The 144,179-nt window shown below is 39.9% G+C and overlaps 1 long non-coding RNA gene across 1 annotated transcript; it reads right to left on the bottom strand.

Moving 5' to 3' along the window:
* Positions 1-73,623: 73,623 nt before the first annotated feature.
* On the bottom strand, positions 73,624-135,303 carry LOC139168452 (uncharacterized). Its single transcript, XR_011559293.1, has 5 exons — positions 135,198-135,303; positions 126,812-126,928; positions 118,338-118,414; positions 103,775-103,854; positions 73,624-74,018 (listed from the first exon to the last, which is right to left on the bottom strand). It is a non-coding gene; the product is annotated as an uncharacterized lncRNA (long non-coding RNA).
* Positions 135,304-144,179: the final 8,876 nt, after the last annotated feature.

The raw sequence follows: 144,179 nt of genomic DNA, 5'->3' as shown, positions 1-144,179 counted from the left end.
TTGGCAAGGTATTTTTTTCTCCAACACCTTTCTTTAGAGGCAGTGGGGGCAAAGTATCATTGGTTAAGTAAAGCACTTTACTATTATTTTCACATCACTTCGATGTGAAGCAGGGAATGGAGAGATTGTGGTTATACCAGTCGAGTGGAAACTGTGGCCAATAGAAATGTCTCTTCAATGAATACCACTTCTTTTAGCTTACAATTTATGCATTTTGTTTAGCAGATATCATCCCCTTTTTTCTACTACAGGCACAGTTAGAGGCATTACAAAAAGCAACTGGTTGCAAAATAGATGACATGATACCATGCTGTCTTCAAATGCGATTTTTAATAAAGGAGGAATGACAGCTTGGTAACCGAACAGTTTGATTTTGTTGCAAACACTCAGATTTTTGGCAAGCAATCTAAGGTGTACAACTTGTACTGTAAACATGAAAAGGAGACAATGCTTTGTTGCTCCAAGTTGAATGGGATATTGACTGAATATATGTCGTAAAAACCCGTCTTGGTCAGCTGGAGAGAGAACATTGATTCAATCATTATGTTCTCAGTGTGGTCTAATTGTTCCAAGGTCAATCTGGTTTCAAACCACTTTCAAGGGATTGGGGGACATAAAAATATGGAAGTGATGAAAGATATTGCTTGAGGAACACTTAAGGATTTCTGTCTATATTTTCAGGCAAAATTACCTGATTCCTTACAAGTAGTACAATTGAAACATGGTTATCCTTAATTTATTTAATGAAATGTTTTTAATCTTGGCTATTTCTTTAAAGAGGTACATTGAAGCATCTAGAAGGGCATCTAAAGTTATGGCATAAATCATAATTTTGCCCAACAACCAAAACACCATCCTTACGAATAATACAGCGTTACCAAAGTTGGGTATAAAGGGGAAACTTGATCTTAATATATAGACAAGACAAAATAACTACCTCAAATACCAGCACCCAACTCATAAATATCTGGTCAAACATCATGATCTTGGATCAAAAATATATCAGATAATAATAATTCTATCAAGAATTTCAAGATATGTATATATTGTGTTATAAGATTGTATCTTCTAAACTATGAGTTATCTTCAAAGACCGCCTAATGCAACATACACTATGTAAACTTTTCTGGCAAAGGCATACCTTTCCAGAAATGGTAATAACAAGAGGATCCACCAAATATACACCAGGGCACCTTACATGAGTTTTCAAGAACAAAGATAATTTAGAAAATCTCAACTCTATACATGGTCTTTTCAGGTGAGGGCAGCCCCCTCCAAGGGAAATCCAATCCTTAAAGATGCAAAACATTGATCCTTAATGGTTTCAAGATTACAATTCAATTTATAGTACTGGCCTCAGCCATTGGTAAAACTGGTAGGGATTTTAGGATATTGCTTTATTTAATCACTTAATCCTGTCTAGTTTTAATTAGTGTCACTATAATACCTTAGGCCAGTGTTTCCCAACCTTGGCCACTTGAAGATATCTGGACTTCAACTCCCAGAATTCCCCAGCCAGCATTTGCTGGCTGGGGAATTCTGGGAGTTGAAGTCCAAATAGCTTCAAGTGGCCAAGGTTGGGAAACACTGCCTTAGGCAACACTGAAGTCCCAAGATGGCTTTGGCCAATCTTATCTTTAAAAGAAAGCCAATATTCAGATTCCTCTAAGTCTTTCATTGGGCTAGGAGAAATTATAATTCAAGCTTTGCCAATTAGATGCCCATAAACAGAGTAACAAACATTATAATTTATATATGTATATATGTGTATGTGTCACATGTTTTTGCTGAATTTGAAAATTAAGGGAGACTAGGATAGATCTATTTCGGACTTATTTGGCCTCGTCAGCTAGCCATACCCTCACTGGGACTTGAACTTGCAGCCTTTGCCTTGTAAGGCAGAGAATTAACCTCTAGGCTACATTATCCAATCCTTTCAGCTCTGTACACGTGTATGTGTATATATCTGTATGGGTACATGTGTGTTTGTTTGTATAGTATAACTATAATTCACAATTCAGTAGATAATACAAATATCACCGAATGAAATATTATAATGATTAATGAGACTGTGCCATCTGAAAAGTTCCTCATTAGGAATGTATCTGTTGTTGTAACTGAATGACATTGCATTTGTGTATCACAATGTTCCTAGTACTTTATTAGTGTACAGAATGTTATCATTGTAATGAAGTAAATTTCATTTGTTGCATTCTGCTTCCTTATTAATTTGGAAATAAACAATGCATTTTAATACCAATTGAGGCATATTTCATTGAAATGAGAAAATGTGCACCATTTTTCTTTCTTTTCTATTACAGTATTTATCTTTTTATTGCATGAAATAAAAAAGAAAAAATTACAGAAAGAGAAAAGTATTTTTAAAAAGAAAAATAAAACCACAAGAAGTAAAAGGAGAGACAGAATACAAAAGAATAGTGCAATTTTAAAATAAAGGGTTAAACCTTGATACATAATATTAATCAGTCTTTTTATTAAGTTACCAAAGACCTGATTCAAAACAAAACGCAAATTTATGTCATAAATCCAAGATTATAAATATATGCTATTACTCTCTTCCTATTCTAAAATAGTTTCCCTCTTGCTCTCTGATCTATGATAGGTTTATCTATAATTCTTCATATATTAGTCAGTCCAACATTTTAATATTTCATATTCACATGTTTAAATTAAAAAAAACATTTTATGGATATTGAATCAAAATGAAAAATTGTGGAGCAAGTCTACATCCCATCTATCTTTTTACAAGTTGAAGCTGACAACCAATCTATTAAAACAGAATATGAAGTGTCCAATAAAAACGAACAAATATTTTTTTGAATTAGTATTAGTTTATGATATGAAACATTCTTAACATCCTTGAGAAGCAGCCTCACAACTGCCACCTTTAACATTTGTGGGACAAACCCCTCCCAAAAGGAGGCATTGATCAAAACCTGGAGCCTGCCTTGTGACCCCTCCCTGCTGGACGAAACTAGCCAGGAGGTCCAACAAACAAGTGGAGGAACTCATCACTTGCATAGCCTTGTCCACTTCCTCAGGTGTCAAAGGCTCAAATTCATCCCACACAATAGGACTAAGATCTGCCCCTGTCATCTCTGTCCAGGTCCATCTGAATCTGAGCGAAATTATTATTAATATCTTCCATCAGTGGGACAAGTCGTTTCTTCCTTATGTTTTTTAAGGTTGGCAGTCTCTTTTGCTCTGCATTGGACACTGCATGAGCAAGTATTTGGTCCTTCAGTTCTTGCTGCCTTTGAGTCATAGTGCCAAGTGTCTCATCTACAACTTCTTGCTGTCTTTCCACGTTTTCATCAGGTTCTAGTTGTGCAGTGACTCCAGATCTTATTGGAACTTCTATTGGTACCAGATCAGATTTTGGTGTTTCTATTTTGCAAATGTTCTGTATTTCTTCTAATTCGACTTCACTAAACATTTGATTCCTGGTTATGAGTCATTGCTGATCAGCCAGTCGAAGTTCTGTTATTTTTCAGTCTGCATATTCTTGTTTCCATAATTGGTACATCCATCTTTGATAGCCACATTTTTCAGGGTCCGAGTTATAATAACACTTCATTATTGTGCGATTCTCAGACATTGAGAATTTCTGCCGCTTTTTGATTTGTAAGCTTTGTTTGTTTTGTTCCTGTAGCTCATTTGTCGATAGCTGCCCAGGTTCCACAGCAGCCACCGCGGTCCTTTTTATCCTGGGCGACGACCGAGCCAGTATGGACTTCTTTTTGTTTTGTCTCTCCATTAGTTTAAATGGGTTAGGTACGTTTAGTCTGGCTCCCCTGCTTTGACCACTCCGGCAAGGTTAGACCTACCAGTAGTTTTCACTACCATCGGCATAGCTCTCAGCTTCATTGTAGCACACAAGCCCCACTACCACGACAAGGCGTACCCATCAGTGCGGATTATTATTATTATTATTATTATTATTATTATTATTATTATTATTATTAATTAGATTTGTATGCCGCCCCTCTCCGGAGACTTGGAGTAGCTCACAACACAAAACAGAGTACAAATCCAATGATAAAAACAATTAAAAACCCTTAATATAAAAACAATCATACATCTGAGACAAACCTTGCGTAAAACAGAAACGGCCCGGGTGGAATCAATTTCCCCATGCCTTAACAGCAGAGGTGGATTTTAAGGAGTTTGCAAAAGGCAAGGAGGGTGGGGGCAGTCCTAATCTCCAGGGGGAGTTGATTCTAGAGGGTTGGTGCCACCACAGAGAAGGCTCTTCCCCTGGGTCCTGCCAGACGACATCCCACAGAAACTACAAATTCCTCAGCTCTGCCCTACAAGGGCTCCTCTGTCACCTCTACCTGAAGGAGGGAACAAGTCACCCTAAAAAGGGCAGCTGGTCACAAATCAGCAGATGCAATAAGTGCAGAAAAATGCAAACATTTTGCTGCCTGTATCTCTACCAAATAAGACCTGGAAATGGCAGTACCGTTTAATTGATTGACTGTGTGCCTGTTTTTTAAATATATATATATATATTGGGATTGTTTTATGAAATTACTAATTTTAAATTGTTATTAGATTGGTGGGCATTGGATTTGTTATTATGTACTGTTTTTTATTTTGTTGTGAGCCGCCCCGAGTTTGCAGAGAGGGGCGGCATATAAATCCAATAAATCTAATCTAATCTAGTTAAAAGCAATGTGATGGGAGAATTTAGAGAAATGAAACAAGCAGCAATAGAAAGCGGTAATAGTTTTGGGTTGGAAGGATGCGACAAAATGGACAATACAAAATTGGTATAGGTACATGGTGGACCATATTCAACCAAGCTATAAGAAATAAATTGGAATCACTATAATATGTAAATAGATATATTGCTCTTGGGTCAAAGTGGATTATATAAGAAACACTCCCGATTGGTGGTGGGGTATGTGTGTGTGTCGGGGTAGTGGGCACATTTCACTATGCACTGTTTTATGTTGTGTGTATATTAAACTTGTTAAAAATTAATAAAAATATTATTTTAAAAAAATACCAAATAAGATCTAATAAAGGCTCTTAGTAGTGTTTGGTCAGATTCAGAGTTACTGGACCTCCAGCATTGCTCTAGATGTCTCTTTTGGTGTTTCATCTCCAGGAGCTCCTCGGTAAACCAGGGAACTTTCCTTGATCCACTGCTGCGGAAAGGTCGCAAAGGCACAATCCGATCCAGTGTCCCAGATGCCGCCCTATTCCAGACAACTACTAGGGACTCAGATGGAATATTATTATTATTATTATTATTATTATTATTATTATTATTATTATTATTTAGATTTGTATGCCACCCCTCTCCGCAGACTCGAAGCGGCATTATGGACAAGGGATTCGGGTATCTCACCAATGGAACCCTTCTGGGTCCATTAGGCATCTGGGGGAGAACCACTTAAACTTAGAAGTATGAAAAAGTAATTCCATTTGTAATAAACCTGCTCAACATACTATTATCATGCAATACTGTAATCTATTTATTCAAAAGAATATTTTGTCAAAACTGACTCCAAAACATTGAACTTGCCATAACAAAAGCTTTTCCTCTATCTACTGAATGGATCAATTTCAAGTTTTACCAATGTATATCTAAAATAATAATGAAGTATTATCTAAAGCTTATTGCCTTTTGATAAAATGAGATTGCACAGGGCCAAGATGGATAATTTAAGGTAATGTCAAGTGTCATCTATATACCAGGGCTTTTGTCAGCGTTTTTGCAACATCATTTGAAATACATTGGCTGATAGTTTGCACAATCAGCAGAATCATTGCCAGACCTCAAAATTATAGTGATATAAGCTTCAGTCAAGGGAGATAAAAAAACTTTATTCATAAAACATAAAACTTAAACAATGTGGGATATATATCTTATACCACTCAATTAGATAGCTGTTTATATTGATTTAATATTATCTATTATTTCCTGAAGAAATAAAGATGCAGCTAGATAAAAGCTTTGATCATGTGCAGTTTTTGGAAGGACTATATTATTTTAAAAATGATTAATTTCTTCCTTAGTAATTTTTTTACTCTGTCTTACAAAGTCAGGTATAAAAACAAAACAAAATGCTAATCTATTAAATTAGCTGTTTCAACTGAGATTCAAAATAATTTACAGGACTTCCCCCATCCTCCCAGTATTTTTATTTATTAAATTTTGTATTAATTTTATTTTTTTAAACTGCAAAACAGTACAAAAACACAAAAACACACATCCACATATAAACATAAATTTGATTTGTGCAATTCAATGAATATTCTACATCGGGTGCATAGGGAGAATTAATTTAATATTTAGCACTGTATTCAAGGTGCCCTTTATTTTCCCAATTTTCTTGTTTAATTGAATGTTTAAGCAGTATCTTGAAAAACAAGATGACTATTCCATAGACAAAGGTCTGAAGGTTATAACTGCCTCAGTCATGTGACTGAGTTCTTTATTATTGTTTTTTATATCACCTCTAATTTCAGGGGAATGTTTTCTAATTGCCAATTTTTTTAAAAAAAATAGTTGCATGTATGATTTTAATTCCAATTATGTTGCTCATAATCAGCAAACTGTAGAAATCTATGAGTTGTGCAAAGAAATAAATCTGCAAAGAGCATGTAGTTGGACTTTCTCCATGGCCCAGTTTTGCTTTATATAGACTGACATTTTCCTGATGAATATCTACAGGGTTGTGAAAACATGCATCTTCAATTTGGAGGAGGAAATCTGCTTTTGATAGATTGTGCCACTATTGTAACACTTGTTAGTTTTTTATGCTTTTGCTTATTTCTTGAATCATTCATTGAAGGTGCTCGAATGATATAATTCAAGGGACTGCATGCGTCAAAGGCTGCAAAACCTATATTAATACATAATTACTATACTCTGAGAGATAGGCAATGTGTTATGGTGGTTAAAGGTCTAGATTATATCCTCTAGAAAGAGCCAGGTCACAGTCCTTCCTTTGGCATGGAAGCTAGCAGTGATTCTCTTTCAAACTTAGTATTTTAAAAAACAATTAGCAACTTAATCCACACCAGAAGAGCATGGTAGATTATGGTGCATAACGTTCAATAAAGAGAAATGGTTTGATTTGAGGAGCCCTGGTGGCACAGTGGTTAGAAAGCAATATTGCTTTCCCAAAAATGCCCATGTAACACCAACAGTCCAAAGTCTGCATTGGTTGACAATCAATTTCCGGTCACAATTCAAAGTGTTGGTCATCACCTATAAAGCCCTCCAAGGTACCGGACCAGGGTATCTACGAGACCGCCTTCTGCCGCATGAATCCCAGCGACCGAGTGGGCCTTCTCCGGGTCCCGTCAACAAAACAATGTCATTTGGCGGGGCCCAGGGGAAGAGCCTTTTCTGTGGTGGCCCTGACCCTCTGGAACCAACTCCCCCCAGAGATTAGAATTGCCCCCACCCTCCTCGCCTTTCGTAAGCTCCTAAAAACCCATCTCTGCCATCAGGCATGGGGAAAATGAGATATTATTTCCCCCTAAGCCTTTACAATTTATGCATGGTATTCTTGTTTGTATGTATGTTTGGTTTTACAAATAAGGGGTTTTTTTAAAGATATTTTAAGGATTGGATTTACATGCTGTTTTTGTTGCTGTTGTTAGCCGCCCCGAGTCTGCGGAGAGAAGCGGCATAGAAATCCAATGAATGAATGAATGAATGAATGAATGAATGAATGAATGAATGAATAAATAAATAAATAAATAAATAAATTGCAGGCCAATTGCAGGCTAAAAGTTCGATCCTGACTGGCTCAAGGTTGACTCAGTCTTCCATCCTTCTGAGGTTGTTAAAATGAGGACCCAAATTGTTGGGGGTAATATGCTGACTTGGTAAATTGCTCAGATAGTGCTGTAAAGCATGGTGACATGGTGTGTATCTATTGTTATTGATATTGATTCAGTCATCATCATCATCCATACACATAAAATCCAAGATGAAAATTGGAAAACAGTAATGGCAGACCAAATAAGATTTTCATTTTATTAGGTTGTTGTTCGCTAGGATTGCAGTGTTTTGGTTTTGTTATTTGCCATCTGGAACCCATTGGGAGTGGGGTTACTCAGAAAACAAAACAAATGGGGGTGGATAGATAAACCTCTTTGGGAATGGACTTGCTTGTTCAGCATAAAGTCATAGACTGGTTGCAGCAAGCAGAGTTGATTCCGATAAGTATTTCCACCGAGAATTGCTAATCGGGCCAAATTAGCTATTATGGCTAACTGCTGTATGACTAATATGCTCAATCCACAGAGACTGGTGACTGCTTAATACAGCTGTACTATGGTATGCATGGAGATTGGGAGAGAGAAACTAGCTTTAGCAGGATTAGTCTGAAATTAGAAAGGATGAAACAATGTTTTGTGGCATATAAGATACATCCAAACAAAACTACAGAAGTGTGAGATACAGTACTGCACTATCATAGCTGGACTGGAAAAAATAAAAATAAAGAGAAATCAAATAAAATCCAGAAGACCACTAAATAATTACAAATATGTATAGGAATCCTAATATCCAATGATGCACTTTTTGTGGAAACTTTTCTTTGACTTTGAGCAGAGATGTTTTTTTATTTATTTATTTATTTATTTATTTATTTATTTATTCATTCATTCATTCATTCATTCATTCATTCATTCATTCATTCATTCATTCATTCTATTTATTTATTTATTTATTTATTTATTTATTTATTTATTTATTTATTTATTTATTTATTATTTAGATTTGTATGCCGCCCCTCTCCGCAGACTCGGGCAGCTTGTGATGCATCCTCCTTATTCCAGTATCTCTGTCTCACCAATCCTGCTATCACTATTGTGATAAGCATATGAAATTATAATGTTCACATCTGAGCATATTCGTTATACCATTCTTTCTCCTCTTATTCTTTCACAACTGTTACCATTAAATGCTTCACACTACCCAACCCCCCGACACTTTACCCTTAGATTATCCACGGTTGACCTATCCAGATTCCTAGGAGGTCAGTAAGGGGCGAGTACAAGTGCACTAGAGTACCTTCCGTCCCCTGTCCTATTGCTCTCCTATATCTCCTATACCTTTCTTCTATTCCTATATCTCTTCTATTCTTTCATCGATATATTTTATTCTTATATCTTCTCTTCTATTCTTTCTTAGATATATTTTACTATGAGTATATCCTCTATAACCTTCATTATGTATTTTACTATGTGTATACCCACTAAAACCCTCACTGTGTATTGGACAAAATCAATCAATCAATAAATAAATAAATACAGGGACATAATGGCTCAGGGGTTAAAGACATTGAGCACGTCAGCTGGAAAGGTTCAAGACCTAAGAAAATTGCAATGGGTGCAATGAGTGAGCTCTGTTTACTTGTCCACCTCCTGTCCACCTAGAAGTTCAAAAATATGCCAATACAAATAGATAAATAGATTCCAATTCGGTAAGAAGGTAATAGTGTTCTGTGCACCTGGGCATATAGTCACGCTTGTCACAGGACCATGGCAGTGTGTTTGGACAATGCTGACTCCCTCAGCTAAGAAATGGAGTGAGCTTAGCACCATCCTAGAGTTGGATATGACTGGACAGGAGAAGCCTTTACTTTACCTTCACTATATAACCAGCTTCCATGCATTATATTTTGGACAAGGAAAGTAATTTATTCCAGTTCCAAACACAATATCTTTAGCTAACCAAGTACTTATTTTAATAGGGAGCAGACAGTCATAAATATAACATCTTGGTCATTATATGGTTTCATTGGTAACAAAATCACTAGTTCTATGCAGATGTTTGCACAGCCAGCACTTGGAGAATTTTCTTTGAACAGAGATTTTGTGCAAAATATGCAATCAATGCACAGAGGTCCAAAATCCACTGAGGCAACAGTGAATTTTTAATATTGTAAATTGATGTACTTCAGTAACATTTTTATGAGCCTATTGAGCCTTTCATTCAAGTAGAGAGAAATCCTGCTAAGTTTGCTTCTGTTTCTCATTAAGATAATATTTCTATTTGAATAGGCAAAAAAAAATTGTTAGACATATCCATAAAACACTGAGTTTTTTAATGCATGTTCTTTTCCTCTCAGAAGTACTATTTAAGATTGTTGCAGGGATGGAGATGGCATCTCCATAGTATTGGACCAGAATATCTCCGGGACCGCCTTCTGCCGCACGAATCCCAGTGACTGATTAGGTCCCACAGAGTTGGCCTTCTCCGGTTCCCGTCGACTAAACAATGTCATCTGGCGGGTCCCAGGGGAAGAGCCTTCTCTGTAGCAGCCCCGACTCTCTGGAATCAGCTCCCCCCGGAGATTAGAACTGCCCTCACCCTCCTTGCCTTCCGTAAACTCCTTAAAACTCACCTCTGCCGTCAGGCATGGGGGAATTGAGGCATCCCCCCCCTTCCCCTGGGCCTATACAATTTATGTATAGTATGTCTGTGTGTATGTCTGGTTTAATAATGGGGTTTTTTAATGGTTTTTTAAAAAATGTATTAGATTTGTTGTGAATTGTTCTATTGTATGTTGTGATAAATAAATAAATAAATAAATTTGTAAATAAATAAATAAATAATTTTAAAACATGTGGTATACCCATGGTATTTTTTTTATTTTTAAAATTTATTTAAAGAAACCATCTTTAAATATAAAGCTCCGCTTCCGCCCCAGCCTCCCGATTTCACCACTTATTTTATTAGATTTCAATGCCGCCCTTCTTGAGGCGACTGAGGGCAGCATACAACATTAAATATAACAATATGTAAGACATCTAAATAACTATAAAAACTATGAAAATTTACTAAAAACCCACATTTTAAAAGATCCCATGTACACTCATATACATTCATCCACTCCAATCCAATCCTATCTAGTAAGGACCGGAGACAGTCCCCCATGCCCACCAGCAGAGATCGGTTTTTTAAAGCTTTACGAAAGACCAGGGGGGGAGGGGCTGTACGTATCTCCAGAGGGAGTTCGTTCCTGAGGGCTGGGGCCACCACAGAGAAGGCTCTTCCCCTAGGTCCCGCTGGTCGACATTGTCTGGCCAACAGGACATGGAGAAGGCCAACTCTGTGGGACCTAACTGGCCGCTGGGATACATGAGAGACACAGTTGAGAGATTCTTCTATATTATCGTACTCACTGATAAATTAAGCAGATTCCAAACAGAGTCAGCCAATACATTGGCCATCTTCTGAAGCATAATTATAAAGGGATTTAAACTGCTACTATAATTACTTCTGGTTGTATGGTATAAATAATACCATATTCTCATTAAGCAATTTTGTAGTGTTGGTTTTGTTCCTTCATTTGCTTCCTTCTAATAAATAGATTAATGGGATCTTTGAGGTATGTGTTTATATTATATTAGAACCTAAGAGAATAAGGAAAAGAACCGAGTTGAATTTCTGTCTCTGCTATAAATTTGCTATCTATCCGGCTCATTCATGAAAAAAACCAAGTAATTGGATTTAAAGTTATAGACTGAAGGCAATGGGCCTCATCAGTTTAAACTAAGTATTTTCCTTCAGATGTTTCCTGGATTGCAGCCTATGGACAGAATAATGTCTCACTCCATCAACCCTCTATTCTGCCCTGAGAATACATCTAGTGGGAAAACACTGGAGTATAAAGCTTTTAGATCAATATAAAAGGAGCCTGCCTTCCCTTGGTTTATCCATTGTGGCCTCTATTCCTGAAGAAGACTTTCTGGAGGGTATAGTGAACTCAGCTGTCTCCAGGGAATACTCAGGACATTGGAAGGGCTGTTACTTACTTCTTTCCAAGTGCTCTCTGGGTTTATTTGTGTACTTTTCACTAACAGCAAGAACTCTTTTCTAAATCCCAGATCAACCATATATATAATGAGGCCACACCAACTCTTAAAAATGTTAAGTGCAGTATTCGTCTAATTTATGATCTAATGAAGTACCGAATACTGGTCCCTAATTACATATAGGAAGACTACTAAAACTATGATCATGATAATTAAGCAAAATAAATAATGATAATAATTATTTATTAATTATTAGTTTAGCCATAAAAATTAAATACCCAACTCCTGAAACTTGGCTACCAGTAGGAAGACCGCTAAAAAGAACATGTCTATAACTAATCAAAAGAAATCATTAAAATAAAAGCACCACTCTGGGAGAAAAAACTTTCTTAGAAAGGAACGAGGCACTTGGGAAAATAGTAAGAAATAAAAATGGAAGGTGATTAGCTATCTGGATGGCACAGGGACAATGATTCAATAAAGCAATGATATCATTTGAGAAGGAAGTTAATAAAACTTTCTTATTCCAAGCCTCAGTCAGTATATTGCTTTATGAAAGATGCTGACAGTTGAATTCTGATAACCATGAAACATGTCGGTGCAGAGAAGAGAAAGTGAAATGTTAAAAGTCTTTTTTTTAATCTCATTATTGTCACCTAGCAGACAGCTAACTATAGCAAATTAAAGTCTGAAGGCAAGAGCCTTGAATGAATTTCATCTAAGTAATACTAAAAGTTAAAAACAAAAGTAAGAAAATTCCAAAAAATTCTAGAAGGTTGAGAATCAGAAGCAATTTTGGGACAGTTCAATGTCAACCATTATTTTGTTTGCCTCAACAAGAGCAGGGGCACAGTCCAGGGGTGAGTTGCTCCTTGTTCAGACCGGTTCTTAGAACTGATAGCGCCAGTGGCGGGAGGCTTTGCCCACCTGACCAGGAGGCTTCTGCGTGCGTGAGAACTGACAGCAAAATTATTTAGAACCCACCACTGGCACAGTCCATGTTCTTCAATTATAATAATAATTTAATAATAATAATTTATTGGATTTGTATGCCACCCCTTTCCGCAGACTCGGGGCGGCTAACAACAATAATAAACACAACATGTACAATCCAATAATAAAAAACAACTAAAAACCCCTATTATAAAACCAAACATACACACAAACATACCTTGCATAACTTGTAATGGCCTAGGGGGAAGAGCTATCTCAACTTCCCCATGCCTGGCAGTATAAATGAGTCTTGAGTAGTTTACGAAAGACAGGGAGGGTGGGGGCAGTTCTAATCTCCGGGGGTAGTTTGTTCCAGAGGGCCGAGGCCACCACAGAGAAGGCTCTTCCCCTGGGGCCCGCCAAACGACATTGTTTAGCCGACGGGACCCGGAGAAGGCCAACTCTGTGGGACCTTATCGGTTGCTGAGATTCGTGCGATAGCAGGCAGTTCCGGAGGTAATCTGGTCCATTGCCATGTAGGGCTTTAAAGGTCATGACCAACAATTTGAATTGTGACCGGAAACTGATCGGCAACCAATGCAAGCCATGGAGTGATGAAGAAACGTGGGCGAATCTTGGAAGCCCCACGATGGCTCTCGCGGCTGCATTCTGCATGATCTGAAGTTTCCGAACACTTTACAGAGGTAGCCCCTTGTAGAGAGTGTTACAGTAATCAAACCTCCATGTGTGTTGTATTCTTTGGAGTCAATCTTGACTCCTGATGACTACCTGGGTATCTATGCACAAGTCTGCATGTTTTTTGTGAACATTTTGAGAACTTTTGGAAAAGAATGATTGGTCCAAAGTCATCCTGTTGTCTTATTTAATTTAATTTAATTTAATTTTAATTCATTAGATTTGTATGCCGCCCCTCTCCGGAGACTCGGAGCGGCTCACAACAATGAGAACAATGTAAACAAATATAATACATTTAAAAAACATCTAAAAACCCATTATTAAAACCATACAACACATATCATACATAATTAATATAAACCTAGGGACTCAATTTCCCTATGCCTGATGACATTGGTGGATCTTCAGTAACTTACAAAAGGCAAGGAGGGTGGGGGCCGTTCTCATCTCTGGGGGGAGTTGATTCCAGAGGGCCAGGGCCACCACAGAGAAGGCTCATCCCCTGGGGCCTGCCAGACAACATTGTTTAGTTGACAGGACCCGGAGAAGGCTAACTCTGTGGGACCCAATTGGTCGCTGGGATTCGTGTGTTTAAAGTAAGGTTAGCACCCAGTTTCCCCATTCTTAGTCTTACCTGTAGTTTCTAGAACAGTGATGGCGAACCTATGGCCCGGGTGCCACAGGTGGCACGCAGAGCCATATCTACTGGCATGCAAGCAATTGCCCTAGCTCAGTTCCAACATGCCTGTGTATGCCAGCCAGCTGATTTTTTACTTGCACAGAGGCTCTTGCAGGGTATTTTTGGCTTCCAGAGAGCCTCCTGGGGGATGGGGGAGGACATTTTTACCCTCTCCCAGCTCCAGGGAAGCCTTTGGAGCCTGGGGAGAGCAAAATACAAGCCTACTGGGCCCACCAGAAGTTGTAAAACAGGCCGTTTCAAGCCTCCACAGGGCCTCTGGGGGGGGGGAGCTGCTTTCGCCCTCCCCAGGCATTGAATTATGGGTAGTGATGGGTGAACTGAACCCGTACAATTCAGGTCCATACAGAATTTTGCGATGTTCAGTATGCCGAACATGAACCCAAACTTTTTTCAAACTTCAGGCAAAGTTCAGGGTCATGTTTGGCGTTTGGAGCATTGACGTCACCGGCAGGTTGCTAAGGACACCAAGGTGATCACTTCCTGGATTCCATGGAATCCAGGAAGTGATCACCTTGACATCCTTAGCAACCTGCTGGTGACGTCAAAGCTCCGCCCCCGGAATCTATTCGTGGGAGGGATTCCCCATTCGGGTTCGAGTTCGGGTTTGGTTTGGGTTTGGTTGAATTTTGTGGAAAGTTCATCCGAGCTTGCCGAACCCGAACACTGTTGGGTTCACCCATCACTAAAAATGGGCATGGGCATTCACGCATGGGCGATAGCATGCGCACATGCTCTTTCAGCACAGAAGGAAAAAAAGGTTCGCCATCACTATCCTAGAAAGTGGCTCTCCCTGTTATCTTTACCAATACATTTTATTCTGTATTATAAGCTTCTTACAAAACGAGCCAGCAAAAAAAATCTTACATTCTGTGCATTCTTCTATGCTTTATTCCCCTACCGTATCATATTTTCTGCATTGGAAATCATGTTTTCTTTGACCAATCATTATAACAACCATAAAAAAACCACAACTATCCAAACTTTCACAGTACATAATCATTCACTGAAGATTTTACTTATGATTTATTGTCCTGAAAATCTATTTTGAAATTCCAGGTATTGGATTTATTCAGATATAATTGTATGCCTTTTTCAGTATTCATCCATGGAATTTTTGTGCATTTGCTTAGTTGATAGTGGAAATAATTTACTCTGAACGTGTTGTTCTGGGTTCATTTTTATTTATTTATTTATTGCTATCATTAATGCAAATACTTTTCATGATTTTGTATGGTTATTCCTCCCTTCTGACAGAAGGCATAGAAACTTTATAGCGGCTAAGTTTAAAACAGAACAGTGAAATGTATAATGCAAAAGATGTTTCCCCTAGTCCCTGCCACATGCGCAACAGCTAAATTATATGGTATCCTAAAAGTCTCTCAAAAACTGCACTTTGCATCTGGTATGTTCCTAGATTCATTAATGCTATGAGAAGGAAATGTGAACTACGCTTGAGGTACTGATCATATTCAATTTCATACTTAATCAAAGGCATAAATCTATTCCTTGTAATTGCATTTAATTCTAGCTGGGCAAATGTATAAATAAGATTCTAGTCATAAAATTGCTCAACTATAGGTAGATTCAGAGAAGAAAAGTACTTCAGAGAAACCCCATATTGATGGCCTGAGAATACCAGTACTTAGAATCAATGGGGATAATGCCTTCATTCTTTTTAGTCAACAAAGCTTTGGAAATATTTTATTAATTTGTTAGTTTGTTAGTTTGTTAGTTTGTTAGTTTGTTAGTTTGTTAGTTTGTTAGTTTGTTAGTTTGTTAGTTTGTTAGTTTGTTAGTTTGTTAGTTTGTTAGTTTGTTTGTTAGTTTGTTAGTTTGTTAGTTTGTTAGTTTGTTAGTTTGTTAGTTTGTTAGTTTGTTAGTTTGTTAGTTTGTTAGTTTGTTTGTTTGTTTGTTAGTTTATTTATTCATTCATTCATTCATTCATTCATTCATTCATTCATTCATTTATTAGATTTTTATGCCGCCCTTCTCCTTAGACTCAGGGCGGCTTACAACACGTTAGCAATAGCACTTTTTAACAGAGCCAGCATATTGCCCCCACAATCCGAGTCCTCATTTTACTCACCCCGGAAGGATGGAAGGCTGAGTCAACCTTGAGCCGGTGATGAGATTTGAACTGCTGACCTGCAGATCTACAAGTCAGCTTCAGTGGCCTGCAGTACAGCACTCTACCTGCTGCACTACGCGGCTCCCGGCTTTTGCCCTCCCCAAGCTGCGCCACCTCAGCTCATATATCAATTCATACCCAAAAAAGGCAGATAAATAAATTCTGTGATAATAGCTCTTGAGTGGGTAGGCCATATTTCAGGCTCTGCTCTTAAAAGGATAGAAAAAGCCTAATTTGGGCTTCAAAATTTTGTTTTAGCATTAAGAAACATTAATTCCAAGGAAGATGTTCAAACCTATCTAAAAGATAGATAGACAGACAGACAGACTCAGAGAGAGAGAGAGAGAGAGGTGGGTGGGTGGGTGGTTGGGTGGGTGGGCGGGCGGGCGGGTGGAGAGCAACATACTTTCCATTTCCCCACAATAACAATCCTATGAGGTGGGTTGAACTGAGTGTCTTCCCAAAAGTCATCCAGCTACTATTTTCTAGCTTTCTACTTTCTTTTCCAGACTGAATAAAATTTTCTCTCCCTTGATTTAAAAAGGACGAACTTTTTTTTATCTGCAGCAGAGGTTGTTGCAATTTGATTTTTTACCTAACCAAAAGCCCTGCCTTAAGCCCTGCCAGAATCCCTGTGGATTCTAATTCAGGGGTGGGTTTCAAAACCTTTAGCAAGGGGTTCTCTGTCTGGTTGCTGGGTGGGAGTGGCCATGGTGAGCGTGACCTAGTTTATTTTTATTTTATTTATTTATTTTGTCCAATACACAATACATATTGAAGAGGATAGACATGAATATTATATATAAAGAAAAGACATAAAAGTAGAGGAGAATATATATGAAAGGAAGAAAAGATAAAGGAGATAAAGGAGAGACAATTGGACGGGACGAAAGGCAGACTAGTGCACTTATGTACGCCCCTTACTGACCTCTTAGGAACCTGGCGAGGTCAATCGTGGATAGTCTAAGGGAGAAATGTTGGGGATTAGGGGTTGACACTACTGAGTCCGGTAATGAGTTCCACGCTTTGACAACTTGATTGCTAAAGTCATATTTTTTACAGTCAAGCTTGGAGCGATTAATATTAAGTTTGTATTTGTTGCGTGCTCTTGTGTTGTTGCGGTCGAAGCTGAAGTAGTCATTGACAGGCAGGACGTTGCGGCATATGATTTTGTGGGCAATACTTAGATCATGTTTTAGGTGTCGTAGTTCTAAGCTTTAGTTGACCTCCTTCACCATGGCAGGGAGGCATTTTTGTCCTCCCTGGATTCCGGAGTCTTTCTTCGAGCTTCCTTAGGGCAAAATTGACCTTGCCAGGCTACAGAGGCCCTCTGGAGGCCAGAAACAGGCTCATTTCCAGCCTTCCTGAACTTCCAGTAGGCCCATTTTTCACTCTCTCCGAGCCACCGTGCACACGCTACACTTACCTGCATTCAAAACGAGCAGCATGGGGACTCCTGGGAGGGGTGGGATGTGTGGGACCAGACAGGAATGGGATTTGGGGGTTCTCCGAACTGCACAAAATCCTAACTAGAGGTTCTCCCAAGCCTGTGCAAAACTACAGCAGCCCTCCCTCATTCTATCTGAAATTAGGAAATGTGTCCTGGAATATCTGTTTGTTGAAAAAAATATATATTCACAACACCAGTCAATTTCACTTTTTTTAATATAAATTATTTTTATTAATTTTTAACAAGTTTAATATACACACAACATAAAACAGTGTATAGTGAAATGTGCCCACCACCCAGACACACACACATACCCCACCACCAAATCGGGGGTGTTTCTTATATAGTCCACTTGACCCAAGAGCAAATATCTATTTACATATTATAGAGTGATTCCAATTTATTTCTTGTAGCTTGGTCTCGGATTCTGCTCATCATATATCGTCTTACCTTGTCCCACCGTCTCATCAGTTGTCCCAATTCAGTTTCATTATCCGAATTTATCCTTTTATCCATAATTTCAAATTGAATATGGTCCACCATGTACCTATACCAATTTTGCATTGTCCATTTTGTCGCATCCTTCCAACCCAAAACTATTACTGCCTGAGCGCTTTCTATTGCTGCTTGTTTTATTGCTCTAAATCCCTCCGGTCGCATTACTTTTAACTAGTACTGCCATTTCCTTAGTGATTGTCCATTGTATATTTAGCATTCTATTGATATCCTCTTTCACTTTTTGCCAAAATTCCTGCACTATCGGGCATTCCCAAAACATATGCATAAACACTCCTTTATCTTGACACCCATGCCAACAATTACCCCTGACATCCTGCTGAAAGTGTGTGAGTTGAACGGGAGTAAAATACCGCTTATGTAATATTTTCCTTCTCATTTCAACACCAGTCAATTTCACCGTAAACTTCCCTGGCAAATTTATTTATTTATTGAAATGACTGGCCACCCATCTTACCACAGGGGAATGCTGGGTGGCCAGAGTTCCGTAGATTCAAGGCCACTAGTACTTAAATACATCAAACAAATGAAATTAGTATTAAATACTTCATATCTGTTTCTATCTTTTTTTCCCCTTCTGATCTTGATATTTGTGAGATTTCAGGGGGGGGGGGGTCCCAAGCACAACCCATTATTCATTCTCTCTAAACCAGACAATCTTTCCTTTTTCCTTCAATTGGGTCCCCCATGGCTCTTTTTAAAATCACGAAATTATTTTAATACTCTGAGGAATGGTATATTGAGTGTGCTTTCCTAAACCAATTTGATGAGTGCTGAAGGTATGAGTTTGTAAAATGATTGCTAATCCTTAAAGGCTTCAGACTTTCAGTAATATTTTGTATAGTTTTAAAAGATCTGGCATGTTTACTTTTCTTGTAATCTCATAAGGAATCTCAAAAGCGTATCATATTTTCCAAAATGAAGCAATATTCATTCTGCTTGCCACTCAACTCATTCTGTTCTGTTCCCCCTAATGGGGTTTCTAACTTTACATTTGCAATCACCCTCACTTTCATTTCCGTTACAGAACTGGAAAGTCCAGGGTAATAGCTACCAAAACTATAGGAATTATCTTATAATTCCTTTAAAAACAAACTTGATCATGAAGATGCATGAATGCTGTTAAAAAGGGTTTAGCCCTTCCCCTTACTCTAGAGACGTCCTTTGTCTATAATATCTCAAGTGCAATTTTCTCTATTCTCTGAGCGTGACTTATTTTCTAGCCTACAGTACTAAAAAGCCTGGAGAATACAGAACACGATCATCTTTATATGGAAGCATTTTAAAACTAGCAACTAATCCCTCTCTTCTGAGATCAGTTGGTTAATATAGGCATCAACCATTTCTACTGCCATCAGTAACATGAATAAAGCTGCAAGTTTTGGTCTCGGAGAGGATAATTGTAATATATCTTTAACATATTATCTAACTCTTTTGTGTAACCTCTTCAGTATTGTTCATTTCTATCACTATGAAAATAGAAGCAGAATTCTACTTCCATAATGTTATCCAAAAATAATGGCACATCAATGAGAGATGTAATTATATCAATACACCTTGTAGATTTTATCTTTAATACTTTACTCTCCCTATTTTCCCATTATGTTTTTCCTTATTCTATTTAAAACCTGAGAAAGATATTGAAATAAAATTTCTATTGTATCTTAAAACTACCACGTTCATTTATTTATATCTCTTTTTCTTTGTTGGTTTTTTCTTTCCTTTTTCCCCCTTACATTTTATTAGAGCAGATATTTTTCTATAAGACCTTTAAGCACCACACTTTATGTACTGCTTGAATTAAAACTCTGCAGGAGTCCTTTAAATCTCTTACCGAAAAAGGTTCTTGAGTTATTTTGCAAATGAATACCTTTACAGATTTTATTACAAATCTTTTTACTACCAGCTTGGCTAGTGTTCCCAAAGTTTTTTATTTTTTTATTTTTTAAAAAAAATCTTCATACCCTGAGTCGGTATAAAAAAATCTTCATACCCTGAGTCGAAGTAAGAAAACTTTTTAAATAAATCATACATTTCAACATTTCAACATTTAATTTGTAAAGTGTAAAGTATAACAATTAGAAAATATTAAGGACAATCAAAGCTATAACTATAAACTATAAATTGCTAGTATTTTAAATATATATAAAAATATTAAATAATTGATAGTTGAAGGAATTAAAATTATATCCATAAGTAATAACATACAGCAAGCTCAATCCTTTAACTCAGGGGTCCCCAGCCCTCAGACTTCACAACCGGGCTGTATGAGTGGCAGTTACTTGAGCTCACAGCTTCCCATACACACCTGCCACTCACACAAATGAAACTGTGCATGTGCACACATCTTTCATGCAAAACCACCCCCTCCCCCCACCCTACACCAGGTCACCAACCTGGAAAAGTTGGGGAATGCTGCTTTAGCATATTGTTAAATCTAGCCACATAGACCATCTATCATCCATCTTCTCGGTTTTAATACAGCATGTTATTTCAGTACAGTAATATTTATAGTAATAGGTTATTAATATTCTGTTATTCAAATGATTTAGTAATGAATATAAATAAGTGAATATTCTATCAGTATTAATTATGGTTTCAGATATTACTGTCAGAAGTATTCTAATTATTTCACCCCTTCTTTAAAATTAAATACAGTAGCAGTGAAGTAGATCCAGAAGGACTCGCAAACCATAGCCCTGTTCCTTCACAGAGAGTGCCTGACCACCCAAGGATAACAAGAGATAATCCTGTTGTGGAAACAGCAACTGTCATTCTTGGGTTTAGTTCAACCTGTCTTCTCCCATCCAGACCCTTACATCCTCCAGGCTCCAAGATAGGATATTGATGGCTTCTCCCCTGCAGACTGAGATGGTAGTAGAAATGTCAGTATAATCAACACACTGACAATATTGCACCACCAACTCTTATATCACCTCTTCTAACTGTTTCATATAGATCAGTGTTTCTCAACCATAACAATTTCCCAGATTTCCTATCCACCTTGCCGAATTCTACAGGGTGAAGTCCATACGTCTTAAAGTTTCTAAGCTTGAAAACACTGATGCAGCTATTAAGAAACACAGGAGGGAGGACTGATACTTGCAGCATCCTAAATGTCGTGGGTCAGTCATAGTAAACTGAAACTTTCTTACTATGGAAGTAAAACTACCTATAGTCCTCGTGCCCGAATAAATCATTGCCAGCTAGTAAAGCCAAATGAACTCAACAATATTTGTAGCTTTGTAAATTCTAGAAAACTGCAGTAGAAGGATGCTTTTATAAAACAAAAGGGCAGTTTTCTAGAATCCTCAGTCTGAGTATTGCATTGGCAGTTCTGTGTTAGGAAAAACTTCAGAAGAGAAGGATTTAGGGGTAGTGATTTCTGATAGTCTCAAAATGGGTGAGCAGTGTGGTCGGGCAGTAGGAAAGGCTAGTAGGATGCTTGGCTGCATAGCTAGAGGTATAACAAGCAGGAAGAGGGAGATTGTGATCCCGCTAAATAGAGCGCTGGTGAGACCACATTTGGAATACTGTGTTCAGTTCTGGAGACCTCACCTACAAAAAGATATTGACAAAATTGAACGGGTCCAAAGACGGGCTACAAGAATGGTGGAAGGTCTTAAGCATAAAACGTATCAAGAAAGACTTAATGAACTCAATCTGTATAGTCTGGAGGACAGAAGGGAAAGGGGGGACATGATCGAAACATTTAAATATGTTAAAGGGTTAAATAAGGTTCAGGAGGGAAGTGTTTTTAATAAGAAAGTGAACACAAGAACAAGGGACACAATCTGAAGTTAGTTGGGGGAAAGATCAAAAGCAACGTGAGAAAATATTATTTCACTGAAAGAGTAGTAGATCCTTGGAACAAACTTCCAGCAGACGTGGTTGGCAAATCCATAGTAACTGAATTTAAACATGCCTGGGATAAACATAGATCCATTGTAAGATAAAATACAGGAAATAGTATAAGGGCAGACTAGATGGACCATGAGGTCTTTTTCTGCCGTCAGTCTTCTATGTTTCTATGTTTCTATTTGTAGCAAGTGCATCAAAGAATATATTGTACATGCATGCAACCAACTATCTATGAAAACCAAGATGCTTTGCTATGGATAATCTACCACTGAACATTTTACAGTTGTTAAAGTTTATTATTGAACAGTGATAACATCAGACAGATTTTTCCCCCTAACTGCTTTTAAATCAGTGGATGAGAGCTGTTGCTGTCTAAATGAGCACAGCATGAAGCAGACTAAAGCCTTAAGCAATGCATAATAGTTTGGGAAGCAGGCTTTGGAAGTAAGAATAGGTTTGTTGCAAATGCAGGTCCCTGTTCTGAAATAATGGAAGTAAACTGTTAGATAAAAGTAAACTGAGCATCACCATATCGTTCTGTTCACAGATCTCTTTCCCAGGTTACTAAATGAAAAGAGAGCTTAATACTCAGGATAAGAACTGCAGTAATTGCTTCTAAGCTTTAATAATTACATATTTATCATCATTTATTTCCATGGAAAACCTCGTCCATTATTTCTTTGTACAAGGAGTATGCTATTAGAAAGAGGACTTCTCCAAATAAATGTGGATTGCAACCTTAAATTAGATACTAGTTCTGTCATTAGTATCATTAGGAATAAATGGCAAGTGCATCTTCCCTTTTAAAATACTGTACTGTATTCCCATTTCTAAACTCTTGAAAATGAAATGTTTCCCACCACCACTAAATTAAACTTAAGGGGGGGGGACTTTATATTTCCATAATGATTGAAGAACAACAGTGACTTAACAATGTGGTTCAAACCCAAATAACAGTGACAGGTTGTCCCACAGAAGAAACTGTGGTCAGCATGACAATATGAGGTCAACATAGAATAAATATTGTAAAGTCCAGAAGTGTCCACAGTAACTTTCAAGACATTTGGAAATAAAACTAAGTATTTACAGTTGTATAACTTTTGTGGGAAATATGATAAATGATAATAGTGCCCAAGAAAACATGTTTATAGCACCAAAGTTTTAAAACACTGAGGTCAGATAGGGTTGGTTACTGTTTCAATAAAAGAGATCACCTGATTTATTCACTAGTATCTTACAAAATATGTTGACATAGTAATTTCAGTAAAGAGCATCTGGGATTCTGTAAGAAATTCTTGCCGCTGTAAATGTTAACCTAAGTTAATTCACCTGACTGACAAAAAGCAAGGAATAGCCATACTGGAAATAAAAATAATGATTTCCAGTGGGCTGCTTTTATTTTATTTATTTTTTATTTATTCATTTGTCCAATACACAAATACATAGGAAGAAAAATAGACATGTAGTAATATATATAAGGGTAAAGTGAACTTAGAGGAGAGGATATATGAAAGAAAGAAAATATATATGATAAGTGAGAGAAAGGAAAAACAATTGGACAGAGGACGAAAGGCACACCAGTGCACTTATGTACGCCCCTTACTGGCCTCTTAGGAACCTGGAGAGATCAATCGTGGAGAGTCTAAGGGAGAAATGTTGGGGGTTAGGGGTTGACACAATTGAGTCCGGCAAGGAGTTCCATGCTTCAATAACTCAATTGTTGAAATCATATTTTTTACAGTCAAGTTTGGAGCGGTTCATATTAAGTGTTAATCTGTTGCGTGCTCTTGTGTTGTTGCGGTTGAAGCTGAAGTAGTCATTGACCGATAGGATGTTGCAGCATATCTATAGATATGCCAGTTTAGTGCTATACCTAGTAGTAGGAGTTTCTTACAGTTCAGTCACTTGCAAAATATCCTTCTTTGTCCCATTTTTATTCTCTTCCTATCCTTGCCCCTTCTTTCTATCTGTCTCAGTTATGTCATACCACCAATATTTCTGCTCATGATGTACTTTATAATCATTCATAGTTATTTTTCTTAATGACTTTATTTTCAACAAATTTCCTATAAGTTTAGAATATAGCTTTTTTGTTCAAATCCAAACTTTGCAGAAAATACTTTCAATTAAATGTTCTCCTCCACTCAAGCTTTATAATCATTCATAGTGATTTTTCTTAATGACTTTATTTTTAACAAATTTCCTATAAGTTTAGAATATAGCTTTTTTTTGTTCAAATCCAAAGTTTGCAGAAAATATTTTCAATTAAACGTTCTCCTCTACTCAAGCTAGTTGAACATTTCCCATTATTTCTCCCTAACTAACCAGTCATTGAATTTCTTGTCCTCGTAGTTTTCAGAGACCTGTGAATAACTGAACACTTCAAAGAAATAAAAGCAAATTGTTGGAATTCACTTTGCATGCATGGGTTTTCCGCATCTATAAACCTATTGACCACAAGGATCAATAGGTGTAGACATAATTAGCAGAAGGCCTCTGCACTTTCATCTCCTTTGCTGTTTTTTTCAACAAAAACATCTTACTTTGCATGTCTTTAGGAAAACACTGCTTAGAGCTCCAGTCTCTTTCAACCATATGGAGTGAGCTCCCGTTACTTGTTCCCGTTTCTGCCAACCTAGCAGTTCAAAAGCTCATAAAAAATGTAAGTAGAAAAATAGGGACTACCTTTGGTAGGAAGGCAACAGTGTTCTGTGCACCTTTGGTGTTTAGTCATGCTGACCAAATGACCACAGAGATGTCTTTGCACTGTGCTGGCTCTTCAGATGGGTGCTGCCCCCTAGAGTTGGGAACAACTAGCTTAACTAGCACATATGTGCAAGGGGAACCTTTACCATGTGTGTGTTTGTACATGTACATGTACATGTATTTATACTGCTCAAAAAAAATAAAGGGAACACTCAAATAACACATCCTAGATCTGAATGAATGAAATATTCTCATTGAATACTTAGTTCTGTACAAAGTTGAATGTACACAACAGCACGTGAAATTGAATGTCTATCTGTGTTGCTTCCTAAGTGGACAGTTCACAGAAGTTTGAATTACTTGGAGTTATATTGTGTTGTTTAAGTTCCCTTTATTTTTTTGAGCAGTGTATATGTGAAACCCCAACCCAGTGGAGAAAGAAAGGCTGCCTCCTGCCATTGTTTCTTCCTTCTCAGATGGGTTCTTCTGACTTTCTCTGTGCATTTCAGATACTTCTCTGATTAACTCTTTCTCCAAAATGTAGGGATATAGGAAAGGATACTACATACTGCAGACAGCTGCATAGCTGCAGATGGACTTTAGTAACAGTATTTCCTATCAACGTGTAATTTGATAACTAAAACTTATCTTGTTTTTCTTTCATGCAGACAACAGTACTTTCTTATGGAAGCTGTTTTCCTTAATGTCTTCCAACCGCATAAAGCTATCTGCAATGCAACATACAGGTGAAACTCAAAAAATTAGAATACTGTGCAAAGGTTTATTTATTTCAATAATGCAACTTAAAAGGTAAAATGTAATATGTGAGAGATACTCATTGCATGCAAGGCAAGATAGTTCAAACTGTGATTTTTTATAATTATGATGATTATGGAGTACAACTCATGAAAACCCCAAATCCCCAATCTCAGAAAATTAGAATATCACATGCAATCAATAAAACAAGGATTGTACATAGAGCAATATGGGACTCCTGAAAAGTATAAGCATGCATATGTACTCAGGGTTTGGTTTGGGTCCTTTTTCAGCAATTACTGGCTCAATGTGGCGTGGCATGGACTCTATCAACCTCTGGCACTGCAGAGGTGTTATGGAAGACCAGGATGCTTCCATAACATCTCAGCAGTGTCACAAGGGCCCAAACCACAGAGGCCCAAACCAAAAAGGGTTCAAACCAAATACTGAATAGGTATGCATGCTTGTACTTTTCAGAGGTCGGATATTGTTGTATGTACAATCCTGTTTTATTGATTGCATTTAATATTCTAATTTTCTGAGATGGTGGATTTGGGATTTTCATGAGCAGTACCCCATTATAATCATATTTATTTATTTATTTATTCATTCATTCATTCATTCATTCATTCATTCATTCATTCATTTAAACTTCTATGCCACCCAATCCCGGAGGACTCAGGGGAGTTTACAGCAGTATAAAATGCAAAAACAGTAAATATAGAATATTGTATCTGAGTTATAAAACTTTAATTAAAAGCCATAATGAGCCAAGGTGATGCAGTGGGTGGAGTCCATTAAAGTTGAGTGCTAGATCTGCAGGTCAACGGTTCAAATCTCATCACTGGCTCAAGGTTGACTCAACTTTCCATCCTTCCAAGGTGGGTAAAATGAGGACCCAGATTGTGGGGGCAATATGCTGGCTCTGTTAAAACGTGCTATTGCGAACATGTTGAAAGCTGCCCTGAGTCTAAGGAGAAGGGCGGCATAAAAATCTAACTAACTAACCCAACATGCATACTTGACATTCATACAATTTGGCCATGATTGTTGTTGGTTCATGGCCCCCAGGCCTGCTGGCAAAGCCAGGTCTTCATGACCTTATGGAAAGCCAATAGGGTGTGAGCAGTATGGACATTGGGGGAATTGATTCCATAGAGCCGGGATGGCAACAGAGAAGGCCCTACCCCGTGGTCCCGCCAACCTGCATTGCTTAGTTGACAAGACCTGGAGGAGGCCAACTAGCCTAGAGAAAAGGAGGGCCAGAGTGGACATGATAGCAGTCTACAGATATACGAGGGGTTGCCACAGAGAGGAGGGGATCACTTTATTCTCCAGGGCACCGAAGGGCCGGACGAGGAACAACGGCTGGAAGCTGACCAAGGAGAGATTCAACCTGGAAATAAGGAAGAACTTCCTGATGATCAACCAGTGGAACAACCTACCAGTGGATGTTGTGAACTCCAATACTCTGGACATTTTAAAGAGGAAATTGGACTGCCATTTGGCTGGGATGCTATAGGGTTCCTGCTTAAGCAGGGGGTTGGACTTGATGACCCACATGGTCCCTTCCAACTCTAACAATAAATAAATGAATAAATAAATGAATAAATAAATAAATATAGATAGATAGATAGATAGATAGATAGATAGATAAATAATATATATACAGTGTTCCCTCGATTTTCACGGGTTCGAACTTCGCGAAAAGTCTATACCACAGTTTTTCAAAAATATTAATAAAAAAACACTTTGTGTTTTTCCCCCTATACCACGGTTTTTCCTGCCCAATGACGTCATATGTCATCGCCAAACATTCGTCCACCTTTAATAAAAAATTTTTTAACAAACTTTAATAAATAAAAATGGTGAGTAATAATCTAAATGGTTGCTAAGGCAATGGGAAATCACAATTTAGGGGTTTAAAGTGTTAAGGGAAGGCTTGTGATACTGTTCATAGCCAAAAATAGTGTATTTACTTCCGCATCCCTACTTCGCGGAAATTCGACTTTCGCGGGCGGTCTCGGAACGCATCCCCCGCGAAAAGTGAGGGAACACTGTATATTAGATTTTCTGCACTTGCCATCCTTATTTTGCTAAAATAAGTTTCAGAATAGAGAAAGCAAAACAGATGCTTATTCTCATATTTTCATCCTATTAAGCAGGGAAAATACATTAACAAATGCCTTAATTGAGAATCATTTTAAGAATTGGAATGGCTGATAATTACAATTTGCTTAAAAAAAATATTATTATAAGAATTAATCAAAAGTATATGAGAAAGCACAATTATTCTGCTTGGTTCTGTGATATTTACATCCCTAAAAATACTGTAGGAGATGGACAGAAAGCTAGAATGTCTTCCCAACCCTTTCACTTATATAAACTTTTCAATGACCTCTGAATATTTTTCATGTTTGCTTATGGACAGGCAAGGTTTGAAAGGAATGTCTAGATCCTCCACCCACCCTCCTTCCCAATCAGACCATGATAATATCTCTGGTTTTGCCTATTCATTCAGCACTGTGTATTTCCCTCTGTCTGGATAATACATTTAGTCAGCTTTGCCACTGGTTCCTAAATCCTACATGCTGGAGAGCTGCATAGCAAATTTTCCCTGATATAATCTCTCACCTCTCTGCTTCAGTAAATCCCGAGCTGATTACACTCTGTACCCTGGAGGTGACAACACAAAGCCCTTCCTGGTGCATGAGATTACATAGCAAAACTGGAAATGGCAATGTGATTTTTACTGAGCAGAGCTAGAAGCTAAGAAAGCGGAAATATTAAACAGGTCTGACATGCCCCTCTCATATATCACAACCCTTTAGCAAGTTCAGGGTCACTGCTTTTTCTTGGAGGCCATAGGACCGCCACTCATTTATGTTAGCTGCTTTTTCAGCCTGAAGTAAGTTCTGATTGGCTCTAGGTTTGTCATTACCCAAGAACCATGGACATTCAGTGATCATTCACTGCCTTCTTGTCAAATAGAAACTGCAATACTCTTATGAAGAAATGTACACGCTTGCATGCTATATAATGAAGAGGTCAAGGGGGCTACACACCATAGTTCCCTCTAAGCTGAGCAGTGAGCAATCGCTCACTTAAAAATCATCATCAACTCAGAGTTTTCCAAACCTGCCCAGAAGCCAAGAGGGAAAGAGTGAGAGGGAAGGAGAGAGAGAGAGGAAGAGAGGAAGAGAGAGAAACAGATAGAAAAAAGAGAGGAAGGAAAAGAGAAAGAAAAAGAATGGGAGTAAGGAAGAGAGAAAGAAAATCAAAATCTAGTTTGAAACTAGCTCAACTATTTAAGTGGCATTTTGATATTGATAGAGTTGCCCTATTATGAGCTCACTGTTATAGACACACAGTACAGTATTTTATTTTGAAATTCTCTGAGGCAAAACAGGGTGGGTTTTTTATTTATTTGTTTGTTTGTTTGTTTGTTTGTTTATTATTTCCGTACCGCCCAGTCCCAAAGGGACTGCCGCTCAGACACTATACTTTTCCGCCCACCCCCCAAAAAAATTAGAGGGAACACTGCTACACACTAGCATTTCTTCTATTGCTCAGCTAAAATATTCGAGGCAAAATGGACTGGTTGTGGTGCTATACAATGCACCTCTCTGGAAAAACAAAATAATTGTGACTTTAATTCTTGTTATTTTATTCATTTATTCAATTTTGAAGCCACCTGATGGCTACTATCTGGATCGGGAGTCACTGCTCACAGTGACTCATGCCCTCATCACCCCGAGGCTCGATGACTGTAATGCTCTCTGCATGGGGCTACCTTTGAAGAGTGTTCAGAAACTTCAGATCATGCAGAATGCAGCTGCGAGAGCAATCATGGGCTTCCCTAAATATGCCCATGTTACACCAACACTCCGCAGTCTGCATTGGTTGCCAATCAGTTTCCGGTCACAATTCAAAGTGTTGGTTATGACCTATAAAGCCCTTCATGGCACCGGACCAGATTATCTCCGGGACTGCCTTCTGCCGCACGAATCCTAGCGACCAGTTAGGTCCCACAGAGTGGGCCTGCTCCGGGTCCCGTCAACTAAACAATGTCATTTGGCAGGACCCAGGGGAAGAGCCTTCTCTGTGGCGGCCCTGTCCCTCTGGAACCAACTCCCCCCAGAGATTAGAATAGCCCCCACCCTTCTTGCCTTTCGTAAGCTTCTTAAAACCCACCTCTGTCGTCAGGCATGGGGGAACTGAGATATTCTTTCCCCCTAGGCTTCTACAATTTATGGTATGTTTGTATGTATGATTGGTTTTAAAATAAGAGGTTTTAGCTGTTTTGGTATTGGATTGTCTCATGTTGTTTTTACCACTGTTGTTAGCCGCCCCGAGTCTACAGAGAGGGATGGCATACAAATCCAAAAAATAAATAAATACTATAGTATCTCTACATTTCTATAGCCAACTCTAGCTGACAGAAAATATTTTGTTATTTATATTAAGATGTTGGCTGTCCAAAACACTTTGAAAATCTGTTACAAATCAGCCAGATATCTACAACTAGTGCCTTGATCTAGTTCTCCTCTTCTTTTCCCTACAACATCTATTTTAATAGTTTTCTAGTAGAAAGGAAATGATATGTGTCTCAAACTTTTTTATTTATTGTTTCCTGTTATCAAGAGAAGAAATGAGGTAGTTTCTCACTCTCCATCTTTTAATGTATTATTCTGAAAAGCTACTAGGTTTCTGACAAACTATTTAAACTATCAGCATTGATCAAATGTATTTAGGTCTCCATCTATTGTTGAAATGGAATACTCCCTGGACTTCAGGCTGGCAACTGTCTTTCATCGCTGTTAAGTGTCTGGCATCATGAAATGTTAAAACAACCTTCCTTGTGACGGCTGCATCAATACAATATTATTGATTATCCAGTCAAACACAATAAGATGCATTTGTTTCACCAGGAACCCCAAACAAATTCTCTAGGAATTGATAAACTCCCATGTTACTTGCATTTAGATCTTTACAAAAATTGAAATTAATTCTAGAAATCTATATTAATAAAAATGTAAATGTATCTCTGTTAGGCAGGGCTAATCTTGAAAAGTACTTCACTGATTGCTTTGAAATTTTGACACAGCATTCCGTTCGAGCACAGCCCTTATGATATACCTATATTATACAGGTAAAAAACTGGCCCAAAACCTAGAATTCCCTGGTGAAAAACATAGGAGGTGCATTTTGATTGGCTGGTAAAAAGACATGTAGTTGCTTTGTATGGAGACTGGTGACAAACATAGCAGGTGCGTTTTGATTGGCTGCTGATCAACTGCCACAGGAAAGTATCCTCAGAAAATAAAGGAACCAGGTTTAGCTGCAAATCATGGGGTTTGCCACCTACGCTTGGGTGGAACCAAGAACCCTGCAAGGTATTTATCGTATTTTGGCAGATGGGTCGGGACAGTCTCTTAAAGAAGGGGAAAACAGGGTGGGAGAGAGAAGTACAAATGTCATCCTGCTCTCTAATGTTAATCCCCTCAAACTGTAGGATATAATTGAGTAGGGGATTGGACTGGAACACCTCCAAGGTTCCTTAAAACTCTGTTATTCTAAATAAATTGAGCAGGGGGTTCAAGAATTTAAATGAGAATGTAAATTATCATTTAACAATCTCCAAACTTCAAAATGTTAAGCAATTCTTACTATAATGTAATGAATTTTTTGGGATTTTTTTAAATTCATGTAAAAAACAGTGATGACAAATTCTGAGGGTGGATTGTGTCAACAAAGGTCAAATCAATTATGCTGAAAGCATATATTCCTTAGGAAAAGCTCTTTTGTACTCAGCACCAGCACCAATATATGTTGAAGCTTTTCACTTTACTAGACTGGTTTGGCCATAAACCATGAACATGGTTTTGTCCAATAGTTTTTATCAATTTGTCCCCAAGGTCACTTTACTTTTTAAGTTTTAAAAGAGTTAGAATTTGTGGTGATTAATTTTGATGAAAAGGAGTTGGTTTATGTTTTTTTTCCCCTGACAGTCTGGCTGTTCTGTGATCTGTAAATACACTATATCACTCTGAGTAATGAAAATATGCTTCAACCAAGCGCTTGGAGAGGCAAACATCCATCTGTCTTGCAGTCAGTCTCAATTGTTTCATGTCTCCTTCCATTTAGGAGAAGTTGCTCTAGATAACTCTCTCTCTCTCTCTCTCTCTCTCTCTCTCTCTCTCCTCGCTCACTCACTCACCTGCTCCCTCCTCCTCCATCCATCCCTCCCTCTCTCCCTCTCTCCCTCTCCCTCTCTCTCTCTCTTTCCTGGAATAATAAGCAGAACTCAGTTGGACAACACTCTCAGAAAAATGGAAGAAAATGTTTCTTTATCCTGACAACTGACCAATTTAAGCAGCAAAGTGACATCTTTTAATATAAAATATATAAAAATATATGAAATAATCAATCAATTTTATTTTGAACAATTATATTAAAACATTATAAGGTAAAACCAGCAGTGTTCATCCTTAAAACAGATATTACAAAATTGTATTTTGTAAAATCTGTTTTACAAAATTGCATTTTGTAATATCTGTATTGCAATAATACAAAATTTTATTACCGTACAGATGATAGTTAATTTCATAGCCAAAATAAAGTGGCCTACATAACAATTATTCTTTTTTTTAAGTGATGCAGCAGAAAACTATTTCAAATAACCCTATATGAATTACAGTATGTCAACACATGCTAAATGGCTTCTATATGTACAGAGGCACAGAGAGTTGGTTTTTAGAAAGCCTCCCCTGCAAAAGTCCAAAAGGCAGAATGATGTGCCTGGTCCTGAAAGATCTTTCTTCAGGCTAATGAACTTTCTTCACGCTAAAAGTGTCTACATATTTTACTTGTACTCAGTGACAAAATATTGAATTTAGTATCATATACCATATTACTTAATCTTTGAGAGAATGTTTCTTTGGCATGTTCATATTCCAATGATATTGCTGGTAACCAAGAAACCCTTTGGTTTACCTTTCGAGTCTGAATAATGATTTCAACAAAAACTTTTTTGGTCAGGACCAAAAAAACCCCCACATGCCCTTGATCAGTGACCTTTTTTTCCCTCAGGTGCCAAAAGAGCTTGGATCCGCACATGCGTGAGTGCCCATATTTATAATTCAATGCCCAGGGAGGACAAAAACAGCTTCCTCCGCCCCCTGGAGGTCAGAAACAACCTGTTCCCCAACTTCTGGTGGGCCCAGTAACCCCCTGTTTTACCCTCTCTGTTGTGTCCAGAGGACAGTTAGATCTTGTACCCGCCCCACATTCCTTGGGCGGGAAAATACTGCAAGGTGATTGGTTGGCTCAGCCTGGCAAGCCGGCATATATATAGCTGCCAGGCACGGCCATGTTTGTCTTGTTCTGTTCTGTTCTGTAAACCGTTACCTCTTGTTCAATAAAGAATCGTTCTTACCCATTGATTGCAGTCCTTCAATCCAGTAAGGATGCAACACTCTCCAGCCTTCAAAGGCTTCTCTGGAGCTGGGGGAGGGTAAAAATGCCCTCTCCCATCCCCCCAGAGGCTCTCTAGAAGCCAAAAATGCCCTCCCAGAGCCTCTGTGTGAGCCAAAAATCAACTGGCCCTCACACACATGCACATTGGAGTTGAGCTAGGGCAACAGCTTGCATGCCAGCAGATATGGCTCCACTTGCCACTTGTGGCACCTATGTCATAGGTTTGCCATCACTACCCTAGATTTTCAGCAAGTAGATAATTAGCGACCTTAAGACTATATCCAACCCCACTTCACCTCCATTCTGAGCAGGTTAGATGGCACTTCCTGCAGAATCACCTATGGATCTCAGGCCTCAAAACTAGGATGTTACAATCTCAGTGAACATGTCATTCATGTTTGCTATTCATTCCTTTTCCTCACAGGAATGTTATAGTGAAAAATCATGATAAATCTATCTGACCATTTCTGGGAGTCTAGACAAAAGTTGCTGTATCCATCCGTCCATCCATCTTTGGAAGTAATTATTCCTGCAGTCTTTCTCTGGTCTTCCAGCAGTTTTTTGTTTTTAGCTTTCTTGCCTGTGTAATTAATTCAGCAGCATGCTGGTGCACTGAGTGTTAAGAACTTGATCATTTGGTGCTAAGGAAGACTACACAATGTTGATCTTTTTTCAATATAGACTGCCATTGTTCATCTTCTTTCAACTGAGAATTTTTACTGAGAGTTATTTAAAGAAGAAATGTTGTTATTTAAACAAGACTGATATTGATCATATTAAAATCCAGCTGAATAGTGTGAAGTTGGATAATTTATTTTATAAACTAGAGACATATATTTATTCAATTATTCTTATGCAATATGTATGATCAAGAAGCTAAAATTTCTAAACCTTATCTTAGTACTGATGATAGTTGTCTTTTCCAGGAAAGCAAACCATACTTCTAGTATTAGTATTATGTAGTATTAATAGTACTGACTTCTACTTGGCTTGGATAAAAGTAACATTTTATAATCTCACGTGCTAAAAAAATCCCTTTAGAAGCATCAGTATAATTGTTTATATTGTACTCGAGAAGTTTAATGAATCTGTAAATACACCCTTCTTTCTATATTTTACACTGGAATACTTACAAGGATGGTGTTGTGGTTAGCTATGGCCCAGCTCCTGCCCCAAGGACTGTGGATGTGGGGGAGACATCCACATGCTGCAGGCCTGTTTTGTCCCTGGTGGAATCTGCTGATGAAGGCTCCTCTGACCAAGGAGACATGAGTGACATGGAGGAGGAGAGTGGGGCAGACAGCTCAGAAGGAGATCAATTATCTAGCTCCTCCCTGGATTCAGAACAAGAGTTAATGATACAGCCAGGCATGAGGAGAGCGATGCATAGGCAACAACAACTGATAGATTATTATCAAAGAAAATGAGGCCACCTGTGGTTGGGTAGGGCTGTGGTAATTAGTGAGGCTGCTATAAATAGCAGCCTGTGGGTTTGGCCATTGTGGAGGATTATCTGATTGCTGTGTTTCGTGACTGCTTTACTGACTTTGACCTTTTGTGTGCTGATTTTCCCCCGCTTTGAAATTAAACCAGGGCAAAGTGCGTTTCACTTTGTGAAAGAAGAAGGACTGTGAATTGCCTCACAGCTGCAAGCTAAGTATCACAGAACTGATAAGGGACTTGTACAAATTACCAGTTTGTTTGGAGACGAGTGCTCTTTGCTATACCAAAAGAGGGCTTGGTTTAAGTGAATTTTCATTATAAAGAACATTGTTTTGAATTTTCAAATGTGTGTGTGTGTGTGTGTGTGAAATTTGTACCAGTGAATTTTTGGGAGGATTCTACCAGAGAGCCCGACAGAACAGATGGCCTCTCCAAAAATTGATGGCAGTCTTCTAGACCTCTTCAAATAATATTGAAATAATATTTCTTACATAATAAAATATTGGAAGTGTTTATATTAACTACATTTAATTAACTGTAATTCTCATTAAATTAAAACTAAATAAGATTTAGTTATCTTCTGGCCATTTCACTTTTTCCTTTGTTTCAATCATTTTTTGGATTGTTATCTCTGCCATCACAGTTGAGATTAAATACCAACTATACTAAAAATGTTGCACACATTCCCAACAGATTCAACCATCTATCCCAACAGATTCAACCATCTCTTCCATGAATTAATATAACAATCTTGAATCGCAAAACCGGTTAATTACTTTTCCATGGTAGCCATGGAGAATGTTTACTTCAATTCAGATTTGTATACCAATAAATGCTATGGGCAATTTAGGTCACTGGGGCACTCAATTGTGATTCTGAATTAGAATGTAATTATTGAACCAAATATTTGATGTTGCATTTTATCATTTGTACTGTACTTTTTTGGAAGTGCATGAAAAATATTACTCCTATCACCATTACATTCAACATGCAAATATCAGATCTCCAAAGTCAAATAATATATGATAAGTATAATTATATGTCATATGCACATATGCTAAGAAAATATCATTATAATAATCAATTTAGGTTTGCAACAAAGTAAGAGAAGATGAATTAAGAAATCAAAAGCTTTGGGTTGCAAAGCAGGAAGCAAGAGTACTGGGAGATGTTGAAAGTTTTCAAGAGAATAAAAGCTAATGCTCCAAAATATGATAGGAGATGCATAATGCATAAATAACAGCCTAAAAAATAGTAAGATTATCTCAAAAAAAAATCCGAATGCAGAAAGAGAAAATTACTTACACTGCATACACAAACGTGTAGAATATTTTTCAGTGTGAATGACTATAGGCTGCCCACAGCTGTACTCTGGTCAAAGCAAAAGGTTGCTTGTTGTGGTGGCAGGCCATTAGGATAATATTAGCCTTTCACTGGGAAACAGCTGAGGCAAAATTTCAGTCTACGGGGTTGGTGTGCCTAGTGAAAGTTGAATGCTGACTTCAGTACTTGCCTTTGTAAGTCAATATTTGACCTTTGAAGCTAGTATCTGACTTACAGATCAATATATAAATTTTGTCCCTCATACCATTAGCCAGATGACAGATATTGTCTAAGCAGTCAGTGCAAAATTGTTATTGGCTGCAGTGAAGTCCCAAAGAAATTTAACCATTTAAGAGGAGCCTTTTGACTAAGTCTAAGCAAGTAAAAACCATAGAAAATTGGCTCTTTTCTGAAGCAGCACAGCCAACACTGCAAATCTAAATCTGTATTATCTGGTAAACACCAAAGTAATATCCTTTCAAGATTGATTGTGAGGGTTTACATGCCAGGTTTTCTATACTGAAGAATCTATATAGAGTTATAGCAACTCAAATATGTTGTTCCATAAACTTTTACGAAGTAGCGCCAATTACATTTGATAAAAACGTGTACTCATCTCATAAAACCTTATACCATAATAAATCTGATCCTGGGAAAGTAGTTATATTACTATTTCTGATCCCCAGGCAGAAATGTCTTCATCAGAGATGGGTTCCTGCCACTTTGGATGGGAATTTGCCCCTGATTGCAGAACCGGCAGTGATGGTCAGTTGAACATGCCCCTGAACTGGCTCTCTATGGTGCCACCAGCTTGTTTCTTGTTTCTGCACATGCACAGAAGCTAGGTTTTTAGTACTGTGCATGTGCACACAGTGTGCAATCTGCACACGCATGTGCAGTATATGAGGAAGTGAACTGACAGCAGAGTATGCTAATACCCACCTCTTCTGTGCAGTCAGGTGGTAGGGAAAGCAAGTAAGATGCTTGGCTGCATAGCTAGAGGTATAACAAGCACCAAGAGTGCTGTTGAGACCACATTTGGAATACTGTTTTGGAGACCTCACCTACAAAAAGATATTGACAAAATTGAACGGGTCCAAAGATGGGCTACAAGAATGGTGGAAGGTCTTAAGCATAGAATGTATCAGGAAAGACTTAATGAACTCGATCTGTATAGTCTGGAGGACAGAAGGAAAAGGGGGGACATGATCGAAACATTTAAATATGTTAAAGGGTTAAATAAGGTCCAGGAGGGAAGTGTTTTTAATAGGAAAGTGAACCCAAGAACAAGGGGACACAATCTGAAGTTAGTTGGGGGAAAGATCAAATGCAACATGAGAAAATATTATTTTACTGAAAGAGTAGTAGATCCTTGGACCAAACTTCCAGCAGACGTGGTTGGTAAATCCATAGTAACTGAATTTAAACATGCCTGGGATAAACATATATCCATCCTAAGATAAAATACAGAAAATAGTATAAGGGCAGACTAGATGGATCATGAGCTCTTTTTCTGCCATCAGTCTGCTATGTTTCTATGTTTTCTTTTTTTCCTAAATAAAATAGTAGAACTCTGCTCTCTTCCACTTTGTTGAAAGGGAAAAGTTAGAATGAAAAACCTAACGGTGTGGAGATATTAAGCATGAAGAGAACTCAGGAAACAGTGATGGATAAGTGCCGTTGTGTATACTTCTGTTCATCCTGAGGATTGCTCAGATTCCGAAGGGGGGAGTGATTTTGAATTGGCAGATTAGCCTGATTTACAGATAGAAAGGAATGTTAGTGACAAAGAGGAGGAGGCAAGTGACATAGAGATGCATTCAGGATTGAGTGAGGAGGACTGGAGGTGGGTTAACCCCTATTTCAGATGTACTCAGAGGAGGTTAGAACAAGTTACAGGGAAGAGATATTAGAAGGTGAGGAACTAATCAGTTACCTCACATCCGGGTGTGAACGGAAGAAGAAACTGATTCCATTCAATCTTGTCATCCAAAGATGGAGACATCCACAACATGCTCCGGAAAGTAAGCAAACCATTGTGTGATTTATGACCTGCTTTTATGGCTCCTGGCTAGCACTGATTAGCCTATAAATTTTAGAATGACTTGTGGAATATTTTGATGTTATTTCTGAGATAATTAGCTTAACTACTAAAGAGAGAAATGAGAAAGAAAAGCACTGTGTGAAAGCAAATGTATAAATGGAAGAAGGAGAAATAAAGAAGATGTTGTGTGTGTTTTTAGAAATATATGCCTTTAGCAATCATTTATTCCAATTATTATCTGAATTAGCCTGAAACCAGAACAAGTGCTGGAAGAGAAATGGCTAATAACAATCAGAGGGCAGGTCCATATCTCACAGCTTTCACATAATGCACATGTATCAAAGTAACTGATATCATCTTTAAGATAATAGTGGCAAAATACTACATATTTACACACCTTGAAGCTGAAGAAGCTTAGTGGCATCTTAAAGCGACACCTTAAAAATCTTTACATACCTAGTAAAAATTTAAAAGTTTTAGTGATACTTTTGCTGATAAACTGGGATTCAGGGGAAGATTGATATTGACAGGACCTACTTGAAAATGTTAGGACAAGTATAAAACACCACAGTATAATTCCAAATGATGCAGCTTCTTTATGTGGTTACAAGTTCGGGATTCACCCTGATTCATTGACCACTAGATTTTCTTTCTCCCTGCCTTTCTCCCTTTCTCCCATTTTCTGTCTTTGTGTGTTTTAATGCCAGTTTAAGACTAACATTTGGACCATCTCTCATGCTGATGAACGTCTAAGAAAATGGGAAAATACTCAGGGGTGATATGCAATATTACAATTTGTGCTTATTTTTCTTGTATTTAAAGGACAAATCCAGATGGGGAGTACGAAGTATCTTGGGCCAGTGTCAAGGACACACTTTATTCTAGTCTTCCATTACCTTATTTCTGAACCTTGCAATATTGCAAGACAACCTGTTTCATTGGCCTATACAATATCTCTTTCTTACTTCTATTAATTAAGATTGGTTAAACTTCGGAAATAGCACTTGATGCTGCTAATAACTAATACCCTCGTCTCAAAATGCTTGTAAGCTTTGAAAAACTAAGATGTGCTCATTTTCAAGGACTGTTAATTTGCTGAAACTGTAGCAACCGGGGAGAATGTCTTCTTTCATACCGAACTACCTGACTATTGTGATCATCTTCAAAAGCCATTCATTTGACATCAGTCAGGAAGATATGTTTTTTGAGGGGGTTTTTGTTGGGCTATTTCTTCTTGAGAGCAGTGTTTCTCAATCTTGGCCACATTAAGAAAAAGTGTGGACTTCAACTTTCCAAATTTCCCAGCCAGCTTGTGGGAGTTGAAGTTCACATGTCTTCAAGTGCCCTAGAATGTTCTAGAACCACTGTAGAACATCCTCATAAAAATAAAGCATGTGTTGACTTCACTACAATTTAGGGCGTGGTTGAGTCATTGGGTTTTGAAAGCTCATGCCAAAACAGCTGTAAAAATGAATTATGGTCCTAGTTATAATTATGGAATTTGTTACTACGTTAAGTTTTCATTATATATAATTATATAATAATAACTGTTTCTTTTTTATTTTATTTATTTATTTATTTATGTATTTAGTTAGTTAGTTAGTTAGTTAGTTAGTTAGTTAGTTAGTTAGTTAGTTAGTTAGTTAGTCCAATACAAATTGAAAGTTAAAGAGAATAAAAATGTGTAGTAGTAAATATCAGGGAAGGGATAGAAGAAGAGATATGAGAATAGAATACATCAATGCAGAGTAGAGGAAAGGATGTATGAATGGGAGAAAAGATATATAAAATATAGGAGAGACAATTGGACAGGGGACGGAAGGCACACTAGTGCACTTATGCTTGCCCCTTACTGACCTCTAAGGAATCTGGAGAGGTCAACCGTGGAAAGTCTAAGGGAAAAATGTTGGGGGTTGGGGGTTGACACCACGGAGTCTGGTAATGAGTTCCGCGCTTCAACAATTCGATTGCTAAAGTCATATTTTTTACAGTCAAGTTTGGAGCGGTTGATATTAAGTTTGAACCTGTTGTGTGCTCTTGTGTTATTGCAGTTGAAGCTGAAGTAGTTGTTGACAGGCAGGATGTTGCAGCATATGATCTTGTGGGCAATACTTAGATCATGTTTAAGGTGTCGTAGTTCTAAGCTTTCTAGACCCAGGATTGAAAGTCTAGTCTCATAGGGTATTCTATTTCGAGTGGTGGAGTGAAGGGCTCTTCTGGTGAAGTATCGTTGGACCTTTTCTAAGGTGTTGATGTCCGAAATTCGGTGTGGGTTCCAGACAGGTGAGCTGTATTCGAGGATGGGTCTTTTTACTTCCTCTAATACCATTTTGGGTGTCAAGGGAGATACAAAATTCTGGCTCTTGCGCTTTTGGAAGTCTCAACCATTGTTAACTGATGTAGTGTTGTGATGGTGAACCCATTTCATGTGTGCCGGAGATGGCACATAGAGCTTTCTTTGTGGGCACTCATACTAGCTGCTCTTCTGGCTTCCAGCATGCAGATGTGTGCTGACCAGCTGGTTTTGGACATGCCAGGGTGCTAGAAACCATAAGACCAGCATGTGCATTGGTCACCTGGTCTTTAGGTTTCTGGTACTCCAGCGTGCGCATGTGAATGCATGCACACATGTTCCGGTTTGGGCACTCAATGCCAAAAACATTCACCATCATTGTTGTAGTTATTGATGTTGTTTTTGCATTTTATTTATTTATTTATATATTTATTGTTTGTTTGTTTGTTTGTTTGTTTGTTTGTTTCTTTATTTATTTCTTTATTTATTTCTTTATTTATTTCTTTATTTATTTCTTTATTTCTTTACTTATTGAGTTGAAAGGGACCATGAAGACCATCGAGTTCAACCCTTTGCCCAAGCAGGAACCCTATAGTACACCAGTCACGTGGCAGTTCAATCTTCTTTTTAAAATGTCCAGAGTGTTGGAGTTCACAATGTCCACTGGTAGGTTGTTCCATTGGTTGATCGCTCTGACCATCAAGAAGTTCCTCCTTATCTCCATGTTGAATCTCTCCTTGGTCAGCTTCCAGCCGTTGTTCCTTGTCCAGCCCTCTGGTGCCCTGAAGAATAAAGTGATCCCCTCCTCTCTGTGACATCCCCTCGTATACTTGTAGACTGCTATCATGTCCGCTCTGGCCCTCCTTTTCTCTAGGCTATCCATGCCCAGTTCCCTCAGTCTCTCTTCGTAAGTCTTCGTTTCCAATCCCTTAATCATCTTCTGGATCAACTTCATGGTCTTTGATCTTTTAACTATATAACAATTAAAATCAATACATGTTTTGTTTCTATGCATGTATTTCAGTATGTCCTATTTCAAAGTGCATTCCTGACACACAAAGGTCTTAATGGTTTTATTGAAAGTCCAAGCCTCTAATGTGAATCTCCAGGACCCCATTCACATCCATTTCTAAAGTCCTAGGAATTCCATCACTTTCTCAGGTTACAAAATCCAAGGGCAAAGCCAAAGTACATAGAGTCAACAGTCTAAGTCCAATCCAGGATCCAAGGCAAAGGTAAAAAATCTGCACACAAGTCCAAGGTGCAAACGAAGTCAAAGCATGCATGCAGCAAGAGAATGTATATCTGATTAAATATGTACTTCCTGGTGCAGCTCATCAAGAAGGGCAACGCAGCCTCACCAAACTCTGTTATGTGTCAACCTTGCACACGATGAATCAGGACGAAGACACAATTCCTCCCCATCCCCACTGCCCAGGTACAGCTACATCCTAATCCATTCTGTGTTTCCATTCCTATGAACTCTCCAGCTGCAGTGGCACCTCTTTTTTTCCTTCTTCAGACGCCCCTCCAGTGACTTCTTCTCTGTGCCTGGCCTCTCCGTTCCTGGCTTGGAGCCCTTATTGACTTCCCGATGCTTCTATTCAACCCCTCCAAAGTTCCTGAAGCCATCTCTTCCTCATTGTTCAATCTGGCATCTGGGGAAGCCAACGTAGTTTGATATAAAATTGCATGATAGTATATTCAGCCTATAGGTATATATGACAGATGGTGTGGTATAGGCATTAGGTGTCAGACGAGAAGTGGGGAAAGCAGATTCTTTTCTACCTTCATCATGGAAAGGTATTGGATTACTCTGGCTCAGACACTCCATCTCAACCTCAATCTACTACCTCATAGAATTATTATTGTGGGGATATAGTAGGAGAGAGAACTAGGAATGCTGTCTTGAGCTTTTACATAAAAGGTAGAATGTAAATTAAACCCGTACACACGCATAACAGGTGTGGGTTCCACTTACCTTCCCTACCGGTTCTCATTGTGATGGAAGTGCATGCATTGAGCCGGGGTGGTGCAGCAGGTAGAGTTCTGTACTGCAGGCCACTGAAGCTGACTGTAGATCTGAAGGTCAGCAGTTCAAATCTCATCACCCGCTCAAGGTTGACTCAGCCTTCCATCCTTCCGAGGTGGGTAAAATGAGGACCCGGATTGTGGGGGCAATATGCTGGCTCTGTTAAAAAGTGCTATTGCTAACATGTTGTAAGCCGCCCTGAGTCTAAGGAGAAGGGCGGCAAAAAAAATCAAATAAATAAATAAATAAATTGTGCACATGGTCTCACTCCATTCACATGTGCACCCCATCACGTTGCACAAAACACCTGGAAATGACCCTCTGCACATGTTCAGAAACCTTTGTACATGTGCAGAGGTTTTCTTTGCAAGCCAAGGTGACCAGAGGACTGGTTCAGGAGCGTGGACCACTGGGCATCACTGTTGGTTTGGTGAGCGGTTGTAAATTTCAGCTACTGGTTCTAAAGAATTGGACTGAACAGGCAGTAACCCACCACTGATGTATGCTATGCATGCATGTGTACATATATGTATAATATTTTTTAGTTAATTAGTGTTCACAGTACACTATGACGAACTATTTATTAGGCTTTCTTGAACTTTGCTTCATGCAGATTTGCTAGGATTATTATTATTTATTTATTAGATTTGTATTCCGCCCTTCTATGAAGACTCGGAGGATTACACTCTCAATGGTCAACTTGGCACAGAATACTAGAAAGCTGCAACATGTCTATCTATCACCATGTTGAGAAAGACATAAGTAACTATAATTCTAAGAATTGTATTGGAGGAAACGTTTTCATTTTCATCTTTTGCAGTTCACTCTATCTTCAGATAAACAGAATGAAAGAGTTCAAACTGGTGACAAAATATCATTAAACTTTCATATTGCTTAGTAACTGTTGCTAGTGCTGGGATAGAACAAGCAAATAAATGGAATCTGAAGAAAACATTTTAAAAAATAGATGGACTTTCATTAGATCAAGAGAGGTTGGATTAATTAGTAAACCTAGCATTACAGAATCATCGTGGAATATGGTTTAAAATATTCAATTTAGACGAGGAAATGATTATTTATCTGGTTAAAGATATTAGATCTATTCATACAAACACACACACACACACAAACACAAATCAACATACAAGCTCAGATGTATGTTTGGGCATTTTAATTAGACATAGTAAGAAAACTAGAACTTCTTGGCTGTGTTTTTCTTTTTAAATTAACTAATGTAACATGCAATAAACCAACAGTTTTGATGTTCCAATTTTTATAGATGCATTGTCCTGAAAAGGAAATTTGAACAGCTGGAACAAACATTCAGAGTCACTAAATTATAAATTGCACTTGTCAAGAATCAACATTCAACCCCAGCGCTCAAGGAATAGATCGGTAAAAAGCTTTCCCATTTATCAGTTTAGCTATTGATCGCCTCTGCAAGGTCATTGAATTTGAGAAGTAATAAATGGAAGACTTGGTTGCTAATACAGCTGGCTAATTGTGTTAATAATTTTGCATGCAGGAACTTGATAACACTTAAAAGTGCCCTAAAGCATTAAGGGACTAATAGTATATGTAGGCACTTCTACAATTGTTTTCAGATTACCAATAGGCTTCCTAAAGGAATAAGAAGATAGATGGCATCACCATTCATTTTATTTTAAATAAAAGGCTCAGGAATTTACAGTATATAGGTGACCTGAATTGGATTTCTTTCCAAGCATGCTAATATACTTGGACTTCTATCTGAATTAAATCCAGTTTTCTGAACTTTACTACATTATCCTGCACAGTTATTTTTAGTTCTTCAACATACTTAAGTCCAATGCAGCATATTTATTCTAATATCACATAGTGTTGAATGTAGTATTGTCCCCGGAATGTAACACATGAGCTTTTAAGTAAAATATTGCCCCAAGTGTGATTTAAGCTTCTGCTCCATTCTCATTATGATGTCCCCCCACCCACCCCAATTTCTCTATTTCAGCCCTATCTTTTCAAGACAGGTAGGTTGGAAGGTCTGGTCTGCCATGCAAAAATGGTTCTGTTTAGTGAGTAGTAACAAAATGTGATGCCATGTATGTATTATAGACAAATATAATTATATAAAACTTGTATCTAGCTTGTTCACTTGCATAAATAAATCTCATTTTATTGTTTTAATGTCTTTTAAATTGTTTTAGAATTTTAGGATTGTAAGTCTCCAGAGTCACTTTGTTAAGTTGGATAGCTATAGAAATTATAAGCAATAAACCTTTTTTCAAAATCTATGGGGAAATACAACTTTTCTTCAATAGGCAGGAATAACCTATTTATTTTCTCATGAAAAGTTAGGATGCTAAATAGAAAAGTTAGGATGCTAGATAGAGTCAAGAAACTTGCCTGTCTTTGTGATTTTAAGCCACTCTATTCCATTTATCCAGATTCCATTTATTTAAATTTAATTCTGCCCTGCAATAGATGGAGGGGGCTTTTGGTGGAGTAGTGACTGAATTACAATTTTTATACAAGTATTCCTTAAGTTACAATGGCAACTGCCTTTGTTTAATAACCTTTTTATGGGATTTTAGTTTTAGATAATGTTTTAGTTTTAGATAATGTTCAACTTCTTTTTACTGCTTTGTATCTATTTATATTGTATTTTTATTGTTGTAAGCCACCCTGAGTCCTTCGAGATTGGGCGGCATAGGAGTCAAATAAATAATAAATAAAAATAAACTGATATTGGAATTTTCATTGCTAAGCAATGTGGCCATAAAGCCAACATCACAAGCTGGTTTGTTTGTTTGTTTGTTTGTTTGTTTGTTTGTTTGTTAAATTTATAGGCCACCCTTCTCCAATGGACTCGGGGTGAAATACAGAATAAAACAAAGATACAAAATTTAAAATCCCAAATGTTTAAAAAAACATTAAAAGACATTTATCCATTACTCATCCATTGCTACTAACAGGCTGAAGGTGAGTGTAATCCTCACCAGTTAAAATCACTGGAGTCCCTGTGGCTTCCATAACCCCAGGACCATGTGTAATATTAAGCAAGAAGGGTCGGGAAAGCCAGGCAAGCTGGCTGGGGGCTCCATACACATGGGGGTGCTGTAGGAAGGCACTCCAGGATGCAAGTGTGGGTGCATGGGGTCACAGACAAGCATGCCGAATCATAGTCAGGTGAAAAAGTGTCAGTGTCACATGTAACTTTCTGCTAGCTTCCCTACTGACTTTGCTTGTATAAGATAGCAGAAAAATCATGATCATGTGACATTTGGAGCACTGTAGCAGATGGAACTTCAGGGACCAGTCACAAATACCACTTATTCAGTGCCATCATATGTCTGAATACTCATTGAACGAGTGGTCATAACCCAAGGAATACTTGTATGATTCCAAAGAATAGGGAGGGTTTGTGGAATTCTAAAAAGTATGCTGAAAGACTCAAGTAGAGATGTGTTCAGAATGTATATACATATATTGTAATGTTTATTTACCACAGTATACTTCTATTTGCCATTTGGTAATTAAAGTTCTAAAGATTTGGTTAAAACAGCTAAAATCTGAGGTTTCAAATTAATATTAATCAGTTTATTATAAATCATAGCCCAACTTTTCATGTAGAGAAACATATAAGGTTAGTATCAGAATGTCTTGTGGGCAAAAAGGCAGAATATAAATGGCAAAAACAGAGGGGAAAATAAGGTACCATAATTAACTTAGATCACTTAAGCCTGTCTGTTTTTAGTTTTATCTCAAGGTTAAATTCTTTTTTCTTCACATTATTAATTTTTTTAAAAGTGTTACTAAATTATATGTTGGACAGTTCAAATGGACACCACCTTATACTGTTGGTTGGCCCAATTATGCATGGGGAAAAAAACCACATAATTAGTGCTATTAGCATAATTTATTGTTCATAGGACTGACCAAATAATTCAGCAATTTGTTAAACAAATTAATCCTCTTACTGCTTGTGGCATGCCCCTGAGCACATTGTTATTTCCTTCCGTTTATTAATTATGTAAATGCATTCCATGAATGTCCTTTTGATAAAAATAATGATCATGAATATTCTAATTTGTGTCTATTTGTGTGCAGGTGGGGAGACAGGGATGAAAGGAGGGAGATTTATCATAAAAACCAGACATTTTGTTTTCCATTTTCAGACCATTTTCCAAAACATCAATGTTTTCCCTTTGAAGAATGAACATTATTGGGGAACACACATTTGTAAGAGGGAGGGACTTTAATGAGATGCTCGGATCCATGTGACTCGCTGTACTGAACCTATGTAACTCAGCAGATGCCATCAATAACAAAATAAGGTGGCTTGAAGGCATGGCTTTGAAGGAATAGGCAGAGATCAGTAAGTGAAACTGTATTGTGGGGGACAAACTGGGAATTTAATCAAGATGGATGTTTTACTAGTTTATACTTCACATGATTTATAATGGGCAAAGAGTCCCAGCTGGGCACTATAAAATAAGTGAGCCATAAGTTTTAGAAGACTTTTTGAGTTGCTTATATGTAGTCCCTACTCTTGGTCCAGATAAAGTTCGTGATGACTGCTCTGCTTCTTTGTTGTTTGAGGAAGCTGCTCTAGAATGTCATTGGATAAACCGGACAATTTTTTCCCCAAAAGGTTTTGTTATGTACCTATGTAAATAAGCAATATGTAAATAGTTTATGTTAAATTGTATCATTTGCATACCGGCCGCGGATTGGCCAAACTGCAGCTGGGAAATTCAAGTGGCTGTCAAAGCCACACCTACCAAGGGAAAAATCTTTAAAAAGGGGAAACCCTGGCTGCGCAGCATCTTTTAGCCTTGAATTTCAACTGTATACAGTACAGTATTACAAATTTCATGCTACACGAGCAGATTCCTAATAAAAATGAATCAGCCACGTGTCTTCAACTTATTGAAAACTTAACAGGTTTGCTTCCTGAAAAACATTTGTTGATTAAGGTAGGTCCCCATCAAACTGAACACAAATATAATCTCCAAATGACTGTATTATGCAGGAAACTTGAGAAATATGAAATTAACTTTTAATGACTGCAATGTATTTAATCACATGTTTCCTATCACATACAGATTCAACAGGACTAAAAAGATTTGGCTGCTGATTTTTTTCTTTGTACTCAATGTCTCACTGCAGTGTCCAACAATAGTCAGGCAGCATTGATAGATACCATTTTTCTATTGTTGGCGATGGTGAAATTTTTTCATGGAGTTTGTCACTGTCTGCACTTAGATTTTTGGAAACGAAGTCTAAAAGTGAATACAGAACATGAATCTTCAGTGAAATGTTGCGCTTCATTGCCCCACTACAGATCTTTGAATCCCTTGTCATTGATGACATATTTGATCTGTGAACCAACAAAAGTGGCTTCCTTCATCTTTGCATCAGTTATTCTTGGAAACATCTGTCTCCAATAAAGGGAGAAAAAACTTCACCTTCCTTTTTCACCACTTTCGTAAAATTTTTATGTGAAGCACCAAAAAAAATGACTTTGTCAGGTCAACAAGTGGTTCATGTGCCATGATTTCTATCCTGGTGTGAATTTTTTTTGGAATGACCTTTTTTTTAAAAAAATACAACTTTCTTACATGGCTGTCCCATTTGCATATATAACAACATACAACAGTGTATTTGCAACAACACGCAACATACTTAGTGTATCTGAACTGTATTCCAAGGAGCAGAACAACTACTTTTAGATTTCCACAGATATTCCATTTGTACTTGGTGTACTGGATGGATTTCAATAACAGTTTTGTATTTTTGTGTGTTTCTTTCACTTGTGCAGCATAGACAACAGGTGCTGACAAATGTATGTTGCCATTGTGTAAAACCAGGTTCTATAAAATGGTACATGATTGAGTACATGACAAGTTATTTTCATGATTAGCAGCTAAAATCTATCAGAATCACCCCAAAGTGTTCAGAAAGGAAAATCTTTGTTGTCCAGTGATCAATTAACTTTGAATTAGCTGTAATATACTCTGGATTGCTTTTTAAATATAGGAACATCAATATTTTTCAGAACTAAGGTTCAGCTGAGCCATCAGCCAGTTTCTTCTATCTGCAGTATTTCTTTGCTTGCTTATTAACATTAGAGGTCCACCTAACTGGAAATCACACAATGTTAGGATACAATCCGTCTTCGAGATTTGAATGCAAAATAAATAGATGGTTCCAGACCACATTTCTTTCAATCTCGAGTCTTCATTTGCCTCTTCATGCCAATAGCGTTTTTCTCTTTGCATTCAGCATCTGACATGCTGACTGTTTTCTTTTTTGATTTTGAATATATCAGAAGAAGCAGTTTTTGACTTTGCTTCCATTACAATCTCAGCTTGTTTTCACCTTCAGCACACCTGACACCATCACTATAAATTTAGGCCACCTGCATGTATTATTCTCAATCACTGGTACCTCTTTCTATCTCTTATTTGTGTCATTGTTTTCTTCTCAGATCTTTGCTAAGGGTTTTTTTTTAATCTGTGCAGCTACTGTACATTGGTCTCTTTTTCTGTCTTCAATTTTCTCTCCTTTATAGAATTGTTTTCAATTGTGGTTTACTATTGCCTCTTTTAGAATTCTCATGCCTCTTGAGTTACCACTGTTTTGAGTACATTAAAAATCTGTTGTTTTTTTAAAAGTTCAAGATACATACTCAGTTAAAATTCAGCTTGAAAGAAATATTTATTTCTCCTCTTAAACATCTAGAAGAATTTTACTGAAAATGTAACTGCTTTGGGGTAACTTGATATATGATTTCAAATCAAGTGTAACCACATTGAATTTATCAGCTGTCAAAATTAAAATGCTGTTCACAGCAAATTCAGTTTGGGGAAAAAAACTAGCAATGTGTGTTTCTAGAAATACTGTTATTCAAACAGAATAGTTAATTTAGAGAATAGGAGCTTGAGTTATTTTTAATTCATCTTTCTACTTAAGGTGGATTATATAAAAACTAAATAATAAAGTATATTGTCATTCTTTGTCAAGTGGACCAGCTGTCCCCACTCGACCACCTTCAATTTCAATGAAACTTTTGCACATATATTCCTTATTATATAAAACTAAGGTGTGCAAAATTTTAAGTCAAAATTTTGCACATCTCAGTTTTATACCATAAGAAATATATGTGCAAAGTTTCATTGAAGTTGAAGGTGGTCGAGTGGGGAAGATTCTGAAAATTGGTCCACTTGACAAAGAATGACCCTATAGTAAGATTCAAGCAATTGATTGAAGCTTTCAAAGAAGCTATGTACAGAAGGGGTAAGATTATGTGACTACATGCTGGGCATTGTCCAAACTATTGGCTATATTTCAAAGTGACTTCTACATCAAAAGTCAGTAACTTTCTGATTTCCTAGTGCAATAAATAAATATATTGAAATCTTCCAAGAAAAGATTACAAAAATGGAAAAATCTCTTGTAAGCAAATCAAAATATTATAAGAATGGGCATGCCATTGAATTTGTGAAATATTGCAATTCTCACATGAAATCTTGCATGATTCAGAATCAGTAGTGGGTTTCTCTTACATTTGCTACTGGTTTGGGAATGGGAGAGCCTGCACAAAATGTTTTTGATGAGATCTGGGTGGGTGGGTGGGTGGAACCTGCCATTGCGGCCACTATCAGTTCACTCGAACTGGTGCGAACAGGTAGCAGCCCACCACTGTTCAGAATGTTGTGAGATGTTGGCGTTTCAAAAACATTTTGAGGTTCTAATGGATGTCCTTGGATTACAAACACAAAATTGCCAGCTTCTGTGGTATTATAGCTATGATATCAAATCTGAACAGATCTGCGTAAAAATTGATGACTTCACCCCAGAACCAAAAAGAATGTAGTGTAAAATTAAACAAACCTGATTTTTGAGACAATCACCATCATTCTGTCTGAAACCAACTGGTCCACTGCCTCTAGACTGGGAAAGCTATACCTTTCTCATTTTAACTACTTTAATAAATATATTCTTCTCCTCTTTGTAAAATACAAGCAAAAAAAAATGCATACTTGGCAACATTTTTAACCCATAAGTGGAGGGGAGACTTACTGACTCATAATCTTCCTTTAATAGAAAGCTTTAGTTACCCTTCTTGCCCAAACTCAAAGTGCAAATCACATTTGCAGAAGAGACGGAGTAACGACACGGACACCAGAGCTGGATTTAAACTTGGGTCATTTTTATTAAAATAAATTTGCATAATTTATTAATTAAATTAGCATGAATTAGCATAAATTTGCATAAATCAACATATTCAACTATGACCCGGAAACAGTGGACCTGCAGGGTCAAACAAACACTTCCGGGGCGGAAATGACGTAAAAGGTCAACATTCCTGGGCAACTAAGGGCGTAGTCGATGCTGGTCCAGGTGAGGGACCTCTCCCTCACCTGAGACCCTGCCATGCACTCGCATGAGGGGGGTCCCGCCGGCTCACCCCTACCCTGGGACTTCAATAGCGGGACCCAAAGACAGGTTCCCCCCAAGTGCGCAGGTAGCACCCACCATGAGCTTGGAGAGAACCTGTCAATCATCCCCAAAGATGCCCAAGGGAGAACGCGCAGTTGCTGAACCACCACCCAGATTTCCGCCCCTAACCTGCCTACCCAAATGACCAAAGGTAAGCCAATTAACCTATTGAATGCAAGCACCCCCTAACCGCACATCCATCTCCCCAGTGTGGAATGGGCGAAAAAACAGCCATGCCAAATGGGCGAGGCTGCAAAAAATTCCCATTCGGCCCCCGAGGGCGACCCACCAATAGCACACTGCAAATTAGGGAAGGGCGGGTGGGTGTCTGCTCCTTTGACTGGGTCCGGGCGAACAGGCTTGGCCCAGGGCCTGCGGCCCTTAAATAGGGCCAGCAAGCCCCGCCCGGTCCCCACGTCATTCCAGGCCACGTGGGCCTGGCTTTCCCGGCCGAAATCTCGTCTCGCGAGATTTCGGCCGAAAACAAAATGGCGGCCGCCATGAAGAGTCCGGTGTCTGCCCGGCCCTTCCGCAAAAGCGCCGTGGCCGGTAAGTCGAGCCGGCGATATTGCAGAAGAGACGGAGTAACGACACGGACACCAGAGCTGGATTTAAACTTGGGTCATTTTTATTAAAATAAATTTGCATAATTTATTAATTAAATTAGCATGAATTAGCATAAATTTGCATAAATCAACATATTCAACTATGACCCGGAAACAGTGGACCTGCAGGGTCAAACAAACACTTCCGGGGCGGAAATGACGTAAAAGGTCAACATTCCTGGGCAACTAAGGGCGTAGTCGATGCTGGTCCAGGTGAGGGACCTCTCCCTCACCTGAGACCCTGCCATGCACTCGCATGAGGGGGGTCCCGCCGGCTCACCCCTACCCTGGGACTTCAATAGCGGGACCCAAAGACAGGTTCCCCCCAAGTGCGCAGGTAGCACCCACCATGAGCTTGGAGAGAACCTGTCAATCATCCCCAAAGATGCCCAAGGGAGAACGCGCAGTTGCTGAACCACCACCCAGATTTCCGCCCCTAACCTGCCACGGAGCGGGGGTCAGATCTCTATCTTGGCCCCCCGACTCCCCCCTCTAACTGCGCCAGCTCACGCAGAGACACTGCAGGTCCTGTAAGAAAGTGGTGTTCCTCAGATCTGACAGAGGAAGACCAGCAGCCAGGTAAAGCCACAGCTGGTGATGCGGGGATGGGCCACAACCACCCCGCCTAACCCTCTGACTACCGTACCCAGGGCCTTAACTCCCCTCCTAACCCGGTGAAGGGCCCTAAGGGAAATGGCGTCCCACCAAGCGATCCCCGTGAGGATCTCGACCACCCCCCTGCGTGGAGGGGCACACAGTGCAAAGCCACCGCAGGCAACGCGAGCCTGGCAGATCTGAAGTAGACCCCCAGGCCCACACAGGTCCTTGCCACCGAGGTGCAAGACCCACCACCGGGGCGCCGCCAGAGGATGCAGCCCTCCCAGTACCATCTGGGCGCAGCAATGGGATGCCGCCCTCCCAGCACCAACTGGGCGCAGCAATGGGATGCCGCCCTCCCAGCACACATCCAGGCACAGCAATGGGATGCCGCCCCCGGCACTAACTGGGCGCAGCAATGGGATGCCGCCCTCCCAGCACCGACTGGGCGCAGCAATGGGATGCCGCCCTCCCAGCACACATCCAGGCACAGCAATGGGATGCCGCCCCCGGCACTAACTGGGCGCAGCAATGGGATGCCGCCCTCCCAGCACCAACTGGGCGCAGCAATGGAATGCCGCCCTCCCCGCACACATCCAGGCGCAGCAATGGGATGCCGACCCCCGGCACCGACTGGGCGCAGCAATGGGATGCCGCCCTCCCAGCACCAACTGGGCGCAGCATTGGGATGCCGCCCTCCCAGCACACCTCTGAGCGCAACGATGGGATGCCGCCCCTGGCCACCGACTGGGCGCAGCAATGAAATGCCGTCCTCCCAGCCCAACTGGGGGCAGCAATGGGATGCCGCCCCCCGACACCACCTGGGCGCAGCAATGGGATGCCGCCCTCCCAGGACCAACTGGGCGCAACAACGGGATGTCGCCCTCCCAGCACCTCCTGGGCGCAGCAATGGGATGCCGCCCTCCCAGGACCACCTGGGCGCAGCAATGGGATGCCGCCCTCCCAGCAATAGCGGTAGAAACGCCCGTCCCACCGCACACCCCGTCTCCCCGCCAGACAACAAGGACCCAGCCGCCACGACGGCAGGGTCCCCACCCCCGACGGTACCTTGTTGCTGAGTGGTCTCGGAGCGCTCATGACCCAAAGCAACACCCTCGGTTGCGTCCTGGCGGGGTCGAATAGAAAGGGACCAAAGGGGAACCTGGCCTAAGATCTTACCCCGGACCCTCAACAGGCCGTTCGTACCCTAAAACAGGCCGTTGACCGCCAGCGGTCGACTTCCCCGAATCCTCCGTATCGGGAACGCCGTTACCGCACTAGTGGCAGCGCCTCTCGAGAACGACGTTCCCTAATGGCGGGATCCATACTTGGCCTGGCCAAACCCTACATACTAGCACCCACCTAACTGAGGTAATGAGGTGGAAGGTACAAAATGACCTGACGGCCTGCGATAAGGCCCTGGCCCAACCTTCCGGCACCGTCACAATGCGGAAGTCACCGTAAATCAATAACCCCGCCCCCGCCTTGGACAAAAGGCGAAGCCGGCCAACCTGGACCATAATAGTCCTAACTGAAAGGCCACGCTGCCTAAGCTGGACACAAATATGGCCGGGTACACAACTGGGGCAGGCCAGCTATAGGGGTAACCCGTATACTGCCTGCAATCCCCAAACTCTTCACCTGCCTGCTGCTAAGCCCCCCAGAGTGCCAGACACCCCCGAGAGTGCCGTAGCCCAGCAAGCCTCTACTCTCCACTGCCCAGGAGCCCACCCAGGCTCCAAAGGTGGACAGGAAAAAACCTCTGGCGACACACGTGCCCACGGGGCCAGGGTCCGAAACCGGGACAACTGACCACGGGACAAGGCGTCAGCAACCCCGTTATCTAACCCAGGGACATGCCTAGACAAAAACAATGTGTTCAGGGACAAGGACCTGTGCACAAAATGGCGGAAAAGCCGCATGACCCTGTCACTCTTAGAGGACAGGGCGTTCACAACGTGGACAACCACAAGGCTGTCGCACCAAAATGCACAGTCTTGCCCTAAACTGCTCACCCCAAAGCTCTAGGGCCACTATCAAGGGGAAGAGCTCCCAAAAAAGGTCAAATCCTTAACCAATGAAGAGGCCTTCCATTCTGGAGGCCACGCAGACCAGCACCGCTGGTCACCTAACACAACCTGCACCTAACACAGGTCCCTGCAGCATCAGAACACAACTGCAATTCAGCTTCCAAAAGAAGCTCTTGCCTCCAAAAAGACAACCCCTTAAAACTTTCTAAGAACTCCCGCCACACGCAGAGGTCAGCCCTGACCCCTGCACATAAGCGGGTACGATGATGGGGCAACGGAGCCCCTTCATCGCAGCATATAACCACCTAGAAAAAACCCTGCCCGGCACCACGACCCGGCGGGCAAAATTAAGTATCCCAACTAGTTTCTGGAGCTGCCAAAGGGTGACCTTCCTGCAGCCCAGAACCGTACCCAGGTTATCCCTAATTTTAGTCAACTTGTCCAGGGGCAATCTAGAAGAATGCACCTCTGAGTCCAATTCAATACCAAGGAAGGTAATCCCGGTGGCGGGGCCCCCGGCCCCCGCAGGGGCTAAAGGCACCCCCAACAGAGCCAAAGGGCTTCGAAGACCCGCAGCAGAGCAAACAGTGCTCTGCCCGCGCAGTCCCCGCCACCAAGAAACCCTCGAGGTAGTGAACGCCGAGCCCAGACCGCTGCGCCTCCTGAGCGCCCACTCCAATAAGGTGCTCGAGCTCGCCCAAAAGAGAGCATGAGACGGAGCCACCCGTGGGTAAAACCCCGACCACATAAAAACACCTATGAAATGGAAGCCCAAAAGCCCGAAGCCGTCCGGGTGCATGGGGAAGAGCCGGGATGCTGACTTAATGTCGCATTTATCCATAAGGGCTCCAACCCCACACTGCCTTACCATGGCCACGACCGCATCAAAGGATGCGAGCCGGACTAAATAAAGTTCGTCAGGAACGAAATCCTTCACTGACTCCCTTTTAAGAAAAGACAAGTGGTGAATCAACCTAAATTCATCACCCACCTTGCAGGGGACCCCCCTAATGGGGAGACCCCAAGATTCGGGAAGGGCGGCTCCGGGAAGGGCCCAAGGCCCCTCCCCATGGCCACCTCTTAAGCTATTCCGGACCGAACAATGTCGTCATGCCCCACAACCAACCTGTGGTTGTTGAACCCAAAGGCTTGCTCGAACCCATGTAAGGGATCCTGAATCCCTTGGAGAAACCTAGCAAGAGAGCGGCCGCTCTCGAGCGAGGGTGGTCGTCCCTCAACCAACCCCAATGTTGTTGTTGTTGTTGTTTTGTAAATTAATTGGGCAGGGCCCAGCTTTCCCCCCAGTAGGTGGGGTTTGTACCCAGGACCCCCTCCCCTCCTAACCGTCCCCTTTTAGGGGCAGGGGCACATTGAAGCGGCATGGGAGCCCCGCCTTCCCACACGCATGGCTGTACATACAAAAGGGGGGAAACAAGCCCCTCTGCAGCAAACCCATGACATGCAGTGAACGGGTCCCACACTGTGGTGGCCCCCATGTCCAATCTCCCTGGCCCCGACGGGTAAGCCGTCAAAAGGGGCGAAGGCCCTACAGCCTGGGTTGGCGGGGTCAAACCCCCCGCCCCCGACACACCAGGCCCTGGCAAAAGCAGCCCCAGGGGCCTGTGTTCCTGCACTAGGAGCCAGGGGGGGGGCAAACCTGGGTACAGGTGTCCCCCCCCCTGAAACAAAAAACCCCAAGAAACTGGGACCGAGTGGCAACAATATTTAAATAATTAAGTTAGACCATAACTGTACTGAAGTTTGTCCATGATTTCACTGAAATAGCAAAGGCTTGGAACAAACTTCCAGCAGGCCCGGTAGATGAATCCACAGCAACATAATTCAAACATGCCTGGGATAAACATATATCCATCCCAAGATAAAATACAGAACAGAACAAGGGCAGACCAGAGGGACCAATGGGTCTCTCTTGCCGTTATATGTCCATGGTTCCATATAAATATGTGAAATAATTGCAACCATCATCATTCCCATTATTATTAATATAATCTTGTGTACCCGTGATTCTTATTTTACACATGAAGGAACCGGGGCCACCCGGGCCCCAAGAGGGCAGCAAAAGGCCTCTGCCCAAACAGGCAGCGCAGCAGCAGGAAGCTGCCGCCACGGGCCCAACTGTCCTCCATTTTTATTTATTTTATGTTTATTTATTTTTCTTGTTTTTCGGGGGCCACGAAACGGGAGGGGCCGCACACGCAAGCCCTCCGCCTGAGCCCCCCACGTCCCCAAGGGGGCTTCCAGAACGATCCCCCCCAGAAATAGGGGGGGCAACAGCCAAACGGCACCAGGCCTGGCCTTCCCGCCGGACCCGAAGCCCCCCAAACCATTCCCCCGAGCCTCCGATGAGGCTCTCAAAATGGCGACCGCAACACGCGGCCGCCTTTCAGCTGGGTGGGGGTGGGAGGCCTCACACGGGACTCCTCCGCAAGCCTGTTGCTGCCCAAGAGCTCCTTCGGAAGATGGCAGACCGCCAGCCTCGGATGGGCCGAAGCCTGCTGCCCGCGACGAGCAGGCCACCTCCAGCCTCCAACGAGGCCTCCAAAGCGACGGCCACCTCCACGCGGCCGCCGAAAGGCTCCAGGAGCAGACAGCCAAGTGTCTGCTCCTTTGACTGGGTCCGGGCGAACAGGCTTGGCCCAGGGCCTGCGGCCCTTAAATAGGGCCAGCAAGCCCCGCCCGGTCCCCACGTCATTCCAGGCCACGTGGGCCTGGCTTTCCCGGCCGAAATCTCGTCTCGCGAGATTTCGGCCGAAAACAAAATGGCGGCCGCCATGAAGAGTCCGGTGTCTGCCCGGCCCTTCCGCAAAAGCGCCGTGGCCGGTAAGTCGAGCCGGCGATATTTTAAAAAATGCATTTTCAATTCTTCCATTGTTCAATGACAATTTCATGCATCTTTTAAAATGCATTAAAAAGCCACAGTGAGGTAAGAAATTACAGGATATCATCCATTTTCCTCAGAAACAATTCCTCCTGCTGTACCTTCAGTCGTGAATTTTTCCCCCAAAAGTATTTTCTTGGATCTTCTGCAGAAATAAGAATAATGGGAAAGTGCTATTACATGAAGGGACTGTAAATATTCAAAGCGGTATAATCTTTTCTATATGTACATTTTCAACTGCTATCAAGCCCTTATTATACTACTGTAAAATGAGAATGCTCTGAGAAATTTTGGAAATGATGCATTCATAATACTGCTGATGCCTTGAATTGCATATCACTGTCTTTTGTCTGCAAAGTTGATTATAATAAAACTTAGGATTTAATTGGTCCAGAAGTGATCAATTCATTCAAGTCTCCATCCTTTTTCCAATTGTCTCTTTCCTGGACAGCCAAGCAAATGCAAAGAATTCCTTCCTCAGCTACAAACCAGCAGTGGGTTGCTTGTGTTTCAGTCCAGTTCTAAGAACTGATATCACCAGTGATGGGAGGTTCCACCCACCCGTATGGAATGCTTCTGCACTGGGCTACCCGTGCTAACTGGTAGTAAAGGGTTTTAGAACCCACTACTGCAATAAACCCATCTCATTCAGACATTTCTATCACCACATGTCCCTTCCATCCATTCACTGAAAGACCAGAAAAAGGTCAGGTGAGAATGGTGCCATTTCTTATTGATGCAAAGAACTGCATTTTTGGAATAGTTTGGAAGAACAGAGGACTGCCCTAGGCTAGTGTCAACTTAGCCTTAGGTTACAGCTGACCCTGGATAAAACAGGAGGCAATAGGCAAGGGCACCCAAGAAATATATCCAGGTTTTCTATTCATCATTTTTATTTTTTTATCATTTGGGGGAAAGGGAGACCTCTGGAGTTGGCATTTAAAATAAACATTCTCTCTAATTTTGACCTTATTTGTAATTATTTTAAAACTTGGTTTCCTAAGTGGCTTGGTGCCCTGAAAGAAATGAAGGGCTAACAAAACATTTACTACCACACTGTGGGTGTGGCTTATGCAGGACGCCGTGGGCATTTTCTTTCAATATCTTTCAATGCAAATTGGGTGCTCAGGGGTGGAGCTCCATTTTCGCTACCCCACTGCGTTCCCCCCAATCCGGGCAGTAGCCCTGCCTTAAAGTACCAATTCACTTAACAGTCACATCCATCCTTCAACTGTCAGAATCCTACAGATAATGGTAGAGAGATTATCCAAGTGTATATTGAAGCTGGAATACAGCAAACATAACCAATTTAAGATATTGTCACTACCCTAGCAGCTATTTATTTATTTTGTCCAATACACAATAATACACAATGAAGGCTATAGAGGATATAGTAGAGATGAAATACGAGATATAAGAGAGACTATATGACAGGGGACGGAAGGCACTCTAGTGCACTTATGTACGCCCTTTACTGACCTCTTAGGAATATGGAGAGGTCAACCGTGGATAGTCTAAGGGTACAATGTTGGGGGTTAGGGAATGATACTACAGAGTCCAGTAATGAGTTCCACGCTTCAACAACCCGATTGCTAAAGTCTTATTTTTTACAGTCAAGTTTGGAGCGGTTAATGTTAAGCTTGAATCTGTTGTGTGCTCTTGAGTTGTGGTGGTTGAAGCTGAAGTAGTCTTTGACAAGCAGGACATTGCAGCATATGATCTTGTGGGCAATACTTAGATCATGTTTAAGGTGTTGTAGTTCTAAGCATTCAAGATCCAGGATTGTAAGTCTAGTTTCATAGGGTGTTCTGTTTCGGGTAGAGGAGTGAAGGGCTCTTCTGGTGATGTATCTTTGAACATATTCAAGGGTGTTAATGTCTGAGATGCGATATGCGTTCCAAACAGATGAGCTGTATTCGAGGATAAATCATATTCATTTTTATTTGGAAGAAATGTCCCATGGATTTTGAATCAGCTTATTATTTAAAGAGTATTTAATATTGTATCCCTATGATGACAGAATAGGAGCAGATGTGATCGCAGAAAACATGTACAGAAATACCTCACCAGCTTTGCTTGGCATTGTATGCTGAAAGGGCATTGCTTATTATTTGCTCCACCTATATATCTTCTTTCTTCTGCAATAAATCTGTATCTGTATATGTTTCCATCAAGCAATGTTAATAAAAGAGGGAGTATAAATACCCTTTTCCCATGCCAAAGTCATAAATCAAAATTTACTTTTCAAAGTCGTTAGAAAATGTTTTCTAAGAGGAAAGCTTTTTGGTATCGTAGTTGGTTTTCTACCACCCCTCGATATTTCAAAGCCAAAGTCAAAATCAGAGATAAACTGGTTGTTATTCCTCTCTACAAACAGAATTCTTCAAGTGACAGCATTCTGAAAGCGGACTTGGTAAATAGTATTTAGCATTAAATAGTAAACACCTAGCAACAATGATAAAGCCACAAGTGATTGCTTCTCCTGTGCCATTAAGAGATTTTAATTAGCACTTTAATCACAGCAGCCTGTAAAAGAGTTACTGCATCTTTTTCCATGTCAATTGGGGAGTGGAATTTGGAACAAATATCGCCATATCTTCTCCAAGTCTGTTGCTTGATCTGAACTATGAATTCAGGGGATATTGCAGCTGAGCAACATTTAGGAACATTTGCCCCCAAACCTTTGAAGTCTCTCCGTGACCAAATGCTCAGAGTCTGAAAAGCTATTTCTGTGGGAGATTGTTTTAAAAATCAATAGTGGTGATTTTATAGATCCATGATGGCGAATCTATGGCACGGGTGCCACAGGTGGCATACTGAGCCATATCTGCTGGCACACGAGCCATTGCCCGAGCTCAGCTCCAGCACACACGTGGGTGCCCGCCAACTGGTTTTTGCCTTGCACAGAGGCACTGGAAGGGCAGAATGCAGCTGCAAGAGCAATCATGGGCTTTCCCAAATATGCCCATGTTAAACCAACACTCCGCAGTCTGCATTGGTTGCCGATCAGTTTCCGGTCACAATTGGTTATGACCTATAAAGCCCTTCATGGCACCGGACCAGATTATCTCAGGGACCGCCTTCTGCTACACGAATCCCAGTGACCAGTTAGGTCCCACAGAGTTGGCCTTCTCCAGGTCCCATCAACTAAACTATGTCGCTTGGCGGGACCCAGGGGAAGAGCCTTCTCTGTGGCGGCCCCGGCCCTCTGGAACCAACTCCCCCCAGAGATTAGAATTGCCCCCACCCTCCTTGCCTTTTGTAAGCTTCTTAAAACCCACCTCTGCCGCCAAGCATGGGGGAACTGAGATACTCTTTCCCCCTAGGCCTTTACAGTTTTATGCATGGTATGTCTGTATGTATGTTTGGTTTTATAATAAGGGTTTTTAACTGTTTTAATATTGGATTGGTATATGCTGTTTTTATTACTGTTGTTAGCCGCCCCGAGTCTACGGAGAGGGGCGGCATACAAATCCAATAAATAAAATAAAATAAATAAAATAATTTTGGGCCTACTGAGTGTCTCCAGGGGGCAGAAGAGGCTGCTTTTATTTATTTATTTTATTTATTTATTCAATTTTTATGCCGCCCTTCCCTTTAGACTCAGGGCGGCTTACAACATGTTAGCAATACTACTTTTTAGCAGAGCCAGTCTATTGCCCCCATAATCTGGGTCCTCATTTTACCCACCTCAGAAGGATGGAAGGCTGCGTCAACCTTGAGCCAGTGTTGAGATTTGAACCGCTGACCTGCAGATCTACAGTCAGCTTCAGTGGCCTGCAGTACAGCACTCTACCTGCTGCACTACGCGGCTCCCGGCTTTTGCCCTCCCCAAGCTCCAAGAAAACCTCTGGAACCTGTAGAAGGTGAAAAATGGGCTTACTGTGCCCATCGGAAGTCTCAGAAAATGGGGAAGCAGAGGAGCAGGGGGGGAGGGCATTGAATATGGGTATGGGCATGTGCACTATTTTGGCACCAGTTTCAGCTTTTCTGAAACTGGCACAATGGCCATGCTGACAGGGAGTGATGGGATTTATTGCCAGCCTAGTCAGAAGATACTAAATTAGTCTAGTGTTCTATTTTTAAATTAGGATATGACATCAAGCTATGCAGTTTGTATTCTTGTATTCTACCCAGTAGCAGCTGTAATTAGGGAAAGCAGTGGGTGCCTTCCTATCCAGTTCCTCCAGGCAATTGCTCATCTATCCTCTACAACTTCTCTTTGCAACTTTTAAAATATTTTTTATTAATGAAGGCAGCCCAGGATATACTGAGCTTACCTGTCACAAACCTCCATACTAAGGAATTCCTTATCCTTTCAAGAATTGCAAATATTTAAGCTGATTTTCTATGTGTGGTGTTTGCCAATTCAGAATTAAAGTGCAGTTTTTCAAGGTGGGTTGAGCAATTCAACTTCATAAAATATTTATCAATGCAGCTAAAATTTGACTGGCCAAGCAGCATGTAAAATAACATTTGAGAGTAGTTTGGAAGATGATGGTTTGTTGAGTTTTGGAAATGGAAAGGAATTCTAACTGAAAGCCCTTCCTGCTCGGCTGCCTTGGCTTTGTTAATGAAAGAAGAAAAACTGTTTATTCCAGAGCTGTCATTGAAAATAAAAGCATTATACGTCAGAAATGCTAAAATTCAAAAAGACAGCTTCTGATGCAACTGAGTGCTGAGTGTTACTAGCTATTTTTTAAACAATAAAAATATCAAGAAAGGTAAGTAGAAATGACAACTCTAAAAACAATCTGCATTAATTAAAAGTTTAGTGAGATTTTGGTGTTTGTTTGTTTGTTTGTTTGTTTGTTTAGATAATTTATATAGCCACCTACTCAGTCACCACAACTCTAGGGGGCTTACAGATGATAAAAATACAATACATAAAAAGTAAAAATAATCAAAAGTAAAAATTAATAATAAAATACAGTGTTACTGCTTCCGCTATGGAAGGAACTAATTTAACAATTTTTCCTGCCACAGATTTGAAGCATTATCTAACTATCCTTCACTCAGTAAAATACTACAAGTATACAGGTATGAAATTTGTGTCCTTGGTGCTGCTTTCCATCCTGCCTTTATTGTGTCTGTTCTGAGGCACTACAAATCACTTGTCTTCCTTCTAAGATATTAATGACAACGTCTACAGATTCTGTTACACTTTTAAACTATGTCAGGACAAAGGTGAAAACACATTGATATCAATAGAGCTTGATATGCTGTTTTATTCAGGCATATCCTACATTTTCCATTGAAAAATGAAATTTTTCCTCAACTGTCAAAATTAACCATGGAAATAAAAGAATAAGATGATGGAGTTAAATATTGATATTTTGGTGTTGCTGTATGTAAAGAATGACATTACTTATCTGTTGGTATGTCTCGGTATAGCTAGGCTATGCTGCCTTCGACATACATCGAGCAGAGAATGTTTAACAGAGCGTGGGTGTGTGATAAAGCCAAAGAAACAAAGACACAGACTTAGTTATGCTTAATAAGTACTATTTACATATAGACAAAAGATAGAAACATTCCATAACAAGCACTAAGCAAATACAATAACATACGCACTAAGCAAATACACTCTCCCCCATCAAGGCAAAGTAAAAATGACTGAGCAGAAATGAGCGTCACGGCGTCATTTGAGGGAAGGAGTACTGGCGCCAACTTATGACGAACCAGCCTAGAATATTTAACAGTCAAAGTGATAGTACACGTTTAAAGTGATAGTACAAATTTACAGTGGCAAACCCTAACAAACATGTACCCTGTACTAACATTATCTTTTCTTTAAAAAAAATTACACTATGGGATAAGTTGGCTAACTTTTCAATTCTTCCATGGAAAAGCTGTAGTGGAATTCTGGCAGACCTGTGAAGTATTGTACATGGGACAATCATGAGACCTGGACCAACTTGAATCTGTCTTAAGGTATGTTCAAAATAGGTTATGTTTGTAGAGATAGAGGCCATGTGGAAGTTGTGTGCAGCAAACTGCCTACCTCAAAAAGGCCTCTCATACCTACATGACCTCACCCATCTTACATAGCCAGGATGATATAAGATAGTATCCCTGGCTGGTATGTGATCTCATCTAGGTTGTATCAACAGGATGTTCTTAAGGATTTGGGAGGAGAATTCACCAATGCTGTTACTTTCTTCAACATTTTGCTGCTTGCAAAACTGAATAAAAAGCAATAAACACTGAAAAGGTGGTCAGACATCTTAGCATCCTGCAATGACTTGTCTCTAACTTCATTATATGTTATGTGACACACAAAAAAACAGTGGTACACCAATCACACCACTGCTGCCTTGGGTTTTTTAATCATAACCGTAGCACATTGCTGTAATTGTCCTTAAAAGTTTAAAATGCAAGGAAACAAATATGACAATGTCAGCAAAGTCTCTTTTTAACAACAATGAAAAGAACTTTAAGATGACTAGAAATTATCTTTTATTAAAGACTTAGGAAGGTCGATAACATAATTTCTCAAGGAATAGATCCTTTCTGCATCTATCTCTCATTATTTTAAAAAAATCAGAAATCATATATTCAATTGCACATATTGAAAATGTGTAAAATTACAAAGCTAGATAAATATTAAGATCTGTGAGACCCCAGAAAAACAAAGATTATATTATACTATACTATTATAGCAACTATTTATACATAATATTACTATACTGTACATATTATATACTATTATGTATTGTATTGTATGGTATTGTATCGTATCCTATCGCATCATATAGAAACATAGAAACATAGAAGACTGACGGCAGAAAAAGACCTCATGGTCCATCTAGTCTGCCCTTATACAATTTCCTGTATTTTATCTTACAATGGATATATGTTTATCCCAGGCATGTTTAAATTCAGTTACTGTGGATTTACCAACCACGTCTGTTGGAAGTTTGTTCCAAGGATCTACTACTCTTTCAGTAAAATAATATTTTCTCATGTTGCTTTTGATCTTTCCTCCAACTAACTTCAGATTGTGTCCCCTTGTTCTTGTGTTCACTTTCCTATTAAAAACACTTCCCTCCTGGACCTTATTTAACCCTTTAACATATTTAAATGTTTTGATCATGTCCCCCCTTTTCCTTCTGTCCTCCAGACTATACAGATTGAGTTCAATAAGTCTTTCCTGATACGTTTTATGCTTAAGACCTTCCACCATTCTTGTAACCCGTTCAATTTTGTCAATATCTTTTTGTAGGTGAGGTCTCCAGAACTGAACACAGTATTCCAAATGTGGTCTCACCAGCGCTCTATATAAGGGGATCACAATCTCCCTCTTCCTGCTTGTTATACCTCTAGCTATGCAGCCAAGCATCCTACTTGCTTTTCCTACTGCCCAACCACACTGCTCACCCATTTTGAGACTGTCAGAAATCACTGCACAAAATGCACATATGACAGGGCTTTCCTCTTTCAGTAGCATAAAGTTAGAAAGTGCCATTTTGCCAATATCAAGATTAGATACAATACTCAAATTTGCATGGACATGTCACTCAGTGTTCCTTTACACTTACAAGCCTAGTCATACAGAATGGAGTTACTGAAAGTTTTTAAGAAAAATGAACCTGCATAAGTAGAATAAATGCCTTCCTTATCTCAGGAATAATTGACCATTCCTTGAGATACAAATGATCAGGTTGCCATTTATTACAGGAGCAAGAAAGAAAAGTTACAATTTTCAGATCACTTATTTCAAGTATTCTTTTGGAGGAATGATTTGAATTTTGCTAAACTAAGAAAAAATTGCTACAGTGGAAAGCATTAGATGTCATTATTCCTTAGCATCAAGATTTCTAAGGAAATATAAAGAAAATCCTCCTTGCTAAAATACGGTGCACATTTAATAAAAATGTAAAAATAATTTGTATTCTATTTGAAATGTTATCTGATAGGCCTTATACATTAAGAATATGTAGCTATGGAACTGAATTTAATATGGATTTGATTGAGACACAATTTAGCAATTCTAAATCCCATTGCCTTAAAATTGAGATAAGCTAGCTGGATATTAGGCAAGAGTCCTTCCACTACAGACCCTGACTATAGAGACTATTGTTTTTTAATTTAAAAATAATCATCTCATATAACAAAACTACCTGCACCAAACTTTGGGAGTTTGGTGCATTAATTTTACTCTGTTGAATCCAACGGTGCTGTAATTTTGCTTCCTTGTTCCCTTTACTGTTTCAGCTTGTAGGAGACAACTCAGTGACAATATCACTGCAATTTTTTCACCTGTATTTTCCCCCCTTGGGCTGTTCTACTGCATAGGAAATTCCCGAACTAGCTATTAAAGCTGAGCATGTTCTTGGCCTTTTGTTGAGACTGAATGCTTGCTGAAAATAGAATCAGATCTTTTTTTTGCCAACATCTATCCTCGCTAGTTTCTCTCCCAAGAGGGCTAGTTTTTAGGATGTTGAAAGGCCTGCACAATATAAAAATTAGCAACCAGCTGCAGTTCCAGGAATCTGGAATGAAATTTAGAAAGGTTGAGGGGACAGGCTTTTGTGACCGGTGACCTAAAAACATCAAGAATATTCATATCTTATCATCACTTTCCCCACTGAACTTGTGTGTGCTTGTGTGTGTTTGCAAATGTTCTGCATTTTCTTTGCTGCTGAACAAGATTCCAGTATCATTTACAAGGTGTCAGCTTTTGCATATCAAAAAAGTTGCAGAATTCTTTATTAGCACCTGTTCTGCCGGGTTCTCTGATAGGAGCCTCCTAAAAATTCAAGGGTACAAATTTCAGACACACACACGTTTGAAAATTCAAAACAATGTTCTTTATCACAAAATTCAAAATAAACAAAGCATTCTTTTTGTATTGCAAAGAGCACTCTTCCCAAAACAACCGGGTAGTCTGTACAATTTTCCTTAAGCAGTCATTAAGTACTTATCTAGCAGCTGTGAAGAAACTTCACACCCCTTCTTCTTTCAACGAAGTGAGACACACACACACGTTGCTCTGCTTTGGTTTCAAAGGCGTGAAAAAGCAACAAAGTCCAGCAACACAAGTTTCCTGACGAACTTCGATCAGATATTCTTCCACAACGGCCAAACCCACATGCTGCTATTTATAGCAGCAGCCCTAATTACTGAAGGCCCACCCAAACACAGGTGGCCTCACTTATTTCCTGTAATATGTTCTTACTTGGTCTCTTCTACGCATAATTCTGTGCTTGCATGGGTCCAAAACATCATCATCTGAATCAAGGGAAGATAAGGGAGATTGACTGCCTGGATTGTGTGCCAAGCCCTCCTCTTCCGAGTCACTCCCACCTTCTTCTTCGTCCGAGGAAACTAAACTCTGAACTGATTCCATCGGCAATAACACAGGCCTGTGACATATTGAATTTTCCCTTGCATCCACCTTCCCATTCCCTGGGGCAGGAGCTGGGCCAGAGCCAACCACAACACCCAACGCTCAATTCATCTGCCCAGATTTTCTTCTTAATTTTATTACTGCTTGGATTTTAATAATGTCCCTTCTCACACATTAAAATTTTAATAACCTCTAACTCTTTGAGTGGTACAACCAGGGGTGAAAAGCTCCCGGTTTGGGTGGGCTGATCAGTCGTCATAGAGCCGGTAGTGATTGCCGCGCACGGCTTTCTCCATCTGCCCAGACACTACCATTTGGGTTATTTTACCCTCTACACATACGCAGAATGCTTTGTGCATGCACAGAGGGTAAAAGGACCTAAATGATGGTGTCAGGGCTGTTGTGAGTGTTCCCTGTCAGCCTTCGAAAATGTCAGATTCAGAAGAGGATGAAGACGTAGAAGCTGTCAATTACCTTGATTTAAGAGAAGCGAAGGAGGATAGTGGTGATGAGACCTTAATAGAAAATCTATCGGACGATAGTATGCATAGTAATTCCTCTGTAGATAATGGGAGTTTAGAGAATAGTCCTTGGTTAAGTGCCAAATTTAGGAGGTCAGAGAAAAGGAGGGACGAACTTCAGGGAAAGAGGTTTTGAAATGCTATTCAGAGTGTGTAAATTAATTAATTACCTCACATCCAGAATTGACCGAAAATGATGGATGCTTTTCTGCAAAGTGAAATAGGCAGAGAAGTGAGTTTTTATATTGCATGATAAAACTGTTTTTAAGTAGCGTGAACCTGACCCAGAGATAAGGAGACATTTGAAGTCGACAGCCTGTTCATTTAGAAAGAATTTGTGACTATTTAGTTTCGCCTGGGAGTTTGGAATGCATTTTGCATGACGGAAATGTATACTGAAGAATTCCAATGAGGAAGAAAGTAAATAAAGAAGTATTATTCTGAAAATGCAAACCTGTAAAGAAAGTATTCTTGGAGCAGCCAGCCAGAGCAAAACAAGAGCTGGTGGGATAAGCCTCACACTGCAATTGCTACCAGCTCTGCAATGACTGATTGCCCTGCATGAATTGGGAACATTTCACCCCTGGGCACAACTATAGGTATTTCTTGACTTATGACAACAATTGAGCCCCAGATTTCAATTGTTAAGTAAAAATTTTGTTATAAGTTTTGACCCACTTTACAACCTTCCTTGCCACAGCTGTTAAGTGAATCATTGCAATTGATAAGTTAGTAACCTTTTTGCTAAGTGAATTTGGCTTCCTAGTTGACTTTGCTTGTCAAATGGTTGCCCAAAGGGATCACATTACTTTGAGACACAGCAATGGTCATAATCAGTTGACAAACATCTGAAGGTTGATCACAAAATCATGAGAATGATAGGTAGTAACTGTGAAAAATGGTAATAAGTCACTTTTTGGGTGATAAGTCACTATTTTTGGTGCCATTGTAACTTTGAATAGTCATTACATGAACTGTTATAAGTCAAGGACTACCTGAATTTATTGATAAAGTTTTTACTGTTATGAATTTATCTGAAATACTTGCAGTTTGCAGTTAAGAAACAGTCAAACCTCTCCAAAATAGATTTTTCCCTGCAACAACTAAAAGAATCTCTTGTGCAAGGCAATTATTTTAACTGAATTTAAATTATTTTATTCAGCTGCTGTCCAACTGACAATGTAACAAAAAAGCAATAATTCAAAACAAATCCACCAAAATAAATAATGAATAAGTAATCATGATAATAAGTATCATTATTACATAAGTAATAATGAATAAGTGATAAAAATAAGATGGGGAATCTGTCCAAAAACAAACTTTGTGAGGTTCTCTAGCCACCCTGGAAGAAGAGCCATGTCTCCAAGGCCCCCTGGAACATTACCAGAGTGAAAGCCACCCAGACTGCATGGAAATCTTTATTCCAGAGAGAGGAACAATGAGTTAGAAGATACACCTTTTGGTTCCTGAACGATGACACTGTTTACTTGAAGTTACCGAAACACACTAACCCTCTTAGTTCATATCAGTCAAGCAGACTCCATACAATATAGACAGTCCCTCAAATAATTTGAATCACACCCATAATCAGACCAGTGATCAATGCAGCTCATGAGGCATCACATTGACTTACTGAGGAATAACTTCACTTCGAGATTTTAATACTGTAATGCTCTCTACATGGGGCTACCTTTGAAAAGTGTTCGGAAACTTCAGATCGTGCAGAATGCAGCTGCAAGAGCAATCATGGGCTTCTCCAGGTATGCCCATGTTACACCAACACTCCGCAGTCTGCATTGGTTGCTGATCAGTTTCCGGACATAATTCAAAGTGTTGGTTATAACCTATAAAACCCTTCATGGCATCGGACCAGAATATCTCTGGGACTGCCTTCTGCCGCACGAATCCCAGCGACCGATTAGGTCCCACAGAGTTGGCCTTCTCTGGGTCCCGTTGACTAAACAATGTCGTCTGGCGGGTCTCAGGGGAAGAACCTTCTCTGTGGCGGCCCCAACTCTCTAGAACCAGCTCCCCCCGGAGATTAGAACTGCCCCCACCCTCTGTGCCTTCCGTAAACTCCTTAAAACTCACCTCTGCCATCAGGCATGGGGGAATTGAGGCATTCCCCCCCTCCCCCAGGCCTATACAATTTATGTATGGTATGTCTGTGTTTATGTCTGGTTTAATAATGGGGTTTTTAAATGTTTTTTAAATTTATTAGATTTGTCATGAATTGTTTTATTGTATGCTGTGAGCCGCCCTGAGTCTACGGAGAGGGGCGGCATACAAATCTAATAAATAAATAAATATGCCAGTTGAAGCTTCCAAGTTGTAGTCAATCAATCAATCAGAATAGAGCTGGAAGGGACCTTGGAGGTCTGCTAGTCCAACCTTCTGCTTGAGCAGAATACCCTATACATTTCAGACAAGTGATTGTCTAGTCTCTTCTTAAAAGCCTCCAGTGATTAAGTACCTACAACTTCTGGAGCCAAGCTGTTCCCCTGGTTAATTGTCCTCACTGTTGGGAAGTTTTTTTCTTAATTCCAGGTTGCTTCTCTCCTTAATTAGTTTCATTGCATTGTTTCTTATCCTGCCCTCTGCTGCTTTGGAAAATAAATTGACTCCCCCCTCTTTGTGGCAGGCTGTCAAACACTAGATCACTGTTATCATGTCCGCACTAGTAATTCTTATCTCTAGACTAACCAAACCTAAAACCTACAACTGTTCTTCATATGTTTTAGTCTCCAGGCCTTTAATCATCTTAGTTGCTCTTCTTTCTATTTTTTCCAAAGTCTCAACATTTTTTTTGGAAGAACTGGTGTCCAAAATTGAACGAAGTATTCCAGTGTAGCCTTACTAAGATTTTATAAAGTGGTACTAATACTTCACGGTCTTCAAGGTGCATTGCAATAGTCAAGCCATTATGTGATTAGGGCATGAATGAAGGCCCCCCAATCTACGAAATAGCACAACTGGTGTATCAAATAAACCAATGCTAATGCCTTCTTGGCCACCGGGGCTACCTACTCATCCACAGATCTGATAATGCACTTTATTATAATTCAATCAACCTAATTGAGTTGATGCTCTAATCCAGCTAAATGTGGCTTATTTAAAAAATCATTGTTAAACAATGATTTAATTCTGTCAGAAAAAAAGCCAAAAAAAATTAAAAATGAAGCCAGAATCCACAAAGAATCCACAGGAAGCAGCTGCGAGAGCTATCATGGGCTTTCCTAAAAATGCCCATGTCACACCAACACTCTGCAGTCTGCATTGGTTGCCGATCGGTTTCTGGTCACAATTCAAAGTGTTGGTTATGACCTATAAAGCCCTTCATGGCATCAGACCAAAATATCTCCAGAACCGTCTTCTGCCGCACGAATCCCAGCAACCAGTTAGGTCCCACAGAGTTGGCCTTCTCCGGGTCCCGTCCACTAAACAATGTCTTTTGGTGGGACCCAGGGGAAGAGCCTTCTCTGTGGAGGCCCCGACCCTCTGGAACCAACTCCCCCCAGATATCAGAGTTGCCCCCACCCTCCTTGCCTTTCGTAAGCTTCTTAAAACCCACCTCTGTCATCAGGCATGGGGGAATTGAGATATCCCCTTCCCCCTAGGCTTATAAAATTTATGCATGGTATGTCTGTATGTATGATTGGTTCCTTAAATTAGGGTTTTTAAAATTACTTTTAATATTAGATTTGTTTATATTGCCTTTTTACTGTTGTTAGCCGCCCCGAGTCTGCGGAGAGGGGTGGCATACAAATCTAAATAATAATAATAATAATAATAATAATAATAATAATAATAATAATAATAAGCTGTTAGAAGAAATACCATGCACACATAAAGTGGAAAAAAGTCTCGTTTAAGATTTGTTTGTGTGTGTTTTGTTTAAAAAAAGAAGTCATTCTTTAGCTGAAAAAGTAAAAGGATATTTCTAAGATGACTCACAAAGATTAATAATATCCAGGTCAAAAATAGAGAAACAAAAAGGTACACAACTTTATCAAAATATTATTACTTTGGTCCTGCTTGTAAGTTTTCCATTGACCTCTGTCTCTCAGTAATGGAAAACAGGAAGCTGACTAACCGAAAGGTTACATTCAGTTGGGCCTTTTTTATATGTGAAAATGGCAGATGATACTGGATCAGTTTAATTTAGCAGGGGAAAAATGGATGAGAGAGAGCATAGTAATAAAATTTGTTTTTATTATTGCCAATCAATACAAAGGGAATTGACACGCTGTCCGTCTTTCACCAGCAGGATAACCCTCTGAAAGCAGAATGGCAATGAGGAAAGGAGACGAAATATTGAGTTTAAACATAGAGCTGTTTCATAATATTAGAGAAAACTAGCCTGATGTTTAAGCATTTTATATGTTGTAAAAGAAAGAAAAATGACAAAAGGACCCATGAAGAAAATGAAGGACGGAAGGTTTTTTTTAAGTTAGCTTTTTACTTTTGCATTGGCTGGTTTATTGTTCTGTATGCTTCTATATTATGATTTTTATGTTTATGTGCAGTATGTGTATATGTTCTGCCGGGCTCTCTGGTATGAGCCTCCCGAAAATTCAAGGGTACAAATTTCAGACACATACACGTTTGAAAATTCAAAACAATATTCTTTATCACAAAATTCAAAAGAAACAAAGCACCCTTTTTGTATTGCAAAGAACACTCGTCCCAAAACAACCTTGTAAAGGCTGTACAATTCCCTTAATCAGTCCTTAAGTACTTAGCTAGCAGCTGTGAAGAAACGTCACAACCCTCCTTCTTCCAACGAACTGAGACACACACACTTTGCTCTGCTTTGGTTTCAAAGGCATGAAAAATCAACAAACAAAAAGTCCAGAAAACAGCAAAGCACGGTCCTGAAGAACTGCGATTAGATAATCTTTCACAACGGCCAAACCAACATGCTGCTATTTGTATCAGCAGCTCTAATTACTGGAGCCCCACCCAAACACAGGTGGCCTCTCTTATCTCCTGTAATATGTCCTCAATTGGTCTGTTCTACGCATAACTCTGCCCCTGCGTGGGTCCAAGACTTCTGCCTCCGAATCAACTGAAGATAATGGAGATGGGCTTCCTGGGCTGTGTGCCAAGCCCCCCTCTTCCAAGTCACTCCCACCTTCTTCTTTGTCCGAGGAAACTGCACTACCTGCCTCTGTCAGCAATAAAACAGGCCTATGACATGTTGATGTTTCACCTACATCCACCTCCACATTCCTTGGGGCAGGAGCTGGGCCAGAGCCAACCACAACAGTATAATTTTTAAACTATATGTACATATGTACACATGCATGTATGAATACTTTTTTGTACAAACAGAGACATTATTCATAATATATAAAGGTTACAATTTATAAACTTTTCATCTGGATTCCACAAGTCAAAAAGGGAAGCCAGATTCATTTAATGACTGCGTGATTCACTTAACAAACTGTGGCAAAAAACTCACCTAAAAATTGCCTTGATTAGGGCAGAAATTTAGGCTCAGTTGTAATCAAAAAGGCACATGGTGGCTAAAACGCTGACCTTGTCAAAAGGTTGGAGGTTCAGTGGTCCGAAGACACCTCCATGGTCATGTGGCCGGCATCACCAAATGCCAAAGGTGCATGGAACACTGTTATCTTCCCACCAAAGGTGATCCCTATTTTTCTACTTGCATTTTTATGTGCTTTTGAACTGCTAGGCAGGCAGAAGCTGGGACAAGTAATGGAGCTCTCCCGGTTACATGGCACTAACCGGGAGAGTGAATAATAATAATAATAATAATAATAATAATTTATTACAAACAATGCTACAGTGGAACAAATCTAATATTAAAAGAGAAAAAAATATAAAACCCATCATTTAAAACCCCCATGCCTGGTGATATAGGTGGGTCTTGAGTAATTTACGAAAGACAAGGAGGGTGGGGGTAGTTCTGATCTCTAGAGGGAGTTGATTCCAGAGGGTCAGGGCCACCACAGAGAAGGCTCTTCCCCTGGGCCCGCCAAATGACATTGTTTAGTCGACGGGACCCAGAGAAGGCCAACTCTGTGGGACCTTATCGGTCACTGGGATTCGTGCGGTAGCAGGCGGTTCCAGAGGTACTCTGGTCCAATGCCATGTAGGGATTTAAAGGTCATAACCAACACTTTGAATTGTGACCTGATCGGCAGCCAATGCAGGCCACGGAGTGTTGTAGAAACGTGGGTGAATCTAGGAAGCCCCACGATGGCTCTCACGGCCGCATTCTGCACGATCTGAAGTTTCCGAGCCAGCATTCGCCACCTAAGTAATCTGGTCCAATGCCATGTAAGGTTTTATAACCAACACTCCTTTATTCCTTTAAATGTAACCTTTATGCTTACCTTTACGTTGTGATCATATGACAAGGGCTACTTGGCTTGTGATCCCATGTCAAGGACTATCATGGGGCTTATCCTCCCTTTTTGCCTTTCAAATAATGTGCTGTCCCTCAATGTAAATATACATTTATTAGCACGTCCATTCTTAATCCAAGCAAAACAGTTATAGGGTTCTAAAATATTTATATGAGTTACTTTCAAAAGAAGCTAAATATAAGTGCATTTTCAAAATCCCCCGAATTTTTTTTAAAAAATTCCATAGCTAAGTTTTTTTTAAAAAAAAAAAACCACAACATTTCCACCATATTTATAAGCTGATTTATCAAATATTAAGAAATCCTTCCTGACTTCCTGTGGAAGGAAATATGAAGTACATTTATATAGGTATGTTCTAAGTATGAAGTAAAATTTATAGGCATTCAATAAGTGCAAAATATATTTAAAATAATGTGCATAAAAGAAAAAGGCAAACCGCTACAAAATATATTTGCATAAAAATGCGATATGCTTCTATTTAGAACAAGAAATGAAAATATTAGAAAATCAGAATGTATCTACACAACGTAAACATTGTAAATGCATAATGATAATGTTTCGTTTTACTTCTCTGCACTATTTAAAAATTACTGACAAACATTTATTGATACTTCAAAATGTAAGCAGTTGTTGCAACAGCAATAGTAATTTCTTGTTACTTGGATAGCCCACTTATATTCCATTTTATAAAGAAAGCACACAGCAGGGGCCCATTAAAAATGATCAAAGCCAGAGGACCTATAGACAATTTGCATAGCAAGATTAATAAAAATGTACATACATATGCATGGTCATATCCTTTCTCCAAATAGCATTATAATTTAATCCACTACTGGCCACATAAAGCACACAAGCAAACAGTTGGAACAAATTCTCAGTAGCTCTCCAATAATATACTTTTCTATATTTTGTCTCCTTCTTCTTCTCATCCTGCTCCAAGCATTCATGTTAAACCCTATAGGGGAAAAATTGTGGTGAATGAAGTGAAGCAAGAAGTTGTGAGCAAGAAAGAAACTAATTACAGCACCATCGGCAGCCTTAATATTTCTTCAATTTAATTTCCCATCCCAAAGCTATTTTTCTTCTTGTATAAAGCAGTGTTCAAGCTTCCTTACATACTTACTTGTATCCTTAACACAAATAAGACCAAGGAGCTTATAGTGGACTATAGAAGAAATAGATCAGACATCCAGCCCATGCTATCAATGAAGACCGAGTGGAGCAAGTGGCGAATTTTAATAAAAGCAATGACAAATAGGCTGAAAAACAGCTTCTATCCCAGGGCAATAACCATATTGAATTCTGCAGTAGAGTCCAATATCCGGTTTTCAATTTCAAATTGTACAGAATGTAAAGGATGTATGTTTGTGTTTTCATTTTTATAGTTCTAATGTACACTGAAGATGGCATTTAATTTCATTGTACTATGTGCAATGACAATAAAATAAACTAAGCTAAATTTACCCATAACATAAAGTAAACTAAATCTACCCTAGTCCTCTAGGCCAGTGTTTTTCAACCAGTGTGCCGCGAGACATGGCCAGGTGTGCCACGAAGAAGGAAGCTCAGGTTCTGGTCTCGCAACTTTTTGCTGAGAGAGAGAGAAAGAAAGCAAGAGAGAGAGAAAGAGAGAGAAAAAGAGAGTGAGGAGAGAGAGAAAGCAAGAGAGAGAAAGAAAAGAGAGAAACAGAAAGCAAGAGAGAGAGAAAGCAAGAGAGAGAGAGAGAAAAGAAGAGGATGGGAGAGAGAGAGAAATGAGCAAAAAGGGGAGGAAAAAAAGAGAAATGAGAAAATGATTGAGACAGAGAATGAGAGGAAAGAGAGAGAAACAAAAGTTTCAAGTTTCAAGTTTAATCAGATTTGTATGCCGCCCCTCTCCACAGACTCGTGGCGGCTCACAGCAATAGCAATACAATGTAAGACAAATCCAATATTTAAATTACTTTAAAAAACACCACAAATTAAAACCAATCATACACACTAGCGTACCATGCATAAATTTTATAAGCCTAGGGGGAAGGAACATGTCAATTCCCACATGCCTGACGACAGAGGTGGGTTTTAAGGAGCTTACGAAAGGCTAGGAGGGTGGGGGAAACTCTGATATCTGGGGGGAGTTGGTTCCAAAGGGTTGGGGCTGCCACAGAGAAGGCTCTTCCCCTGGGTCCCGCCAAACGACATTGTTTAGTTGACGGGACCCGGAGAAGGCCAACTCTGTGGGACCTAACTGGTCGCTGGGATTCGTGCGGCAGAAGGCGGTCCCGGAGATATTCTGGTCCAGTGCCATGAAGGGCTTTATAGGTCATAACCAACACTTTGAATTGTGACCGGAAACTGATCAGCAACCAATGCAGACTGCGGAGTGTTGGTGTGACATGGGCATATTTAGGAAAGCCCATGATAGTTCTCGCAGCTGCATTCTGCACGATCTGAAGTTTCCGAACACTTTTCAAAGGTAGCCCCATGTAGAGAGCATTACAGTAGTCGAGCCTCGAGGTGATGAGGGCATGAGTGACTGTGAGCAGTGACTCCCGGTCCAAATAGGCCCGCAACTGGTGCACCAGGCGAACCTGGGCAAACGCCCCCCTCGCCACAGCTGAAAGATGTTTCTCTAATGTGAGCTGTGGATCGAGGAGGACGCCCAAGTTGCGAACCCTCTCTGAGGAGGTTAGTGACTCCCCTCCCCAGGGTGATGGACGGACAGATGGAATTGTCCTTGGGAGGCAAAACCCACAGCCACTCCGTCTTATCCGGGTTGAGCTTGAGTCTGTTGACACCCATCCAGACCCCAACAGCCTCCAGGCACCGGCACATCACTTCCACTGCTTCGCCAACTTTACAAGGGGTGGAGATGTAAAGCTGGGTATCATCTGCATACTGATGATACCTCACCCCATGCCCTTGGATGATCTCACCCAGCGGTTTCATGTAGATATTAAATAGTAGGGGGGAGAGGACCGACCCCTGAGGCACCCCACAAGGGAGTAACCTAGAGGTCGACCTCTGACCCCCCACTAACACCGACTGCGACCGACCAGAGAGGTAGGAAGAGAACCACTGAAGGACAGTGCCTCCCACTCCCAACCCCTCCAGCCGGCGCAGAAGGATACCATGGTCGATGGTATCGAAAGCCGCTGAGAGGTCAAGAAGCACCAGGACAGAGGATAAACCCCTGTCCCGGGCCCGCCAGAGATCATCCATCAGCATGACCAAAGCAGTTTCCGTGCTGTAGCCGGGCCTGAATCCTGACTGCTGAGGACCTAGATAATCGGCTTCTTCCAAGGACCGCTGAAGCTGGAGCGCCACCACCTTCTCAACAACCTTCCCCATAAAGGGAAGGTTGGAGACTGGTCGATAGTTGTTGAGAATGGCTGGGTCCAGGGAAGGCTTCTTGAGGAGGGGGTGCACAAGTGCCTCCTTGTAGGGATCTGGGAAGGACCCCCTCCCCAAAGAAGCGTTGACAATCTCCTGGACCCAGCTCCGTGTCACCTCCCTGCTGGCCGAAACCAGCCAGGAGGGACACGGATCCAGTAAACAGGTGGCGGAACTCACAGCTCCAATGGCCTTGTCCACTTCATCAGGTGTCACCAGATCAAACTCTCCCCAGACAGGTGGACAAGTACGTGCCCCAGTCACCTCAACTGACTTGTTGTCAGTCGACTCTGTATTCCAATTGGAGTCGAGGTCCGCTCGGATCCGAGCGATTTTATCAGCGAAAAACGTGTTAAAATCCTCGGCACTACTCTGCAAGGGCTCCCCAACTCCACCCTGATTAAGAAGGGAGCGGGTCACCCTAAACAGAGCGGCCGGGCGGGATTCCGCTGATGCAATCAATGCGGAATGATACGCGCATCTTGCCGCCTTGAGCGCCACTTTGTAAGTCTTAACATGTGCTCTTACAAGTGTTCGATCGGATTCGGACTTACTCTTCCTCCATCGCTTCTCTATACGTCTCTTCTGGCGTTTCAACTCCCGGAGCTCCTCGTTGAACCATGGAGCTCTACGTGGTCTAGTGCCGTGGAGAGGTCGCAACGGCGCAATTCGGTCAAGAGCCTCCGCTGCAGCCTTGTTCCAGGCCTCAGCCAGAGACTCTGCCGAACTGTGTACGAGTGTATCTGGAATAACCCCAAGCGCCTTCTGAAAGCCCTCTGGATCCATCAGGCGTCTGGGGCGGAACAGCTTAATCGGTTCCGCCTCCCTGCGGGGAAGGATTGGAGGCAGGAAGTCAAGCCGCAGTAGAAAATGGTCTGACCATGACAAGAGAGAGAGAAGTGACTCTTGATTTAAAGCATATGATAAAAAGCACCCAAAGAATAAGAGAGAGAAAACCCCCAGCCCTCACCTGTTTTTGGAAATGGTTCAAGAGTGTATACACACACACACATGCACACACACACAAGGGGGGGAGGAGACAGGGATGGAAAAAGATAGGAGAATGTCTTAGGGTATCATTTTGTGTCATTTTGGTTGGTGGTGTGCCCCAGGATTTTGTAAATGTAAAAAATGTGCCGCGGCTCAAAAAAGGTTGAAAATCACTGCTCTAGGCCATCTGGAAAGGTATATCTAGGCATACACAATTTAACTTTGATAAAAAGTTTGGTGAGAATCCATCAGTTATGTTTAATAAGAATGTAATACATAATCTCAAATCTTCCAATCCATTATTTTAACTTTCCCAACTGTTGTTATCATAGGTTTATAGGCACTGAACATTGGAATAGAATATTGCTGAAGGGTGATGTTTTAGCCTAATGGGTGCTGTATAAACCTTATTCTTCCTCTATTGAAAGGAAGCAAAGTCTAGGCTCAGTAAGCAAGTTGCAGAATCCATGACCACGTGGAAAATAATTAACTTGATATATAGCATGAAGAAAACGTATAGCAAACTTCCATATAAGGAAATATATGCCTTACTCTCATTCCTTTGCTAATCACCAGTAAACACACAATCCAGGAAAAGGCAATGAATGGAGCTTCCGTTAATTATCTATAGGGAAATCACGAGGAGGTTGCCTTATACAGCGCATGATTGAATGGTAGTTGGAGGATGGCTTAATATATGTGGCGTTCGCGAATTGGTTACTCTGTACCACATGTCAGGAAAAGTGAAATACAATAAAAGGAGAGATCTCAATACAATCAAGGTCATCTCATTGAGAGAATTTTCTCCGTTGCTTCATTTTGATGTGGCAATTATGGCACCCTGTGCCTTCCTAGATGTCGGCCCACTGGGGGAGGGCTGTTTGCCTTCACCCAACAAGATATGCTCCCAATATATGTTGGGATGTGCCAGGTTGGTAGGAGCTTAACTTTGATATAATGCAACACAACGTAATATAATCTTGTTGGACCAGTCCCTGCTCATCCATCATCCCATTTGCAATTGACATTGCCACTGTCCCAAGTCAAAGGCTAGCTGTCTTGCTTCCTGAGACAATCATTGAATAAATTCACAAACATCTCTTTTCCTTCTTGCTTTTAAAAGGGAATATTATATTAAATTCAATAATATATTAACATTTTCCTTACTCTTATCATATCAGCAATCATCAGTTGATTTTTAAAAAGTGTACCTATTCCAACTAATGTGAGATCTTGTCCTTAAAGCACATGGCTGATCGTGATGTGAGAATGAAGTCCCATGTGACAAAATGATAAATGACAAATTCTGGGGAAGAGATATATGTAGCTTTAGTCATCTGTCCATTGCTAAAAATACAGTTCCCAAATGTCATGTTCAACTGCTATGATTTCATGGACATGTATACCTAGTATACTTGACAATAAAAAGGGTTAGCTATTGTCTTCTTCAAAAATATTTTTGTTTGTTTGTTTCCCAGATAAGCTCACAGCCTTTTATTCCATAGCAGCTTCCAATCAAGTACTAACCAGGTCCAAATCTGCTTAAATTTGTACCTTAGACAAGATCAGACAAATTGACTTACTTTTATTAAGTTATTCTGGCTTTTAGCACTATGTGAATGAAGGGAATAAACCTATTTCTTCTTCAACACTGCACATTAATTTATAAATTTCAAACCTGCCTTTTCTTAAAGTAACAATCATTGAATCCCTTAATTAGTTTAGTTATCCCTGGGACTTTTTTTAAAAAAAACCTGAACCTAGTGAGAGATTGAAAATCAATAAAAGAAGGCATTTTATTGAAAATTCAATAAAGGAGGCATTTTTTCACATAATGTGTAGTTAACCTTTGCTATGTATTAATAGAAGTTATGTGATGATTTACAAAACTTTTAGTGCTCATTAGACAAATTAGAAAATCATTTCTCAGGGTAGGAAAAAAACCATCATACAACTTCATGTAATTTGTACTGACAACAACATTTAAAGAATGAGTTTGCTTGTTATTTGGGCCATCTTTATTTTTAAATTAGTAACTATATAAAAAGTATACATTACGGAGGATGTTAGTATTATGTACATAACTGGTTGGGTTTGGCAATATATATGTTTTTTCTGTTGGATCATCCTGGTATATTGAAGGAACGTCACAGCTCCTTTTTGCCTCTAGGCCCAACCCAGAGCCATTTCAAGGCAGTTAATTTATTCATAGCCAACAAACTATGTTCTGTATGTATCACATGTTTTTGCTGAATTTTTAAAATTAAGGGAGACTAGGATACCACTATTTCTGCCTTATTCTGGCCTCATCAGCTAGCCATACTCTTACTGGGATTTGATCCTGGGGCTTCTGCCTTGTAAGGCAGAGAATTAACCTCTAGGCCACCAGATCTGATCCCTTCAGCTTTAGGTTACTGCAGAATTCCCATTTCCTCTGATCAGCTGGGACTCAGAATTCCCATTTCCTCTGATCAGCTGGGCAGAAAATAGATAGGGATGGGGCTAGTCAGAAGTGGTATTTACTGGTTCTCTGAACTATTTGGCATTTTCGTTACCGGTTCTCCGAACTACTTAAAATTTCTGCTACTGTTCTCCAGAAGTGGTCAGAACCTGCTGAAAACGATCTCTGTGCTTGAACTGCTGAAAATAATATTCTGGATTAGACGGGCCTTTAACCTGATTCGATGAGACTTTTCTTCTACTCTTATAATGCTATGTGATACATTATTCTTTTCCCAACAGTCCCAAGCACAGAATTTGCCTTAGCAGACTTCACATTGGTTTGACACTTTTATTGACTATCCATCACAGGGCCAAGAACTCCTTCATAACAGTGAGTCTTAACATCAGTTGAAAGGTGTGGACAGAATTTGTTTAGCTTTAATATTCCTCACTTTATACTGAATTTTACTTTCATTGAATAGAAATACATTTGTTACAGGAATGCCTTCTCTCCTTGTTTCTGTTGATAGCTGCAGTTAGGTTGATTTTCTTTTTCCTCACAACAAAAACTATGTATGCTGCAGTGTTTTTTGTGTCAAGAAACAACTAATGTTGTTGTATGCCATTACTTCCTCCTGTGGCTACATTTTGTAAAAACATTTTATTCCAATCATGTCCCCCACTGACGATTTCAGGAATGAAGTACAACATAGAGGGAAAGGTTTCATTCACATTCACTGTGTTTAAAACCTACTAATAGTGTTGGGCGAACCCAACGAAGTTCGGGTTCGGGTTCGGCGTCCAAATTTTTAAAAGTTTTAACCTGAACTTTTGCCGAACTTTTGAGTTCGGCGCTTGGGAAAGCGCCAGGAAGCGCTGCCGCCCAGCTGTCACCTTCCGGAACAGTCAGGGCGCTTCCCGGCGCTCTCCCAAACCCAAACCCAAACCTTTGCCAAACCTCTGGGTTCGGTGTTTGGGAAAACACCAGGAAGCCCCGCCGCCCAGCTGTCACCTTCCAGAACAGTCGGGGCGCTTCCCGGCGCTCTTCCAAACCCAAACCCAAACCCGAACTTTTGCCGAACTTCCAGGTTTGGCATTCGGGAGACCGCTGAGAAGGGCCCCGTCTGTTTCTGAAGGTGACAGATGGGTGGCAGCGTTTCCCAGAACAGCCATGGAGCTGTCAGCCAGTCGGGAGGCGCAAAAAGAATTGGGGAATTCCACGAGGGGATTCTAGGGGCAGAGCTTTGACGTCACTGAGACGTACTTCCTGGAGTCCCCTTTTCAGCTGGGCAGGAAGGACATTTCAGTGACGTCCAAGCTCCACCCCTGGAATCTCCTTGTGGGATTCCCCACCTCCTTTTTCGCCTCCCGAATGGCCGACAGCTCCTCGGCTGTTTTGGAAGGTGGCAGCTGGGCAGCGGCGCTTCCTGGCACTCTCCCGTACCCGAACCCGAACTTTTGCTGAACCTTTGCAAAAAATTGGGTTTGGGTTCAGTATACTGAACCGCGCAAAGTTTGGTACGAGCCTGAACTTTGCATGTTCGGTTTGCCCAACACTACCTACTATTTATTATGCATGTTCCATCATTAGCAATTACTACAAATTTTTCCAAAGTTTGTCACTCCAATGACATTTTACAAAGGAGACAGGTTCATTAAAGGAAAAAAGTCCTCAAATCATTCTCTCTGGTTTAAAAAATATGTTTATGGAAAATGAAACTGTTCCTAAGATATAACTTTGCTTATTTGAATATACAGTATGTTTTTATTTGTGTAATAATAATAATTTTACATTTTAATTCTACACATGCTTATAGTTGCTTGAAAATAAATATTGTAACTATGTAAAGACTGTTTCTGAATAGGCATGCAATGGATTGTCCTTTGGATGCATACAAGATTGCACTGTAGTCTTTTCTTCTTTTTTAAAATAAAATTAATTATTATTTATTTATTTGTCGAACAAGTATAGGATTGTAGTTGTATAAGCATAACTTTAGTAGAAAGTAATGATAAAAGAAGAAAATAGGACAGTAGGACAGGGACAGTAGGCACTATGGTGCGCTTATGCACACACACACCCTTACAAACCTCTTAGAAAAGGAAAGTGGTCAACTGTAGACAATCTGAGATTAAAGATTTTGGGGTTTGAGAAAGAAACCACAGAGTTGAGTACAGTGGTCCCTCGATTTTCGCGATCTCAATCTTCGCGAAACGCTATACCGCGATTTTTCAAAAAATAATAAATTAAAAATACGTCCGCGGTTCTCTCTCTCTCTTTCCTTCTCTCTCTCCTCCTCCACTTGCCCACGAGAAGAAAAAAAGCAACCTCTGCCGGGCAGCTCCCCTTGTGCCCTCGCTTTGTGCCTGCCTCTTGTCCCTCTCTTTTGGGGATTTTTTTTTCTTTTCTTTTTTCGCCTTTGGTATCCCATTACTGTAAACCTGCCGCTTGGCCGCCGCCGAGGAGAAGCAGAGGGGGTGGCTGAGGAGGCGGAGGCGTAGCAGCGGCAGCAGGCGAGCTTGGAGCCTTGCTTCAAGGGGGTCAGACGCAGCCTCGGCGAGCCGAAGGTTTCCGCGGCTCTGACCCAGAGCAGGAAGGGCTGGTGGGGGTGGCGAATCCACCTCCCCAGCCACCGGCTCCACCATCTGCGCATGTGCGGCCATGGGGAAAAAGGGCGCGTATGCGCAGATGGTGTTTCCACTATATCGCGAAAAATCTATTATCGCGAGAGGTCTTGGAACGTAACCCTCGCGATAATCGAGAGATCACTGTAGTGCATTCCAGGCGTTGATCACTCTATGATATCACTCTATCATATACAGATGATATATACCATTTTAGATAATGTGTAAAACAAATACTACAGCCATGATATCAATTGTAGCCCTTTCGTTAATTTCACTTTCTAATTTTATTTAATGGTTAGCATATAAGTCAATTTCCTTCAAATAATTTTTAATCCAATGCTTCCTTCTTTGAAAAAAAATACCAAGTTATTAATATGCTTTTTAAGATTTATCTGCAGGTCCCCACTCCATTCTGCCCTCTTTTAACATATACTTTGCTTTATTTTTTACCTATTATTTACCAAATCTGTATTATATGGCTCTTGATTTAAATTAAAGCTTAAAATGTAATCCTGCTTCTTTATATGATAAATCTTTATATTTTTGGTCAGCTACAAGGGCGGCATATAAACTTAATAATACATATTTTCTCTTCTCAGGTAGTCCCCAACAAATACACCATATAGCAGAGGCGGCAAACTTATGGGGGGTCACAGCTTCACGTGACGTATCATGACTTTTTTCCCTTTGCCATCCAGGTCTGAGTGTATCCGGCCTGCAGGCCATAAGTTTGTCAGCCCTACTATATAACTTTAGGAGAATTAGATTTAGCTTTTCCAGCATTATAATCTAATGTTAATCTTCTGCGGAGTGGGGCGGCATACAAATCTAATATATTATTATTATTATTATTATTAATATTATTATTATTATTATTAATATTATTAATATTATTAATATTATTAATATTATTAATATTATTAATATTATTAATATTATTAATATTATTAAGATTATTAATATTATTAATATTATTAATATTATTAAGATTATTAAGATTATTAAGATTATTAAGATTATTAAGATTATTAAGATTATTAAGATTATTAAGATTATTAAGATTATTAAGATTATTAAGATTATTAAGATTATTAAGATTATTAAGATTATTAATATTACTAATATTATTAATATTATTATTATGTCAATACCACACAGCAAACAAGATCCCTATGCTGGATTTCATATTTCATTACCAGTTGGGCACTTCCCAAAGCACCTAGGACTGCGTGATGTAGCGGCGCCTTATGTTTGCCAATCCCAGTAAAGCGGCCTTTTGCAATTGACAGAGGGAGATTTTGTCAATTCCGATGTTTTCAAGTGTCCGCTGAGATCCTTTGGCACTGAGCCCAGCGTGTCAAGTACCACTGGGACCACTTTCACTGGCTTATGCTTATTATTATAGAAATTAATATTGTAATTAGCTGTTACATTTTCTTTGAAATATTGCTTGATGTTACAATTTAACAAATCCATTATTATTTTTATGCTACCATACCATTATTCCAAAGATACCTTTGTGCAAAGGATCAGCTTCAATTGGTATTTCTACATATGGGATTTTTATATTCAATTATATTTTTATTAATGCTGGTTCATAGTTGCTCCAGTAAATACATGGTCTAGGAGGAGATTATTAGCTATTTACAACATATTGAGCATCTCACTGTGTATTAATTGTGAGACTTTTTTTTATGAAGGTAGGGAAAACCCTGCTAGATTAGGTTACAAATCCTTTTGTTCACTCTCTGATTTTCCACTAAAACAACTTAGATGATTTTCGGAAGTCCCACAGCAGGGCATACAGGCAATAGGCCACTTGATATTGATCCCCAAAAATTGATATTCTGCCATATATTGTCTCTGAAGCTGGCGGTTGCTTGCAGATATCCTATTATTTTATTAGCTATGTGCTAGAATCCTATTCTGCTTCCATACGTGGAAGGCGAAACAGTTAATCTAGTCTTGATTTGTGGCCACAGCAAATAACCTACAGAGTATTTCTTTCTGCCTAGTAGTTGGAGAATTATCTCAGTCTAGAAAACTAAATTACAGATTTGCTTGATGTTTAATATGTACAGAAGAGTTTATTTAGCTCAGCAAAACATATTTAGCAAATATAAACATATTCTGTAATCCAGGGGTGGGTTCCAACTTAACTTGCTGCCGGTTTGTTTCCTCCTGCGCCATGTGGACATGCCCTCGTGGGCGTGTGACCACATTATATACACATCCTTGTGCAGTGCAAAACCCCCTAAAATGTTTTTTTAATAATCCAAAACCAAAATGGTGATGCATATACAGTGCCAGAAATTGACTTCTGTGCATGCGCAGAAGCAAAATACTCAGAAAATTTTTTTTAAAATAAAAAAAATTGCAGCGCCCATGGAGTGGCACCAACCAATCTGGTTCAGTGATGTCATCACCAGCAGGTCACTACTGGTTCATAGAAACCAGTCCAAACCAGGAGAAACCCACCTCTGCTGTGATCAATAGCAGGGTTTCAATTCATTCAATTAAATCTGACTCATAACTTGCTTTCCCCACATATGATCTGAAAAATTCAAAAATGATCCAGGAAATATTTTGAAGGTCATAGGGAACAAGCAGAGGAGAAAATCCCGGTTCATCCTTCAAATATTAGACTTTTCACCTTGAAATCATTGGAAATGGGAAATCTGCTACCAAGTGTTGCCATAGAAAGCTTAGGGCATTTGTCAGACTGCCAAAAAAGGATTGGCAGCGCATGTTTCCTACAAACAATGAGTTGCTAACTTGTAATGTATACAAACATATGTCTCTCTATTATATTTTTTTTCCTTTGTATCCACAGTTTCTTCTTTAAGCTGACTTCAGACCTGGAACAGATTTCATCCTAATCATTTTTTAGGATGAATTACTCTTTTTAAAATCATTCTAAGAAGAAGATTCATGGGCCAAAGTTGCATTACTTCTGAAATACACTTCACAAGTTTTACAGTGTTTTCCCTTCACTCCAAAAGTATTTGGATTTGAATAATGGCCTGCTGTTTGTTAAATAATGTAAAGCCTCTGTTGTATGTTGGGAGGAGATAAGGGCTGTTTATCAGAAAGGCAGAATGGGGAAAAGAGAAAATTAAAGCCAACACATCCATTCTGTACAGACTGAAAAACTTATTTTCATGCACAATGAAGGTGTTCACAATTTAAATACTCTAGTGCATTAACAAGCCCTATTCCATGTGTATGTAGAAAATTCAATCTATTCACTTTACTATTTAGGGTATATCTGCAAAACATACCAATATTTAGGGTAAGTTGTGCAGATGTGTCCAAGCTGAGTATTTAAATATACAGTATAAAAGGAGAGAGTTGTAACATGTGTCTGCACAGATTGAAGTTCAATGCATGACTCGGTGACTATCTCCCATTGACTTGAAAGCATTAGAGCTCTCTTTAGAGTGGTACAAGGGCATCATTTTAGGATCTTTTGAAGAAAACAATTCTTCACATAAACCTCATGTAAATAATAAAGAGAAATTTTTCTTTGAAAAATTACATTTAAAAGCTATGAAGAAAAAGTCACAGTGCAAAAGGAACTAATCATGTTTCAGCAATCTTTAACCTTTTAAGTTTTAACTAACTTTTAACTTAATTTTTAACTTTTAACTTTTCCCAGTTGCGATGTATGGCTGTGAAAGTTGGACCATAAGAAAGGCTGAGCACCAAAGAATTGAGGCCTTTGAATTATGGTTCAAAGAAAAACTCTTTGGAGAAGTCTCCTGCGAATCCCTTGGACTGCAAGGTGATCAAATCGGTTACTCATAAAGGAGATCAAACCTGAATGCTGTTTACAAGGCCAGTTCCTGAAGTTGAAAGACAAATACCTAATGAGAAGGAAGGACTCACAAGAGAAGAACCTAATGCTTGGAAAGATTGAGGGCAAAAGAAGAAGGAGACGGTAAAGAATGAGGTGGCTGGATGGCATGAGCTTAAATGGACTCCAGAGGATGGTAGACAGTGAAGGGCTACCAAATTTTTTACTACCATGGGCATGGCTTATACAGGATGCCCTGCATTTTCTTTCAACATCTTTCAGTGCAAATTGGGTATTGTGGGGTGGAGCTACATTTTGCTACCCCTCCATCCGGGCAGCAGCCCACCCCTGATGGTAGAGGAAAGAAAGGCCTGGAGGAACATTGCCCATGGGGTCACGATGGGTTGGATATGACTTTGCAACTAACAAGGACCTTTTACTTGAGCATCAAAGTAACATTTTGATGTTACAAATGTATTTACTTCAACTGCACTTGAACAACACTTTGCAAATAAATTATTTTCTTACTAACAAAGTACTTCTTTATCTTGAAAAAAATAGATCAGTGCTCATGCTATCATTTAAATCAGGTAGCGTAATGTAATTCAGCAAAATGATATCACAACAGATTTAGGACTCTCACAAAGGGGATGGCTGTATCTCTTATAGGCAGCAACAGTACTGATTAAAGGGTAACTTTAATTTAAGAAACAACCTGAAGAGTTCTATTTCTATAAAGTACTGACTAAAAGAAATGTTTTTCTAGATTGAAATAGCCACACAAGTCAAATCCTACAAAAGAAAATGAAGTAAACTTCAGCACACAGCTAACAACTATTTAGTTGTTAATTGGTAATTAACTTCATTTTATTTTAGTAGAAGCAATGAAGGTAGAACAAATTGCTCAAGGGTATATGCAATTTTCTGTAAATTGTCTGCACTACTGGGAAATGAACCCATAGCATCTATAAAACATCCCTTTTTAAATTAATCTTCTGAATCAGAAATACAGCTAGAGATTTTATGCTGAATTTATAAATATTAGGATTTTTTTCATAAGAACGTTTATAGGCAAAACTTTAGTTGAAGAATTTTTATATTTTGAAGTTGATCATAATTTAATGAAAGAAATCTCAGGTTTATTCTACAAATTAATCTTTGTATTTATACTTCCTTTGGAGAGAAGTATATATTTATTAAATTCAGAGAGAGGCTTAATATGGTAACTTTTAAAAAAGATAAATACAGAGTATTGTGTGATATTTCTACATCAAATTGTTGATAATCCATGCTATATGTAGAATTTTAAGAGGCATCTAAAGGTAGGAGCTAACTTTAACTTCCTTTTTCACAGCTGACTAAGTTCTTTTTCATTTTTCAGAGGCTTAAAAAATGGTTCTTTAACAGAACTATGGAAATCATATTAGCATGGATGATGTGAAGAAACCAATTGCCTGGAGTTAGTTTCAAATGCTTATATTTAGAAAATAATATAACCTTTTGGATTAGAAAATAAATCTATGGTTATTTGCCTAATAAGAATTATATCAATGTATTTAATGGTAATTATTGAAGCAAATTTCAGTACTCAGTGCAATACAAAAGATAGCAAGAAATTTGCTCATGAACGCATGGAATTTAATGAGTGAACAAGGAAAACAAACAAGGTTTTTTCAATAATTGTAATTCTTTCTTAATGTTGGTAATTGGGACCAGCAACTCTATTGCTGTCATAAATGCAAAATCACATATCTACACCAACTTACAATGGCAGTTCTGATTAGGTGAATCCAGCACAGTCATTAGGCCCATCGCCATTTGCAACCTCCCATTGGCTTCCCAATGACTTTGCCTGTTGAAAACTGACATTGAAGATTGCAAATGCTAATCACATAACTATGGAATGAGGCAACCGTTGTCATTCCAAGCCAGCTCATAAACTCCTGAATTGTGGCCACTTGACCACAGAGATACTGCAACAATCATAACTACAAGCATTGTAGCATTGTCATAACACAAAATGGATGTTGAACAAGCAGTTTTTAAGCAAGATCTACCTATAGAGTTAGCAGTGTGGCATTGGACCAGATTACCTCCAGAACCGCCTGCTACCGCACGAATCCCAGCAGCCGATAAGGTCCCACAGAGTTGGCCTTCTCCAGGTCCCGTCGACTAAACAATGTCGTTTGGCGGGCCCCAGGGGGAGAGCCTTCTCTGTGGCGGCCCCGGCCCTCTGGAACCAACTCCCCCCAGAGATTAGAACTGCCCCCACCCTCCCTGTCTTTTGTAAACTACTCAAGACTCACTTATGCCACCAGGCATGGGGGAGTTAAGATATTCCTTCCCCCTAGGCCATTACAAGTTATGCATGGTATGCTTGTGTGTATGTTTGGTTTTATAATAAGGGTTTTTAGTTGTTTTATTAATTGGATTGTTACATGTTGTTTTTTATCATTGTTGTTAGCCGCCCTGAGTCTACGGAGAAGGGCGGCATACAAATCCAATAAATAAATAAATAAATAAATAAAATTTAAGGCCACTGATCTGAATTTTCCTTCCTTATGCATAGTCCAATCCATAATTCCTTGTGGATTATTCCCTAGGGCAATGATAGCAAACCTATGGCACAGGTGCCACAGGTGGCATGCAGAGCCATTTCTGCTGGCATGCATCCCATTGCCCTAGACTGAGTGGCATGTGTGTTTCAGCCAGCTGATTTTTGGCTTGCACAGAGGCTCTGGGAGGGCGTTTTTTGCTTCCAGAGAGTCTCTGGGTGGGATGGGTAGGGCGTTTGTACCCTCCTTCAGCACCAGGAAAGCCTTTGGAGCCTGGGAAGGGCGAAACACAAGCCTACTGGGCCTACCAGAAGTTGGGAAACAGGCCATTTTCAGCCTTCAGAGGGCCTCCAGGAGGCAGGGGAAGCTGTTTCCACCCTCCCCGCGCATTGAATTATGGGTATGCACACTCGCACGCTCTTTCAGCACCCGAGGGGGGAAAAGGTTCGCCATCACTGCCCTAGGACTTTAAGAGAGTAAAGGACCACACTTGCACTACAGAAAGCTAAAACAGAAATGCTAAAGATACAGAGTTTGGTTGTCTTTGAAAAAGACAAAGAAGAATGGTCTCCGGAGCTAAAGCAGACAGTTGTTTTATACAACTGTTATACAAAAGTTATACAAAAACAATTGGTGGAATGAGCAAAGAGACTTGAAAGCTACTACAGCTGTAAAAGGAGTAGCTGAGTATTACAGCCTTATAAGTCATCCAAAGACATAGACCACCTACAACCAGTGAGCTAGCAACAAGTAATTGGTTTTGTTTTTCTCCTATGAGTATGAACTGATAAGGACTGAGAACGAGAGAAGCAATTCAATAAAAGGGAGAGATTACAGGGCTACTTTAAACTTCAGTAGTAGGGTAAAAGAAAACCATGAACTTACAAGAAAACACCAGGAAGGGAAAAATTCCAGTCCTTAAAGGTGACAGCTAGGGAAAGAACAGAGGCATGATTATTGCCTTATTGTTGGAAAAGATGATAATGTGTAAGTTTAAATATCATCATTTTTCATGTATAGCTAAAACAGTGCCACTTATATTATTAGGCGCAAATAGATCCAATAGTTGTGTGTATTAGGTTTAACACATTAATATATTTTGTATAATAAATTAACCTTGTATAAATACCCCCCAAAATGGCCTCTTTGTCTGTGGTTTGTATCTTAATTTAATTGAAACTCTTTCATTGAAAATTTCTTTAAAAAAAATATCCCTCTAAATCTAGAGTTAGTATTTGCCTAACTTGAGAGATTGGAAAGTAAATGAGCAAAAAAATGGTGACTTGACACATATAAGTTAAAATGAATGTAGGGAAAGCCACAGTTGTAACCACACTTCTTGTTGCATGTTTCTGTTCATGCATATCATCACAACAGAGGATGCTGTTTAAGAAGATAAAAGAGAGAGAAAGAGTTTATCACATTGAAAAAAAGCCCAAGATAATACAACAAGAAGTGATGGGTACAATTCAAACCAAAAAAAAATCTATACACTCACAACACAAACCTTGCCAGGTCAAGCCACATACCATGTAATTCAGGTATCGTGTTCTACAATGACCAACTGGATGCATTTGGGATAGGCTTGCAATAGAGATAAAGTAGTATTTAAGGCTGCTATGATTTAGGAGAAAGTAAATAAGTACTTATAGTCATTAACTGTTGCAGTATAGCAAATTATGTTAGAATAGGATTGTATTAAAATCTGGATCTCTAGCATAAAAAATACTCTATTTCTATAAAACCAGGACAGGAGGACACTAATCTGCATTCCTGGCAATCACTACAGGGCTCAAATAAAACATCTCACAATAAACAAAGTTTTCACCATTCCGGACAGGACATTATAGGATCAAAGGGGGGAATTTTCATTGCCTGGAGCACACAACAGCAGGGCAATTAAGGAAGATTAGCAAGATAAGGAATAAGACTTCAGAGAAATTAGGTGTGAATAAACATCTGCTCTTAGGAAGTTCCAAGGAAATTGTTTCTTGATATCTATGGGAAAGGAAGAACTCAAAAAGATACGTTTGAAGTTGTATGGTTGGATGTATCATTTGACATGTATATGTAATTACAGTGATCCCCCGAGTTTCGTGATCCCGATCATTGCGAAAGGCTATATTGCGATTTTTCCACCCGATGACGTCACTCCCTTCCTTTCTCATCTTTCTTTCTCTCTCTCTTTCTCTATCTTGCTTCTTCCTCTCTCACACTCTCTTCCTCCCTCGCTCATCTCTTTCTTTCCTTCTCTCTCTTTTAACGGGCAAGCGGCAAGCGGCAAGCGAGCAGGCGGGCGGGTGACGGGCAAGCGGCAAGCGAGCAGGCGGGCGGGTGATGGGCAAGCGGCAAGCGGCAAGCGAGCAGGCAGGCGGGTGACGGGCAAGCGGCAAGCGGCAAGCGAGCAGGCGGGCGGGCGAACGGGCGAACGGGCAAGCGGCAAGCGAGCAGGCGGGCGGGTGACGGGCAAGCGGCAAGCGGCAAGCGAGCAGGCGGGCGGGTGACGGGCAAGTGGCAAGCGGCAAGCGAGCAGGAGGGCGGGTGACGGGCAAGCGGCAAGCGAGCAGGTGGGCGGGCGAACGGGCAAGCGGCAAGCGAACAGGCGGGCGGGTGACGGGCAAGCAGCAAGCGGCAAGCGATCTTGGGGTTTCCCCTTTGCCTGGGCGGCGGGGAAGACCGGGGAAGGTTCCTTCGGCCGCCCAACAGCTGATCTGCTCCGCAGCACGGCAGCAGCGAGGAGCCGAAGATGGGGTTTCCCCATTGCCTGGGCAATGGGGAAACCCCATCTTCGGCTCCTCGCTGCTGCCGCGCTGCGGAGCAGATCAGCTGTTGGGCGGCTGAAGGAACCTTCCCCGGTCTTCCCCGCCGCCCACATGCAAACTCCACCATCTGCACATGTGCGGCCATGGAAAAAGGGGCGCGCATGCGCAGATGGTGTTTTTACTTCCGCACCACTACATCCCGAAATATCGATTATTGTGAGGGGTCTTGGAACGGAACCCTCGCGATAATCGGGGGATCACTGTATACCCCATTTCCTTATGTTCCCAAATAAAAAGGAGCACATGGCTCTACACCATGTCACTCCACCCAGAGAGAGAATGTGTCCAGGTTCTTCTTTCTAGGATTCGCTTTCGTGGGTGACCCCACACACGGCTGGGTTGCACTTAGCCCCTTTTGAGGACATCGTCTTCACTGGGGACTTTGACACAATTAACATTCTGCTCTTCCATAAATCCATCTAGTCCCCTTTTGAATAGGCTGGCAACACCACTTCAGCTAGTAGTGAACTGAACAATATTACAGCAATAAACTGAAAGGGCATTCCCATATCCCTATTCTGATCCTTTGCATCTTGTTTTAGTGAATGACTACAGCTTCTAACTTGTTCCTTCCTCCATATCATCTAAGCTATATATAAATGTATATACCTCTATTATATCACCCATTACCATTTTTTAAATTCCAACTTAAAAGAGCATCATTGTTATTCTCTTGTCTCTTAAGAAAACGTCTCCAGACTTTTAATTATTTTGGTTCTGCATCTTTTCTAGCTCTATAATATTTGGATAATGTGAGGTGTCCACAAATGTGCATAATACTTAAAGGTTTGCTTCATTATAGAGTTGCATAGGAGTATTATTATATCAGCAGGGCTAACACGCAAGAATAACAACCAAGCCAAGTAAAAGATATTCTGCACTTCTGGAATTTAGAAACAACTTTCAGCTTCTGGCAGAGGAAACTAGGTCTGAGCCTTGAGGGGAAGAAAATTAAACAGTGCAGGACCGAAACAAAATGGCTGATCCCTGAAGGCGAGAGGGGATTCAGCTGTTTCCTGCCAAAAGATAAGAAAACTCCTGCTAATTGGTTGATTTAATACTACAAGCAATCCAAAAATTGTACGCTGACCAGATACACTGGCTTATAAAGCATGATTTTTGCCAAGAGCAATAGCTAGAGATTAGCAGAACAACTTCCATGGCTTATCAGGTGCACTAACAAGGATTCCTACATGCTAATTTGTGTCGGGACAATTAATACCACTAAGAAAAACTGCAATCACATCACTATATTTTTTGAAGGTCTAAAAAGGAAAACTCAATAATCTGAAGCTCATCACTTTTTCTAGTTTATGAGAGATCCCTGAAAAGTGGAGAAAATACTACAAATTTTTGACTTGCTATAAATTCTAGTCTATTCCAATTTATAATCCACTTTGAAAAATTATATAAAAACACAGGAAGTTCCTTATGAAAATAATCTTTGCTTAACAGCACTACTTGTGACTAGGAGCTCCATTATTAAGTTATTATTATTTTTTATTTGTTTGTTTGTTTTGTCAAGTACGTATTGGTGGTATACAAAGATATAACAATGTTTATATACATGACGCTTGTAAGAGAGAAACATTAGGACAGGGGATGGAAGGCATGCTGGTGCACTTATGCACACCCCTTATGATGCAATCATAAGTTGAAAAACCACATGACTGCACAGTGAAGGGCTGCAAAAAATGTTACTACCACACTGTGGGTGTGGCTTAATTTGTGGGTGTGGCTTGCCAGCCATGTGACCATGTAGGAGTGGCTTGACAATCATGTAACCCGGGGGTGGCTTAAAGGTCATGGGACTGGGTTAAAGGTGGCCAACATGATGTCATTCATGTCAAGGGTTTGGGTTAGGGTTAAGGTGCCTGGCCTCTCCTCACCTCAAAGAGATACAATTTCCCTATCTATTTACTATTACTGAACATCCAAAATATACTATTTAATTCTATGTATATATGCCACATGTGTACATACATATTATACACCAGTACACAAAAATATACATTATCTACTATATAAACTGTATGTGTATGTATATATACACACACACATATATGCATGTGTGTGTGTGTGTATATATATATACATATACAGCTCTTCTAAATTATACACATTCAACCTCATTTACTATGATAGGAAAAACATACCCAGAGCCCAGAAGGGGAAAAAAGGGGGGGAAACGGTTCTGCATACCTGACCAATTTTTTTTCTACCAGTTCTGCGTACCTGATCATACCCATAGGAGCCCATCACTGTGACTGCACCATTTAATGACAACAGTTCTGGCAATCCCAGTTGCTGTTATTAAGCAAAGACTTTGCAGGTGGTTGAGCAGGAATTTCACCTTGAGTTACAACCTTATGTTGACTTCCTCATTCATTTTGCTTGTCAGAAGTTGGCAGGGAAGATTGCAAATTGCAATTGTGTGACCACTTACAGCTATTGCAAATTGCAATAAGTATGAGGCCCAGGCCTAACCACTGCTCATTCAGCACCATCATAAATTCAGTCACTGAATGAATGGTTGTTAAATTAGGACTGCCTGTAAGGCAGACAGGATCTTTTATCATAGCAAAAAATATGGATGTGATCATCATAGCAGGTTCTAGTGGCCCTGCAAAAACCTATCATTTGCAACTGCTAAATCTGCGAAGCAAGACACAGACAGGTGTGCATAGCAAGTTGACTTATGTAAAAAATTGGATGACACTCCAGAGGAAGAAAATGTTGGGTCAAATAATGAATTGCTGACAGTTTAGAACAATCAATTAGTGGAGTAATTTTCCTCCAGACATTGTAGATGTTCCAACACTGGACGTTTTTAAGAAGAAACTGGACAACCATTTGTTTGAAATGGTATAAAGTTTCCTGCTTGAGCAGGGGATTGGACTAAAAGACCTGGAGGCATTCAGGAAGAAATTAGACTGCCATTTGTCAGAAATGATGTAGAGTCTCCTGCTTGGGTGGGTGGTTGGACTAGATGACCTATAAGGTCCCTTCCAACTCTGTTAATCTAAAACCTCCAAGGTCCTTCCAACTCTGTTATTCTATTATATGATTAGTTTAGCAGAAATGAGCTTCAGGTAAAGACTTGTATGTTGTATATTGAAAATACTCAGAAAAAAAATCAGAAGGAATGGATGGAGTTGCAGCCATATCTTCAAATATGGTGGAAAGACCTAGGAAATCACAAATCAATCTGGCTCTATATATAAATATAAATAAATCAGTATATTAAAGTAACATAACAATAGTATAAAGGTAAAGGTTTCCCTGTTCAGTCATGTCTGGCTCTAGGGGGAGTCTGCTCATCTCTGTTTCTTGGTTGAAGGAGCCAGCGTTGTCCAAAGACACTTCCTGTATCTTAGTTCTATGGCCAACAGGGCTCTATACCCAAGATCAGGGGTCCCCAAACTTGGCAAGTTTAAGACTTGTGGACTTCAACTCCCAGAATTCTCTAGCCAGCTATACTGGCTGGAGAATTCTGGGAGTTGAAGTCCACAAGTCTTAAAATTGCCAAGTTTGAAGACCTCTGCCCAAGATGCACGGAATGCTGTTACCTTCTCACCAAAGTCATATCTATTAATCTACTCAAGTTAGCATGCTTTTGAACTGCTAAGTGGGCAGGAGCTGGGCAAGAATGGGAGTTCACCCTTTTGTGCAGCCCTCACATCTCAAAATCAGGCTGTCAGCTTTCCAGCTGACAATCTCGGTGTCTTTAACCACTGAGCCCCTAGGAACAATAGTATAACTTAACTGAAAGCGTGGATTTTTAAGGAAGAATTGCACCCTTATTGGACGATGATGGCTAAAATGTTGGTTTATAAGTATTTTATATGATTTCAATATGTTCACTGTAAGTATGAGGTACAATCCAATTAGGTAAAGGATTATAAGGTAAACTCTAAGAGAACCTAGTCTAGATAAAGTAGCATAAGCATACATGAAAAAACCTGACTTGGTTGTCCAATACATTTATGGATATATGTTTATAGAATAGCTGTGCTTGAAACAATGTTAGTTGGAGATATCAATGAATATGATGTGATTTTGTCGACTGAGACTAGAATGATTGGCAGTAAGTATTAGGTTGCATAATGCCATGGGGATTATGGACTTAGAAATTAATGCATCAAAAGCCAATGTGATATTGTTGTTGTTATTGTTGTTACAAGTGTGGAAACTGTTTTAACTCAGAAGCTGATCCTTCATTTGAGAAGCTGACTCCCATGGGAGCTCTTAGCAGGATTGCTCTGCCTTCATGATTCACTTCAATCAACCTGGCTGCCCAGGCTTCATGAAAGATGAAAGGGTTATAAACAATGATTAATTTCCTCACAAATTTGCAAATATTCAAAAAGAAAAATGTCAAATCTCCAACTACCAGAGTTGCCCAGAAAGTAATGCACCATGTGTTTTTTTTTTCTTCAACAATTATTTATTGAACATAATTAAACTTACACACAAGAAAGAATTATGTTTCTTCTGCACTCCCTATTTTACCACGCAACCACTGTCCCATTCTATGGCCTTCCTCCAGCGAGACACAAGGGCATGTATGCCCTGTCAGTACCACTCCTTGTTCTGGTCACAAACCCATTTCAACACTGTGTTAATCACTTCTAATGGCCTCACTCTCTGTGCCCAGCGACTAACCATACTTCTGTTGACTGCAGATTCTCCATAAACTGTACACAAATGTTTGTGAATGTTCCCAACAGTTTCTTTCTCCACAGTGAGAAATTCAATGATGACACGCTGCTTGTAACGTACATCACTTACAGACACCATTTAAAAACACTGCTGCAGCTACGCTATCTGTCTGAAGAAACGCAAAATTTACACACACACTCCTGACAATTCAAATAATGTATATTTAAAGTTTCACATTCGTACCATTCTGTAGGCTGAGAAAAAAAATGTGGTGCATTACTTTCTGGGCAACCCGCCTATGAACAGGAAACAACATTTTTGTTTTACTATTTCAAAGAGAAACAAAAGTATCAATAAAGATGCAAGAATAACTCTAAACAACCCCAAACTGAACTTGATAGATCTCTATTTTGAGAGTAGGGTTGCTAAGAGACGTTTCACTAAACAGTAGTTCAGACATTGGAGGATGGGGGAGGCTTTCATAGCTTTGCTAGTAAATGCCCTTTACATGTATGAGTGTATGTGAGGGGCAGGGGTGGGCTACTGCCCAGATGGGAGGTAACACAGTGGAGTAGCGAAAATGGAGCTCCACCCCAGAGCACCCAATTTGCACTGAAAGATGTTGAAAGAAAATGCAGGGCATCCTGCACAAGCCACGCCCACAGCGTAGTAGTAAAAATTTTGGTAGCCCTTCACTGGTGAGGGGGTACCGTTTACAACCAATATTTAAGCAAACCAATATTCATTTTCCTTTCTAGTAAAATGGATCGCCCCTCCCTCAGCATTGCCTAAATCTCTTAATTTGTTTTGTGCTTCCAAACTTCCCCTTCTGTTCTAGCTGCAAGGATTGGAATCTTAGCTCGGCAGGAAGATTGCGGGGGGAAAGCCATGGTCTTTCTTTTTCTCCTGCTTTAAAAGTATTGCCTCTTATTTCGTTCACCTCTATGGATTATTTCCTTTCCCTCTTCTGTTTCATAACCTTGTCTTTATCTCTCTTCTAATTCCGCCCGCTGTGCTTTCCAGAGATTCTCATTTATGAGGTGCTGACTTCCACCAGTTACAATCTATATTTGCCATCCTTTATGAAATTTACTTCGCCATTCAGAACAAATGCCAGAAATACGTTTAGAATTTATAATTTTAGATTATATGCCTGTTTTGTCAACTATTAACAAACTATTATTGTGATAAATTTCATCGATAACACAATGTTGTTGCATATTAAAATGCACTGATAAATTTAATTCCAATCTTTGTGTCTCCATTGGGCCATGGCAGATAATAATCTTAAAACTGTGAGTATCAATCATATCAGAAATAAATGAAGGCCATGCTATACTTAAAAGTCAAGCATTATGGAATCTCATGACATAGTTATGATAGGATGAGTAAATCCGTAATCCAAGAAATTTTCATAATCAAAACGTAAACCATGGAAATAATTTTCAAACTAGCAATTAGTTTGAAATTAGCAATTTTATTCCTGGTTACTTCATCTGTGATGTCTATGTATACTAGTATCAGTTTAGTTGTTTGAAAATTGTTGGCAATTATTAGCACATTGATCACCCTATAGCTGAATACTGCTTTTGCTATATATTTCAACACCATCGTTTCCTTATTTTTCATGTGCTCGGTAATAAATGGAATGAAAGTCTCCAGTTTAATTTGCTGATGCTTAAGTTTCAATCTGTAGACGGTTCATTTCATTTTTCATTATGCTGACTTTTTTCCATGTTCATGTCTTTTTACCTTTCTGCTGGAATTCTATCCCTTTATGGCAAAATCAACAATTAGAATAACCCCAAAGGCATTATTCTAGCCACATAATAAACATTATTAATATTCCAAAAGATTTTCAGCTCTTCATCAGTAACATGTTGAATGCCACTGAACATTATATGGCTTGTATCATAAATAGTGTTCCCTCGATTTTCGCGAGGAATGCGTTCCGAGACCACCCGCGAAAGTCGAATTTCCGCGAAGTAGAGATGCAGAAGTAAATACACTATTTTTGGCTATGAACATTATCCCAAGCCTTCCCTTAACACTTTAAACCCCTAAATTACAATTTCCCATTCCCTTAGCAACCATCTAGATTATTACTCACCATGTTTATTTACTAAAGTTTATTTTAAAAAATGTTTTTAAAGGCAGACAAAAGTTTGGCAATGACATATGACGTCATCAGATGGGAAAAAATGTGGTATAGGGGAAAAACCACAAAGTATTTTTAATTAATATTTTTGAAAAACCATGGTATAGACGTTTCGCGAAGTTCGAACCCGCGAAAATCGAGGGAACACTGTATATATTTTAATCCGTGTGGTTTTCTTGTTTTTTTAAAAAAAAACAGGTTTGGTTCTCCATTGCCATTCTCCCATGCTATATGAAATGATGCCTTTGCCATTGCCACTAAAATAATATCCCATGGAGAAAAGAAAAATATTAGGAATCCCTCAATTTTCTAGGTAGATATACAGATGTGCAATATAGAGAGAATAATACGGATAGAACAAATCTAGAAAGAAACTCTACAGATCATTCTACTATAAATCAAATGAAAGCATCATTAACTGCATCTAGCTTGTTTCCCTACATGTCAATATTTTTTCCCCTCATTTTCTAACCTTCCTCTGGGATGGTTGATTATTTTTTTCTTAGAAGTTTATCTGAGGAAAGATGCCCTCTACTTCATACTGAAGACAAACAAAAAACCCAAATAAAACTTCCCCATTTTCTTTCGATATTCTACATTTCAAACCCTATTACAGAATGTTTGGAGGCACTGGGAATAGAAATGATGCCATGTGAAATATAAGAGCCTAAAATAGTCCTGATAATTCAAGCCAAGTTCAGTGTTTGGCTTCTCACAGTAGCCATCTGGATGCCTCTGGGATGCACACAAACAGAAGCTGAAAACATATCTTTCTCCCATCAATGTGGCTCTATAACTAATACTATGGGAATATTTACTCCAACTCAGAGGTTCAGCACCAACAGCATTTGGAGATTTGTTCTTCATCCAATCCTATTTTAAAACCAGGCAGGCTGGTGGCCATCAACCACTTATTCTGGTAACGAATTCAATAAATTACCCATGTTCTGTGTGAAGATACTCTTTGTTTTAAATTCTAAATCTCCTAATTAATTTTTTGGGATAATACCTGATCCTAGTAGTCTGAGACTAAGAGCTAAAAATCCTCTCTCCTAATTCTCCATGTTATCTATGATTTTATACTTTTCCATTACAGGCAGTCTTCATTTAGCAATCACAGTTGGGGCAGGCGGCTCGATCATTAAGGAAAGCAGTCACAAGTGAATCCAGGACTGTGCTTATTATCTTATTTCAGCTACTCGTTGCCTTAAAGATATGTGAAGTTTGAGAATGGAAGACTGGTTGTAAAGTTATAATGGCAAATGGTTACTGTATTAGGCAGTAACTAAACAAGAGCTAATTGTCCCCAGTCAGTCTTTCTTTTTTCTTAATGTTACATACGAATGTAAATATGATTATTTACATACTAGCCTATGATTGGCTGACCATGCAGCAGGAATTTTAAATGGCTGTCAGTGGCTGGCACCCTCCAGACAAGCCCTTTATAGCAGCTTCCCTGGAGCCTGCCAGCAGTTCTGCATCAGCTACAGCTTGGAGAAAAATGAAGTGCTGAATTGTTACTGCGGCTCACTCCTTCATGTGAATCTAACACTTAGAATATAGAGTCTCAGGCATTCTAGCCTTGTCTCAAAAGAGAGGTATTCAAATCCATGAACATTTTTGATCAACTTTCCTGCACTTTTTTAAGCTTGTTCAAATGAACCAATCAGACCCATGTATAATGCTCCAAGGGCTATAAAGATATGTATATATACTGCTCCAAAAAAATAAAGGGGACACTCAAATAACACATCCTAGATATGGATGAACAAAATACTCTCATTGAATAGTTTGTTCTGTACAAAGTTGAATGTGCACAACAGCATGTGAAATTGATTGTCAGTTGGTGTTGCTTCCTAAGTGGACAGTTTGATTTCACAGAAGTTTTTTTTTACTTGGAGTTACATTGTGTTGTTTAAGCGTTCCCTTTATTTTGTTGAGCAGTGTATATTGCAGCACAGTATTAACAATTTTATTTTGGCTTGCTTTCGTATTAGAAAGATAGAATCATAGGAGACTAATAGCAGAAAAACACCTCATGGTCCATCTAGTCTGCCCTTATAGTATTTCCTGTATTTTATCTTAGGATGGATATATGTTTGTCCCATGCATGTTTAAATTCAGTTACTGTGGATTTACCAACCACGTCTGCTGGAAGTTTGTTCCAAGTATCTACTACTCTTGATCGCTAGCATGGAATTTGTCTTTTTCATAACTGAACTTATTTATTGAACCATTCAGCGTGGCCTCTGTTAAATCCCTGCAAAGATGAGGCTGCGAGATCAGGTAGCACGGAATAGGCTTTAATGAATGATATGCAAGGAAGACAACCACACAGAAGTTAACTGGAAACGGTAGAACAGAGCCAACTCTGCCCACGCCTGGCAGCTCTCTGCCCACTGCCCACTGCCAGGCTCGGCCAGCCAATCCACACTCCGGGATTTTCCTGCCAGAGTAGAGCAATGCCCAGTGATACCTGGCTGTTGCTGGAATGTAACAGCCTCCATATCAGTACCCTATCAGTGCATATTGAACTTTTAGTTTATTTGTTTGGTCCCAATAAGTTCAACCTGCACTTACAACAATGGAACTGCATTTGCCTTTGGGTTCACCATTCACCCAAAAGCCTCCTTGGTTTTCCCTTAGATTGGGGCCTACTAGATGTTTTGGGAATAGCAGCCAGCACTGGGAAGACTGATCTAGTTATCAGATATTGGCCTGATTCACATTATACATGAAACTATGATTTGTTGAAGAAATTAGATATATTTACATAGCACATTAGACTATAGATACATTGTCTTTCGCAAGTTACTTAAGACCCACCTATATCGCCAGGCATGGGGGAACTAAGACATCTCCCCCAGGCTTATTATATTTCATGTTTGATGTGTATGTGCTGTATGGTTTTTAATTGTTGAGGTTTTTATATATTTTATTATTAGATTTGTTCCATTGTTATACTGTTTTTATTACTGTTGTGAGCCGCCCTGAGTCTTCGGAGGGGGGCGACATACAAATCTAATAAATAATAATTATTATTATTATTAATTATTATTATTGTGCTGTAGTTTAGTATTTACAAATAAGAATATTGTTTGCATTTGCTATCAAAAGACCTCCTCCCCCCACCCCCTATTTATCCTCTTTCCTTCCTTTGGATGGAAAAAAAAACTTCTAAACTAGCAAAGGACAATAAGAAAGCAGGATATTTTCATAGTGTGACAGGTTTCTGATTATGGGGGAAAAAAACCAAACCAAGGTTGACTTTCATGTTTTATTAATGAAAATAACAAACCAATTCACTTCTCTATTTCTATTAATATGGATGCAGATACACACAGATCCTCTGCTGTCCCACTATCATTTAGTAATAAATTAATACAACATTACCCTAAGCCATCTGAGATCTCCCTAATGGACCCAGAAAAAAAGAAGCAATTATAATGATTTCTCGGGACAAAAAGGGAAATAAGCTGGAAATAGCTGAACAATGAGACACAAGGCAATCACGAATTGCCCTTGGATTATCGGCTGCCTGAAATACTTGAGGGCAGCCTCAGACTGTCACCAAGCCTTGTTTGTTTGCTTATTACAGAGCCCCAAAGGCTGCCTACAGTTGAACAAATTGTGGGTTTTATCATGTTCCAAATATGCCATCTGCTAATAAAACACAGAATGTTGCCATTAAGTCAAACAACTGTTAGTCTGGTTAATATTATTTTTCCAACAGCCAATTCTTATTTTAGTTTCCAATTAAAAGCCAAATATTAACTGTAGCTTTCTGTGGTACTTTTTGGGGAGTTTCTTTTGGAAGTCTTTGTGGTTATAGTTATGCAGGTGGACTAACGTAGGTTTCCTCAGCTGCATTTGCTGATCCAGTTAGTTCTGCAGTAACTGTTTTCTCCTTTTCTGTGATAAGGGAAATGGCATGACCATCATCTTCCCATACTTCAGGATGGATTTTCATGGCTTAAGCTTTCAGCGAAATCATGAACTTTTAAGCAAGGCCACTTTACTACCATCAAATTCAGGTAGCAGCCAGAGCCAAAGTGTCTTGATACCTCTGACTCTTGCTAACACATACCTTCCTGCACCTTATTTCCTCATTTTTAAATTACAGTAGCCCTGGTATTCAGGATGCCCTCCATGATAACAACAGTGGGAAAGGCACAAATATTGTAACACTGGCACAAATATTAAAAGATAGCAAGCGAATCAATTGATGGCTTGTCTCCTAAATGTCAACTTAGGCCTAGTGAAGAGAAATTTGGGGAAAAGCCCTTGAAGTCAAAGAGGCTCTGCCTTAATTATCTTACTATATATGAAACCAGAAAGCTACTGCTACAGTTTCAAAGGGTGATGTCAAGCGGTGTGCAGATGAACAAGATCAAGGAAGCAACAACTACAGAGATTTCAGTAAGGTTTTTGAATGCCAATTGGAATAAATTTGAAACCCTAGGAATTTTCCTGCCTTATTGGTAATGAGTTAATTAAGGGGGAATTTTTTGAATTAGTTAAAGCATTTTTCTCCATCTGGAGTTATTTGCCACTTAAGAGAATATTACACATGTAATAAAAAATATTACACATATATGTAATTGCATGTTTTTCTGGGAATGAAATAAAATTGTGATTCTTGAGTTCTAGTATTAAACAATGTAATTAAACAATGTAAAAAATATGATTTTAACAATCGAGTTATCGAAGCGTGGAACTCATTACCGGATTCAATTGTGTCAATCCCTAACCCCCAACACTTCTCCCTTAGACTCTCCATGATTGACCTCTCCAGGTTCCTAAGAGGCCAGTAAGTACACTGGTGTGCCTTTCGTCCCCTGTCCAATTGTCTTTCCTTTCTTTCACCTATCTTATATATTCTCTTTCTTTCATATATCCTCTCCTCTAAGTTCACTTTCACCCTCTTTTATATTATCACATGTCTATTTTTCTTCCTATGTATTTGTGTATTGGACAAATGAATAAATAAATAAAATAAAATAAATAAGTTTTAAAAAATGAGCAAACCCTTTTGGCCAGTGCTTTTAATCAATATCTCCTTCTGTTCCAGCTATAGAATTAGCCAGTAGCATTTTGGGGAGCAATTGTTGCGAAGCTGGGAACGGAATGAAGGAGAACACAAACATTAACAATCAAGAGATAGACAGCAGGCAAAAGGAATGTCAAGTTCATACATGTGTAATTTTTTTTACCCCACTTGTTTAATGCCCATAGCAAATCTCATAACCTCAAATGTGATATACAGTATCTGACAGTTCAAATTACCTTCACAGCTTGAATATCCAGTACTTATCATGGTCCACTCCAAATTCACATACAGTATGCAACTCTTTTACTACTTTTTTCTGAAACGATAATAGAGAGATCAACCTGACAATAACACCCAGACCACTGGATGTGGGGACCATTGGATGTGCATGCACGGGGCTGGCAAGGATACCTGGAAGACTAACAACATAGTTACATAATTCAATTACATAAATTATGTGTTGGTTATTGCCTTTAAAGCCCTATATGGCTTAGGGCCAGACTATTTGCGAGACCGCCTCCTACCGCATACCTCCCAACAACTGATAAGGTCCCAGAAGGTTGGTCTTCTCCATCTCCCATCTGTTAAACAATGTTGGCTGCTGGACCCATGGGGCAGGACCTTCTCTGTGGCTGCTCCAGCTCTTTGGAACCAGCTTCCTCCCGAGATCTGAACTGCCCACACCCTACTGGCCTTCTGAAAAGCCATAAAGACCTGGCTCTTCTGGCAGGCTTGGGATATGCATGGTTGTTCTTAATTGTTTTAATTGTTGGATAGCTGTTTTTAGATTGCATTATTGTTTTAGGAGCTTTTAGGTTATTTTTATCTTTCGGCTATGAGCTACCCAGAGTCCTAATTTGGGAGTGGGGCAGCATATAAATCAAATAAATAAATGAATGAATGAATGAATAAATAAATAAATAAATAACTAGATAGATAAATAGATAAATAAAAAAATTAAAAAATGGTAAGTAAGTAAGCAAATAAATATATAAATAAATTGCTAGGAAGTGACTCAGCGCAATAGCATGAATACAGAACTAGAATGATTTATTTATTTAATTAATTAATTTTATTAACTGGATGTTTATGCCATCCCTCTCCAAGTACTCCAGATGGCTTACAACATGTAACAGAACTATTTATTTATTTATTTATTTATTTATTTATTTATTTATTTATTTATTTATTTATTTATTTATTTATTTATTTATTTATTTATTTATTTATTTATTTATTTAATTGGAGTTGTATGCCGGCCCTCTCCAGGGACTTGGAGCAGCTCACAATAATGTCCCAAATCCAATTAATTTAAATTTATAATCTAAAAAAACCCAGAAAACCATAAAAAGACAATCATTCCCATTACTCTCAACACGTTCATTGGCCAGGAGTCTAAAGTCTAGTGGCCCCAAGCCTGGTGGCATAGATGAGTCTTAAGACTCTTGCGGAAGGCGAGGAGGGTGGGAGCAGTACGAATCTCTGGGGGGGAGCTGATTCCAGAGGGCCTTGTCTAGTTGACAGGGACCTGGAGAAGGCCGACTCTGGAACCTAATCGGTCATTGGGACTCATGCGGAATACATTAAAGGGAGTGGAAGGAATTTAAATTAAGGTGTGAATTTTATAGAATTCTTTTCCGGTTCTTACATAGCTACAAGTGCCACTTGTAACAAGAATAACAGTTGATTAGCAATATAATATCTTATGTGCTCTAGATCAGGGGTGTCAAACCCATGGAGTGTGAGTTTTTGTCACGTGCTGAACCCGCCCTTGGTCCCGCCTGGTTTAGCGAAGGGGGGAAGTCCAGATACAACACACCGCATTGCCATGACGACGTGAGTTCAGCCCCCCTGCTCTGAAATACACTTTCTGGATTTTTAGCCCTTTGATACTATAAGGCATAATACAGTTCAATTAGTTCAAAATAGCTTGTCATCAAAAAGGGACACAAGAAATTCAAGCAAGGAAGTGCAGAATGAAATAAACATTAAGTGGATAATTACAAAAGAAATAGCGGTATTAGTTAAACAAAGAGAACTGAGAGATTTTAAAGAAATTAAAACTGCAGCACTGGAAAGCGCTCAAGCAGTAGTGGTATTGGGTTGGAAAGAGGCTAAAAAATGGACATTACAGAATTGGTACTGGTACATGGTGGATCACATTCACTTTGAAATTATGGAAATAAGATTAAACAACTTTAATGAAAACAAACTGGAGGAACTGATGGAACAATGGGACAAGGTGAGGGATTATATGTTGAGTAAAATTTGCGACGAAAAGGTGAAAAATAAACTCAAATCACTCTTTGAATTGTAAATAAATTTATTTATTTATTTATTATTTAGATTTGTATGCCACCCCTCTCCGCAGACCCGGGGCGGCTCACAGCAAGATACAGCAAATCATGACAAATCCAAATAAATTTAAAATATTTTAAAAAGATTTTAAAAGAACCCCATTTACTAAGCAAACATACAAACATACCATGCATAAATTGTACATGCCTGGGAGTGGTGTCTCAGTTCCCCCATGCCTGACGGCAAAGGTGGGTTTTAAGAAGTTTACGGAAGGCGGGGAGAGTAGGGGCAGTTCTAATCTCTGGGGGGAGTTGGTTCCAGAGAGTCAGGGCCGCCACAGAGAAGGCTCTTCCCCTGGGGCCCGCCAACCGACATTGTTTGGTTGACGGGACCCGGAGAAGGCCCACTCTGTGGGACCTAATCGGTCGCTGGGATTCGTGCGGCAGAAGGCAGTCTCGGAGATATTCTGGTCCAGTGCCATGAAGGGCTTTAAAAGTCATAACCAACACTTTGAATTGTGACCGGAAATTGATCGGCAGCCAATGCAGACTGCGGAGTGATGGTGAAACATGGGCATACCTAGGTAAGCCCATGACTGCTCTCGCAGCTGCATTCTGCACGATCTGAAGTTTCCGAACACTTTTCAAAGGTAGCCCCATGTAGAGAGCATTACAGTAGTCGAACCTCGAGGTGATGAGGGCATGAGTGACTGTGAGCAATGCAAATCAGAGCTGAGGAAATAACAGAATATATACTCGCAAATAATTGAACCTCCCCAATTGGTGGTGGGGAATGTATGTTTAGTCGGGTGATGGGACACATGGACAGAGCACTGTTGTATGTTGTTTGTATTGTGTTATGTGTGTGCAAAAACCAATAAAATATATATTTTTTTGAAAAAAGAAAGAAATTCAAGCAGCCACTGGAACAGCAGCATGTCCCTACTATAATGCTGATTGCTGCAGGAGGTCATAGTGTAGCTTCATCTAGAAAATCATGACACTCCATTGCTTTAATGTAACCAATTTGCTGGTATTAAGTGCATTTGCACACACAGTGGGTATCATAAACTTCCACAGGTAGGGAATAACTGAACTCATCACTTTAATCCAACCACTCCTATTACCCAACACAGTCAAGATCTGAATCTAAACCACTCATTCTTTTAGCTCTCCATGCTATAAATATCTGCACCAGGAACTGCTGATATGATTGAATGCGAAGCACTAAACCGTTACTGCAGTAAATAGCACCATCTAGGGATATCCATTTAGAAGATCTATCTATGAATAATGTTTGACACTGAGTACATTTACATACAAAACAAATTATGTGTGTGTATATAATCTGAGTAGCTTCAGTAAAGCCAAAATACAGTGGTTTTTTGTTTAAATATATTGACTGCTTTCTCTAGGCAGTCGGAGCAATGCACATGTGTTCAATTTCCAGTGATAACCTAATAGAACAATTCTGTGAGAATAGATAAATGGAAAGACAATGAATATTGATGAGAGAGAACCTAAATCTTGCTTTGAAAGTTGTTTTATCATGTTTTTCATTAGATTGCTTCATATTGGTTCTCATCAGTACATTCACCCAAGAAATCCATCTATCTGCAGAATTTTGCTTCCATGCCTTGCTACTATCTAATGAACATTGTTCAGCAGACTATTTCTTAACTCTGGACTATTTATTATTTACTTGTTTACTTATAGTCCACACTTTGTCATGCTGCCACCATTGTGTAAATAGTGAACTGTGCAACTGAAAAGCAACCAATGGCTTTGAGTGGTGGCAATGCCAATTCAGAGTTCAAGGAGCTGAAAGTCACATGTCTGGAGTATATCAGGAATGAAATGCTACTAGTTTGGGAGAACAGTTGGGAGAACATGTGGACTGGTTCACTGAACTGGTAGCAAAGGCTCACTGGCCATGCCCCTGAACTGGTTTCCCCATCCGCTCACCCCGTCCTGCCCTGTTTCTTCAAAAACAGAGCCCCCACTGCAGAGGGGAGTGGGATGCTGCAGAAAAAGCCATCTTCCACCCAGGCTTGTGTCCCTCCCATGTCATCTCCACAGTGCTTAGTGTCGCGGTTTGTAAATGATTAAAGCCCGTTAAGACATTAATCCCGCGGAGGCGATAGAAAGAAGCCTTTAGTCATTTGTTCAAAACAAGATTTCTTTATTATAAAACAGAAAATAAAACATGTCTCGAGGGACAACATAACAAATATGTCTTCACATGATGGAGGATAGGAAAGAGAATGGAGTTTGAGAATGAAGAAGAAGGAAGTGATGTTAGATTTGGCAGGATATTACATCATAATAGGAGGATCTTAGTAAGGTACACACACAGTTAACTCTTTAATTACTAAATGTCTCTGGGGCTGGCAATATTCAGCGTGACACTTGGGTCTCCAAAGCAGTCCACTGGCTTCGTACCCGACCACATGCCTGCTCTCTTTGACCATTCCCGCCATTCTGGGAACTCGACCCATGGAATTAACCCGCAAGGAGGCTTGGTTGTGTCAGTGCTTCCCACCAGCAAAGAAGTGGAGTGAGAAGCATGGAAACCACTGGCTGCCAGAAAATTGGCAGCTCCCCCCCCCCAATGTAGGGAGAGGGCCAGGCTTACCTGGGTGGATGCACTTGTAGTCATGTGGATGGCCGGAGTTGGACATGGCACAGATGGAGAGGCCAATGCAGTCCCTACTGAGGCCACCCTGACTGAGTGATCACCACATTTCTGCAGCAACAGACCTGCCAGGACCATCTTGGCTGCTTTGCCTCTGAGTGCTGTGCTTGGAAGAGGCCGCCACTGCCATTCCCCCTCCCTGGATGGCACTAAGGCTCCAGCAACCCTTCTCCTCCCCATCTTCTCTTCTTGTGCAGGTAGAGGGACATGGCAAGGTGATGCCTGGAGGCTTAGTGCCAGCCTCTTGCTTAAGGGGCATTTTAACAGGATACAAAAGGACGCAGCTTCTTTCCAGCACTACGGCTCTGGCAAACCTCCTTCTCCTCTCATGTAGGAGGGGACGACATAGCAAGGCAATGGCCAGAGACTTAGCACAGGAGACAAGCAGGCCACTCGCTTAAGGAGAGTTTTAACAGGATGTGAAAGGACCCAGTTTCTCTCTGCAGTAAGACTTCGGCGAACTTCCTCCTGCTTCTCTTGTGCGTGTGTGGGAAATGACAAGGCAATGGCCTGAGTCTTAGTGCAGGAAAGAAGCTGCATACTTATTCATTCTGTTAAAACCTGCTTACGCAAGTGGCCAGCTGCCCCGCACACGCGTACGAGTATTTCTAGGTTGAATATTATTACTAAAAGGGTCAGGTGGCTTCTGGGACCAGGAGTAACTTTTGCTAGTTGTCCTTCCTAGATAAAAGTTTTACTAAAATAAATGTCTATGGAGGTTCTCAGTCACCCAAGTTGTTCCAAAGGTGCTTTTTCAAAAGACAACTGGACTTCATGGAAGTCATTTTGCTTCTCATCCAAGGAGTTTCTTCAATTTTTGACAGTTCAGTTCTAATGACATATTCAATTCCAGAACAGCTGATGAGGCCGATAGCATACTTGTAATCACCTGACTATCCTTGTTTAAGGATAAAACTGTGGTTGATATTTTTCATGCTGACTGACTGAGGACTGAAAATTACCTTGATTAGTGTTGCTGCTGCCATTTCCACTCCCTGTAGATATGAGAAGAGGAACCCTTGCTAATCAATGCCCTCCAGGATGCTTGAAGATTCAAACATTCAAGTTGAATGATTTTTTTTCTCCCTACATACATCTGCCATAGTTTAAAATCTATTATCAGAAGTCTTTTTATATATCCAACAACCACAAAAGGTTAATTTTGATTCAAAGCTTTCTCTATGGTGGAACTTCAATTTTTTCTAAAGCAGTTGGACTGTTAAATCCTCAACTTATGACCCCACATCTTTTTAGGCCTCGTCTTATGACCATGCCGGCTGCTACCTGATTGGTTGAACTCAAACAGCAGGCACGCAGGAGATTTGGACAGTTCCCATTGGTTCTTCCCTATAAATAAAGTTTGGAGTTGCATGCTTGAGCTGAATGGCTTTGAATAGACAGCTATTCTTATTCAAAGCCACCTCCTGTCTCTTTCTTTGAGACAGCCGATTATCAGCTTCTAACATGGAGAAACTGTTAAACCATTATTCTCCTTGTTTTTTAGTTAATAGCTGTTACATACTGTATATTTAATAAATTATCACCTGGTTTCTGGTTTTACCTCTTACAATGTGTGAACTGTCTTAAAATGGTTGTCTTTACATACATTGTGATCTTAAAGAAAACTCAGAAAAATACTAATAAATGAGTATTATTTAAATTTTATATATTTTTTAGATTCTACAGATGATTCCAACTCTATATGAAAAACTAAATGTTGGCTGAAGACTGAGTGGCTGTTTTATGTGTGATTAATGTCAGAACATATTTTCAATGCTTCTTGAAATTATAAGCACAGTTGTTTGAAAGCTATTGAATAAAATGCAACTTATTTAAACATTTACTTCACAAGAATCTATCATTTTACATGAAAAGGTTTAAAAACATACTTGTGTGTTATTTGCTTTATGTTTTTTTTACCTAATTTGTGATTATTTTAAATAATACCAATCCCACAGCAAGTTGTCCCATTCTGCACAGATAAGCCCTCAAAATGGCTCTGTAGGAAACATGAGCTAAAATTGATTCTTTAGTACTTGTGAGCCTCTTTTGCTGAAAACTCCCAGGATAGGTACGTATCTTATTTTGTTTAGGTAGAGTATTCCAAGATCGTTCTGTCAGGTACTTCAGACTCAGGAGTATCGGGTGAAAAAAGAAAGATAATTTGGATTACAGTGACCTCTCGTTTATCGCAGGGGTTATGTTCCAGGACCACCCACGATTAACGAAAAAATGTGAAGTAGGGACATGAGGCTTTTTTGAAATATTAAAGGGTCGTCGCCTCCTTGAAAGTGCTCAGGAATCCAGAGGGGAAGAAAGATGGCTGCCTTGATTCCCCTCGTCCCATCCAGAGCAGAAAAACCACCAAGGCAGAAAATGGTGAGCATTCCGCTTCCTCCGTGGCTCTGCCACAGCCTCCCGACCTCCAGGCAGCCCTAGAATCCCGACCACCAAGGCCTCTCCCCCACCTCCCTGCTTATTTTTGACACGCCAAGGCAGAGGACAGTGAGCCTTCCACTTCCCCTTCAGCCTCCCGACCTCCAGGCAGCCCTAGAATCCCGACCACCAACGCCTCCTCCCCGCCTCCCTGCTTCTTTTTGACACACCAAGGCAGAGGACAGTGAGCCTTCCACTTTCCCCTCAGCCTCCCGACCTCCAGGCAGCCCTAGAATCCCGGCTGACATTGCAAGCCTCTGACCGCACATGCGCACACACTTCTCACTGAAATGAAGCCACGAGCGGTGAACCATGGTGGCGCGAAATCACTGTATTTTATCCAAAGGTCACGAATTCCAATAGTAAAAAAACTTTGAGAAACATTGAGAAAACAACTTGTAATAAATCTAAACGTAAGAATGATAATTTTTTCTTTTAATAAAATGTATCCCCATCTTTCTAGATAAAAGAAGAAGCTAATGCAAGGAAAAAAATCTAGGATGAGGAGTTTATTATGCTTCGATATGTGATTTTGAGGAATTTGGGGAGGGGGGGTGGCAAGGGAAATACCCAATGACTTTAGTACTTAATTCTATAATGGGCATGATATAAATAAAAAGGAGTGGTTTACAATGTCAGCACATTTCCCCCTACAGTCTGGGTACTTGTTTTACTGACCTCTGAAGGACCGAAGACTGAAGGAATCTTGAATATTATTGGCATTGAATTCCAGGCTATGTACATTCTAACCGCTGCGCCACCAGGTTCCTCTAAGGCAGTGTTTCCCAACCCTGGCAACTTGAAGATATCTGGACTTCAACTCCCAGAATTCCCCATTCACTGGCTGGGGAATTCTGGGAATTGAAGTCCAAATATCTTCAAGTTGCCAAGGTTGGGAAACACTGCTCTAAGGAGAGAAAGTATTCAAAGAGAGAGAAAATGTGCATGACTGATATCTATATACAGTTCATTTAGATACATTTTAAAGAAACATATTTAAACAAATTGCATATAGATATTCAAAACTGAATTCAATTTTATTTTTAGTTACACTCAAATAATTAGCTAGATATGATATTAAGAGAAACTCAAAGTGCATACAATACAAATCCATATGTAGAATTACAGTAGATGGTTTCTAAGTCACTTTTAGGATCCAAAGTTTCATTAAGATGAAACTCTATGGATTTTGTGCAGGAAGATAACCAACACAGAACTAGATTGAAAAAATACTTTCTATGCAAAAAAAAGCTTTGTATGCATAGCTAAACTTACTCAGGAACATTTGGGAATTCGTCCAGACTCACAAAAAAACCCTCCATTGATTGTTAGTGAAATGTTCACAGTCTCCCAAATTCATAACAGACCATGTGGCCAGAAATAATGGTGAGCATAAAATATTTAGGAATTGCCATTTTGTAATATACAATGCAGTGGTGGGATTCAAGAAATTCAACAACCAATTCTCTGCCCTAATGATTTTTTTCCAACAACTAGTTTGCCAAATTGTTCACAAAGTTAACAATCGGTTCTCCTGAACTGGTACAAACTGGCTGAATCCCACCACTGAATAGGAGAAGAGTAAACTAACATTTCAACTTATGATTAAAATAAATGTTTATTTAAAAAAAAATTCAGCAAGACTAAAATTCTATGAGGTATTAATGTAACATTATAAAAGATTAGCGAATACTCGGCCTTCAGTTAAGTTGTTAGTATTGTGTTCTTAGTAGTCATTTTAACCAGCATCTGATTAAATTTATATTGAGTTTGAATCATTTAGACAGATAAAGAAAGCATAAGAATTATATTACAAAATTGTGGCCTTGAAAAATGGATCTGTATATGTTAAAAGCTAGAGAAATTATTGAGACTGATATTTATATACAACATATAAAAAACAATGAGTTTAAAGCAATGGTGCTATTTTTGCTTAGCTTGACCTCAAAGGCTATCCAAAAGACTTAAAAGATCTTTTCAAGCATTGCATTCTTTTCTTTACCTAAAACAGTTCTATAAAATATTTAAATAAATAACAGATATATTTTTTTAAATACTTCAGCCTATGTTATCAAAAAGGATGTTGCTTTAAAACAAAAAAGGAAACAGCATAATAGACAATTTCCTTGAGGAAAGAAGTTCTAAATTTATGACAAAGGATGTGTGGACTTCAATTCCCATGCTAGGTAGGGAATTCTGGGAGTTGAAGTCCATCTATCTTAAACGTTGCTGAGGCTAAAAACACTATCTAACATATGAGCAGTGATACTCTTTGTTATCAGGAAAAATTGGTTCCAAATCTTTCAAACTTGGTGTCTCTGTAGTCAATTACAGTAGTCCCTCGCTATACCGCGCTTCACCTACTGCGGCTTCACTTCATCGCGGGTTTCTGAGGAAGTTGATCGGCAGATTTAAACAGCCCACCAAACTCGGTCGGCAGGTTTTTCCAAAAAAAATATATCTAAAATTGTAAATACTGTATTTAAATACTGTATCTAAAATAAATACTGTGTGGGAAGGGTTTATAAACACTTAAAACAATGAAAACTACCAAACAATTACAATATAAATACTTAAATAAGTACTATCAGTCGATAAATTCCCCATCGCGGATTTCACCTATCGCGGCCAGGTCTGGAACGTAACACCAGCGATAGGTGAGGGACTACTGTATATATTAATCAAATATATTTCCGTGTATTTTATAAACATAAAACATCATACGCTTATCACAATTTATCACAATGTGTTTAGATATAAAAAACATTTCAGGAACCAGAAGTTATATTAGAAAGGTTCATAAGCAGATGTCATCTTGCAGAATGGTGTTATTAGGTTTAATAACCCGGTCTTGCTGGGGAGAGGCAGATATGGTGGGAGCCTTGGAGCTAGCCGTTCCAGGGGAAGGAGAGATCGCTGCTTAGTAGCGATCCCTCCTCCCGGCTCCTTGAGCTCAACCCAAGATACTGGTGACGAGTGTAATCCTGGCCCTGGGCTCAAGCTGCTGCTGCTCAATGCCAGGTCGGTGGTAAATAAAGCTCTCCTCATCCGGGATTTGATCCTGGATGAGGAGGCCGACCTGGCTTGTGTGACCGAAACCTGGCTGGGCCCAGAGGGAGGAGTTCCTCTCTCGGAAATCTGTCCAGCTGGGTTTCGGGTGTGGCATCAACCTCGACCCCAGGGAAGGGGGGGAGGAGTGGCTATTATAGCCAGGGAGAGTCTTTGCCTGCGTAGGCTCATTGCTCCAGAGGTTGCGGGTTGCGAGTCCCTTCTGGTGAAGTTGGACTTAGGGGTTCAGGTGGGCTTGTTACTCACGTACCTGCCTCCCAGCTGCGTGTCAACAGCCCTGCCTGTGCTGCTCGAGGAGGTGGCCGGGTTGGCGGTGGAGTTCCCCGGACTTATTGTCCTGGGGGACTTCAATCTGCCGTCACTCGGCGGTTCCTCTGGACTGGCACAGGAGTTCATGGCCACCATGACAGCCATGGACCTGACTCAAGTAGTTCAGGGTCCAACCCACGAGGGTGGGCACGCACCCGATATGATATTCCTCTCTGAGCAATTGAGTAATGGTCTGAGACTAAGGGGCTTAGAAGTGTTGCCTTTGTCATGGTCAGACCATTTCCTACTGCGGCTTAACTTCCTGGCTCCAATCCTTCCCCGCAGGGAGGCGGAACCAATTAAGTTGTTCCGCCCCAGACGCCTGATGGATCCAGAAGGTTTTCAGAGGGCGCTTGGGGTCATTCCAGATACACTCGTTCACAGTTCGGCAGAGACCCTTGCTGAGGCCTGGAACAAGGCTGCAGTAGGGGCTCTTGACCGGATTGCGCCGTTGCGACCTCTCCGCGGCACTAGACCCCGTAGAGCCCCATGGTACAACGAGGAGCTCCGGGAGTTGAAGCGCCAGAAGAGACGTCTGGAGAAGCGATGGAGGAAGAGTAAGTCTGAATCCGATCGAACACTTGTAAGAGCTCATATTAAGACTTACAAAGTGGCGCTCAAGGCGGCAAGATGCGCGTACCATGCCGCCTTGATTGCATCAGCGGAATCCCGCCCAGCCGCTCTGTTCAGGGTGACCCGCTCCCTTCTTAATCAGGGGGGAGTTGGGGAGCCCTTGCAGAGCAGTGCTGAGGACTTTAACACGTTTTTCGCTGATAAAATCGCTCGGATCCGGGCGGACCTCGACTCCAATTGTAAAACAGAGTCGACTGACAACGAGTCAGTTGAGGCGACTGGGGCTAAACGTCTTTGTCCACCTGTCTGGGCGGAGTTTGACTTGGTGTCACCTGATGAAGTGGACAAGGCCATTGGAGCTGTGAGTTCCGCCACCTGTTTACTGGATCCGTGTCCCTCTTGGCTGGTTTCGGCCAGTCGGGAGGTGACACGGAGCTGGGTCCAGGAGATTGTCAACGCCTCCTTGGGGAGGGGGTCCTTCCCGGCCCTTTATAAGGAGGCACTTGTGCGCCCCCTCCTCAAGAAGCCTTCCCTGGACCCAGCCGTGTTTAATAACTACCGTCCAGTCTCCAACCTTCCCTTTATGGGGAAGGTTGTCGAGAAGGTGGTGGCACTTCAACTCCAGCGGTCCTTGGAAGAAGCCAATTATCTAGGTCCTCGGCAGTCTGGATTCAGGCCCGGCTACAGCACGGAAACTGCTTTGGTCGCGTTGATGGATGATCTCTGGCGGGCCCGGGACAGGGGCTTGTCCTCTGTCCTGGTGCTCCTTGACCTCTCAGCGGCTTTCGATACCATCGACCATGGTATCCTTCTGCGCCGGCTGGAGGGGTTGGGAGTGGGAGGCACTGTTCTCCAGTGGTTCTCCTCCTACCTCTCTGGTCGGTCGCAGTCGGTGTTAGTGGGGGGTCAGAGGTCGACCTCGAGGTCTCTCCCTTGTGGGGTGCCTCAGGGGTCGGTCCTCTCCCCCCTGCTATTTAATATCTACATGAAACCGCTGGGCGAGATCATCCAAGGACATGGGGTGAGGTATCATCAATATGCCGATGATACCCAGCTGTACATCTCCACCCCATGCCCAGTCAACGAAGCAGTGGAAGTGATGTGCCGGTGCCTGGAGGCTGTTGGGGCCTGGATGGGTGTCAACAAACTCAAACTCAATCCAGACAAGACGGAGTGGCTGTGGGTCTTGCCTCCCAAGGACAACTCGATCTGTCCATCCATTACCCTGGGGGGGGAATTATTGACCCCTTCAGAGAGGGTCCGCAACTTGGGCGTCCTCCTCGATCCACAGCTCACACTAGAGAAACATCTTTCAGCTGTGGCGAGGGGGGCGTTTGCCCAGGTTCGCCTGGTGCGCCAGTTGCGGCCCTACTTGGACCGGGAGTCATTGCTCACAGTCACTCATGCCCTAATCACCTCGAGGTTCGACTACTGTAACGCTCTCTACATGGGGCTACCTTTGAAAAGTGTTCGGAAACTTCAGATCGTGCAGAATGCAGCTGCGAGAGCAATTATGGGCTTCTCTAAGTATGCCCATATCACTCCAACACTCCGCAGCCTGCATTGGTTGCCGATCAGTTTCCGGTCACAATTCAAAGTGTTGGTTATGACCTATAAAGCCCTTCATGGCACTGGACCAGAATACCTTCGGGACCGCCTTCTGCCGCACGAATCCCAGCGACCGGTTCGGTCCCACAGAGTTGGCCTTCTCCGGGTCCCGTCGACTAAACAATGTCGTCTGGCGGGACCCAGGGGAAGAGCCTTCTCTGTGGCGGCTCCAACCCTCTGGAACCAACTCCCCCCTGAGATTAGGATTGCCCCCACCCTCCTTGCCTTTCGCAAACTTCTTAAAACCCACCTCTGCCGTCAGGCATGGGGGAACTGAAACATCTCCCCCTTGCCCATGTTGTTTTGGTATTAGATTGATTGTATGTGTGTTTTGTTTATTTGTTTTAATACTTGGGGTTGTTTTTGTGAATTTTTAGCTTAAAACTGAAATTGGATTGGTGGGTATTGGATTGTCATTATATATTGTTTTTTGTCTTGCTGTGAGCCGCCCCGAGTTTTCGGAGAGGGGCGGCATATAAATCCAATAAATCTAATCTAATCTAATCTAAATGGAGTTCAGAGTTCAAGGAATAGTCATTTGCCTGATACCCTTCAGGGATTCAAAAGAGACAATATATAAGAAGTGTATTTTACTGATAGAATGCAAATATCCAAATTCTATCAGATGAGTCCTCATCCTGTGAAAATTTTATTCCATTTTAAAGAGAATATAGATATAGAAATGCACACACACATAATCACCACCTGAGGAGAGACTTATTAAAATACTAAAGGTGACGTTGAATGTCGTGACTTCTACTACTTCATCAAGTTACATATTACATCCCTCATTTGGTTAATTCAGCCGCCTTCCCGCTGGTTAACAGCCATCTGTGGTGAGGGAATAGAACTTTATGAGTCCATGAATTGAATTTAGAATGTATTTAGCAGTGATTAATGGGTACGATTTATATCAAAATGAGCATGAGGGATGCAAAGAGGATTATCTTTGTAGAATGTAATAAATGGCAGTGTTGGTGAAGGAATCAAAAGAAATAAAAAAAATAACCTAGACTAAAACTTCAGAGAAGTGCCAAATCCTTGGGAGTCATACATTTCAAGTTTGTAGGGGCAATACGAAGTCTGCAGGATTTGTGTGCCATTGGGTTTTGCAGAAAAACTATACCAAAAATGCATGTGAGCAGGAAGAATTTACATTTCACCTTAGAGGAAAGTAAAAAGGCGAAAGTCCTCAAAAATCACCAGATGCATCTAATTAGAAAGGTATAGTCTTCCAATTAAACTCAGCACCAGGTGGTTTTATAGATACATCCATGTAGTTTTCTTGCCAATAGCACAGAAGTGATTTGCCATTCTTTTTCAACTTTTCTAGCCAACATCTTTGGGATTTCAGTTGGCCATGTCCAAGAACTAACTACAGCTGAGCCTGCTTAGTAAGGTCAGCCAGATTTGAGACAGAGCTGCCACTTAACTGAGCCAATTCTAATACATCACTGTATAAATTTGGGCTGGTATTTTTAGCATATGATGGGGGGGAATTACAATATATTTGTTTGATTAAATAAGATCCGGATAACAGATAATCAGAGAAGCTAAAACTACAGGCCAGATGGTGAAGTTTTTTTGAAATCCATGAAGAGGATTTTGGCAAACTATTTTATTGTTTTTAGGGAAAATTATATACATACGTGCTCAAATTTGATTTTAAAGGGTCTATCTATTTTTAAGGATGCAAAACTTCTACACTTTAAAAACTTAAACTTTTGAGAAGTTGGGAGCAATTTCACTTGTTCTATCATTGTTAAACAATAGCCGAGAAATATTAGACAGTATTTTAAAAATATGACTTACTTACACCTGGCATAATGGATCTTCTAGTTTTAAGAGCCTTTCCTCATGAATGATTATTAGCAAAAGAGATAAAAATTCTGCAGGGATAAAAATGATGGTCAAAGTAATGAAGCACTCTCACAAGTCTGCACACTGTCATGCATGCTTTGCAGTTTCTAAGTGTTTTTCAGTACAGAAAATTGTGAGACATGGTTATGTAAATCATAGCCTGAGATAAAAGATCACCAGCATAGAAAAAAAAAGAGGTTAAAAATGAGTTGACAGTTCATTCTGATGACACTGAACTGCAGGATACTAATGAAAATGCACTCCATACTGGGGTGGGCTGCTGCCCATGTGGGAGGGGGACACAGTGGGATAGCAAAAATGGACATCTACTCCAGAGCACCCAATTTGCACTGAAATAGGTTGAAAGAAAATGCAGGGCATCCTTCATAAGCCACACCCACAGTATTGTAGTAAAAAAAATTGGTAACCCTTTACTGGCTCCATATCACTCATACCTTAAGAAGGTCTTAAGCATAAAACGTATCAGGAAAGACTTCATGAACTCAATCTGTATAGTCTGGAGGACAGAAGGAAAAGGGGGGACATGATCGAAACATTTAAATATGTTAAAGGGTTAAATAAGGTTCAGGAGGGAAGTGTTTTTAATAGGAAAGTGAACACAAGAACAAGGGGACACAGTCTGAAGTTAGTTGGGGGAAAGATCAAAAGCAACATGAGAAAATATTATTTCACTGAAAGAGTAGTAGATCCTTGGAACAAACTTCCAGCAGACGTGGTTGGTAAATCCACAGTAACTGAATTTAAACATGCCTGGGATAAACATATATCCATTGTAAGATAAAATACAGGAAATAGTATAAGGGCAGACTAGATGGACCATGAGGTCTTTTTTGATCCATACAGCATATGGGGGATTTGGTCACAAGACAATGAGGCTAAGCAGGGAGAAGGGCGTCCTTTTAGCGTGCTGGTGTTTAGCGGGTCCCAGCGAGAAGCGTTCACCTCTTGGAGATAGGCCGTCTCTGCTAGCGGGAATGGCCGACCGTAGGCTGCGCGGAAGAACAGGACAGCCAAGCCGTCAGTCTTCTATGTTTCTATGTTTCTACTGCAACTTCCTACAATAGTATGTACTTGCATGGCTTACAATTTTCACTATTGATCAGTAATGGGGGGGGGGGTCAAGGCTACCCTCTGTTGTACATACTCTTGATCAGTTGGAAGATGATAAAGATATTGAGGACTCAGATTCCGATAGTGTTTATGAAGTAGTGGGGGCCCCGGGGTTACAGGTAGTAGAACAGGTGGGAGGCCAGCCACAGATGGGGCTATGAGTTCAGGATCTAGTGAGGGAGAATCAGACGCACGCTGGGTTCAGAAGGATTCAGAAACGTAGAGAGCAAAGGTCTGGAAGAAGATATTAAGGAGAGGAATGGGTTAAATATTGTAGTGAGGTATTTGGCATGTCAGGGGGCTAGTGGAGAAGAAGGGTGGAGTTTCAACGTTACTGAAAAGAAATATGGATGTGTTTTCACCACGCTAAAGTAAGCCAAAGTATTTTGTATTGTATTTAGTCAGTGCTGCTGTTTCTTTTAAAGCTATGTAGTTAGGAAATAAATCTTGTCTAAGTGAATCAGGAAAAGGAATGTGAGAAATGCAGCTAAGAGAGAGATAAGGGACTGAGTGATGTCTGGAATGTGTTGAAATACAGGAGAGCAGAGAAATAAACGGAGTTGCTTTATTCATGAAATGATGCATTTAATGAGAGTTATTTGTAATTACTAAACTTCTACCAGAAACCAGAACGCCCTCCAGAGCTTACTGCTCTGTCTTTTCTTATTGTTCTAATATCAACTGTGGGTTGTTTCCTTTTATTTTTGCAACCAAGGGATATATTGAAGTAGAGGGGAAGACTGACAATTACAGGAGACAAAGGCAGATATCCTTATCCTGTTTCTCCATGTTTCAAAATGTGTATGGGTTAAGTTAAAACTGTATTAAGCCTTACAAAAGTTTGTGATAACTATACGATTTTTCTTTATCTCCCTTCAAAATTAACAATAAAATGTGGGGTCTTTTGTGTTCTTTGATCTTGGTAGCTTTCTTGAAGACATTTCATTACCAAACTAGGTAATATCATAAGGGTTAGTCAGGTGACGTTATCAACTTTGGTAATGAAAAGTCTGCAAGAAAACCATTGAACTCAGATAATACCAAGGATCCAACAGTTCGACCCTATACTACATATATTTTATTGGTATAATAGTACAATGTTTATCTGTATGGGACCCTAACCCTTAGATTATACTCTATTATAATCTATTATAACTATTCTAATTCTTGGAAGTTTTTATTACCATTCTTGTAATTTAAATCATTCTTAATTATTGGACAGTTGAGGCTAAGTCTATATTAATGCATTTCAAAAAATGGAAAAGTGGTATTTTGTCTCATCTTAGTCATCTTTTTTTTTTCAAAATTAGAGTTTATTCATTATTCATTTATTGGAATTATTCATTCTCTAAACATCTTCACTCCCTTGTATAAACCCGTTCCATGCAAAATTTTAAAATAAAGTATAAAGAAACAATTTAACTGCATTTGTGGCAGTTCAGATTTTATATACAAGGCAAGTGGAAGAATTTATTCAGTGAAGACTGGGCTATGTTGTTGTGAAAAGTCCTTTATTTCTTTTCTTTTGACAGAACTTGCTTCTATTGTGTTTCATATTACACAGACCTCTGAAAACTGAACTGTGAATGTCCCCTCCTGAATGACTGAAATTGGCAGAAATCTATCATATTACTCACTTTTATCATTGAAAACTGAATTGCTCTAAATAGCCCTTAAATAAGAGACTTGATGAGCAAAGAATAGCTTTTTAAAAATATTTTAACAAAGATAAAATGTTGAAAACAAGTGCACCTTTAAAAATACAACAGGGATGGCAATTGTAACTTCAACTGACTGTACTCTTTAAAGGACATATATTTATACATTAAATATTTTTCCATTGGTGCTGCTTTCAATTTATTGCAGGGAGGGATACAATAAAGATAATGAAAAGACATTGCCATTTCAATCTCCTGCTTTTGCAGTGCTATTCAATTGCAACCTCTGTGGCTCTGGAAGATGACAGCTATTAGACCGCAGGTGTGAATATAATAGAGCCTCCCCTAAAGATAACATTAAATGTGCCAAAAAAAATTGTTCTAAAACTTCTTTGTCTCCTGTTGTATAGTTGCCATTCAAAAGAATCCATAATTGGCTAAATTCTCCCTAAAGTGTCACTCACAGACATGGCAGAAATCTCCTTGGGAAAGATGCCATAGCCTAAAGTGCTCTCTGCTGACAGCTTTGGAAACTCATGGACACAGACCATTATTTCAAGTACATGTTTTAGTTGTGATCTAATCAAGTTTGTGCATCTAAAAATCCTACAAATTAACACACTTATTAGTCCCATGAATCCTGACACATTCATTGAACTTTTCCCATTTAAATGTAAATGTTGGCAGCCCAGTTGAGATTTGACTGAGTTCCTCCGTAGATGAAGGTACTACATGAAGAAGAGGCTTAAACCCAAAAGGTCAAAAATATGCATAAGAACTACGGGAGGAAGTTAAAATAGCTGCATGAATATTCAGAGCTAGAAAAGCTGATGAATAACATGCTTTTAAAGCATCCTAATGATCAAAATTCAATTGATATAATTCCTATTAGCAGTAGAATTTTTGCACTTCAAAGTGCATGCCACACAATTGAAATTATCTCCTGTTCCGTTTCCCATGACTGGTCTTCATAGATCATAAAGTGATCCGGGATAATTTTTAAAACCTTCAAATTGTAAGAAACCCAAAAAAACTAAACGTGCCATAAAAAGTTTCAAATAGAGGTCACTTGACCCCAGGATTCTGCAACTGTCACAAATGCCCAGTGGCCAAGTGATTGAATTTGGACCAGTTAATAGTAGGGATTCCACAACAGTCCTTAAATATATTGCATTTTTCAGAGTATAAGAAGCACTGGAGTATAAGACGCACCTTAGTTTTGGGGAGGAAAATAGGAAAAAGAATCTGCTTACCAGGTATTTATCTGGCTAGCGTCATTAGTCTGGTCAGCTTCAGCACATTATTTTATCCCCTGGTTAGGCATTAAAAAAACTTTATTCTGAGAGAGCAACAATGAAAGAGCTTGCAAGCCTGTAATAGTTGGGGACATCATTAGCACCTGGAAATAAACATCCAGCGCAATGGAAAAAACCCTGCAAAGACTTAGAGCTTGGAAAACATTATTTGCAATGAAAGAGCTTGCAAGCAGGTAAGAGCTGGGAACATCATTATCACCTGGTTAGGGCTGGAAAGAAACATTTGAAGAAAGTTAGACCAATGGGGAAAAAACCTACAAAGACTTAGGGCTTGAAAAACATTCCTTGCAGAGAGTAACAATGAAAGAGCTGGTAAGAACTGGGAACATTGTTAACACCTGGTTAGGGCTGAAAAAAAAGCTACTTTCAGTGTATAAGATGCACCCAAATTATCAGCCTCTTTTAGGGAGGAAAAAGGTGTGTTTTATACTCCAAAAAATATGGTAACCTGTTTCAACACTATCATAACTTCAGTAATTGAATGAATAGTCATAATTCAAGGATGGACGGTGATTTAACACCTGTTGTTTGCCCAATCTCTTTCTTACTCTGTTTTAATTTTGTGTATTTTATAATTTTAAAGTTTTCAATATTAATTATATTAATTTGAATATAACTGTATTGTTATTAATTTTTGACTTGATTGTGAGATAAGTGCTATAGAAATATGATAAATAAATAAATAAGAGTATAGTACTCAGTCTAAGTAACAGAGGTGCAAACTGCATGACTATCATTATAGTGATTTATTTTTAGTCAAGCAGATACATAGGGCTTAGTATTGGATTAGTAAATCTTAGATGAAATATTTGACCTTTTAAATTTTTGACTTTTAAAAAAAAAAGTGAATGAAGATTATTGAAATGTTGAGCCCTAATAATTTAGTCTGATCAGAATTCAGACTAAGAAAATAGATAGAAAATTTATCATTTTTAGTGACAATTCAGAAAATATTGCTGTCACCCAACTTAATCATATTCTGAGCATCTTATTTCTGGGCGTCTTCCTCTACATATCTGTACAGCAGATAAATATTTGCAGAGCAAGCAATACATCTAGATTAAATTGCTTAGCCCTTGTCATGTATCTCTTTACATATGGATCTCAATACTGAGGAAGAAGGGGGCAATTTCTTCTCTTTTATTTATTTGATCGTTTTATAGCTTATCCCAATCAAAAATATCTGGACTGAAAGCCAGATACAAACATTTAAAAGGGGGAAAAATGAGATGCCATTTTATTTATTAAATTGAAAACTGACCAACCCCCAATGTCTGCATTCTCACCCTACAATTGGTGCCAAAGATGCTAAATTACAGTTCAAGACTTGGTGGAATAAAATTATTTTCATTGGTAAGTACTGTGTTTAAATGAGGATAAATATTCTTGAAAAATTTCTCTCCAAACCATAAGTAGAGAGAAAGGCTGAAAACTGATGGATTATCTGAAGTTTCATAACACACTAAGGAGTTAAAAACACAAATATAACAAAAGGGCTTGTGTACGCATACACACACATACATACGTAACAGTGTGACTGACTCAAAGAAATTGCTGTATCTAAAGGAGAAAATCACCTAATACTGACACAGTATTCATAGAAATTATGCCATATTTTTTTAAAAAATATGTGGGGAAAATGCATTTGGCGGTAGGAGAACATGTGCTATTATTACTACCAGTACTAAATGCTAATTGCAGGCTCAGTAGCAAGTTCTCTGCCCCACTGTGAAACAAACTGGTGCCCTGAAGACTATCAATTTGGGTAGTGGAAAATATTACATTTATCATTCTAACCTCCAAGAAAACATCATGCAAAAAAAGGTCATGCAAAAAAAGCCAAGTTTGCCAGTCTTATTGTAAGGAAAGATTATCAGAAACTCATTGATCAGAAGTTTTAGACAGGACAGGAAATCCAGAAATATAGATTAATTAGTCATTAAAACTAAAGTCCATTTGCTCTCTTATTCTGAGTGGCCTGCCTGCTAATCAGTGCAGGACTCATAGAGCTGTTCTCTTTGAAACTGGACAAGCTAACATTGCACATTTTATTTAAATTTCAAAGGATTAAAGAGAGATTTGCTGGCATCATCTTGATTTGTGAGACAAAACAGGGTGAACAAAAAAAGATGATTATGAATTTGAGGTTTTCTGCTGCTTTAAGACATTAATCCCAGTTAAGTGGGTGTGAATAGACAAGGAATACAATTGCAAATAAGTTTGCATTAGTGAAACAATTTAGTTTGCTAAGGGAATACATAAGCTGATAAGAATATTAGTGTTCCATAGAGCTATCTTATATGGCTGAGAGATTTATTATATAAACATCCTAGAGTAAAGATTTTTCTCTCTGATTAATTTTATGAAGAACGGTACATAACAGTGACAAAGGTTCTGCTGTGTCCAGCATTCGCTTTGCAGGCAAGTCTATAAGTACAACAGAAATACAAAAAAAAAATTCTGTCTCCAGAATTAGCATTGTTTCAGAGAAATTTTCTATTGTCGTGATTGCCGCCGCAACTTTCATGAATTTGCCTAATCTTTTTAAAAGCTGTTTAATTAGTGAACCAATACATAGAAACAGAAAGACCTCATGGTCCATCTAGTCTGCCCTTATACCATTTTCTGTATTTTATCTTAGGATGGATATATGTTTATCCCAGGCATGTTTAAATTCAGTTACTATGGATTTATCTACCACGTCTGCTGGAAGTTTGTTCCAAGGATCTACTACTCTTTCAGTAAAATAATATTTTCTCATGTTGCTTTTGATCTTACCCCCAACTAACTTCAGATTGTGTCCCCTTGTTCTTGTGTTCACTTTCCTATTAAAAACACTTCCCTCCTGGACCTTATTTAACCCTTTAATATATTTAAATGTTTCGATCATGTCCCCCCTTTTCCTTCTGTCCTCCAGACTATACAGATTGAGTTCATTAAGTCTTTCCTGATACGTTTTATGCTTAAGACCTTCCACCATTCTTGTAGCCCGTCTTTGGACCCTTTCAATTTTGTCAATATCTTTTTGTAGGTGAGGTCTCCAGAACTGAACACAGTATTCCAAGTGTGGTCTCACCAGCATTCTATATAGCGGGATCATAATCTCCCTCTTCCTGCTTGTTATACCTCTAGCTATGCAGCCAAGCATCCTACTTGCTTTCCCTACTGCCTGACTGCACTGTTCACCCATTTTGGGACTGTCAGAAATCACTACCCCTAAATCCTTTTCTTTTGAAGTATTTGCTAACACAGAACTGCCAATACAATACTCAGATTGAGGATTCCTTTTCCCCAAGTGCATTATTTTACATTTGGAAACATTAAACTGCAGTTTCCATTGCTTTGACCATTTATCTAGTAAAGCTAAATCATTTACCATATTACAGACGCCTCCAGGAATATCAACCCTATTGCACACTTTAGAGTCATCTGCAAATAGGCAAACCTTCCCTACCAAACCTTCCCCTATGTCACTCACAAACATATTAAAAAGAATAGGACCCAGAACAGACCCTTGTGGCACACCGCTTGTATGCCACAAGGGTCTGTTCTGGGTCCTATTCTTTTTGTGATAGTGAATTCATCAGGTTAGTTAAGTTTCCTGTTAAGTTTTTTTCATATACACCATAATGTTTTGTGTCTTGATACGCATAGAGCTTTGAATTACTTACCCCTTACAGCAGGGGTCCCCAAACATTTTACACAGGGGACGGGAGATTCGGGAGCTTAGTATATAGATGGTATATAGATGGTCATTTATCCGGCCCGCTGCCGCGGGCCGGATAAATGACCACAGCGGGCCGCATCCGGCCCACGGGCCGTAGTTTGGGGACCGCTGCCTTACAGAGTCAAAAATAATCAAAATGGTCACATAAGGTCATTATTAAATTTGTTATCTGGAAATTATATTGGGTAGTAACATGAACATTTTTTTTTAAAAAAAAATATCAATTTTCCATTGCAGAAATGAGATATCTATGCCCTCCTACATTTCATTTATTTCAAGGCAGGATAAAAATAGTATTAGTTTTCAGCCAGTATACTAAAATACATACATTTTTATAATCAAGTGGTTCCAAAAGCTTTAGAATTCTTGTGGAGAGTTATAAAAATGTTCCACGTTATTTGAATAAAGATTACAGCTTAGACTAATGTCACCTTCTGAAGCTGCTACAAAAGACAGGGCTACTGCTACAAGGTTTTGATTTTTAGCAATTTTCTAGCTTACTTTGATAATGAGGCCATTTCTAATAAACGTGAGATTCCACAATTTTAAATAAATAAGTTCAGCCAGTCCGACTGGGTGGTCCATCTACTTAACTCAATATCCCAAACATGCTGTCAAGATTAGACTCTTCCTTCTTTTTATATGAAAATCGCCATCTATGGAATTTGTTCTCTTACAGGAATTTGTTCTCCCCTCTTCAATTAACAGCAGCTGGAAGATATTAGATCCCACATTATCAGAAATCTGCTTGACAACTATTTCATTTCATTTTCATTTCATTTCATTGGATTTGTATGCTGCCCCTCTCCGTAGACTCGGGGCGGCTAACAACAGTAGTAAAAACAACATGCGACAATCCAATACTAAAGAAACTAAAAACCCTTATTTTAAAAACCAATCATACATACGAACGTACCATACATAAATTGTGGAAGCCTAGGGGGAAAGAATATCTTAATTCCCCCATGCCTGACGACAGAGGTGGGTTTTAAGAAGCTTGCGAAAGGCAAGAAGGGTGGGGGCTATTCTAATCTCTGGGGGGAGTTGGGTCCAGAGGGCCGGGGCCGCCATAGAGAAGGCTCTTCCCCTGGGTCCCGCCAAACGACATTGTTTAGTTGACGGGACCTGGAGAAGACCAACTCTGTGGGACCTAACTGGTCACTGGGATTCGTGCGGCAGAAGGCGGTTCCGGAGATATTCTGGTCCGATGCCATGAAGGGCTTTATAGGTCATAACCAACACTTTGAATTGTGACCGGAAACTGATCGGCAACCAATGCAGACTGCGGAGTGTTGGTGTGACATGGGCATATATTATCTATCTATATATATATATTATAGAAAGCTTATGTTATGTTATAATGTTACGTTTATGTTATATATTTTAACTTGACTCTCTTAAGGTACAGTAATAGTTCACTTTCAACCTCCAGTCTACAGAACAGTTATTGATTGGATAAATCAGTGTTTCTCAACCTCAGAAATTTTACGATGTGTGGGCTTCAACTACCAGAATTCTGGGAGCCCACACATGTTACACTTACTGAAATTGAGAAATGCTAGCATAAATCGATAGATATTGCTTCATATCTATGTCAGGCAGGCACACAAATCTTGTAAACTAAGTTATTAAATCCATTCACATGTTTCATACTCTAGAATTCCTGTTAGTTTCTTTACTTCATTTTCTTTATATACATTTTTTTATTTACTTGGATGAAATTCAATAAATGTGCTCTCAATACTTTAATAAAGGAGCAAGCAATTTAAGAAATAGTTCTTAAATCTTGTTACAATTATAATCACAAAAAATAAATTAATTACTGGGCTCTTGGATGTTATTGCTACTTGTAATGCAAATGTTCTGCTTTAAAAAGCCACTAAAACTAGGTACTATTAACAATTTAGAATATCCAATCTACATTCAAAGGGTTCTGCCTTTTATCAACTGGGAGAAACTTATAATGTGCAGTTTAAGCGAACAGGGAAATAAAGAAAAGGGCATTTTAAAAAGCAGGATAAAGTAGACAAAATGTTTCCAATCTTAGCTGATTTCATCTGTATTTTCACTACTTTTAATATTTCTCCGATTTTGAAATATGATAAACTTTAGTTTATTTTCAAATATTCATTTTCTCCAGAATCAAATAACTAAAATAAAAATAAAGTTCTGGTGCCCAATGGCTGATAATTAGATGCAACATTATGGCATTTTAAAATTTTGTTGTAGATTTTATGGTAGAAAGCCTAACCAAAATGTTGAACAAGTACAGTGGTACCTCTACCTAAGAACGCCTCTACTTACAAACTTTTCTAGATAAGAACATGGTGTTCAAGATTTTTTGGCCTCTTCTCAAGAACCATTTTCTACCTACAAACCCGAGCCTCCGAAATTGTAACCGGAAAAGGCAGGGAGAAGCCTCCGTGGGGCCTCTCTAGGAATCTTCTGGGAGGAGAAAAGACCGGAAAAGATGGGTAGAAGCCTCTGTGGGGCCTGTCTAGGAATCTCCTGGGATGAAACAGGGCTGGAAAGGTGGGGAGAAGCCTCTGTGGGGCCTCTCTAGGAATCTCCTGGGAGGAAACAGGGCCTCCACCCTCCCTGTGCTTTCCCCAATCACATGCATTATTTGCTTTTAATTGATTCCTATGGGAAAAATTGCTTCTTCTTACAAACTTTTCTACTGAAGAACCTGGTCACGGAATGAATTAAGTTCATAAGTAGAGGTACCACTGACTGTAAAGCTATCACTGCATCTGCAGAAAACTGTACCAGCATAAGATTATTATTACTGATTCCTGTCTTGCCTCTATTACCTTGTTACAAGCCACTATAACTAGCTGACCTTTCTGCAGAGTAATGAATGACAACACCTAACAAATGTTACATAAATTGAGGCTATCCTTGGATTATATTGGAAGAGGAGGGAGTAGAAACTACATTCTAACAATGCAACTGAGGATAATTTAAGCCTGTCTCACTCATAAGATGAAAGCAACATCATGGGGATATAGAAACATAGAAACATAGAAGACTGACGGCAGAAAAAGACCTCATGATCCATCTAGTCTGCCCTTATACTATTTTCTGTATTTTATCTTAGGATGGATATATGTTCATCCCAGGCATGTTTAAATTCAGTTACTGGGGATTTATCTACCACTTCTGCTGGAAGTTTGTTCCAAGGATCTACTACTCTTTCAGTAAAATAATATTTTCTCATGTTGCTTTTGATCTTTCCCGCAACTAACTTCAGATTGTGTCCCCTTGTTCTTGTGTTCACTTTTCTATTAAAAACACTTCCCTCCTGAACTTTATTTAACCCTTTGACATATTTAAATGTTTCGATCATGTCCCCCCTTTTCCTTCTGTCCTCCAGACTATACAGATTGAGTTAATTAAGTCTTTCCTGATACGTTTTATGCTTAAGACCTTCCACCATTCTTGTAGCCCGTCTTATAGAAGAAAGTTGCTGTGTGTGTTATACATTCCATGGTTAAATGCAAATAGAGACATAGCCACAGTTTATCAGGGATGCTGTAAGGTCTGAGGGAAAATTGGAAGTGTTTCTTGATTTAAGAATTTAAGACAGGAGATCAGGTGTGTTTGTACCTGAGGTTCTTTTAAATCAAATAGATTTGCCAAACTTCCAATTTATATCCAAATAATACAGATCCCATCCTACCCATAAACCCACACAGCATTATCATCAACAAGTGTAGGGATTTTAGAAAATCGAAATGTGGAAGTACTAAGCATACTGTAAAATGTGTGAATGAGGCTTAGCATTGTTGACACAGTCTCAGCACATTCCAGATAGAATGATATTACTAAAGGCTCAGTCCATAATATAAATAAACAATGATGGGCAGCACCTTTTTTCCTCATGTACATAAGCAGTATTTTGTAATTGTATTGTTGAACTAAAACAGAATTTTGGAATAAAGGAATTTCTGGTTCCTCTCAAGATTTCACTATGAGTTTTTTAAATTGTAAGGTGGTTCTAATTATGTTTTTATTTCGGTGAAATCACATTCACCATCATCAGGCTGAAGTTTCAAGCTTCGTGCTGTTGTAAAATGGAATGTTTGCAACTGTCATTTCTTCTTAGTATATAGTGTGGGGGTGGAGATTTGGTTTGAATGTAGCAAATAGATTGGGTGATTGTGTTTTAGTGATCTGATTGGTTGGTGGAATCATAATTATTAGAAGGATTGACATGGTGATTTTTATGAAGTGTTTTTTTGTTTAAGGCTGGTTTCCAAATCTCTGTAGGCGGGACGTGTCATCTCTTTTATTTATGCAAAGGGGGCTCCTCTCAATCTCTATGGCTTCCAAAGCAATTCTTCTATATAAATTCTCTGTTTTGTGAAGTAATTTAGTTTTTTCAAAGTCAATTTCGTGCCCTGTTTTTTTAATGTGCTGGACAAGGGAGGAAGTTTTTTCTTCTTTTTTAATTGCATTTTTATGTTCTGCAATGCGTGCACTTACTCTTCGATTGGTTTGTCCAATGTGTGTGGCTGCACATGTTTTGCAAGGAATTTCATAGATTCGTTGGTATTCCAATTGGATTTTATCTTTTGGGCTCCTTAGGATATTAGATATTTTTTGGTTAGTGCAAAATGAAGTTTTGATGTTATGTTTGTGCAGAATTTTACTAATTTTGTCTGTGGTGCCCTTGATGTAAGGGAGGATGGTGGTACCATTGTCCTGTTCTTGATCTTGTTTTTGGGGGAGTGTCTCTTTTTTTATTAGGTTTGTGATTGTTTTCCCTTCGAATCCATTAGAAATTAATACATCTTTGAGTTTGTTCAATTCAGTTTTTAAGTGCTCATGGTCAGCTAGGCGTTTGGTTCTGGTGATGAGAGTTTTGGCCACTGAGGTGATTTGTGCGGGGTGGTGGTGTGAGTGTGCATTTAGATAACGGTTGGTATGGGTTTTCTTTTGGTAGATAGTGTGTCCTAGGCTGCCATTGGGTTTTTTATAGACCAGTACATCTAGAAAGGGAAGTTGATCATTGATTTCTGTTTCCATGGTAAACTGTATTTTGGGGTGTAGGCTATTGAGATGTGTGAGGAAATTGTCTAGTTTTTCCTTACCATGTGGCCAAATTACAAAATACCAAGGAATCTATGAAATTCCTTGCAAAACATGTGCAGCCACATACATTGGACAAACCAATCGAAGAGTAAGTGCACGCATTGCAGAACATAAAAATGCAATTAAAAAAGAAGAAAAAACTTCCTCCCTTGTCCAGCACATTAAAAAAACAGGGCACGAAATTGACTTTGAAAAAACTAAATTACTTCACAAAACAGAGAATTTATATAGAAGAATTGCTTTGGAAGCCATAGAGATTGAGAGGAGCCCCCTTTGCATAAATAAAAGAGATGACACGTCCCGCCTACCAGAGATTTGGAAACCAGCCTTAAACAAAAAAACACTTCATAAAAATCACCATGTCAATCCTTCTAATAATTATGATTCCACCAACCAATCAGATCACTAAAACATAATCACCCAATCTATTTGCTACATTCAAACCAAATCTTCACCCCCACACTATATACTAAGAAGAAATGACAGTTGTAAACATTCCATTTTACAACAGCACGAAGCTTGAAACTTCAGCCTGATTATGGTGAATGTGATTTCACCGAAACGTCGCATAGACATGCAAAATATTACACAGGGCAAAACCCGAACTCAGAACAATCTACATATATATATATATATATATATATATATATATATATATATATATATATATATATATATATACACACACACACACACACACACACACACACACACACACACACACATATAATAGAAACATATATCCAACATAACATAAAGATCTTAAAGATGCCAGCATGATCATACACTATCATACAGGGACCAAGAGAAGTCACGGGAAAAATACCCATGAACCTCAAAAGGTAAAGTACCTAACTATAAGAATCATCTTATATAGAATTTTTATATCTGGTTTACACCCCCTTCTTCCTGTCAATATATGGGGTTGTCTTGCATCCAATTTTATCATAGTTCCTCGGAACTCTCTAGATTAATCCATCAAGTTGTTGTCCTGCCTTTATGAATGTTTCTTGGCTAAAAAACAGGATTTCTTCATCTCTGATACAGAATGTAAACATGTTTTTGTACTTTTTGCTTTTCTGGCAAGATCCGCTGTCCAAAAGGTCAGAAGTTTAGTACTCTAATAAGAGTGTTTTGTATCTATGTAGGCCTTAGATGCCTAGATTCTATAGATAATTCTCACCAGTGTTCCCTCTAATTCTTTTTGGGGGGTGGGCGGAAAAGTATAGTGTCTGAGGGGCAGTCCCTTCGGGGCTGGGCAGCACAGAAATAATAAATAAATAAATACATAAATGAATGAATGAATGAATGAACGAACAAACAAACAAACAAACAAACAAAAAACCCACCCTGTTTTGCCTCAGAGAATTTCAAAATAAAATACTGTACTGTGTGTCTATAACAGTGAGCTCATAATAGGGCAACTCTATCAATATCAAAATGCCACTTAAATAGTTGAGCTAGTTTCAAACTAGATTTTGATTTTCTTTCTCTCTTCCTTACTCCCATTCTTTTTCTTTCTCTTTTCCTTCGTCTCTTTTTTTATTTGTTTCTCTCTCTTCCTCTCTTCCTCTCTCTCTCCTTCCCTCTCACTCTTTCCCTCTCGGCTTCTGGGCAGGTTTGGAAAACTCTGAGTTGATGATGATTTTTAAGTGAGTGATTGCTCACTGCTCAGCTTAGAGGGAACTATGATTCTCACACCGGTATATGCTGGGAATTTGCATGATGAGACAGAATTTGAGTGACATCACTAAACACCCTTACCAACAGGGCATTCACAGTATAGCTATTGCCTTCACTCTGAAAGCTAGCCTTCCCACAATGTACATCAGGAAAACCCCTCAACACATACCCATGCATTTAAATCTGCTCAGGAATTCTATATGCCAATGCTTTAGCTTTTTTTCCTATCCAGAAATTTTGTTTCCAAATCACATTTCCCCCAAAGTAACAGATAACTATTTGTCAGAAATAGAACAAATGTAATTTCACAATGAAAATATCTCCTTTGAAAAGATATTTCTGTCATTCCCATCCATAGTAAGGAAAACCTAGATTCGGGAGCACCTGTAAACTGAGGGAAACACCTTGGTATGTGTTCTGCCGGGCTCTCTGGTAGGAGCCTCCCGAAAATTCAAGGGTACAAATTTCAGACACACACACATTTGAAAATTCAAAACAATGTTCTTTATCACAAAATTCAAAATAAACTAAGCACTCTGTATTGCAAAGATCACTCGTCCCAAAACAACCAGGTAGTCTGTACAATTTCCCTTAAGCAGTCATTAAATACTTAGCTAGCAGCTGTGAAGACACACACACACACACGTTGCTCTGCTTTGGTTTCTAAGGCGTGAAAAAATCAACAAACAAAGTCCAGAAAACAGCAACACAGGATTTCTGAAGAACTGCAATCAGATACTCTTCCAAAACGGCCAAACCCACACGCTGCTATTTATAGCCCTAATTACTGGAGCCCCACCCAAAAACAGGTGGCGTCTCTTATCTCCTGTAATATGCCCTTACTTGGTCTCTTCTACGCATAATTCTGTGCTTGCGAGGGTCCAAGACTGTGCTTGCGAGGGTCCAATCTGAAGTTAGTTGGGGGAAAGATCAAGAGCAACATGAGAAAATATTATTTTACTGAAAGAGTAGTAGATCCTTGGAACAAACTTCCAGCAGACATGGTAGATAAATCCACAGTAACTGAATTTAAACATGCCTGGGATAAACATATATCCATCCTAAGATAAAATACAGAAAATAGTATAAGGGCAGACTAGATGGACCATGAGGTCTTTTTCTGCCGTCAGATTTCTATGTTTCTATGTTTCTAAGACGTCTTCATCCGAATCAATGGAAGATAATGGAGATTGACTGCCTGGGCTGTGTGCCAAGCCCCCCTCTTCCAAGTCACTCCCACTTTCTTCTTCGTCAGGAAACTAAACTCTGAACTGACTCTGTCGGCAATAACACAGGCCTCTGACATGTTGAAGTTTCCCCTGCATCCACCTCCACATTCCCTGGAGCAGGAGCTGGGCCAGAGCCAACCACAACAGTATATGTATGATCTTTGAGCTAAAATGTCTAGATATGAACTTGCTTTGCCTGTGTTGTATTTCTGATCTTCCTTCCTTTATGTCCCTCAATGTAGCAAATCATGTCACAGGAGAAAAGCTGTGGCAAAAGCTGGGGAGTTCAATGTGAGATCCCATTTCTGAAGTTGGAAAGCTCTTTCTAATCTTAGAAGAAATACAACAATTTATGGCTCCTAAGTGCTTAGCATCCTACACAATTGTATGACAAGAATGATTATATAAAATTACTGTTCCTTTTCAAAATTTCCTTTGTGTTTTACATTCAGAAGTTTTAAAAGCTGAACTGAAATTTATCTCAGTCACATGAAGGTTGTCATCACAATTAATATGAATACAGTGCATACTTGCCATTAAGGTCAAAGTTAATTCTATTAATACTTAATTTACTAATTTAAAATATATATATAGAATTGTACAAAATACAGAAAGGTGTTCCTATCAGTCACTGATATACTTGCCATCTTGAGTGATTGTCATTGCCTATAATCTTCTTTTCTAAAAAAAAGTTGCAGGTTTTTTTTAAAAGTAGTATTAACTCTGCATGAAATAACTTACAGAACTCCAGGCAGCTAGTATATGAGCATATATTATCTTTCTTGAAATCTTTAATTACTTTAATCTCATTCTTGATCAAGAAAGTCCTTTTTATCTTGGTTAGAGAGATTTATTTAATTTTTCTAAACTATCTAATAATTTCTCTTTGCACAGCTTAATCAAACCAAGCAGAGCATTCTAATATATAACGAGGAAGTACATGGTATTAATAGGTTTCATTATTTACTTACACATATGTAATTTGCTCTGTATGGAGAACTAGGCAGGCAGGAACTAAGGCTATGTAGGTTGGGAAACAACCTTTATTGCTAACAGTAATAACCAAGAAGAGGCACTCCAGTGAGGCAACAACAACATTAGCCAGCTGACAAGCTATTTATATAGGAACTGTCCAACGGGGGGGACCAATGACAAGGCTGCATTCTACCATCGTCTAGTTGTTTGCATCTTAACCAATCAGGAACTTCTTGTAACCAGCAAGCCTCCAGGCAGCAGCGTAGCCCTGAGGACTTAACACCCCTCTCCTCCCAGATGACACATGCGTAGTCAGATTGGTATGTTGGTTGCCATTGGCTCTGCCCTGATCATCTCAGTTCTGGAACGATGGTCAAAGAGGGAGGAGTTGGTAAAGAGTCCTCTGGAAGTCCTGGCAACTTCACAGCTAATCCAGGTGGAGGGTGGAGATATTCATCACTGGAGATATTAACCACCCAGGATTTTTTTTCTTTAATATTCATAAAGAATAAACATTGAAAACATTTCTGGGGTTTTTTTAGCCTAGAACTAAGATGCCTTAAACAAGATCTAAGTATTGCCCACAAGATCATATGCTGCAACGTCCTGCCTGCCGGTGACTACTTCAGCTTCAACCACAACAACACAAGAGCACACAACAGATTTAAACTTAATATTAACCGCTCCAGACTTGACTGTAAAAAATATGACTTCAGTAACCGAGTTGTCGAAGCGTGGAACTCATTACCGAACTCATTACCCAACACTTTACCCTTAAATTATCTATGGTTGACCTATCCAGATTCCTAAGAGGTCAGTAAGGGGCGAGTACAAGTGCACTAGAGTGCCTTCCATCCCCTGTCCTATTGCTCTGCTATATCTCCTATACCTTTCTTCTATTCCTATATCTCTTCTTCTATTCTTTCATTGATATGTTCTATTACTATACCTTCTTTTCTATTATTTCTTAGATATATTTTACTATGAGTATCTCCTCTAAAACCTTCATCATGTATTTTACTATGTGTATATATATATACAGTGAACCCTCGAGTTTCGCGTCCTCAAGGATCGCGAAAGGGCTATTTCGCGAGTTTTCAACCCGGAAGTAAACTCCACCATCTGCGCATGCGTGCCCTTCCACGCATGCGTAGATGGTGGAGTTTCCCCGCCGGGCAGAGGCTTCCCTGGGTCTTCCCCCTCTTGCCCCCGTAAGACCCCAGCGGCGGCGCAAGCAACGGCATGGGCGGGCGGGCGGCACGCGCGGGGACACCCCAGCTCGGCTCCCCAGCTGGGAAGCGGCCCCAGCAACAGCGTGGGCGGGCGGGCGGTGCCCGCGCGCTTGGGGACATCGCAGCTCCGCTCCCCAGCTGGGGAGCCGAGCTAGGGAGTCCCCACCGCGCGCGCGTTGCTGGGGAAAGCGCGCGCGCTTGGGGAATCCCTAGCTCCGCTTCCCAGCTGGGGAGCGGAGCTGCGATGTCCCCAAGCGTGCGCGCTTTCCCCAGCAACGCGCGCGTGGTGGGGACTCCCTAGCTCGGCTCCCCAGCTGGGAAGCGGCCCCAGCAACAGCGTGGGCGGGCGGGCGCTGCCCGCACGCTTGGGGACATCGCAGCTCCGCTCCCCAGCTGGAGAGCCGAGCTAGGGAGTCCCCACCGCGCGCGCGTTGCTGGGGAAAGCGCGCGCGCTTGGGGAATCCCTAGCTCCGCTTCCCAGCTGGGGAGCGGAGCTGCGATGTCCCCAAGCGCGCGCGCTTTCCCCAGCAACGCGCGCGCGGTGGGGACTCCCTAGCTCGGCTCCCCAGCTGGGAAGCGGCCCCAGCAACAGCGTGGGCGGGCGGGCGGGCGGTGCCCGCACGCTTGGGGACATCGCAGCTCCGCTCCCCAGCTGGGGAGCCGAGCTAGGGAGTCCCCACCGCGCGCGCGTTGCTGGGGAAAGCGCGCGCGCTTGGGGAATCCCTAGCTCCGCTTCCCAGCTGGGGAGCGGAGCTGCGATGTCCCCAAGCGCGCGCGCTTTCCCCAGCAACGCGCGCGCGGTGGGGACTCCCTAGCTCGGCTCCCCAGCTGGGAAGCGGCCCCAGCAACAGCGTGAGCAACGGGGTGGGCGGGCGCAAGCAACGGGGTGGGCGGGTGAAGGGCGGGCGGCAGTGGAAGCATAAACACCATCTGCGCACGCGCAGATGGTGTTTTTACTTCCGCACCGCTACTTCGCGAAAAATCGATCATCGCTTGGGGTCCTGGAACGGAACCCTCGCGATGATCGAGGGTTCACTGTATATATATAGATGACGGTCTTGGTATATTCGGGTTTCTTCCCGTGTAGGATTTGGAAATTTCTGGCGACATTTCGAAATTTCCAAATCCTACACGGGAAGAAACCCAAATATACCAAGACCGTCATACCTGTACCCGTGAAAATCTACGAAAACATATATATAGATATATACCCACTAAAACCCTCATTGTGTATTGGACAAAATAAATAAATAAATATATTTCTCATTCCCACTGCAGTACTAAAGATCTGGTACAGCAGACTATATTTAGTTTCATATTCATCATGTTATTGCTTGTATATTCTACTTGGAAAGCAATCTAAGACTTTAACCAATGGAGACTGCTAAATTGCAGTGGGGGGGGGGAGAGAAAGGACTTGTTAGAAATTTGATGAAAGGGCCTATATGGACACACTGGAACACATTTTTTAAAAATGAAATTCGGATGCTTGCTCTCAAAAGAATATACAGTATATATATACACAATCACACAACACACTAATATAGTGTGCATACATGTGTGTATGCCCATTTGTATTAGCATGCTGGAGAAATGATCACAATTTATTTTACATTTCTATAAGAACCAGTAATGATGTTGTGCCAATGGGAAGGTGCAAGTGATGCCACCATCAGAGATAAATGTTCATTTATATACTGAGCAGTCATTTTCCTATATAGCACAGGCAAATGTGCTCTACCCTATGCAGTTTGGGGGCTTAAGGCTACATCGGACCAGAATATCTCTGGGACCGCCTTCTGCCGCATGAATCCCAGCAACTGATTAGGTTCCACAGAGTTGGCCTTCTCCGGGTCCCGTCGACTGAACAATGTCGTTTGGCCAGGGGAAGAGCCTTCTCTGTGGCAGCCCCAACTCTCTGTCACCAGCTCCCCCTGAAGATTAGAACTGCCCCCACCCTCCTTGCCTTCCGTAAACTACTTAAAACCCACCTTTGCTGCTAGGCATGGGGGAATTGAGATATCTCCCCCCGGGCCGATACAATTTATGTATGGTATGTTTGTATGTATGTCTGATTAATAATGGGGTTTTTTAAATGTTTTTAAATTATTATGTTTGTTATGAATTGTTCTATTGCTGTTGTGAGCCGCCCCGAGTCTATGGAGAGGGGCAGCATACAAATCTAATAAATAAATAAATAAATTGATTTGTTGACTCTTTTCCATGTGTCATAGATATTTGGTTTTTTTATTTTAAAAAATCAAAGATGGTTAAGGAAATGCTGAGAAAGGTGAACTCAAGTGTAAAGGAACTGATATCAACTTTCCACAGCATAGTGTCATATATGCTGATAAGGGTCATTATTTGGGAAGCAGAGGAATTGTGGGAATCCAAGGCATGAAAAGCCTTCTATGTGCAAATATTGCTTATAAGGATCAATATCTCTTTAAAGAGCTCTGGGCTATACACTCCATACTTCATACACAGGTGAACTCTTACTTTGTCTACATTCCTATTTATTCTGTTCTTTCATATCAGCCATTTCAGGGTCACAGTCTACTGTAAATCCTCAGAGAGGACATTTACGGAGTAATTAGGTAGATGTGCAATCAGCCAGCAAAGAGTCTATCACAAATGTTTATGAAGCATTCGATGATTAAAAAGAACTCACTAAAGCACTTGTCCCATCTGTAGTTACCAGAGGGAAATAAACTGGCAAGCATCTCATTTTTGCTTCTTCCTAGATCTGCACTCATTCTCAGTTTGTGCATATATAGCCTCATATATTATGGGATGTGATTATTGTTTCTTCTCTCTGATACTCATGTGTCTTCTGGTTTATGACACTCCTGTGAATTATCTGGCAGGCATCATTGTAATTGAATATTTAGACAAACTAGTCTACATTCTCCTGTGGTTTTGTACACATTTATCTGATTGAAAACTTGAAGAGGATTTTAAGCATTTCCATTTTTTTTAAAAAAAAAATGTCATTAATATTTGGAAATAAACAGTTCTAAACGTAACTGCAATAAAGATTTGGGGTGATCATAAACTTTCCAAAATGATAGAAATATGGTTTTAGAGATACCTATAATATAGAAGTCTCAAAGATCCCTAAAGAAACATTAGATTCCAAGACTCTCTGTCATAAGGGAAAAATCAATATTACTGCACTCTGATTTACGGAGGACAAAATGATTAATGAAACAGAAAATGAATCACTTCTTTTATTTGTATAGATTGCAATCCCGCACAAAAATAGTCTGCTTAAATCTGTTTGAAGACCCTTGCATTTTTAAAACCCAGCTGTGTACAGAGATCAATAAGTGAAAATTTTATATTATTTGAATAAAAGAATTATCGAATGACTTGTTTTAATTGCATGGAACAATTTACACAATTTACTCTATTTTCAGCCAGTTTCATCCAGTTTTCTGGAGAAACTTGTTTTATTTTTTAAAGTGACGAACCATTGCTGAAATTTCTGTGTGCTGGTTACAGGCACTCAGTTATGATGGCTATAGGAAATGTGTATGGGCATCCTATTTTTCATGGTACAATCATACCTCCAGCAATTTGTAGTCTTCTTGGCTTCTCGTATTTTAATTAAGCTTGCAAAACAGTGGAAAAATGGGGCTTTGCAAAATAAGTTTAGAACCTTCTACCATCATTCATCATACCATGTATCTTCTGCAGGAGAAATCTGCTTAAGTTAATTGGAATATAGATTTTGTCACAGCAAACATCAGTATTAGAATTTACAGATTAGTGTATGCCTAGCACTCTGAGAAAAAATATATTAGAAATTAAAAGTGATTTTCCCAAATAGTACAGTAAATTTGGATTCCACGTTGTAGAGCGAGGTGGTAGGCAAAGTAGATGTGAGAAGATAAGAAAAAATATCCCAATTTAAGGTAATATTTAAAGATAATATTTTATTAGATCAATTTGTGATTTACAGTATATTTTGTTGTCTTCAATCTGCAGGGGGGGAGAGAGTTACAGGGAGCAAGAGAAAGGAAGATGGAGAAAGGAAGATGAGAATATAAATTTGGCTAGTAAAAAGCTATGTCTGTATTAAGATACTCTTACAGGGTGTGTTCCAAAAGTAATGCAATTGAATTTCTCACACCCCTCCTATTGGTCAGAGTGGGACCAAAGCACTTGGAGTAGGTGGAGGCGGCACTCTAAAGCTTTGCCGCGAAACCAGTCTAAATGCTCTCCAAGCTGTGGAAGTGGCAGGACATCAGTTATTGTAAACCTCTGCGTGCCGACTAGAAACATAGAAACATAGAAGTCTGACGGCAGAAAAAGACCTCATGGTCCATCTAGTCTGCCCTTATACTATTTTCTGTATTTTATCTTAGGATGGATATATGTTTATCCCAGGCATGTTTAAATTCAGTTACTGTGGATTTATCTACCACGTCTGCTGGAAGTTTGTTCCAAGGATCTACTACTCTTTCAGTAAAATAATATTTTCTCATGTTGCTTTTGATCTTTCCCCCAACTAACTTCAGATTGTGTCCCCTTGTTCTTGTGTTCACTTTCCTATTAAAAACACTTCCCTCCTGGACCTTATTTAACCCTTTAATATATTTAAATGTTTCGATCATGTCCCCCCTTTTCCTTCTGTCCTCCAGACTGTGCAGATTGAGTTCATTAAGTCTTTCCTGATACGTTTTATGCTTAAGACCTTCCACCATTCTTGTAGCCCGTCTTTGGACCCGTTCAATTTTGTCAATATCTTTTTGTAGGTGAGGTCTCCAGAACTGAACACAGTATTCCAAATGTGGTCTCACCAGCATTCTATATAGTGGGATCATAATCTCCCTCTTCCTGCTTGTTATACCTCTAGCTATGCAGCCAAGCATCCTACTTGCTTTCCCTACCGCCTGACTGCACTATGTCACGAAAAAAATGGAATCGATGATTGAGCAATGTTACATGATTAGGTTTTGTGCTAAACTGAAAAAAATCACTTGAGGAAACTAACAAAATGATTCGTGAGGCTTACGGGGACTCTGCTCTGTCCTACTCACAAGTTTCGAGGTGGTTAAAGGCCATTAAGGAGGGTCAGAAAGAGATTCGCGACGAACAACGCTCTGGGCAGCCATTAACCAGTAAAACTGACAACAATGGGGCTCATGTTCGACAATTGTTGGACTCTGACTGTCGATTGAGTATCAAGATGGTTGCCAATGAACTGAACTTGTCACCTACTGTTGTGTTTTGCATTGTTACTGAAGATTTAGCGACGAGGAAAGTGTGCGCCAAGCTCATACCCAAGGTGTTGTCAGATGACCAAAAGACCAACCGAGCGGAAATTTCAAATGAACTTTTACAACGTATTAAAATTGAACCTGATTATTTGGACAATGTCATCACTGATGATTAAACTTGGGTTTTTTAATACAACCCAGAAACAAAATGCCAAAGCTCTGAGTGCCACACTGACCAATCCCCCAAGCCCAAAATTTATTTATTTTATTTATTTATTTGTTCATTAAATTTGTATGCCGCCCCTCTCCGTAGACTCGGGGCGGCTCACAGAAGTAATAGAAATCAATGTACAATACAAATCAGAGGTGGGTTTTAAGAAGTTTATAAAAGGCAAGGAGGGTGGAGGCAATCCTAATCTCCGGGGGGAGCTGGTTCCAGAGGGTCAGGGCCGTCACAGAGAAGGCTCTTCCCCTGGGTCCCGCCAGACGACATTGTTAGTCGACGGGACCCGGAGAAGGCCAACTCTGTGGGACCTGACTGGTCGCTGGGATTTGTGCGGCAAGACTGAGCAAATCAAAAGTGAAAACAATGCTCATTGTCTTTTTCGACAGTAAAGGAGTGGTCCATAAGGAGTTTGTTCCTCAAGGACAGACAGTTAATGCTGCCTGCTACATGGATGTGCTGGAAAGACTCCAAAAAAGGTTACCAGGACAAGAAAAGACATCTCTGCTACCTGGCAACTCCATCACAACAACGCGCCTTGCCACAACGCGCTACGAGCCCGAGAGTTCCTGGCCAAACACCAGGTGCCAAAGCTGCCCCACCCCACTCTATAGTCCTGACCCAGCACACTTTTTTTTGTTCCCTGAAAAGAACCCATTTTTTGTCCATAGAAGAAATCCAATCAGCCATGACGAAGACCTCGCGAGAGATCCTCGAAGACGCCTTTCAGGGCGCATACCAGTCATGGCAGAGTTGCTGGAAAAAATGTGTAGAGGCCCAAGGACAGAAGAATTTTAAGTGTTTGTGCAAATCTGTTCAATAAATTACTTTTTAAAAAATTGCATTACTTTTGGAACACACACTGTAGCTAAACATGGGAGAGTTTTGTTACATAAGTGCATATTGGGTATCATTAGGAATAAAGATGGAGTTAGACAATTTTTTATCTTCCGTTTTGAGAAATAAAAGAAAAAGCAATTAAAATTAAATGGATTTCAATTGTAGGCAAGAGACATAGATACATGTTCTTGCAGATGGAGAAACAGAAAAGAATTCAGTTGGGCAGAATACCTGATATAATATTAGTTCCTGTTTTAGACAGAAAGAATCTATGCACAATTTTCATTATGATGGGAAAATATGTATTCACAATAAGGGTGGGAAAATATCTTGTTCTAGATATGAACTGCAAACCTCCAGATGATCATATTATAATATAAAGCATTATATTATCCTTTAATAATTTATTCCAATTATTTTTTTTAAATGCTACAATTCCCAAAGAGCAAAGAAATGTCTATAATCTTAACCCTTTGCTACCACCTATTGGTTATTCATATTTTTTGCAGTGCAGGCTATTATGCAGGATATCATTATTGACCATGTCGCATTCAATATTTTTCATGTCAGAGAAAAAGGACCAATAACCATTCACAATTTAGGGAAGGAAACCATCTCTGGATAAATGTCAACCTCTCAATCAGTTTTAATCAAACTGAACTTAAGAAGCATTCCATGAATTTTGTACGTTTTGCTGTAGAGACAGAAATACTGACATAGATATATGCAAGGGCTCTGAATAACAATGTTATTTTTCTATAAATGCTTTGGCACAAGAAATTAGGAAATATCACCATTTATTCATTTTATTCTCAATTTTCATCTTAATTTACAAAGCGTATTTTCATTTATTATTTGTTTCATTTATTTCTAAAATGCTGCAGGATTAAATAAATATAATTTATGGTTCCGTGCTTGTCAACGAAAAGAAGATATTGTATTAAAATGGGATACAATAAAGTCAGTTAAATACCATTGTGATTTAAAATGCTTCTTTATTTGAGCAAGGCTATTGTTTGCTACTTACACAAACATAGCCTCTGGATTAATTCTGTCATATTTATTTCCCAAGAGAAACATAGCTGACTCTTTTCTGCCTAGGAAATTTCAAATTAGAAGATAGACTTGCTTTAAAATGTGATGTATATTGAAAACTATGCAGATAATGGAGATTCTCAATTATGCAAAATAAATAAAGTAGTAGTATAGAACCAATAATTTGTCAGGAGAAATGGATATGTACATTATCCAAACTTACACTGCAATTAACAGGAAGAAACAAATATACTGATATACAGTGATACCTCGTCTTACAAAAGCCTCATCATACAAACTTTTCGAGATACAAACCTGGGGTTTAAGATTTTTTTGCCTCATCTTACAAACTATTTTCACCTTACAAACCCACCGCTGCCACTGGGATGCCCCGCCTCCGGACTTCCGTTGCCAGAGAAGCAC

The sequence above is a fragment of the Erythrolamprus reginae genome, chromosome 5, assembly GCF_031021105.1.
Source record: "Erythrolamprus reginae isolate rEryReg1 chromosome 5, rEryReg1.hap1, whole genome shotgun sequence".
NCBI lineage: Eukaryota > Metazoa > Chordata > Lepidosauria > Squamata > Dipsadidae > Erythrolamprus > Erythrolamprus reginae.
The sequence above is the reverse complement of the archived record's forward strand: the minus strand, read 5'-3'. Positions and strand labels throughout refer to the sequence as shown.